Source organism: Neofelis nebulosa, chromosome 3 (assembly GCF_028018385.1).
Source record: "Neofelis nebulosa isolate mNeoNeb1 chromosome 3, mNeoNeb1.pri, whole genome shotgun sequence".
In the NCBI taxonomy this organism is placed as follows: domain Eukaryota; kingdom Metazoa; phylum Chordata; class Mammalia; order Carnivora; family Felidae; genus Neofelis; species Neofelis nebulosa.
In genome coordinates, this window is record NC_080784.1 from 9494414 (window position 1) to 9638592 (window position 144179).

Below are 144179 nucleotides of genomic sequence, written 5' to 3' on the forward strand. Positions count from 1 at the left end.
TGGGTCGTTGGTGGTGCTGTTGTGGAGCGCTGTGGAAGAATGACCTTGAGCAACAAGCTCTCAGGAAGACAATCCTTGAGAACATCAGCTCTGTGCCCTAAAGCTGTACTGAACAAAATCCACTTCTAATCAAGCAAAATCAGGATAAGAAGGCCTGGTGTACAAGTAACAGTCAGAACATCACAGGCATTACCAAATCACAATGGACCCTGCTAAATATCTTGAAGCAACATGTGACAGAGCATACTGCTTGCCCGCCCAACATGCATCCTCTCCTTCGCTTTTCTCAAAAGAACCCTCATGTACCTTTTATTGGCAGTAGAGCCAAAAAAGAAAAAAAGGGGAGAGGAGAAGAAAGGAAAGGAAATCTAAGAAAAGAAAAAAAATATCTACATTATTTCTCAGACTCTGTTACAGCACAGACTGATCATATGGCCTGTTTTGGTCAATGAAATCAGCTGAAACCCACCAGGATTTCTATATAGTTTTGCTTTCCTGATATATACGTACCAGCCCTTCCTCCTCGTAACTTTCTTATTCTTCCTGCCCGGAACACGGAAGGAAGTTCTACAGAGGTAGAGAACGCTATCTTGAAACCATGAGGTATCCATGAGGTTGAAGGAACAGAAAGACAAAATAAGGCCAGGATGTTGATAATGTCATGCCGCAACACTAACCTCACCTACCTATGTCCAGACGTAATGTATGAGAAAAAGAAACCCCTATTTGGTGAAGCCACCATAATTGCATTTCTGTTATATGCAGCTGAACATAATCCTAACTAAGACCAAAGGGGAAAGTCTTAGGAAATCCATGCGTCTATCCAAAGGCAAATTCAAACTTCTGCCAGAGAGTTACACTTTTACATTTTCTACTCTTCTAGCATAGTTTCTATAAAGAAAAATCCTTAAAATTGTCTATGTTATCAATGCAAGAATCCTGTGCAGACTTTCTCCCATTATGCATCATTTTGGTAATCGGGAGTCTTCCGGCTAGTGTTTTTCTCTCTTTGAAATATCACTCCTTTTTCTAAAACGAAGCACCCAGTGCAGGTGATACTGAGGAAGATGATTGCCCTTCAGTAAAACAGTTCAGCTTCCTACACGGTTTGAAAGACACTCTAAGGTGAAATTGGCACAAAATTATCTTCTTATCTGGAATCCTTGCAAATGTTTCTGTAACTTGCCTGGCCTTTTCTGTCCGAGTTGATGTCATGCTTATTACCCCGTCCCTTTGGGGGAGTTTTGAATTCCCGAATGCAGTGCTAATCCATCCTTTCCATGCTAGCACTCGGCCTCAGAGGCGAGTTCTGACATGCATGGGCTGAGGAATTAATGACACCATTGATAATCAAGCTGTCACATAAATGTCTGCTGAAGCAAACCTCCACATCTAAAGTAGACCATAATTCCAGTCGGCATTTAGGATGTGGCTCTGGATGCCTTAGTTGAGTTAATGCATGAAGAGAATGCAGAGGTTCTCAGCTTTGCTGATCTAAAGTAGGATATTTTGTAAAGGTGGATGCTTATCCCTGAAAGACTCTAAAACATGTTTATGTGTATGCACATGCGAGCGTATGAGCGTGTGGGCAGGTATGCCCACACGCACACATGCACACACGTGCACCTTAGCATTTTTCAGTTGCTTCACAAATGAAAACACTGAAACAGAAAAATCTCAGGTGTCATTATTTAGCAAGTAAGCAAAAAGCCCATAATTTTAAATGTCTAATCACTTTGGGTCTGATAAACCTTTCAAGTCCAAGAGATTAATAATAGAAAACAGAGCCTGTCATGGCTTAATCGCTAGCTCCAACTGGGTCCAAGCCAACAACAATGAGATGAGAAATGGCAAAGAATCCTTCTTGAAGCTCAACAGGTAAACTCTGAACCCCGTGTGCATAAAAGGAACAATATCAAAATCTTGTTCTTGTTTTGTTTTTTAAATGGCTCTCAAGACATCTACAAACTACATAAGACAGTTTTTCTGTTGACTTTGGTAGCTGATTAAAATTATTTGCTAAAAGTTAGGGCAAGAAGTGATCTTGTATTTGGCTGCCGAAATGTTCGCCTCGGTTCTGTTAGGAATGTAAATCCATTTTACTATATTATAACTATTGTGTTCTTATTAAGACATCAAATACAATGGATTGGGCTCAGCAACTTCCTGAGATTTCTATTTGGTTTATTATATAGGTAAAGATGGATACTCCTAGAGCTGACAAGTTACCCCTAGGTGTATAAATGTGATGAGAAGGATAGAGCATCCCTGACTGTCTTAGACAAGCTCACTATATTTATACCTGACCTTTAGCTGATGATATAACAACTTGCGTCTATATGGTCGTCAGGCTCAGGATTGAGGATTTTTGCTCAGACATTGCACACCTTTGATCGATTCACGCGAGCAAGGTCTATCTGTTGCCGTCATTTCACAAGCTCGCAATTTCAATGCTGCCTGAACACAATGGCTCAACACAATCCCGGCGAGTGTGGACTGTCCACAGTGTAGATGACAAGGCGTAATGGCGTGATTCAAGCGCTTCCATTTTAAACTCCAGCTTCATTCTCGGGCTCAAGACCTTCCTGTGCGTCTTCTTTGTAGTGGCCAGAGGAGTATCTGCCCTTCCTGTTGGCAGCCGCCTTCCACTCTGCCCTTTGCTCCCACTTCTCCAAATGCCTTCCTGTCCCTCCAAACAAGCACATGGATTGTTAACTGTCTTCAGAGTTTTCCAGTTCCTCATTATGGAAAACCAGCAGTCATTAAAAAGAACAATGAATCTGCAAGGAGGAAAGATTTCAAGCCTCTTAAAAGTCTTGGTCCTTGGTCTAAAATGAGTAGATCCGTACCTGGGTTTGGGGTTAAATACTAGTAAGATTTCTGTTTCTCAGTTTTTATTTCTCAAGGGGAGCTCCTCACTAAACCCACCCCCCACATTCTGACCCCATCAAGGCAGATAAAACGGTTGCCCCTTTGCCTCAGGGGGAGTTCTGCACATTTGAGAAATGATTACCTTGATGCATCTTCTCACTGGAACAGACGGGGTCCCCGCCAGAGTTCTAACGTTTATAGTAATTGCCTTCAGGGAGCTGATTCCTTTTTGTCTATTTATTTGACCAATAAAGCATGGTGTGTGTTGACATAGTTATTTTAACTTTTTGCACTCATAATCTGACACGAATTGTGGGGGAAGTGGTTGGCAACCAAAACGACAGTGCCACGTCAAACATACGTGTTAATGTTCGTAATCCTTTCCCAAACAGCCCAGTGCTATGAATTTCCAAATTCTGCTGTGAAGTTTTAAAGCTCACTTATCTTATGACGAATTGTAGAAAATACTTAACCAAGTAAAGCAGCTTCCTCTAGAAAATGCCATAGGACTGCTCTGCTATCCATCCTTCCCTTCCTTGCTCACTAAATGTGTCAGAGTTCGTTGAAATAGGGTCTGTTAAAGATTGCTAAGTGAAAGTTTAAAAGGCAGATAATTTTATCTTATGAATGCTCTTCCAGAAAAAGCAAAGATAGCACAAGTCATTTTATAAATTTAATATCTTGATATAAAGTTGAATAATGACAATATAAAGGAAAAAGGGAAATAAATAGTCTTAGTTCACGTCTGAACACAGATGAGACAATGAGAAATAAAATTGTGGGCAAATAAATTCATAATCAGTTAAGAATAATACAGCGTGAATTGGTAGGAAGTATCTTGGGGATGCTATAATGGTTTACTGATCAAAATTCTATCAATGTAATTCATCATCATAATGGACTAAAAAAGTAAAATAAATTATCTCAGTAGATATAGAAAGGACTTAATAAGTTTCACACCTATGTAATCATAAAACCAACGTAAAACTAAGAAAACTGAAAACAAATATGATGCCTTTAACTTGATAAAAATATTTACTCAAAAGCCTCAGTTAGTGCTTATGGAAGAATTTTTGAACTCAACAAAGCAAGGATATCTTTTATCACCTCTGCTATTCACTATAGTACTGAAGGCCCCAGCCAACACAATAAGACAAGGAAAATAATTAGCAATGATAAGAATTGGAAAGGAAGAGATAAAACTGTCATTATTTGGAAACGATAAGATTATCTACATAGAAAACCCAAGAGAATGAACAAATTGGTGTATCTAATGAAAGAGTTCAGTGAATTGCCAGATACAAGATAAACTTCAAAGATTAATAGCATTTTTCTACCAGTCTCAAAATATTGGTTCCCCTAAAAGCTGATAAATAAAATTAAAAAAAAAAATTAACTTAATCTTTAAAAAGCAAGCCAACTCCTCCCATGAGCCTCGCATGACTCCAATATTTATTTATAAATTGCAATTCTGTACTTTACATACGATATAGTATATGTATTACGAGCAAGATTGCCTTGGGTTCAAATCTTGGTTCTGTTACTTAACTCCTTGTGTGTACTTAGGCAAGTTACATAACTCCTCTCTGCCTTGCTTTTCCTGTCTGTAAAATGAGAATAGTAAGAATAATAATAGCAGCACTTACCACTTAGGATATCGTGAGGATGAAGTGAATTCATACTTGGAAGGCTTTTGTACCTGGCACAAAGGTAGTGCCTCCTAAAAATTAGCTATTCTTATTATTATAGAACTAATGTATGAATACATTAGATACATTTGCCTAACATAAAAATGTTAAAGTAAAATAAAAAATAAGCATACAGAGAAGTGCTAATATTTTCTTCCCTTCCCCCACAGGGTGTATATGTTTCACTTTGTAGTCTAGCATGTCATATAGAAAAAACAACCACAACAACTAAAACTATAATACAAAATAATATTCCACTTGAAATATCAACCCAAACAATACAATAGTGAGGAATTAAACCAAGGGAGAAAACACAATTTCTTTACCTAGAAACTTATAAAATTTCTAAAGTTGATTAAATGAGACCTTAATAAAAGCAGATACGTTAACATTGCAAAACTATGAATGGCTTCCCAAGCTTATCTATGTGTTTTCTGTATTTATAGCCAATATTTCAGCAGAATTTGGGGGAGAACAGGGAACGTTGTCTAAATAGAACGTGAAAGCTTAAACATTCATACAAAGCCAGTATAATTTTGAGAAGGAAGAATGAAAAGGGAGAACCCAAAAGACATTGAGACACAGTATAATAGCACAGTCATAAAAATAGTATAGAATTGGTGCAACAGCAGATAGGTCAATGAAATACAATGGAGCCACCACACACATTAATATATTAAGGGTAACTTTGCACATGACAATGACGGCATCATCACTAAAATGCCTAAATATAGACGTAAGGGTTTTAATCAAAGTTTCCTGGATTATGCTGTATAACAAACCGTCCCCAAAGTCTCCAGCAATGAACATTTTATTTCTCATTCACAAGTTTATGATCAGATAAGAGAACTCACACTCCACTGAGCCAAGGTAGTAGAACGGCCGTTTCTGACAGTGGTATGGTGAGGTCTATCCCTCTACAGGAGCATGAGGCAAGGGTGGGGTTAATCATTCTGCTTTGGCGGAGTGGGTGGATAATTGGGAACAATAATCTATCATAAGGAAACTATAAATAAAGTTGGTAGAAGAAAATGTAGAGAGATATTTTATGACACTGAAATGACTTTGAATGGGGGAGGAGTGTGAATCATAATGTGAAATACTGACAAGTTTGAATAAATCAAAAGTAAAACTTTCTGTTCAAAATAGAAAACGTTAGCTGATGTATAATGGATTGGGAAAGGAAATTAGCCTATGTAAGGGATTATCTTCTGGAATATAACAAGAACTCCTATAAATTACTGGTTTATAAACATCAAGAGAACAGGAATTCTGTTAGCTTCCTGCCTTGATCACTGTTGTATCTCCAGCACTCAGATAAGTGCCAGGCGATGTTGACACCTCCTTCCTGTTTATTCTCCCTTAAGATTTGCTTCCCATTCACCCCATCCTCCCAAACAGATGTATTAATTTCCTATCGCTGCTATAACAAATTGCCACAAGTTAAGTGGCTTAACGCAACACAAATTTATTCTCTAACTGTCCTGGAAGTCACAAGTCCAAAGTCAATCTTCCTGGCCTGACATCAAGGTGTCAGTAGAGCTGGCTGTTTTTGGAGTCTCTCAGGGAGCCTCTCTCCTCACCCCTTCTAGCGTCTAGATGCCACCTACTTTCTTTGGCTCCTGGCTTCTTCCATCTTCAAAGGCATCAGCCTGGTGACATCACATCTCCTTCATTGACTGCTTCTGCGCTCACATTGCCTTTCTGACTCTCCTGCTTCCCTCTCATCAGTGCTTGTGATTACATTGGGCCCCCAGATGATCCAGAATATTCGCCTCATCCCACAATCCTTAGTCACATCTGCAGTATTCCTTTTGCCACGTAAGGAGACAAGGTGACAAGTTCCAAGGATTGGAGCGTGAACTTGGGGAGCAGGGCTTTCATCAGCATTCCACACCAGGGTTTCTCAACATTGGCACTATGGACATGTTGGCTGGAGACCTCTTTGTTGTGGTGGCACTGATAGCTATTTAGCAGCGTCCCTGCCTTCTGCCCCTTAGATGCCAATAGCACTCCCATTCCCCTAGATGTGACCAACTGTCCCCAAAAGTGCAAAACCGCCCTGGTTGAGAATCACTACGTCACACTTTTCTGGTGATTATTAAGTAAAGCTTCTGTAATCATGTCAGTTCTGCATAGGTTGCTTTATTTGCTCCCCCTCCCCCCCACCCATTACTTGCAAAATAATATCCATACTTCTTTGCATCTCATATTAGATTTTTCATGATCTTGGTTTGCTAACTTCTTTGGGCCCCAACAGCCCTCACTCCCTGACCTCTCTCCATCAAGTATTCTTAACTGTTCCCATAATATGACGTTCTCTCACACCCCCTGGCTTCGAAAATAGCTTCTTCCCCATCTGCCTGAAAATCCCCTTCTCCTATTCTTCCCCTTCTCCTATTCCTCCTCAAAATGTAGCTGGAATGTCTGGAATCCCAGTCCCCTTAGGATGTCTTTTTGTGGTGCTAGGAGTTACCTGTTAGAGACCTGGTACTTACTTCCTCTTTTCCCGGCACTAGTCTGGGAGCTGCTTAGATCTCTGACTTTTATCTGTACCTGTGGATCCAGCATCTTTCCTGCAACATATGAGGTGCCCAATGATCAGGGTTTTTTTTTAAGTTTATTTATTTATTTTGAGAGAGAAAGTGGGGAGCAGGGATGGGGCGGAGAGAGGGGCAAGGAGAATCCTAAGCAGGCTGCTTCCTGTTAGTGCAGAGCCCAATGCGGGGCTCGAACTCACAAACCGTGAGATCGTGACCTAAATTGAAACCCAGAGTTGTTTGGGTTTTTTATAATTAAAAAAAATTTTTTTAATGTTTAATTTTTTTTTTGAGTGTGTGTGAAAGAGTGTGTGTGCAAGGAGGGGATGGGCAGAGGGAGAGAGATACAGAACCTGAAGGAGGCTCGCGGTTCTGAGCTGTCAGCACAGTGCCTGACGCAGGGCTTGAGCTCATGAACCATGAGATCATGACTTGAGCTGAAGTCAGGCACTTAACCGACTGAGCCACCCAGGTGCCCCACCCAGTGATTGTTTTTTGAATGAATGAGTAAATGGTGCATTTCATGCCTCACCGGGAATACATTCTCTGGTGGCTGAGGCTGATATTAAGATGCCTCAAGATATTACCAAAAAAATAAATAAATAAATAACTCGCTGTTCTATTTCAAAATAAAGAAATCACTCTGATCCTGTATCATGGAGGGAGTCACAAAGGGATTATTTTGGCTTCTGTGACTGTTTAATAACTATTTAGTTATTAATTTCCTCCAAATCAAGTTCATGCATAGAAACTACCTCTGCTTACTTATGCTTAAATTACAAAATAAATGAGAAAAAATCCCTTCCATGGAGAATTTTGCAAAACACCACAATCCTGGATTTCCCAACACTGTGAATAGACTAGGTAATGTCAGGGTGGTTTCGTGTATCACCTAGGAGGCCATGGTCGATTCTGCAATTTAGATTGTGACTTTGCTGGCAGAAAACAGCCGCCTGGCACCTCCAGCCTTCACAGTGGAACAAAATCCACCGCTCTACAAAGTCTCAACATTTGGTATATGCTCCCAACAATAAAACTGTCAAAATGGTTTCTGTTGCTGTGCGTTTTATTATTCTTCTGGTAGTCTAATGTTAAAAGTTTCTCTTAATGGGTGGAAACTGGAGACTCTTTAGTAAATACCACCAAAACACCTGCACGTAATGTTCACTAATGACTGTTTCCTCTATTCAGAGCTTAGATTAAGAGGATGTTGAGAGAGGATGGATGTTATCTTTCTATCTGTTAAATATATTCAGGTAATTTATGTAAAACACAGAAATCAAAGAAATTTCCCCCTTGCTACATTTTTATCATTCCACCTAAAAATCTGCCCACAGGCTTTGTCAAGAGAGGGCTAAAAACAAATTTTCACTATCCAAAATATGTCAAAACTTAATATGCTAAAGGAAGTTTTTTTAAAATTGTCTTTAATGCCTATGTAAGGCTAACTAAAAGGTTGCTTTTCCCCTAAAACACCATTTCTCAAGTCATTGCTAAAAATATTTGGTTGAAGGCCAGTGTAATATAATTGATGTTGCTGAAAATATTTGGCTAAGACCATGGCTTGCCTGGTTGAATCCCAACTCTGTGGCCTTGAACAAATTACCTAACCTCTCTGTGCCAGTTCCTTCATTTGTAAAATGAAGATAAGAATAGTACTCATCTCAGAGGATTATTGTGAGGATCAAAAGAGTCTGCAGAACACTTTGAGCATTGCCTGGCACATAGAAGCCCTAAATAAGTATCTGCGATTATTGTTAGTGAAAACAGAGGGATTCTGAACTAAGGACTCTTCAAGGCATTATGAACTCAGCAGTATATAAGCATCTGCCCACCTACTGTGAGCAATTGTGACCCATCTATTTGTCAATGAGGAATAAATAAGCAAATAAGGGCTCCAAACTGCAGAGCCTTGTCTTCTCCATGGTCGGAATGGAGTTTTGAATTTCAGTTTTAAGAAATAAGTATGGTGAATTCGTGGGCTTGGGGTCCCTACACCGGCTCAAAGGTGTCATGGCTGCCCATATCCCAGGAAAATGAATTCTGCTTTTCGATTGTCCTGGGTTCTCCACGTGGCTGAGGAGAGGAATCTTTCCAGTGTTATCTGCCACTACTCCCCTCCCTGACAATTTCTGCTTTAATCGTTGTGTCTCAAATACATCACCTGTTTTTCTGTATTCCTGTTACTTAAAATTCTCTTAATTGACCTTTCTACTTGCCTAGGGCTCTCCTTCTTGAAGGATGGGCTCAGACCCCATCTCTTCTCTGAACATGTTCCATAGTATCTTACTTCTTCTTTTTTTTTAATGTTCATTTATTTTTGAGAGAGAGAGAGAGAGAGAGAGAGAAAGAGAGAGAAAGAGACAGAGTGTGAGCAGGAGAGGGGCAGAGAGAGAGGGAGACACAGAATCTGAAGCAGGCTCCAGGCTTCGAGCTGTCAGCACAGACCCCACGTGGGGCTCGAACTCACAGACCATGAGATCCTGACCTGAGCTGAAGTCGGACGCTCAACCGACTGAGCCACCCAGCCGCCCCAGAGTATCTTAGTTCTGAGTGATGTGTCCCTTCAATGAATTTCCTTAGCATCTAAGTCCTTTGTTGTACATGAGATCTCTTTTCCTTTTATGGTTTTTAAATGTCAGCATCTCTAACCACGTTGTAATTTTTTGTGTGCAAAGGCTTCTCTATATCCCTTCTTACTGCACAGCCTGACTCAGTGTCTCCTACGGAGCAAGGATTAAGTATGTTTTTATTAGTGAAAATCTTTGCAAGTAAAATTCATGTTTCTTTTCAGCCCTTCTCCATCTCCTTTTGGTGATTCCTTACCCTTTTCAACACATTCTCCACTAATGCCAGGGACCCATGTGGTATGTAGTAGGCACTTGAGGTCCCGGAGAAAGCTATCTTTTCCAACGTTTTAGACATTTTTATTTCATTTACGCTCACCTGCGGTGTTAGTGAAAAGAATATTGGTATCAGAGTCAGAAAACGTTTCATTTCTGTATCTTTCTTGGTCCCTAATGTCACCGTGCAAAATAACCACTGGTTTAAAACTCAACTTCTTTATCTATAAACTACTAATATTATCTATCCTGACTATCATACAGGGCTATTGTGAAGATAAATACACACAAATGAATGAACACAAGTGACTGCACATGTGGTTGGTCTGATTTCCTCAAGGATGCATCAAGATTCTTGGCTTGTTGATCTAATAAAGAAAATATGCTGGGGCGCCTGGGTGGCTCAGTCGGTTGGGCGTCTGACTTCAGCTCAGGTCATGATCTCGCGGTCCGTGAGTTCAAGCCCCGCGTCGGGCTCTGTGCTGACAGCTCAGAGCCTGGTGCCTGTTTCAGATTCTATGTCTCCCTCTTCCTCTGACCCTCCCCTGTTCATGCTCTCTCTCTCTGTCTGTCTCAAAAATAAATAAATGTTAAAAAAAAATTTTTTTTAAAGAAAATATGCCATAGGGTAATGATGTATTACCTAGTTTTGTTGATGTTGATTTCTAACAAGGACTTCTGAAAACATAAAACCTCAATTCATGAGAATGACACTAAAGATATAAGGAAAGGTATTTGGGGACAGAAAAGTCCAGTATTTTCATTTATAAGTTAATAATGATAATCCAATTCAACAAATATTTGTTGAATGTCTATTCTGTGCAAAAGAGCATCCTGGGTGTTATAAGAAGCATCAACAGGACACCCACTCTACTGTCTTCAAGGACAAAGCTAGTAGGAGACTTGTAGGTGCCCAATTAACTTTAACACAAGGGAAGTTTGGTACAATCTGTGGAAGAACCAACTTCAAAAGACAAGAGATTAGTTCTGACCATACCTGGAAGATTTTTTAGAGGAGATGCATTCAACTAGGACTTCAAAGTTGGGCAGATTTCAGTGAGCTGGGTTGAAGAGTTCAAAGGGAAATAAAAGGTATGGGGCGCCTGGGTAGCTCAGTAGGTTGAGTGTCTGTTTTGTTTTGTTTTGTTTTTAAGTTTATTTATTCATTTATGAGAGAGAGAGAGTGCACATGAGTGGAGGAAGGGCAGAGAGAGAGAGAGAGAGATTGAGAGAGGGAATACCAAGCACAGAACCTGATGCAGAGCTCAAACTCATGAACCGTCAGATCATGACCTGAGCAGAAACCAAGAGTCAGATCCTTAAGCCACTGAACCACCCAGGTGTCCCGAGTGTCTGGTTTTTTATTTGGCTTAGATCATGATCCCAGGGTCGTGGCATCAATGCTTTCTGTGGGCTCTGTGCTGTGCTTGGAGCCTGCTTGAGATTCTCTCTCTCTGTCTCTGCCTCTCTTCCCTGCTCACTCACTCTTTATAAAATAAAAAAAAAAAAAAATGAGAATAACAGCATGAGCCAAGAAACAAAAAGTACAGAAAATACTCTAGGAGTAGCAAGTCGAATTTATCTTAATTCCTTCAATTTGTAGAGTGTCTTCTATTTCTCAGTGCTTTTGTATGTGATGTTTGAGAATTAGAACAATCATGTGGATGCTTATAGTGAAGTTGTATTTTATTTTACCTATGAAGAAAGTGAGGTTTAAAGAAAACAAATGATTTTTATGAAGTCATCAGTGAATAAATCCTGCTTAAGAAGATTACTCTGATAAGAATGTGACAGGGTAAGTGCAGGAAGGATGGCCCTTAGGAGGTTTCTGACAGTTTTGAGAGAAACACTGAGACTGGAAACCAAGGTTGGTTTGTTTGCAGTGGTGAAGCAGCTCTTTAGAGCTACTGCAGATGCACCACCATGTGATTTTACTGTTCTTTTTAATTTTTTAAATGTTTATTTATTCTTGAGATAGAGAGACAGAGACAGAGTGAGCAGGGGAGGGACAGAGAGAGAGGGAGCCACAGAATCCAAAGCAGGCTCCAGGCTCCGAGCTGTCAGCACAGAGCCTGGTGTGGGGCTTGAACCCACGAACCGTGAGATCATGACCTAAGCCCAAGTCGGACGTTTTACCTACTGAGCCACCCAGGTGCCCCTTCCCCACCCCCCACCCCCGATTTGGAAGGATAAGAAAGAAGCATCAAAAGACTCAGAGGCTAGTCACATATAAACAAAATCTGGCTTGGCTGTTTGGGGCACATCAGTGACGTCTCTTTGTATTTTCAGTGCTCCTGCCCAACTCTTACTGAGCTCTGTGGGGAATGGTAAACTTAATTCTAACTAAAGATTATATTTGATCTAAATGTGCACCCAGCACAACCTAAAGAGAAAGGAGAAGTCCATGATGGAGCATTCAGATTAATGATCATTGCGATGGTTTTAAAATATGTTCACAAATTATTTAATACTCCTCCCTTCAAGAGATAAAGCTTCATTCCCCACCTCTAAACCCTTATGGGCCATACTGACTGACTGGATTCTAAGGAATAGAAATCGTGAAGGTGTGGTTGTGTCACCTCGGAGACTAGGTAATAAAGATCCTTGCAAGCTTTCTCCTTGGCTTTTCTTGTAGATCACACCTCCGGGGGAACCTGGCTGCCACGTCAGGAGGACAGCCAGGCAACGCTCAGAAGATGAGAAACCAAGGCCTGCTGTTAATAGCTGCTCAAGTGAGCCACCTCAGAAGTGGATTTTCCAGCTAAAGTCAAGCCTTTGATGATGGCAGCTTTGGCCAACGTCTTCACTGCAAATGCTTGAGAAACGCGGAGGCGGAACCAACCAGCCAGACCACTGTCCAATTCCAGACCTGCAGAAACTTTGACATAACAAATGGGATAATTTACAAGGTAGCAATAAATAGTTAATGAAAAGGGAGAAGCAGATAAGCAAATAGCACTTTCCTGCACCAAAGGGGCAGAGATGATGACTGAATTTGGCCTGTAATGAACAGGATTCTTTCTTGATTATTCAGTAACTGGACCTAGAAGAGTAAACACAATTAAACAAGGGACTAACGTACAAAGAATCTTGAAGGTGATCACGCTACCTTGACCACTAATCTCTCCCCACAAAGAAAAAGGTTGAATGCTTCTCAAATGTTTGAATTCAAGTCTCTAATATATATTCTTCTGGTTTAAGTGCAGCACAGTGATAGGCTTATTGAATCACACACAAAGTAACATTTTGTTTTAATGCGCTGTATTTTAATTTTCAAAAAAGATTTAAGATTTTTCATTATTTACAAAATTGTATGGAGCCATTAGCTTCATGCATTTACATGGAAGATCTTCGTATAAATTTGAAAAGCTATGCATTGCCCTCATATTTGTATAGATCCCTGGCTTTTACAAAGTGATTTCATATGGCATTCATGCAGCAACCCATAACAGGGTTGATGAATTTGGGTAAAACTTACTTAGCTTAGCCATCTAAAAAATGAAAGGGTTTTTAATATGAGACACTAAAATATATTTGGTATATAAAGCCACATTTTCGAAAGCATGCTAACTCTATCCGAGAAAAAATACAAGCTGCTTGTTCTAAAAACCCTCCTCCTTACCCACATCTGAAGACGGCATACAAAAACTAAAGCCTGCAAGGCTGTGACGACCTTGAATTTTAGAGCAGACTAAGAGAACAAGGTCACGAAATATGCGTGTATGGAGTAGTTCAAGGACAAGAGCAAAAACTTCAAAACAAAAAGTTTGAGTTTCTGAGGTCCCAGTTGCCTGGGCTCTTAGAGTTTGGCGGCGTTGGGCGGGCTTGGTGCACCCTGGACGGGGAGGGGCCTGGCAGAGCTGAGCGCCGCGGGGCCGGGGCGGAGCAAGGCGGATCTCAGGGGGCGTGACGGGGGCGGGCACGGGGCGGGGCCTGGCGGATCTCGGCGGGCGTGACAGGGGCGGGACCAAGCGGGCTTGGGCGGGGCCGGATGCGCGGGAGATTTGAACTTCCTCTCTGCGCCAGCGAGGGCCCGGGCAGAGCTTGGGGTGCACAGCGGCTTTCTCCGCACGGCCCTGCAGCTAGTGAGCCACAGTGCCGACCAGGAGATGGTGGAAGGACCAGGCTGTACTCTAAATGGAGAGAAAATTCGGGCGCGAGTGCGCCCGGGCCAGGCGGTGACGGACTTGCGGGGAAGCGCCCTGCAGAGCCTGGGTGTGGTCTCTTCCCAGGTGAGCCGTTAATATAATTTGCTATGGGGCCAGCAGGGGGAAATGGCATAAAGACCCCATTAGGTTTCCAGGGCCCAAAGTGTCATCTCTTTGCTCTGGAACAGACTCGCTGGGGCTCCGCGTTTCCCAGACTTTAACTTGATTTTGCTGGTGGAAGGCCGTGCTCGCGCTCCTGCGTAGTAGGGACTACTGGACCGCTGCGCGAAGGCCACCAGAGAGAGATGCCCAGGCAAGAAGTGATGGAGATGTTTCATTAAGAATCACCTTGCTTAACTTTTTACCACCCTCCAAAAGATGGTCTCCGTATAGCTATAGGTGCGTTTTCTGCTGTTAGTATTATCAGATCTCTACACTTTTTTCGCGTGGTTAAAACAATAAGCTTCTAGCACGGAACTCTCGCTTCTCGCTTGCCTGCTATTCTGCAGTTGAGAAGTGTATCACAACTTCCATATAATTCTAAAATTGCGTATAGAAAATTTAGCCCTGACCCTCCCACTCAACTTAATATTGCCATCTAATGAAGGGGCTGTGAAACCCAATTCTGGTTCCCTTAAGTGAATTTCTTTCTTTTTCAAATAAATTGTAGCACAGCTTCTGGCCACTCAAGGCATTCATTGCAGATGGTGTGATATTCATTTGCTAAGAATTTATAACTTGTACTAAAAATATTCTGATTAAGCCGTCATGCTTTAAAAGCCCTTTAGATGTGTGGATGATTGTATTTCACGGATGTATGCAATATTATAGTGCACTTCAATTTCTCCTGCAAAGCTTCCTCCTAGCCTTTGGTCCAGGAAGAAAAGTTGCTTGCTATGAAATTAGCATACGCTTACAACTTGAAAGAAATGAGGCTCTCGGTCTGGGGAAATACATTTTCAAACTTGGAAAAAGAATAAGTTTTGTATGTTCTTCCATTTGTCCTTGTATTTTATTCCTTTTAACTTTATACGTCCTTAAGTGCTCCGCATTAAGCATTAAGTGCTCTTATTGTTTTTAGTGTAGTGTTTCTCAAAATCATGTCAGGGTAACTCGGGTTGATCTTGGGTGAACTCTCAGTAATATCAAGGTTTATAAAAATCACGCATTCCACAAAATTCTGAATATGAAAATCACCTGAGGAACAAAAACAAACGCTTCCCCTTGTGGAGCCTACACTTTAGTTGGGAAGATACACGGGCAGTCGTTAAGGAAGCATGTAAATTTAAATTGGTAAATTCCCTGAGGGCTTTCTTGCATGGTTCTGTAGAGCTCAGGAAAGTCAGGAAAGGCTTGGGTGGGGAAGTACAATTACACTCAGGTGTGGAAGTTTGGCAGGGAGAACAACTTCAGGCAGAGCGTTCACAAAGGAAGAGAGCTTCAGACATTTGAGAGATTGGAAGAAAGCCATTGTGACTGGAAAAGGGAGAAAGAGTGTAATGCCCAAAGTTCTAAAACCTCCCACAAAAGACCACCAGAGTCGTAAGTCAAAGCCAAGCGGCAAGGGTCATTTATTGCAGGTTCGAACCTGGTCCTCTGCGCACTCGTCGCCGGTGACGCAAGAGGCCAAGATTAGGGTTGGTATAGCGTTTTTATAGACAGAGACAAATAGCACAGGGGAGGTTTTTACTTGTGGCGGGAGGAAGAAAGGGGGAAGGGGGTAGGTGAGGAATGTGCTAAGCAAGCAGGTTTACAGAAGCGAGAAATGCCGGTTAGTTTGTATACAATCGCTCATTTCATTACATATCAGACTACATTTAGGAAGTTTTACAGCCCATTCTACTACACAGCGGTTACAATCAGGAAAGGTCTCACAATGCTCGTAGCAAACAGCAAGCAAAACAGACTTCTCGGCAATTGTATTTCTTATCAAAGATCCATAATAAGCAGAAAAGAGAACCTAGCTTTAAACTAAGGCAGGGCTGTCATTTGGATTCAAAGCTGTTCCTTTCATTCCCCCCTTTTCCTTGTGCCTAAAGAGCCAATCTTGGATCTTCAGTTTTCTATTTGTAATGTCTCGAGCGGTTGGTACTGAGTTCGTAAGACCATTAATTGTACAGCATTGAACCTGTCTTGGACAAAATTAATAATTTTGTTTATGATGCAGAGGCCTAATGTGAGAGCGAGAAGTAGAATGGCCAGAGGCCCGAGTAAAGCGGAGAGCAGGATAGTATTATAGACTTCCTGGGTTTTTAAATTAGAAACCTCCCAAGTTAAAGTATAGGGTATGTGGGGGTTGCCCATAATACTTATCAGTCCGTAGGAGGTGAGCAGGAGCACGCTAGTGAGTGTTCCTCCGATCATTGTGGGTCCGGAGCTGCTGCAACAGTCTTGGTATGGGACACCCAGGCCTTTGGTTTCAGCTGGTTTTCGGGGTCAGGTTTTCGACGCAGAGTCAATTTTAAAGGATGTGTCTTACTCTGGTCAACCGTCCAGGCGGTGTTGGCTTCCGGCACGAAGTCTTCTCGAACCGCAAAGGGATCAGCTGGTCGGGCGTGGGCGTAATGGATCCAGGTAGCAATCCCGTCGACTTTGAGAGCAGTGGGTGTGGTTAGGATCACAATGTAGGGTCCCTTCCACCGTGGTTGGAGGGTCTCTTGCTTGTGTCTCCGCACGTATACCCAATCTCCGGGTTGGTAGTGATGCGGCTCAGGAGGGGGCCCGTTTTCATAAATGGCTCTCAATCTGGGCCAAACTTCCTGGTGGGTGTGCTGGAGTTCCCTCAGGGAAATAAGAAGTTTATGATCATCAAATTCAGTTAACACATTAGACTGTAGGTTGGGAATTATAGGGGGGGGGCACTCCATACATGATTTCAAAGGGGGTTAATCCCAGTTTGTAAGGGGAGTTCCGCACCCTGAACAGAGCGTAGGGGAGTAAGACTACCCAATTAGCGCCAGTCTCTATGGTCAATTTAGTTAAGGTCTCTTTTAGAGTTTTTAATTTTTTCTACCTGTCCTGAGCTTTGGGGTCTATATGCACAATGTAGTTTCCAATCAGCTCCAATAAACTGCGCTATCCCTTGTATTACCTTTGAAATGAATGCTGGTCCGTTGTCTGATCCTATTAGGGTAGGGAATCCGTACCTGGGTATGATGTTTTCTAACATTTTCTTTGCTACTACCTGCGGACTCTCATGCTTGGTGGGGAATGCCTCTGTCCATCCTGAAAAGGTATCTATAAACACTAACAAATATTTATATCCATATTTTCCAGGCTTTACCTCGGTGAAGTCTACTTCCCAATAGGCTCCCGGCCTGGTTCCGCAGGTTCTGGAGCCAGGGTTTTTCCCGTGGTTGGCAGTGTTAGTTAATTGACAAGCTTTACAGCTAGTAACTATTATTAAGTCTTGCATTTTTCTTGTGCCCATATGAGTGGCTCGGTGCATCTTGGATAAGACTTTATTTTTCATTACTTCTGGGAGGATTATGCTACAGTCTGCTGCTCTCCACCATCCGTTAAGGCATTGAGTTAAAGGTAATTTTTGGATCCAGTTTAGGTCTTTTTTAGTGTAGGCGGGATTTTCTGGTAAACTAGCTGAACCGGGGTCTGGTAGGGTGGTCATTAAAGCACAGTCCACCTGTAAGGCCGCCTCTTGGGCCACCTGGTCAGCCAAATTATTTCCTCTGGCCACCGGTGTGACCGGTTTTTGGTGGCCTGGGCAATGTATGATGGCTAGTCGTTTAGGCAGCCAGAGTGCCTTTAAAAGAGCCAATATTTCTTCTTTGTTTTTGATAGTTTTCCCCTCTGCAGTTAACAGTCCCCTCTCTCTGTATATAGCTCCATGTGTGTGGGCCGTAGCAAAAGCATATCTGTTATCGGTATACACGTTTAGTTTCTTGCCTTTTCCCAAAGTCAGTGCCTTGGTTAAGGCCACAAGTTCAGCTCGTTGGGCAGAGGTGCCAGCTGGCAAAGGCTCTGCCCAAACAGTCTCAGTTTCAGTTGTGACTGCTGCCCCCGCGTACCTTTGACCCTGATGTACAAAGCTGCTGCCGTCAGTGAACCAGGTAACCTCGGCGTCTGGCAGCGGGTGATCCTGTAAATCTTCCCGAACTCCATGAACCTGTGCCAATATCTCAGCGCAGTCATGGAGGGGGGTATCCAAGTCCGGGTCTGGTAACAGGGAGGCAGGGTTTAGTGTTCGGGGGGAGCATAAATGATTCTGAGGGGATTTAATAATAGTCCCTGGTAGTGAACCAGTCGGGCGTTACTTATCCATCGGTCAGGAGGTTGTTTGAGGACTCCCTCGATGGCATGAGGGGTTGTAACATGTAACTCTTGTCCCATAGTTAACTTATCAGCATCCTTTACCATTAGAGCTGTAGCAGTGATCACACAGAGGCAAGGGGGCCAGCCAGCCGCTACTGGGTCTAGTCTTTTTGAAAGATAGGCAATGGGCCTGGGCCATGGACCAAGGAGTTGCATCAGCACTGCTTTGGCTACCCCCTTGTTTTCATCTACGAAGAGATGAAAGGGTTTGGAGACATCGGGGAGCCCTAAGGCTGGCGCCGACAATAAGGCGAGTTTGATTTGCTGGAAAGCCTGCTCAGTTTTCTCTGTCCACTCAAAGGGCGCCTGTTCTCGGGTGACCAGGTAAAGAGGCTTAGCTATCTCGGCGAACCGAGGTATCCACAAGCGGCAGAACCCGGCCGATCCCAGGAATTCTTTTACCTGCCTTCGCGTTGTGGGTCGGGGGATGCGGAGGACGGTTTCCTTCCGTGCATCAGTGAGCCATCGTTGGCCTTCTCTTAACAGATACCCCAAGTAGGTTACCTCAGATCTGCAAATTTGGGCTTTCTTTGCTGAAGCCCGGTACCCCAGGGCACCAAGTGTCCGGAGGAGATTTTTGGTGCCTTGCAAGTAAGCTTCGGCAGTCTCAGCGGCGATTAAAAGATCGTCAACGTACTGCAAGAGAGTCACTTTGGGGTTTTGATTCCGGTACTCACCCAGATCCTCGTGAAGTGCCTCATCGAACAAGGTGGGTGAGTTTTTAAATCCTTGGGGGAGCCGGGTCCAGGTGAGTTGCCCATTTATGCCTCTCTCAGGATCGGACCACTCGAAGGCGAAGAGCTCTTGACTTTTGGGGGCCAGAGGCAGGCTGAAAAAAGCATCTTTTAAATCAAGGACAGTATACCATTGTCTTTCTGGGCTGAGGGCACTTAGGAGGGTATAGGGGTTGGGTACTGTTGGGTGTATGTCCATGACTCGGCGGTTAACTTCTCTCAGATCTTGTACCGGACGATAGTCCGCACTGTTAGGTTTTCGTACAGGCAGCAGGGGGGTGTTCCAGGCTGAATGGCAGGGACGCAAGATGCCTAAGTCTAGGAGGCGACGGATATGTGGCGTGATGCCATTTCTGGCCTCCATTGACATCGGGTATTGTCGGACCCGAACTGGATCTGCCCCTGGTTTCAGCTCTATGAATAGAGCTGGGCGATGTTTAGCCAACCCCATACCCCCGGTTTCAGCCCATGCCCCTGGAAACTGTTGGAGCCAGGGCTCTATGTTTTGACTTTGTGAGGGTGGCCCCTGGTGGAGTCGATATTCATCTTCTAATCTTAGAGTAAGTGTGGTAATGGGTTGGTTGTGAGGGCCAGTCACTTGGGGGCCCCCTGGCGTAAAATGAATTTGGGCCTCCATTTTAGTGAGTAAGTCTCTTCCTAATAAGGGGCATGGGCTGTCGGAGATGACTAGGAAGGAATGGGTGACCTTTCCATTTCCTAGGTCCACAGTCCTCTGGGTGGTCCAGGGATATTTTTTTATTCCGGTAGCCCCTTGGACCCAGGAAGATTTTTTAGAAATTTTTCCATGGGGTCTGATCAAGACCGAATGTTGTGCTCCTGTGTCAACTAAAAATTGAACTGGGTTCCCCTCCACTTGTAGCGTTACCCTAGGTTCGGGGAGGGGATCCGAACCCCGTCCCCCCTATTCTGCATCTTGAGTGAAGAGGGCGGGTGTGGTTTTTGGCTGCCACGGTTTTTGATCATGACGTGGCTTTTTCTTTCTAGGGCATTCTCGGGCCCAGTGGCCTTTTTCTTTGCAATAGGCACATTGGTCCTTATCTAGGGGCTTTTGTTTATCCAGGGGCTTTTGGACAACAGCGGCCAGGACTTTGGTCATTTTCTCGGTGGCTTTAAGATGCCTGTCCTCTGGAGTCTCTCTATTATTAAAGACACGCTGGGCAATGCGGAGTAAGTCCTGAATCTGTTTTCCCTCCAGGTCCTCTAGTTTCTGGAGTTTCTTTTTAATATCAGTGGCTGCCTGATTTACAAAGGCCATTACAACAGCAGCTTGATTTTCGGGGGCCTCGGGGTTCATGGGGGTATACTGTCTGAAGGTTTCCATTAATCTTTCTAAATAAGCAGCAGGGCTCTCTGTCTTACCTTGTATTACTGAATACACTTTTGCCAAATTAGTGGGCTTGCGTGCAGCAGCCCGGAGACCCGCCATTAGAGTCTGGCGATAAATGCGTAGCCGTCCCCTACCTTCTGCCGTGTTGTAGTCCCAGCCATCCTGTGGGGGTTGGGTCAAGGGAAAAGCTGCATTAATGAGATCAAGGTTAGCAGTGGGTTGGCCGTCATCTCCAGGAACCAGCTTTCTTGCTTCCAATTGAATTCTTTCTCGCTCCTCGGTAGTGAACAGGATTCGGAGGAGCTGCTGACAATCATCCCAGGTGGGTTGGTGGGTAAATATAACGCTGTCTAAGAGACTTATTAAATCTTTAGGGTTGTCAGAAAATCGGGCATTCTGGGTTTTCCAGTTATATAGGTCACTGGTAGAGAAGGGCCAGTATTGAAGTCGGGGGCTCCCCGTCTCATCGGGAGGCCCTATTTCCCTTAAAGGTAAAGCTATGGTGGAGTCAGGAAGGCGGAGTCCTGGCTCATGTGGGGCCCGCCTACGGGTACGTCCGGCCGGCCCTTGGACTTCGCCCCCACTAGGCATAGGCGCGGGTTGAACCTCCCTATTCTCTGGTTCTCCTATGGGCTGGGCTACGGGAGGCTCTGCCGGCGCAGCAGGGATAGGGGCAGCTTGCGGAATAAGAGGAGGAACCTGGTAAGGGGGAGGGTCAAAGGAAAGTAAATCTTGGTTGTCGGGGAGAACAGGGGGTGCAGTTGGAGTTGGCGGCTTGGGAGGGTTGATAGGTTTAGCCGCTAGGATTCGGCATGACTCTGCTATTAAGGAAGTGGCCACCCAAGGAGGTGGGTTTTCTACTAAATCTTGCCACACCAGAATATAGGGAATCTGATCCGAGTGACCTTCTTTCCCTGGTAGGAAAATTTTTGATTTTACTTTAAGGACCACAGGGAGGCAGAAGGTTCCCTCTGTAGGCCAATTGACCCCAAAGGTGGGCCATTCAGAGCGGCAATAGGTGATCAACTTCCTTTTGCGAATGTCTAGGCTTAAGTTGTGTCCTCTAGCTTTTACGTCCCTGAAGTTGGCGAGAAGGAGGGAGAGAGGGGTGCTCTGCGTTTGGCCCATGTTATGATTCTGAGGAAGAGGAGAAAAGAAGGGGGCGGCACGACGGGGCCCTGAAGCGGCTGAAATCAGCGGTGAAGTTCGCACAGGCGACTTCCGAGGGTGAGACCCCTGGCGGCCTGGCTGGGCCCCGGGCGGAGGGGTGGGAGGGAAAGCCACAGGCAGCTGAGGAAGGAGGACAGAGGAACAAAGGATGGAATAATTAATTCTGATCAGCCGAAAAAACACTTAATTCCAATAAAACATCCGACGCACGAAAGAAAAACAAGAGCCAACAAGAATCTCTGACAGTGGTTTCAACTTTCTGGGGCCGTCTCGGCCAGCCCAACAGAAAGGGTCATGGCTAGGACGGCGGTTATTACAAGGGCCCAGGGGTGACAATACATTTAGACTGACATAGAAGCACTCGCCCCGTCCGCGTCCCTCGCGGGAACTTAGGTGCCTCTTAGCATGGGCGGGCAGGTATAAACCCCCTGCTTGGATCAAAATAAATTTTGACCGCCTTAAGCCGTATGAGGATCACCGCGGAAATCGGGTTAGAGCCCACTCGAATCCCGTAGCTTATGCCGTGGGACTACACATAGGTTAAGTCAGGCGCGTGCCCCTGACTCCCAACAATCATTCCAGTCGATTTAACAGACAGACACACAGACACACATCACATCAAAATACGGGTAACAATTGGCATGCCTAGATGGTTTTTTTTCTTTTAGACGCCTAGAGATATTTCTTAGCACTCTGGAAGTTCATAGAGAAAATGAAAGTATTTAGTTCGCAGGCGCGTTGGGCGTAAGCAGCCCACAGAAAAGAATCCTGATGGGCCAAAAAGGCCCCCCGATGGACCAGGAAGGTCCCCTGATGGACCAGGAAGGTCCCCAGATGGGCCAAGAAGGCCCCCAGATGTCAGTGGACGTCTCCAACTGACCCCAGCCGGGTGCCCTATAGCGCGTTCGCCAGGGTCACACCAGCTTCCAGACAGAACCGGTTCTCCAGAGAAGAAACACAGATCAGAGAGAAAAGGAAGAACGTTAGAGCCGGCTTACTTACCGATGGGAATCAAATACGACCCGTTGACCAGAAGTCTGGTGGGCTCTGGGGAGGTCTCGGTGGAACCTCCAAATGTAATGCCCAAAGTTCTAAAACCTCCCACAAAAGACCACCAGAGTCGTAAGTCAAAGCCAAGCGGCAAGGGTCGTTTATTGCAGGTTCGAACCTGATCCTCTGCGCACTCGTCGCCGGTGACACAAGAGGCCACGATTAGGGTTGGTATAGCGTTTTTATAGACAGAGACAAATAGCACAGGGGAGGTTTTTACTTGTGGCGGGAGGAAGAAAGGGGGAAGGGGGTAGGTGAGGAATGTGCTAAGCAAGCAGGTTTACAGAAGCGAGAAATGCCGGTTAGTTTGTATACAATCGCTCATTTCATTACATATCAGACTACATTTAGGAAGTTTTACAGCCCATTCTACTACACAGCGGGTTACAATCAGGAAAGGTCTCACAATGCTCGTAGCAAACAGCAAGCAAAACAGACTTCTCGGCAATTGTATTTCTTATCAAAGATCCATAATAAGCAGAAAAGAAGAGAACCTAGCTTTAAACTAAGGCAGGGCTGTCATTTGGATTCAAAGCTGTTCCTTTCAAGAGCTAGAAGGAAGGCCATTTGAGATAAAACAGAGTTGGAGTTGCTGGGCAGGAGCCAGACCATGGAGATGTTCGTAGACTTGGTTAGGGACTTTGTACTTACCTTAGGAGTAATGGGGGTCTTCAGAGTGTGGTGAGATCCACTCACACTTTGGAAAGATCACTCCACCTTGAAAAGGAAAAACGAAAGACTGGAGGAAAGCCCAAGTAGATCCTGCAGCCTCCCTTAGGAGAGGGCCACAGGAATCCAGGGGCGGGGGGTTGCTGGTGGTAGAGGTGAAGAGGAAGGGACAGAGTCGCTATTTCACAAGTAAAGGCAGTAACATGAATTGTGTATGGGTATCATGATTTACATATTCAACAGTAATGTATTTCATGTTAGGTTTTATGCTAGCTCCTGGGGATGCAAAGACGAGTAAGATAAAGTTCCTGCTGTGAGAATCCAACTTAATGTTTTAAATAGATATCACCTCATTGGTATTTAGGCCAAAATAGCATGAACATTTCCTTTAAGTTTGTTGTGATTATCTCTAGTGGCAAGGCATAAAGTGCCTTTGAAGAACGTTTACGTTTCATGTAGCTGAGAGAAATAATAACCCTATGATTCTACAGTTGAGGGATGTGAGATTCAGAGTGAGTTTAATTAAATGGCACAAGATCACATGACTGGTAAGGGGTTGAACCTCAGGGTTTGATCTCCCTCTTTCCCTCCACAGCTGATTCTCTTAGCTCTAGCTTTTCTCGGTTGTAAAAGATTCAGTAGGGAAAGTGGCCAATTCAGCGGCAGGAACACCATATTTCTTAAAATGTAGTACTGACTAATTAACTAGGAAAGTGAGACCTTGGGTTTTTGGTGGCATCTCCCCACAATTTTTAGTTTTGTTTACCTGTGCTGTTTTGTTTAGCTAGTTTTGTTTACCTTCGATTTACCTACGCTGATAATTCTCTTGTGAGGGCTTCCTGTCCTACATCCAGATCGAACAAGAGAGTGCAGCCTGATACTATAACACGAATGCTTCATGAATTGTTGGGCATTTGTTAACATCAGTTGGCAGCAATATGAAATAAGCGATACCTCTTAAAAAGCTGTGCACTTAAAGCTGTTAAACGTATCTTGACATAAGGCGGTGTTAACAATTGGAATACATCATTATGATTGGGATCAGGAATCTGGTTTGATGGGAGCTGGATTTGAAAATTAATATGGAATTAATGATAATCTCTTTGTGGTTATTGGGAGAGTTGTAAATATGTTGCCGTCGTTTCACTTGCTGGGCCTTTGATCACATAATAATAGCAACAGTAATAATCTTTATCAACATCAAAAGTCTCTTGCATTTTAGAGGGTTGTTGGATCCATGGGAAATTTAATGAAAACGTGGTAGGTTGTCCCCAGACTTCCAGAATGCTCATTACCATTACAGATGATCCCACGTTTCCCAGGCATTGGTGGCATGGAATTAAAGGTAGTAAAGGTATTCAGATGCTACCAGTTTTCGCAAGGCAGAGCTTAAAAATAAATTAACAACCGCCTTGTGTATTCTTTACATTGTACTAAACATGCGAAAATACAAAGGAGAGTTAAATATTAACCGGGCATTTAAAATAATGGGCATTTAAAAGGATTCAGATAATCGTTGTACTGAAAAACCACCCCCAACCCCCCACCTATGTAGCTACTGCCATTTTGAACCAGTTAAGCCTGTCGTATGATGTTCCCTCCTCCTTGCTCCGGTTTGGAGTTCACAGAGAACACACTTTAATGTGTGTCTCCTTGTGACAGCCCATCCTCATTTTGAAGAAGAAAGCCTAGCCATACAAGATCTCAGCATCTGCAGTTCGTGTATGCATTATATTATTTTTCTGAAGTTTGATCCACTGTCTTGTCAGCATAAAATTAGGCGACCGTATAAGCACGTTGCGTAAAAACTGTGCTGGAGCTCCTGGAACCGTATGGGAAGAAACAGTGTTGGAATATCAACGACCATTTCTGCTTGACGAGCTGTGAAGAGTCAATCCTCCGATTTTAATTGGGTGGGTACAATATTTTAGTGAAATCGGTATGTAATCTGCATGTGTTTTTAATCTCCTTTCCTGAAACTGGATCTGAAACCCAGTTTATTTGCAAGCATTCCTTTCATTTGAAACGTGATCCCCTGGCTGTTCTGTCACTCCTTATGATTTGCTACATGTATTCAGTATGCTGGCGAATGTTCATCTTTTTGTGTCCTTCACAGTGTTGTGAAGAGAGTAGGCATTTAGTAAACATTTACATGGATGGAGAAGAGCAAAGTTTGCAATAGTCCAAAATGCATAAGGAATTAAAACTAAATTTAGTTCGGAATCTTTCGTTATGAGTATGTGTATCTTGTTATGTTCGTTACTTGGAAATTCCTACCACAAGAAAATACTGGAGACGTTGACTAAAAGATTTCCTTCTTCCTTTTGTTCATAGTAGGGAGAAAAGAAATCATAGCTCGTTTTATTGTCATTGTATGAAGGGATGAGCTAATCCACAGAGATTCATTTCCTAGCTAGACGAGCTTATTCCTTTAAGTCCAAAAGGGTTTTAAAATTTTATAGAACATGCGACGTAATACTTAGCTGGCCGGGGAGATACCATGATTGGGAACATGCATGATATGATTCCTTACCTTAAGTGCATACTAATGGTTCCTTAATGACTGAGGATCATTATTATCAGCATATTCAGCATTATGTGGAATCATGGAATGAAAGATAATGGAGAACAGGTAACAATCTTACAGGTGAGCAGGCTAAGGAAGGTGACTGTGACCATTGTGGCTTAATCAGTGCAATCCGACACTGGAGTATTTGGTTTGATGTAGAGAAAAGAACATCTGACCATCTTGATTTTTGAATTCTAGCTCTTTTGTTACTTCCTCCTATAGAAATGCTTATACTGAAACCTTTGCTTATTTGGTCAGGTTTAGATGAGAGGATGCATGAAACTCTTAGTGTCTAACAAAGTAATCTTAGATGCCCTGGTAAATATCCTGGTAAATGTTTGCTCCTTTTTTTTTTTTTTTTTTTTTTTTTTTTAATGTTTAGTTTTGAGAGAGAGTGTGAGTGGGGAAGGGGCAGAGAGAGAGACACACAGAAGCTGAAGCAGTCTCCAGGGTCTGAGCTGTCAGCACAGAGCCTGATGTGGGGCTCCAACTCAGGAATGGTGATATCATGACCTAGGCTGAAGTTGGACACTTAACCGACTGAGGCACCAGGCACCCCAATGTTTGCTCCTTTTTTTCCCCCCAGATGAGGGCTTTCTCACTAGACCCATATATTGGAGGAACGCCCTATTCCCTAATACAGGGTTTGTAATCATTTGGGGCCTTCACATTGTGCATAAAGCATTTAGCCTTTAGGTTAATGCTTGAAAGCTCTGCTTTTAAAAAAACTGTAGAATGTGTTGTGATATATGAACCTAAAGACTCTCTTTTGGAATTTAGAGACTATTTTAAAGTTAGGTTCTTAGATGGTTTAAATTGGTAGGTAAGTGACCTCTGATTAAGAAAAATGTTGTTGTATTAGGTGGGAAAAAGTCATGTGGGGAAAAAAAAAAGGAGAGACTATGAAAGTAAATATGGTATTTTCTTTTCTCTGTGGAAAATATATAGTTGCAAGGTGTTGAAACATTTATCTATGGAAAAGTCTTGCTCTGTTCTGAAAAGTTCATCTTCCTTGTTCACCCATGGATAGGCAGGATAAATGGTAATCAGCACAATAAATCATGTGCTGTCTCTGAAGATGTATGTTGTTTTGATGATTTCATATTATTAAGCCACTTGAAAGTGAGAAGGTGAACCCTTCTCAATCATACTTAAAATTGTGGCAAAGGAGAATTTCATCTCTATTTCAGGGGGAGAAAAAGGATAAAATGTTCAAATAACACAGTAACAGGATTGTAAGGGTCAATGTGAGAAAGTCAAACATACATTGGGCAATTGTGTATGGTTATAGCAGAGGTAATAGGCTTGTGGAAATTAATTTTTGAATTTGTCTGGCCAGCTGGAGCTTGTACAAAGAGGTGATAACCCCACATTCTACAGTAGGATGAGTGGATATCTTGCAAATCTTAAATTTATTGCAAAAGCTTTGGCCAGTTCATATACAATAGATTTCAGAATAAGTTTCACAAACTATCACTGGTATACCAGAATTACCTCTTAAAATGGAATTAGAAAAAACAAAAACAGTTAAAAACATATGCAGGTGCTTGAGATGGTCAGTCACAAGTGGAAAATTTTATTATGTCCCAAGTATATTATCCAAAGCTGATTATTTTATAAATGATAGTGTACCAGGAAACAGTTAACTTGGGTCCAATGCCCACATGATGGACGACTGAACTAAAAGATCTTTATCATTTCCCTCAAAACCCAAATGAAGTATTAGAATGGGTGTTTTTAAAGCAACCATTGAAATGCTGAGTAAACATCTCCAATAAAAGCTAGGGTGTGCTAGGACTGGTTGCTGAAAATACATCAGTCCCTTCCTAAATCCCTCCCCATAAAGAATTACTAAACAGAATTCCTAAACCTTCCCATAAAGTTCTTCTTACTTTATGGCAAGTTCTGGTAAACATTAGTACTTTACTCCCATCTGGTTCCTTACGAGAATTTGGTTCTCAAATATTTAAACCTCACTCCATTGCAGAAAATTAGAAAACAAGAGACTGGAGTGTTCATCATGTTCAGTGGTAGAGTGGAAGTTTTTGCCAAGAAATCTTGGGAAAGGTTAAGCAAGGGTGGCGATGGTAGGTGGGGAGACAGTGAGCCTGTGTTTTTTTTTTTTAATCATTGAAGCGTAGTTGATGCACAATGTTACATTAGTTTTAGGTGTACCACACGGTGATTGGGGCAAGCCTGTGGTTTAAAGCCACACTTAGTTTTAGGAGGAGGGATCTGATGGATCCCCCAGATGTTTACTTAACTCCAGGCAGCGTGTGATGGGCTCACGAATATTAGTTAAACGCTATAGTCTCTGTCCCCAAGGAGCCTAGACACAAACAATGGAGAAATGCAAATCACAGACAAATAATCCTTGTGCATCGTAAGTAGCATGATAGTGGTTGCCGGGTTTGGCAGGTAGAAGCCTCAAGATTATTCTGCTTCCCAGGTGGGAAAATTCTCGTACCAGAGAGAAATGCAATCTGTGTATGTGAGCAAGGAAGAAGTTACGCTCACATTTCATTTTAACTCCCAAGCACCTCATCAAGTATTAAAAAACGGATTCTGGAATGTATTCAAGCCAAGGTCACACGGCATCTGTAGCTGGAAGAGTTTGTGCTGAACCGAAGTCATTTGACAGTTGCAGATCTGTTTCCACGGCGACTGTTTCCCTACCTGCCATCATTCCTCCGCTTGCCCTTCTGCTGACATCTGTGTTGTGCTGCTCCCCATCGTCAGGCCGTAACCATCTTCTTTCAGTGTTTGTAGAGACTTTAGTATCATAACTGTTAGAACATTTCTTTTCTCGCTGTCATGTTGTGTGTTATTTTTAATCATGGAGAACAGGACAAAACATCAGTAAAATGAGCCCTGGGTTACACCTTTAAGGATTTGGTTTGTGGTTGTCTTTGAGGCTCTTTCAGCCAGAACGACATACTTCACTTTCCACTGACAGCTGTGCAAAGAGATTTAATGGTCTCGTGCATTTTAAGTATATTGGCCTTTATATTTTTGGATTCATCCTCCTATGCACAACAGAATTTATTTACAAGGGCATGTACTCCCCTTTGTCTATTAAATAAGTGGTCTAATATCTGTAAAATTTTGGAGGGCCGTCCGCTGAGACTTTATTTTGCTAAATAACCAATTTTCCCATGGTTGGATCTATTAGGTGTTCTAAAATCTCTGATAGTTGACAGTAATTTGAGGAGCATATAGATGTCTGCACCAGGACAGTCTCTGGTGCCTTGAGGAATTAATCCTGGCAGTAAAAACTTTTTTTTTTAACCTACCCTTTAACACTGGTTATAGAGGATGTTTCGGCTCTGCTCTCCCTAAGCTGTATATGGAACTCAACTTCCCACAGTGCAGGCAGGCTCTGTGCAGTCCAGAGACAGGACCTTACAGACCCCATTAGCACATAGTTAGATGTTCCCTGGCAGGGAGGCGGGTGGGGAATTGGGCTAGAAATCAGGATAAACTGGGCTTGAATTTCTTCTTAATAGACATTATTAGGAGCTCTGGGGCATTTGACTATTTGGATAAAAAAAGGTAGAGGTTTTTTATTAGAAACCCTTATTTATTATTTTTTAATCAGATTTTTATTGTTTCTTTCAGTTGGTTTCTGCTGAAATACATGTTATGGAGTGGTTGAAGAAGAATGAGTGGCACAAATTTCATAAGAATTGTGCTTAAGTGTTTAGCTACAACAAAGCCCAGTGATGTATTACTGCTGAATTAGATGTAGGTGTTTTGATAATGGGGCAGCTATGGATGGTCCCGTCTAGTCATTGAACAGTGAGCAGTAGTCCTTAGGGAGTGGGAAGCTTCCTAGAGAATAATCTAGGTTTTCAGAACGCACAGAGTAAAATAAAAATCGGGGAAAATTATGATCTTGGTAAGTGCAAGATTATGTAGACAAATACAAATAGGTACTTACTTTTAATATTAACACCATCAACCGATGAGCTTTAGGTTGATGTCAGTAATGAAGGATACCTAATGTGGTCCTGACAGTGAGGTGTGAATGACATTTTTTCATGGCTGTCTCCAGGGTGAAATGAGCAGCACCATTTGTGTGAAGCCATTGGCTTCTCCCTGTGAATGATGACGCTGGAGACATAATGTCAGAATCTGGCAAAATTGAGTCTTACTATTAGGTGCTACGTATGACTGTAGAGGAACAAGGGCCTTGGGGCCTACCTGTCTCTTAGCTGGTACCTTGATTCCCATCCTACTGAGAAAATTCATCACCACGAGAGAATGTGTGCAACCACGGCCCCTTGCCAGCTCCTGGACCTGTGTAATATGCCTTCCTTCCTGATGCTGTGGATGGGCTGTCCTTGTTCCTGTCAAGACCACCAGGTGCCATGCACCCAGAGTGTCCCTCCTTCCCGATGGAGACATTGCTCCAGGCATCCTGTCCCCCGTGTCACTGCGTTCCGCTCCGCTGAGACGGCCCGTCTGCAAGCAAACAAACCCTCTCGCCTCTGCTTGCCCTCAGCCATCACCGCGTTTCTGTTTGCCCTTTACGGCGTCCTGTGTTCACGCTATCTCGCCGCCTCTGATGCCTCTGCTCGTAGCCTCTTAAACCCACTTCAGCCAGGCGTTTGCTTCCTGTCACTTCTCCAAAACCCTTGTCACAGACCACTTCCGTATTGCTAAATCCGGTGGTCGGGTCGCAGTCTCCATCCTGCTTGATGTGTTGGCCGTCCCGGGCACGTGTCTTCTTTGCGGTGTTTCATCCGTGGCTTCTGGGACACCACCCTGGCTTGCTTTTGTTCCTGCCTTGCTGGCCATCTTCTCTCCTGTGCCGTTCTTGGCCCCTCCTCCTCTCCCCACCACCGTGACATTGGCGTGCCCTAGCCCTCAGCTCTTGGGCCCCTTCTCTTCTTGAGCCGGACTCCTTCTCTTGCTGATTTCATCCAGTCTCAAAGCTTGAGAAGCCGCTACAGCGCTGACGACTGAACAGATTTACATCTGTAGCCTCGACCTCTTCCCTGACCTCCAGACTCATACCCGACTGCCTGCTCGACATCTCACCTTAACTTACCAAAGCCTGACCCTCACCTGCCTCTGCCCTCCCCTTCTGCCCAAATCTTCATCTCAGTTGATAGCTCTGCTGTCTTTCCAACAGGCCAGGCCCAAACTCTCCCCTGTTCAATGTACCAGCAAATCGTCTCCCTTCCACCTTCAAAATACATCCAAAAACACATCCAAAACTCTGGCCGCTTTGCAGCACCTCTGCTGCTATGACATTGCCCAGATTTCCTTCGTCTCTTGTCCGGATCGTTGCAACTGTTCTTCTGAGATCTTTTCCAGCTTCTACCCTGATCCCCTTAGCCAGAGATCCCGCCCAGCACCCAGAGAGAACTTTTTTTTTTTTAGTATTTATTTATTTATTTTGAGATTGAGGGAGTGAGTAGGGGAGGGGTAGGGAGAGAGAGAATCCCAAGCAGGCTCCGTGCTGTCAACATAGAGCCCGACACGGGGCTTGATCTCACGAAGCGTGAGATCGTAACTCGAGCCAAAATCAAGAGTCAGACCCTTAACCGCCTAAGCCACCCAGGTGCCCCCAGAGGGAGCATTTTAAAAAGTAATGTTAGATCATATTTTTCTTCTCTCTCATTTTTGTCAGAGAAACCGCCAGACCGTAGAATGGACCCTGTGGGCCACATGGTCTGATTCTCACAGTGTCAGACTTCGTCTGTCTACACCTTCCTCTGTTTTCTGTGCGCCAGCCATCCTGGCCTGCTCACTGTCCCTCGTACATCAGAAACACCTTGCCGCAGGACCTTTGCATCACCGTTCCCTATGTCCAGATCATGACTCACTCGAAACCCCTTTCAGACCTGTTCAGATGCCATTTTCTTCATGAGATTATGACTGCCTCATCTAGCATTGCAACCTGTGACACGTTCCCCTAGTCTTGATCTCTCCCATCTCGATTTCTTTTCCAAATGTTCGAATGCACTGTCATTATATTCATTGCTCACTCTTCCTGCCCAGAAGACTATAAACTCCGGGAAGGCAGGAGGTTTTTAATTTTTGTGTTTGTTTGTTTTTTTTGTTTTTGTTTTTCACCGATGCTTCCTCAGGATCTAGAACAAGGTGTGTAATACATGGTGGAGGGTCAGGTAGCTTTTCTACAGCGAATGAATCCTATGAGCAGCCACGGGGGGCGCATTTTCGGTGGCGAGGGACGTCTTTCCAATGTCACGTGCCACCTTTGTTGTTGCCAGAGGCTGTCAAATTGAAGACGCAGTCAAGTGAATAGCTGACCTGTGGTAGCAGTTGTCTTTGAGCGCGTTAACCTGAATGGAGTAAGTTCTTGTTGAAGCCGTTCATTTAGCGACGTGAGCAGACTTCACACGAGACAGTTGGGACTCATTTACTGTTTATTAGGTGTTGGGACAACCTGTCTGTTGCAAGGTTACCGTGTCTGTCCTTTTGCCAGGAGCCATCATAAAACCTGGTAACGTTGGGATTAAGTAGAGGAAAGGAGGTCTGGGCAGGGCACGGGGAAGTGGTGGACGAGCTCAGTCATGGGGTTTCCCGTTGCGGGTGGGGCAGCAAAACGGGGCAAAATTAGCTTCTGGGCAGCACAGTGTGAAACAGTGATGTGCAAGTGAGCAGGAAAATCTTCCGCTGGCCAGTGAGCTACCGTGTTTCACTGTTCACTAGGGCATCAGTCTGTGCCGCAGGATAGATTGTATTCCCAGGAGCGTGACCGAGGTTAAGTGCCACTGGAAGTTACCGGTGCCTGATTCCAAGTTGCTGAGAGAAAAGACACCTTGTACACCAGGGTCAGGTGGTACGGTATGTGCTCAGAGCCTGAGGCCAGACAGGATCAGTCCCTTGCAGTGCCTGGGTCCCCATGGCCAGTGGGTCCTCTGTGCAGTTGACACGCACACTGTGCCTGTGCGCGCACCCCACTTTGTGCTGAGGCGGAAGGACACCTCTCCGTCCCCCTCGGGGGTGCAATGCAGACCGCTGGGGTCGTGCCCGAGAGCCATTGATGCACACAGGCCTGTACATCAGGCCTGGAAGAGGGAAGGATACTGCCCCCCGAGGCAACAAGGGGAGCACAGGCTGTGCGGGCTGTCTGTCTCTAGACAGGAAACGTTCCAGGCCCGCGGGCCATTCTTACGCAGCCCAGGGGGGTGGGGGTAGGACAGACCATTGCCTTCCCAACACACTGGAGAGAGGGTGAGTTAGAGACGCGCTTGTAAAACTTGCAGGGTTCAAGGAGATTAAAGCACTGTGGTGGCAGTGGTCACCGATTCCCTCTTGGCCAAGAGGCCTGGAAAACCCCTGTGGTGTCTAGGGCTGTGTGTGTGTGAAATGGGCTCACGTTGGTCAGCCAGCCTTTGCCGGAAGCTTAAGGGAAGCCAGAGGACTTCAGAGGGCATGGCTGAAACCGCTTGCTCGTAACGGGTATTGGGCGAGAATAAGGGATTGTTGACATGGGAGGTGGTGGGGAAAACATGAGTTTAGAAATGAAGGTTTTTTAAATGTCTCCAGGACCTTCAATCTAAGATCCAAAAATGTGTAAAACCTAATCTACGTTGAGGCAAAGGCCACCCCTAACAGATCTGTATCTACTCCGTGTATCGTCATGTCAGAGGTGTCCTGGCTGGTTTAGAAGTGCTTTTTACCTCCTGATTGCTTGTCTTGGGAACCTGCACTGAGACAGACTGTCTTAGTCGGCACCTGGCTCCAAGCAGGTAGATGTGAGGAGGGCAAGTCTTCTCTTAGGCAGACTCCCGTGCCTTCTCAGTTCGTGGCTGTAACAGGTTCACTTACGAAAACGAGGCAGACGCGCAAGTGTATTTTTCTCCCACCGAGAACGCAAGCCTGCCGCGACAGGGCTTGGTCATCACCTGGGCCCCGGGGTTCAACCAAGAAGGAGAAGAGGACTGAGAGGCAGATGTTCTGAGGATGTGACATGTGCCTCCGTAGCTAGAACCTCCCACGGGTTCTTTTTTTTTTTTAAACTTTTTTTTTGATGCTTATTTTTTGTTATTACTTTTGAGAGAGAGAGACAGAGACAGAGGGAGAGAGAGAGGGAGACGCAGGCTCCGGGCTCCGCGCTGTCAGCTCAGAGCCCGACTCGGGGCTCGAACTCTTGAACCTTGAGATCATGACCTGAGCCGCAGTCAGACGCTTAACCCACTGGGCCACCCGGATGCCCCACCTCCCACCGGTTCTTTGGTGGTTTGGGCAGAACTGGAAGGCTGCCACTTGTAATTACCCCCTGTGCATCTGTTGGTTGGTTGCTCTGAGCCTGTGATGACCCCCCGTTCTTACTGCGTGAAGGAGGGATGTGAAGCCCGTTCCCCGAGCTTCAGGCAGCTGGGGGGATCTGCAGCCCGCTGTCGCCATGATCACTGAACGTGGCCTGGGTGGGAGGGCGGTGTCTGCTCCTGCCCCAGTCGGCTTGGGCCACCATGACGAATGCCATAGACCGGGAGGCTTGCGGACATTTATTTTCTTACAGTTCTGGAGGCCAGAAGTCCAAGCTCAAGCAAGGTTCAGGCCAGTTGGGTTTCTGGTGCAAGCTGTCTTCCCGGCTTCCTTTTCACGTGGTGTCTCCTCTGAGCACAGGGGACTGAGAGCAAACTCCGCTCTCTCTCCTTGTAAGGATCCTAATCCTGCTGGATCAGGGCCCTCACCCTTATGACTTCATTAAACCTTAAGCACCTCATAAAGGCCCTCTTGTCAAACGCAGTCAAACGCTCTAACTGGAGGTTAGAGCGTCATTGGAGGGGACAAAACTCAGTCCCTAGATGTTTTCAATCTTTTTTATTTTTATTTATTTGTAAATCCATTATCCCTCTGTTCCTTTGAACTAAATACTATGTGTCTTTTTTCACAAGGGCTAATTTCATGAACTAAAGAATAGAATGGACATATCATCTTAAATATTTAGAATGACAGATGTCTGTAAACCACAAGTTTGAGAATCACTGAACAGTATCCTTCAACCATAAGTGGAGGGCAAGTTGGGATTTGCTCCTCGACTCTATCTAAAGTTGTTTTGTAATTATCTCCCTGTCACCCCCACCACCACTACGTCACCCCCACCACCACTACGTCACCCCCAACCAAGATTTTACCCTGGACCTTCTGAGAATGCTGAGGTCCTTTTGAGAAAAAGGAAAGAAAGAAGTGTGTGGAGATATGAGATTAAGGGTTAATGTGTAAATATAATTATATGTACTTATGGTATGTTATAGTTAGACCTTAGTTTTAATTTTTTTACTATATTTTGAGGGCAAATTTAAATGATAACTTCCAAAGCATATCTCAAGAAGGAAGAGTAAGGATACGAACCATACCAGGATACCTACTGCCCCCGGAGAAAAAGAGCCTTACTGATGTCTAAACAGTTGCATTCCTGTCCCTTCTGCACAGAAGGGCTGATACTTTGTTTATAACTTCCTGCATCCTTCCCAGTGATGGATTGTGATCCTAATAATAGATTGTTTGGTTTTACACCGTGATGGGAGGAAGTGGGTTTCTTTTTCCTTTATTGTTAACATTGTGGTTGGGGAGGAAGAGAAGAGCAGGTCTTGCATTAGATCCCTTTCTTGGGGGAGCCCCAGGCATCACCACTGATGCCCTACCCCAGACAAGACCAAGGAAATGGCCACTCTCAGTCCTTGGAGCCCAGCAGTGCCCTTCTGATAAAAGCCTGCTGCCAACAGCTTCTTGTCTTTGGGGGTCCCTCCCACTTCTTCTTGCTTTGCAACCTCTTATTGTGCCTTCCTGCCTTCTGAGTTCATCATGACAGGTAAAAATACTTTGTTTTCATATTTTATCCACTATTTTTAGCTGTTTCGATCGGAATGCTCTTCTGGGACATTGACTAGGCTTCTGGTCAATGGAAGGCTCTATCCTATTTTTAGTTTTAAAACCCTCCCATCATTTTTCTGTGCTTTCTTTTCACAGAGCCATATGGTCCTGGAAGAAACTCATTTTGATTGTGAGCCAATTACTTTCTTTTCCATTTATTTATTTGTTTATTTATTTATTTATTTAGGCCTCCCTCTTTTAAATGACTACCTAGTAATTTGACAAGATGTATGTAAACAGCTGATTACATTGCTTGACTTGCTGGAGATTATTCTTTTCATTGGGATGCACCTGGATAGGAAGTATTATAAGTACAATGAAGAATGGAATTGTAATTTTGTTTAGAGTTTGTATGTGTGTTTACATGTGTGTATGTATTCTCTACCAGGCTGCTGCGCTGAACAATAATAAAGATTCCAGCCAGAACTTCTCGAGACTGTTTAATGGACACGTTTACAGTGGTGTACAAACTTTGGGGAAAGAGCTCTTTATGTACTTTGGACCAAAAGCTTTACGGTAAGATAAACCTGTACAATGCATCTTATCTCTCTCCGTTTACAGATGTGTAGGAGGCTTTTCTTGTAGTTCACCGGGTGTCACATTTAATCATGTAGAAAGTACTCCATTTTTAAGAGGGCTCTCATATAAGAGGTTGAGATTCTATCATGGAAAGGCATAAGCAGCAGCAGAATAAATTGTGATGTCATCGTCACTTGGAAGGCTAGTCAATTTATTTCTTTTAAGAAAAACCGATAGGCTGGACGGGCTTCTGGGAGACGTTGGAGGAGCGCAGCGGGGCTCTGCTCTTTGCAGATTCCCCACACGGCTCTTCTCCCCTCGTGTTTTCACCAGGCATTTATCGTATCAGTGACAGCAGTTTCTCTGCATTTCTAACAGCTCCCAGTTTGGTTTAAGCCTGTCTGTAGATTTTTATATTTTTCCATCTCCCTTCTTTTTCTGAAGCCTTGTATGCAATCAGAAACTTACTTATAGAATTCCAAAACTATGCACAGAAGTCACAGATTCTCCATTCTTTCACAGCGCTTTTGCAAAGTCATTGCTAATGTGTTGGCAATGAACGACGAGCAGTCTGCTACCTTGGTTGACTTAACTACAAAAATGTCACAGTGTTTGTACCTGCCAGAGCGTGATCCCCTGTTTAACGTTTGCAGGAAAATGAGAGAGGCCTGTGGATTTGTATCTTTGTCTTCTCAGAGTTTAGCCTAAGGTATCGCAAACTGTAAAGAATGCCTCCTTGAATCTCTTTCAACGTGTCTTTGAGATACTGAGCGATTTCACCTTAACAGAAGAGTCCTGTTCCTAGAGACCTCGTGGTTCTAACTGAAGGCGACTGATGGTCACGAGGAGATAATATGACTGGATGATGGTTATTTACTGCACCTTGTCTCCCACACGTTTAGAGAACTTCGGAGTTGATGACATTGCTTTTCCTTTGAAATGGGCTCTCTTTGTTGTCAGCAGCTGCTGTCCTTGGACAAGTATCACTTCATGGTTTTGTCTCAGTCTGGAAATGATTGCATCAGCATATGCTTACTGGTTCACGCAGTAATGACCCACGGAAGGCTGCATTATCGTTTTGGTAGATGGATGTGATTGAAAACTCTTGGCTCTGAACTGAGCGGGACACAGTGGAGCCCACGTAAGGTAGTTGAAAACACTGATATGTTATTGATTCTCTGGTGTTAGGTGCAGATTTATTTCTGTAGGATGAGAGGGACGTTTTTATCAGGCATTCTCCAGCAGACTGAGAAAGGGGGAATCATTTCTCAGTGCTCGGCTGTCAGTAAGTGTTCCCTGAAGTTCTAAACAAGGGCAATCACCTCTTTAAACGAACTGAACTGGTACCATCCCTGGGGACTACGTGTCTCCACGTATGGATGGAGAAAAGTGCAGTGTCTGGCTTCCTTTCAATTTCCTACAGTCCTAACGACTATTTGATACAATAATTCAAGGTCAGTGGCAGATCAGCTATTTGAATACGAGCCGAGTAACCTAAAATCAACTGTATCCCCCTTCGCAATTTAATATAAGTTAAAAATACACACACACATATGTATATATACACTCCCAACCTGCGCTTCTTAGAATGGGTGACTGTCAAAGACATGTGATCGCTGCGTGAGGTTGCGAGTCTGTGGGCGCGAGATGGAAATGTAGTGTTCATTTCTGACCTCGTTTTGCTACCCACCGGGCTGCTCTGCATCTTAGAGAGCATGTAGCAGGAAACCCACTTAGTGATCGCTTCCATTTATCCCTTAATGCGCAGCTTTTTACAGTTAAAAGTGCCCTGGACTTTAATACATCTTACAGGGCAGGCCATGAATCTTCCTGGTATTCACGCGTAATGGAAGTAGAATGTGGCCCGGCTGCCTGCTCTGTAAGAGGATCTGCCTTGCAAACATCCACATTTCAGAGGGATACAAATTAGAGTGAGTATTTGTTACTAAAAGACGTATCAAAGTGCTCAAGCGTTCCTGCGAGTGCCGTAGAAGACTGAACTTATTTGCTACGCGTTTATTTTTGGAGCCCAGTTGTGGCGTCCTGTGTGACTAATAACCTGCACTCCTTCTGAACACTTTAAAGAAGCTTGTCGGGGCGCCTGGGTGGCGCAGTCGGTTAAGCGTCCGACTTCAGCCGGGTCACGATCTCGCGGTCCGTGAGTTCGAGCCCCGCGTCAGGCTCTGGGCTGATGGCTCGGAGCCTGGAGCCTGTTTCCGATTCTGTGTCTCCCTCTCTCTCTGCCCCTCCCCCGTTCATGCTCTGTCTCTCTCTGTCCCAAAAATAAATAAAAAACGTTGAAAAAAAAAATTAAAAAAAAAAAAGAAGCTTGTCACCTATAAGAAAACAAAAATCATTTTAAGTTTTTGGCTATACACATGGCAAATACTCACTAGAGGAAGCTGAGCCGTAAAGAGCAAGCAGGAATACATGTATACGTTGGCAGTCTCGCTTCCAAGTATCACCTGCCTTAACTGTGGGTGCATGCACCAGCACACGGTACTGTGTGGCACACATCTGTGAGTGTGTTCACACAGACACACACACCCTCCAAGCTGCCATTGTCCATCAAACTGAACCCAGCTGTTACATCTTGGACCAACATTCAAAAGATATTTTTTTAATGAATCTCTCTTTCCAAAGCACTTCGCTATTTCCAACTTGTGACTTACAGGACTCCGGTGGCTTGTATCGTATTCGGAAACTTATCTGAAATGTTTCGGAGGCTTTGCCATTTTAGAGAACCTTTATACATTATCGATTTTGTAATTTATTGGAGTTTAAGTGATACCACCCTCTAAACAGATTTGCATGAGACAACATGTTTGCTAAACAGCCTTTAAGGAATCTGTTCTATGCTGCTCACAAAAGGGTTTTATAGCTTAGACGTGGTTCTTGCGATCTGTCACTTAACATGTTAGAAAAACCGAAGCGTGGGGAGAGATTCTAAATGAAATCATGTACTTGAAGAGGAGTCACTCCTACGATGTGTCTGCCTCACTTGCTGAATTGTCTCTTAAGGATAGCACTTCTTCTGGAAACTGGTGGTCTGGCCACACTAACTTCAGAGTTCCTGTTGATTCTGACACAGTGTTACTGAACCTTCTCTCTCACACAGTGGGTTGGGTCAGTGTGGGTTCTTCTGTGAGACTTTCTCATCTGAAGGCTCTGTGATGTAGGCAAGCTGGGATATGAGGCCTCAGGACTTGTCGGTGGCCATGTTCCCGGGCTTGTGAGGTGGTGCAGGATAAAACCAGCCTGCACAAAGGCTTTAGCCCCTCCTTCCATCCGTTCCTGAGATCCGGCTGCTTTCCTGCCTTTCCTGTGCTTGATTCTTCAGACTTCCCCTCTGATTCCGTGAGCTCAGTATTCCTTAGTGCCTAAACCTGTTTCACTTGGGTTTCTGTTACCTGCAAGTTAAGAAACTGACCATTATCCAAAGGTACAGACTTCCAGTTTACCGTGTATTTTCTCTAAATACATCCTGCGATATAACATACAGCATGGAGACCACAGCATTTAATAACACTGTATTGCATGTTTGAAAGTTGCTAAGAGAGTAGATCTTAAAAGTTCTCATCACAGGAAAAACATTTTCTTAACTACGTTTGGTGACCTATGTTAACTAGACTCACTGTGATCGTTTTGCAATGTATACAAATACTGAGTCATTCTGTTGTACAAGTGGAACTAATATAATGCTCTCTGTCAGTTGTACCTCCGATTTAAATGAAGGAAAGAAAGAAGGAAGGAAGGAGGAAAGAAAGGAAGAGAAAATAAGAACACTCACCATTAAAAGTAATCTGTGGGCAGAAAATTAAACATCTTTAGTTCTTGAGATGGTAAATTGTTGACATTTTTATTTTCTATTTCGGTTGTGATGGTCCTGTCAGGCGTAACTGGAGAAAATCTGGAAATCTTCACCTCTTTCGCTCCCTTTTCCTCCTGCACCTGATGGCCTGCATGATTACCAGTCCTGCCTGCCTTTTCCTGTTTTACTTAATAATACACACCATCTTACTGCAATTTTTTTCCTTATTTTAAAAGTAATGCATAAGTCAATTATAAAACATTAAGAGAGTTCCAAAAAGTCTAACGGCAAAAGTAAATACCACCCATAATTACAATCACCAAAAAAGGGCACTCTTAACAATGTTTGTACACATCATAGATAAAATACAAGTTGTATATATACCATATATTCATACACAATTTATATCACATGTGCATGGATCATATGATATTGTGTATTACAATCTTTATGTAAATGGGAATTTTAATTATATGAGGCTTTTGTTTTACACAGTATGCATATTGGTGTCAAAATATACGTGTGCCTTATTATTTTGCATAGTATTCCACTAGATCGTTTATATATCGCTGCTGATTAGCATTTCACCCCATTTTTCACTCTAATAAATAACTCTGTAGTGAGCATCCTTGAGCATATATCTTTTACCATTGTGATGTTTCCTTAGGATAAATTCCAAGATGTGGATTTGCTAGATCTTGGTTACTGATGCTTTTTTTTTTTTTTTTTTTTTTTAATTTTTCAACATTTATTCATTTTTTTAAAAATATTTTAATGTTTGTTTATTTTTGAGAGAGAAAGAGACGGAGCACGAGCAGGGGAGGGTCAGAGAGAGAGGGAGACACAGAATCTGAAGCAGGCTCCAGGCTCTGAGCTGTCAGCACAGAGCCCGATGTGGGGCTCAAACCCACACATTGCGAGATCATGACCTGAGCCAAAGTCGCTCAACCGACTGAGCCACCTAGATGCCCCTACTGGTGCTTTTTTATATCCCTTTTGAAAGCGTATGGAAATCTATCATGAGCAGAAAGCACAGGCATCTGCACCTGGTCATACAGTAGAGAACGGCCCGTGCGTGGCCTGCCTTGGCTCTGATTGTGTAGTATTTATCCAAACCTCTGTGTGAGGTTATAAAAGCCCAGAAACGTGTTAATGAAAAACCCATGCGCAGCACCGTAATAGCTGTGGAATGGGGGGCGCCTGGGTGGCTCAGTCGGTTGAACGTCCGACTTCAGCTCAGGTCATGATCTCGCTCGTGGTTCGTGAGTTCGAGCCCTATGTTGGGCTCTGTGCTGACATCTCAGAGCTCTCTACCCCTCCCACACTCATGCTCTGTCTCTCTCTCTGTCTCTCTCTCTCTCTCTCTCTCTCTCTCTCTCTTTCAAAAATAAACATTAAAAAATTTAAAAAAAATTGTGTAAGGTTAGGGACCTTATCATAACAGATTGACCTGGCCTGCTATTCTCAACTGATAACTGTAATTTTAATTGTTAAAATGATTTAAATTTACTTGCTTCATAATTCAACATCTGGCACATCTTTGGATCTGGTTCTGTTGACTGCTTTATCTCTTGACATTGAGTCCCTTTGTTTTTCTTTCTTGTTTTTTGTTCTTTATCTCCTATTTTTATGTGCCATAATTTTTTTTGGATCCCAGATAACCCTGTTGAGAGCAACAGTAGAGACAGGTAAATAATATTTGAGCTCAAAAATAGGCCTCTTCCATCAGGTCAGGTGGGAGATTGAAGAGTTGAGCTTGGTTTGGATCCTGTTGTGTTGTCATTGGCTCTGGGGACAGTGACATCGAAAACTTGAGCTGCTGCTCAAGCCTTATGCCTCGAGCATGGCCTGGTGTGGCTGCATCTGGTTCTCTGTGTTTCTGGCCTGCTCTCAGCTTTTACAGACCCTGCGTATTTGTGTTGGGATTTCTCCACACGCTTCTCCTCCCCACCCCCACCCCCACCACTGCTGTTGCCTGTCGTCCAGTGAGAGGTGCATGATGGGGAAAGTGGTTCTTCTAGGCCACTGTGCATTTGGACCTCAGGGTTGCACTTTGCCCAGAGCTGCTGACCCTCTCTTCCCCCAAGGCAGCCACATTCTTACTTCCATGTGGGGGTGGTCTCTAGTCAAAGGGCATTTCTTTCTTCTAAGTGGGAACAGATGTCTCATCGTATCCCTGCAGGAATCCTTGACAAGGCTGATTCCCAGCCTCGCCCCTAAAGACTGATGGCTTTTGCTCTGCTTGTCCTCAGGCGCGGTGCGTTTGGCCTGAGCCCGTTGGCCAAGAGCTTCCTGCCCTCCCTGGTGGCAGCCTGCCTGTGTTAGCTCCAAGGAGAGGACTTCCTGTGGGTGCGGGGGGTTCCCGTTACCCCTGAGGGCCCCGGGCTTTTTGTTTGTACCTCTCCCTCAGCTACAGACAGGTGCCGTGCCACCGGGGGGCCTCCTTCAGTCCCCTCCCAGGACTCCCCTTTCTCCCGCCAACTGCTGCACGCCATGCGACAGAGCTCACACACCAGCCCTCACACACGAGCCCGTGCTCTCCGTATCTGGGACTCCAGGAATTCTCAGCTGTTCCAGCAGCCACACTCAGGAGTTAGAGGTTCTTAGATTCAGCAGTTTCCTTCTTACCCATTTCTACAGTTAAGTAATTTGTGTGTCTGTGTTTCCACGTGGGGGGACTCGGGACTCTTTGGAATTTGGCTTACCTGGCTGCCTGCAGCCCCATGTCTCTGACAGGCTCAAGAGAACTTAGCATTTTGTCAATAATAGTTTTCTCTCCTTATTGGGAGACGAGCTGTATGTGCTTTCAGCTTCCATGGCCTAAGCAGATTCAGAACTCCCTGCTGCTGCTTTCGCATCGTTAAGTCCAGATTGTTTTATAACTTCTTTCTTTAAATCCGTACCATAAGCTTTACAATAATTATATTCAACTATTTTACACTTGTTATTATCCTTAGGTCACTTCTGACTACTTGCTAATTTTCATAAGCAATTGTCTTGTTAGCAATGTACAGTTGTCACTAAGATGAACCTCTGACACCATCGCTGATGCTATTTATGTTTGTGTAAGGATGTTCGATCTTTCTGATGGAATGTGGCTGCTGTTGAAAACAGGATCAGGTATTACTTACTGATCTGTGTTAGGAAGTTATTTCTAACTAGAGGAGTTTTCCCAGTATCACTTCAATTTTTAGTTTGGACATAATTCTTTTATATCAGAACTTTGGTTGCAGGTGACAGAAGCCAAACTCCACTGAGTTCAGTGATTATTTATTATAAGAATATGGAGTATCGTACCTGAAGATAGGACAGTCGGGTTTCAGGGAGAACTGGAAGCAAAGACTACATGCTCTGAGGACTCTGCATTTTTTGATTCTGTCTCTCACTGGCATCTGCTGCAATCTTCCTTTCTGCAGACAGGTCTCTCTTGGCTTCTCTGCTGCCCATGTTGGGTAATATTCCCGGAGACCGTTCCCACATTAGATCTCCTAGTACTCACAAGAAACTGATCTCTCTGCATCCCGAATCCATAAATTCGTCAGGAGAATGCTGATGAATCCAGATACTGGATACTCATGGATCCAGCTTGACTCAGTTGTGCGTTTCTGAATCAACTATGTCAAGGCCTGAGATCTTGAGGAAGGGACAAGAGGTGAACTCAAAGTTGGGCCTCAGGCCCCCTGTTGGCAGGCAGTCATACTACGCAGAGTAAATGATCTTGGGTAACCGGTCTGATTGGGGGTGGAAGGAGCTTGACAGGATCAGGAGATAGAAACAAAGATCTAATAAAATTTTCCTAACTGGTTGACGATAATGAGTCTTAAAAAACATATCTAACTCTTGAATGTAAATGTGATAATGAGCCTATGTCCTGGTCTATAAAAGATCAGTATGGCAATTTTAAAAACAGTACAGATGCTTAGTGTGCCTCAGAAATTTTCACGATGCTGGTATGTTTTTCTTCGTTTAGTGTCAAGGGTACTTAACACAAAATGTGGTACGTTGGGACTCAGCAGTGACAACATTCTGGTGTTCAATTAAAAGAAATAAAAATAAACGAAATACACTTTTGTACGCACATTTTCTTCTAAATTGAATAGATGTATAAGACCACAAAAAAAAAGAAAAAAGAAGCCTACTTAATTTGATTCAGGGCTCTTATTGGGGCTACTGCCGCAATTCGTTTGGGTCTTAACCTTTGAGATATTTTATGTGGATGCAGTTTCATTACAGAAGGTGATTTAGAATCCACTTTATGAGCCATGCAACTAAAAAGATTTTAGATGTGATGGCTTCTGGGCATGACAGCTGTATACCTTTCGCTGGGGTTGAACCTCCGGAAGCTAAATTATGGAGTACTTACAGGCACACATTTTTCCTGTCAGGAACTATGGGGCATGTAAAATGCATTTGTGATTGATAGTAGGGCACACAGAGTTTAAAACCCACATTTTTAAAGTTAGACTGGTTAACCTTGTACAATACTGTAACATGGTGCCTCGGAATTAGAAGCACCGTGTGGTAACATTTGCTGCCAAAAGAGCCAAATTTATTAACTCAACAAAGCTGTAAGGAGAAGGATCAGAAAGGCGGAACACAGTATTTCATCTCGAGAATCATTTGCGATCTCCATCATCAGAGGCCTCACAAAACCACTTTTTCTCTTGCTTTCTTTCATGTGTGTGTGCATGCATGTTTTTACTGGACATGCTAATCAGTCCTATAAAACCGGAAAGGTTCCGAAGTTTTCGTCACTGCATTGTGTCTTTCAAGCTAACCGTAAATATTTATAAATCCCCTCTTCCCAATACGTATAAAGGTAAAAGAAAACTAAAAAGAACTGAAGACAATAGCATTTTGACTCGTTCTCTTTTGATAACGTAAGATTTTGCAAAAAAATTGCTTCATTGTGCATCCCAGAGCAAGGGGGAACAAAACAGGGTCTTAAACCGTAGATACCATTTTGGAGTCGGTAAACACTTGCCATCCATTGTGGCTAGAAATACGGAATTTGAACGTTAGTGGCTTTATAGAGTTTATATAAAAAACAAAACAGAAACAACTAGAGGCAATTTAAATCTAGCCTCATCTCATCCAAAGCCTTTGAATCTGAGAGAAAGCGGAGACGCTAGATTGTTCTGTGAATAAAAGTACTTCATCTGACAAGAAAAGAAGAACAGGGTATGTGTTCCTGAGCTTATTGTGGGGCCCTATTATTTTCCTAGGAATTTATTTTATTTGTGGTTTGAAAAACTGATTGTCACACCTAGTTTTATAAGGATACAATGCCCTAACAGAAGAATATATAATATGAACTACATTGTTTGCCCTCTGAAAGCGCCTGTCTTGACTATCATTTGTTTTCTTATAATCCAAAAAGTGAAACGAAGGAACAAAAACTAGATATGCAGTATACTTTCTGCCACTCAAAAATGGGTCTGATGTTGTTTCAGGATTCATTTTGGAATGAAAGGCTCCATCATGATTAATCCACTGGAGTATAAAAATAAACATGGAGTTTCTCCTGTCCTTGAAGTCCAGCTCACTGAAGATCTCATTTGTTTCTTTGACTCATCGGTAGAATTCAGGTAAAAAGGAGAAGAAAATAAAAGTACTTCAGCTGGAAAAGTGCAGAGTTAGAGCTGCGGTTTGAAATGTGGAGACAGGTAGATGTTTTAAAAATGGTTTATAACTGATAAACACTCATTTTGGAAGAGGCGTCGGATAATCTAGTTTGTTAGGGTCTTTATTGTTTGGCTCTAGAACTCTTCAGGCCCTGATTAACGGAAGGTGTGTGTATCCGAGATCATTTTAAATGACACTGTGTGAAGACTTATGATGAATGTCTTTTATATTTCCTTTCTACAGAAGCTCTACAGAAAGCCAACAGAGAATAAGAATGATGGAAGAATTAGATGTATGTTCGCCTAAATTTAGTTTCTCAAGAGCAGAGAGTGAAGTTAAAAAGCAAAAAGGACGGATGTTGTGTGACGTGTTAATGGACCAGAAAGTATTGCCTGGGGTGGGGAACATCATCAAAAATGAAGCTCTCTTTGACAGTGGCCTCAACCCAGCTGTCAAAGTAGGTGATATAAGTATTTTTTTTTTAAATGATTTCTGTATTTTTAAATACTGTTAAGGGACCAATGTGTGACACTTGAGTCCGTGTTGCAGTAAAACATTCTCCCCAAACAGAGACTTTGAGGGTGTTTGTTGTCGTCAGCTTCTTAATGAGGCCAACACAGACCACTCTATTGTTTTTAAGTTTATTTATTTATTTTGAGAGAGAGTGGGTGAGGAAGGGACAGACAGGAAGGGAGACAGAGAATCCCAAGCAGGCTCCGAGCGGTCAGCGACGAGCCAGACGCAGGGCTTGAACCCACAGCCGTGAGATCATGTGTGACCTGAGCTGAGATGAAGAGTCGGACTCTTAAGCGACTGAGCCACCCAGGTGTCCCCTGACCACTCTGTTTAAAATTGCCCTGTGTATACCTTTGTCCCCACCTCATGTCCCCCATCGTCCCTAACTTGCCTTGGTTTTTATTATCCTCATGCCATGGATCACTTTTTGATCAACCTAACTTTTACTTGTTATACTTACTCCTTAAAATCTGCCCCCCGCCCCCTGTGGCCATGCAGTCTCTTAGGAGGAAGGTGTCTGTTTTGCGCATTGAGGTAGCCAAGCGTCTAGAATGCAGCGTCTAGCACATGGAAGGCATCAAAGAAATACCTGTTGGGGGGTATGAACGAAGTAAGCTCACAGCTTCAATTCACACTCCACACACGTATTCCTGCGTGTAGCTGTTCTGATGTTAGCAAATGCTTTGTTGGTGGGATAAGCAAGGAAGAGGCTGAGGAGTAAGAGGTTAGTGGGGGGATGGAAACAAAATTTGGAGCATTTGTTAACTAGCTTATACTGGAATGAAGGGAAAATATAGATTTCTGGGGAGGGGCGCGTTTTCAGGACAAGGACCGGGTTTGGTTGTTTTTTCCTTGTTCTTCAACAGAAGAGACACAGACTTATTTAAATGAGAAAAAAAATGGTAAAGAAGGGCAGGTTAAATCTGTAGGAAAGAGAATGGTGATTTATAGGGCAAAGTTGTAAGAAGGTCAGAGAGCTTACAACTCAGACCCAGGTAGAAGGCTATGTATATTTTAGTTTCTAGGGAAGAAATCTACCTGAGGGCTTTTGCCTATATCCAGCTAGTCTCTTTAAACTAAATCATCTTCTACATGAATCCAAAGGTACCTTTTGATTTTTGTGTAATTATTTCGTAGTTTTTATTAAATCCAGTCCAGTAAGAAATAAGTCTTAAAAGAAACCAGTTAATGATTTTTCTAGATTAGATTCTGCTTTTTGACTCTTGGAACAGGTTACTTAAATTTCTGTAACATGGGAGTAATTAATAAAACAGATTTTTAATAAGAATGAGCTTTTTAAAATTACCCAGACCTCTATGGAAAACGTTTTTGAAAAAAAGAACCCGGAGTATTGTTATTATCTCTAATAATCTAAGAATTCACTTCTTACTTGTATATCCAGCCAGCCATTCATCTAGTAAAGGATCATCTGCCCATAATGTCTGGGAGTTTAAAAATTAACGGCAGTTCTCAAGTTCAGCTATTCGCCCCTTAAGAGCACATGCACGGTTATTGAAAAAGTACAGTTTAACATTGCAACGTATGAGGGAATCTGTTATATAAGATATGGGAAGAGACAAGTGTGTTGTAGAAGCGTATATGTTTTAAGCTTTAAATAAACGAAAAATATACAGAATACTTTCATACTGTTTATGTCGATTAGATGATTTTAGGTTTTATGGTCACTGATAAATGAGTTTCTCTTGTATATAGATGTATGTATACATTCACGTACATAAACAAGGATAAGTCATCAGAATTTTTCCTGGCCTCACCATTGAAACCAAATGCACATGGTGAATAATTCTACAAGGATAACAGTGAGATTTATGCCAGGCTGTGTCACAAAAATTTCTTCAGGAAGGTCTATTTCTGAGTTCTTCCATGTGTTAATAAGTGCTCTGATATTAATGCATGTATGTAAATTCATATCTTTTTTAGGCCGAATAATGTCCTCGATGGTCATCTATTCCTGTGCTGATTTTTCCCTCCCTTCCCCTTCCTTCTTTTTCCTTTTGTTTTCTTTCTTTCTCTCTTTCATTGTTTTCTTTTTGCAAATCCAGCAGGACTTTTCGAGGTGGCTGATAAACAATGCTGGGACTTTGAAGATGTCTGAAACAGAAGAGATATTCAATAAATACTTGAATTTAGATATAAAATTTAGAAATAAGAATGGCAGTTTTTAATCCGTAGTCCTATCACGTAAAAATAAAACCATCGTTACTGACACTAAATAAATGTGCGAGAAATAGAGTTCTGGAAAGTATGCGTGTATTTGAAATCTGTTGAGAGTTCTCTTAGAACTGGCAACTGGTATTATTTTTGTAGAGTAATGAGCAAATCATGAAACTGTCCTCACTTGTTTTTCTATTTGAAGGCTTGTCAGTTAACAGATGAACAGACCCATCACCTTGTGAAAATGATACGTGACTTCAGTGTTCTTTTTTATAGGGTAAGAGCAAAATTTTTTCTACTTGTGAAATGTCAACCGCTTCCCTTTTCATTGCACCAAAAATGTTTTGGCTGTATGTAGCCATCTAGTGGCCAGTGTGTACAGGTACAATAAGGGAGAGTGATGTGTGGGCATAATGAACATCTGGAAATTTTATGTCATGGCTCAGTCCAAACTTGTCTCACGGTAATTATTTTAAATTTAGACTAAGGTGGGGAAACAGCCATGTTAGCATTTTACTTACAGTCTCATTCTCTTTTGGGGTATATAAAAGTAAAATGTAGGAACTCGAGAGAGAGAACTCAGTTCTTTGGAATAAATAGTCCTCCGTTCAGTCAGATTTTGCCACTTGCTGTCTGTGTGTTTTACATCATGTAGGTAATTTAGGTTTAGTTTCCTCATCTGTAAAATGGGATAATAAATTTTCTCCATCTACCAGAAAGACTATTTTGAGAATGAAATAAGTACTTGCTAACCTGTAAATTTTGGAAGTTGTAAATATGCGTATACATGTGCATATAGTGTTCAAAAAACAAATTTTATCTTTTAAACAAGGTATCATGAATGTGTCATTTTTTTTTTTTCTCCACTGTCCATTTTCTGTATTCAAAATTTTTATTTTCACTCTGTTCAGAAAGGCAGCTATGATAGGAGTCTTCATTAATTGGCCTGGAGTGTTACTGAACCTCCTGCTTTACGTGTGTGCCTTGAGTATTATGACTATTTTACCTCTTGAGAGAGCAAGAGAGAGAGAGAGAGAGAGAGAGAGAAAATGAGGTGAGTGGGGGAGGGGCAAAGGGAGAGGGAAAGAGAGAATCCCAAGCAGGCTCTGCACTGTCAGTGTAGACCCTGATGTAGGGCTCGATCTCATGAACCACGAGATCATAACCTTAGCCAAAATCAAGAGTTGGACGCTTAACCTACTGAGTCACCCAGGCGCCCCGTAACCTTTTTTTTTTTTTTTTTTTTTTTTTTTTTTTTTTTTTTAGTTTTTTTAAATGTTTATTTTTGAGAGACATAGAGAGAGTGGGAGCAATGGAGAGGCAGAGAGAGAAGGAGACACAGAATCTGAAGCAAGCTCCAGACTTTGAAATATCAGTACAGAGCCCAACGCGGGGCTTGAACTCAAAAACCACGAGATCATGGCCTGAGCCGAAGTCGGACGCTTAACTGACTGAGCCACCCAGGAGCCCCACCCCATAACTATTTTAATATTCTGTATGCTTACTTATTCTTCCAGGGGAAGGTGATTATAGAGAACTATCCATTTTCTGCCCCTGTTAAGTTGGGTATTTTAATACTTCGTTTAAATCGAAAGAGGTTGTTTGTGTGATTTTCATCTTACATATGGTGAGTCATATTTCTGGGTCTTGAGATTTTCGCAGTGCTGATGTAAACCCAAAACATCCTCTTTTTAGGAGCTTTAAGTATATATATGTGAGTAGAATAAAACTGTGACAGGGAATATCAAAATGTCTTTTGAGTTAGAATGTATACCAAATGGAACATGTTCTTGGCTAGGAAGGCATTTGAATTTTTATTTTCTTTTTTAGTGAATTTGTAAGATGAAAAGTGAAAAAGTATTGTCAGATCAACAAAGAAGATGATCTCAAGTTTTTGGCCCTAGAAATAATGTTTTGTTTTTGTCTGTTGAAAGAAAGTGAGCAGCTTTAGTGTTCTAAAAACAAATCAGATTTGAAGTTAATCTAGTCTTTTTCTTATAACCACATAATTATGTTTAATTTAAAAAAAAAAAAAACCTTAAAAGCATGAGAGACATTTAGAACTTTTGTATCCCATTTAGATAAAAAGATAATGCTATGCAAAGGATAATTTTGAATACTAATAAGTTGTACAATAATGACTTAATTATTTCACACAAATGTTGTTTGACAAATATTGCTGAATCTTGTCAATACCTTTTTCTCAGATGAAAAGAAAAGATTATATGGACATATGTACAAACATGTAAATTTTAACCAAATTATTTTCAGAAATGACTTTCAAGAACGTATCTTTGGCTCCTTAGCAACACTGTCTTATAGAAATATTATAATGTTTGGTTTTTGTTTGTTTTTAGTGCCGGAAAACTGGATCTGTTATCTCTAAACACTATAAGGTTTACAAGCGTCCTAACTGTTGTCAGTGCTGTTGCAAAATAACTGTGTGTCGCTTAGGAGAGAATAACAGGATGACATATTTCTGTCCTCGCTGTCAAAAAGAAAATCCTCAACATGTTGACATATGGTGAGTTACCTAATGTAAACGTATATACCATTTGCCCTAATTGGCTAACTCAAAAACTATTAGTAAGAACATAATTCAAAGTCATTTGAACCCTTGGAAGGAAATGGTAAATAACATTATCAAAACACCAGGATAGGGCTCCTGAGTGACTCAGTCAGTTGAGCGCCCGACTCTTGATTTCAGCTCAGGTAATGATCCCAGGGTTGTGGGATTGAGCCCCGCGTTGGACTCCGCCCTGAGTATGGAGCCTGCTTAAGATTCTCAGTCTCTTTCTCTTTCTCTCTCTCTCTCCCTCTCTCCCTCTCTCTCTCTCTCTCTCCCTCTCTCTCTCTCCCTCTCCCTCTCCCTCCCTCTCCCTCCCTCTCCCTCCCTCCCTCTCCCTCCCTCCCCCTCCCTCCCTCTCCCTCCCTCTCTCCCTCCCTCTCTCTCTCCCCCTCCCTCCCTCTCCCTCCCTCCCTCTCTCTCCCTCCCTCTCTCCCTCCCTCTCTCTCTCTCTCTCCCTCTCTCTCTCTCTCTCCCTCTCTCCCTCTCTCTCCCTCTCTCCCTCTCTCTCTCCCTCTCCCTCTCTCTCCCTCTCTCTCCCTCTCTCTCCCTCTCTCCTCCTCTCTCTCCCTCCCTCTCCCTCCCTCTCCCTCCCTCTCCCTCCCTCTCCCTCCCTCTCCCTCCCTCTCCCTCCCTCTCCCTCCCTCTCCCTCTCTCTCTCCCCCATCCCCCGCTCACGCACACTCTCTCTCTCTGTCAAATTAAACAACAACCACAACAGAAAACAGGATAAGCTGAAGACGATAAATGGACCACTTCTGGATTCAGTAGAACAAATGCAGTTCAGATGTTAATATCTAGCATTTGGTTTTTATCTTGTTTGTAAAATGATTACCAGGAGGTGTAGATAGGTCAATAATTGGACAAATGCAACTCTCTTCAAAGGTTTTTTGCTTTAGTTAGAAATAATACTAAAAAACCTAAGGCAGATCTCTTTACAAAATTCTTGTCTTATTGGTTAAATAATTGGCTGCTTGCTAAACAAGAACGCGGTGACTCTTCCGGCTACTGAGTATGTCTATTCCAATTACGCCTTCCAGAACTAGGGAAATAACCACAGGATAGGTTCAGGGACCCCACTGAGATGGATCTGAGCTACGACTCCCTTGATCACCTGACCTCTCTAAGCCCCTACTTTCTCAGTGGAGCACAGTGCTGTTTTGAGTCTCTTTGATTAGCCTCTGTTTGGAGCCAGTGTCCAGTGGTCCCCAAAACGTCTGATTACTTCCTTTTCCCCAGTGCTCAGTTACCCTGGTAAAAGGCTTTAGGTCCCTTTGGGAAAGCCTGGGACAAATATCAATAATATAAAGGAGTGTTGGGCGCCTGGGTGGCTGACCCAGGTGTCTCACTCTTGATTTCAGCTCAGGTCATGATCTCACAGTCCGTGGCATCGAGCCCCACGTCGAGCTCCGCGCTGAGCATGAGCCTGCTTGGGATTTTCTTTCTCTCCCTCTGTCTCTGCTCTTCTTCTGCTCACACTTTCTCTGTCTCTCAAAATAAATAAGCATTTAAAAAGTAATAATATAAAGGAGTGTATGTGATCATAAGCCAAAATAACCAGTACAGACACAAAGCACATGAAGTGCCGTAAGAGTTCAGGGATGTTAAGTGTTTATATGTACACACAAAGCTGGAAAGATGTCATAGAAAAAGTGTGAAGTTTGCTTTTCTTTTTCTTTTTAAATGTTTGATTTTTGAGCGAGAGACAGAGCATGAGCAGGGAAGGGGCAGAGAGAGAGAGGGAGACACAGAATCTGGCGCAGGCTCCAGGCTCTGAGCCGTCAGCACAGAGCCCGACGCGGGACTCGAACTCACGAACCGCGAGATCATGACCTGAGCCGAAGTCTGATGCTTAACTGACTGAGCCACCCAGGCGCCCCTGAAGTTTACTTTTAAAAGACAGTTAGCACTTTGGTGAACTGAGAAAACAAACACCATTGGGAAGGTGGAGCACGGAGACCCTGGCCGTTAATGAATAATCACGGCATGGTCGAGGGAATGACGGTAACACGGGCCACGCCACAGGAGGCTCTGGGTTGGTGGACCGTCAGAGCCAGTTTTACAGGTAGAAGGGGATCAAAGACTAGGAATCATTAGCTGTTCTGGAATGGTTGATGGATTGCCTAACTCAGGAGATTAAGGACTCTTCATTGGGGGGGAGGCCAAGAAGCTGGTGCAGTGACAGTTGCCGGGCCTGAGGTCAGGACCCTGGCAACGGAGAAGAGGAGCGGGACTTGGGTTAAAAATCTTAAAAGTCAGCGAGAATTTTGACAGGTTTGATATGTAAGGTGATGTAAGAAGTTTCAGACCAAATAATAGAAATGTTCACTCAGAGGGTCTGGGAGAGTTGGGATAGAGTAGAAAAGATGAATTTTGTCCATGTAAAGCAACAGTGGACTGTCTGAAGAGATGTGTGATGGGCCCTGTCACAGTTGGCAGGTCATGGCTTGATGGTTATTACGGGCAAGTCTTCCTTTTGTTTTTGTTTATTTATTCATGTTGGAGAGAGGGAGAGGGAGCACCAGCAGGGGAGAGGCACAGAGGGAGAGAGAGAATCTTAAGCAGGTTCCATCCTCGGTGAGGAGCCTGACATGGGGCTGGATCCCATGACCCTGGATCATGACCTGAGCCCAAACCAGGAGTCCCAACGCTCAACCGGCTGAGCCACCCAGGTGCCCTCACTAAGTGAAATACTCAAAAGAAATCAGTGCACAGGGAACGTAGAGAGGCAGGAACCAAGGTCTGAGCTTCAGGGAATATCCAGAGTAGGAGCAAAAGAGTGAGCCAGGAAGACACAGTGATGTGCTGAGGAATAAGTGCCCAAGCAGGGAAGGAAGCAGCTGTGGACCCTGGGGAGGGAGGCGCCATCTTGCCCAATGGCAGGCTTAGGCCCACGGGCTGGAGGTGATGGGCCGGAGGCGGTCTATGGGGGAGGCCCCCATCTGCGCCTTCCCCCGTGTGTCTGCGGCAGTCTCCCCGCCCTCCCTGCCCCTGTGGTTTCCTTTTCATCCCCCCTTCTCTTGTTCTAAGCTCCCCAACCACTCAGCTTCTTCCTCTCGGCTTCTTCACCCCACCGTACTGCCACCAAGATCTGAGGTATATTTAGGTAATATATTTATTGTGCAGATTTATGGTTTTCTTAGTTTTAATGTTATAGGTGTACACTTATCTGACCAAATGTGTATGACACAGTATCTGGCAGAAGGACATTGGATAAATGTTTGTCTCCTGAATAAATGATTGATGTTCTATATTTGTTTTCTGTGAATTGATAGTTTTGGGGGTTTAACAAAAAGTATTCTTCCACATGATCAAAGAAATATGTTGATTATCATGTAAATGTTGATTCCAAAGGTTGTTGGAAACTAGGTTTTAAAGACCGAAGGGTTCCCTGCAACAGACATAGGGGCATTTGTAAGCTAGGGGAGGCCTTGCTCTGCTGCAAATATTCTGAGCCCTGCAATGCGTCCTCTCTCCTAAGCTACTTCTGACTTACGCATTGGCATTCAGCTTAAGACATCATTTGGAAAAGCAACTGTATATTGAGAAACAAATGTGTGTATAATAAGACATTTGAAAACTAGTAGCATTTGTCCTATTCTTAGAGATTTCTATACCGAAGTGTATTCTGTTCATTTTCTGGATGAGTTTTTGAACATTTTTAATGTTGATTCCATTTCCTCATCCTAAGTTAAAGTCATCTCAAATTTAGTTGAAGAAATACAAAAGCCCAACAGCATTGATCCCTTTTATTCTTTGAATCACACAAAGTTTATTTAACTCCTTCATGAAGCCCTCCCCAATTTTAGTGTTTATGGATTACGCCGCACTGAATACTTACACCATTTATTGTTGGCTCTTTGTATACGAGCTAGCGTAATATATACAGGTGAGTATTTTTTCCTTATGAGGAAACCGCTGTCTTTTCCTTTTCTTTTAAAAAAAAAAATTTTTTTAACGTTTATTTATTTTTGAGACACAGAGAGACAGAGCATGAACAGGGGAGGGGCAGAGAGAGAGGGAGACACAGAATCCGAAACAGGCTCCAGGCTCTGAGCCATCAGCCCAGAGCCCGACGCGGGGCTCGAACTCACGGACCGTGAGATCGTGACCTGAGCCGAAGTCGGATGCTCAACCGACTGAGCCACCCAGGCGCCCCTCTTTTTTTAAAAAAAAAATTTTTTTTTTTTAATGTCTTTTCCTTTTCTGTGCTAGTCTTTGTTTTATAAATCTTTGAAAATTTGTTACTACTGTCTTAATTAGTGTCTGTTATAATTCAGGTACTGCAAATACATAGACAAAGTTTAGGGGTGCTTGGGTGGCTCGGTCGGTCAGCGTCCGACTCTTGGTTTCGGCTCAATGTCGCGATTTCCCGGTTTGTGGGAGCAAGCCCTGTGTCAGGGTCTGCTCTGTGTCTGCTTGGGATTCTCTCTTTCCCTCTGTCTCTGCCCCTCCCCGCGCACACGTGTGTGCATGCTCTTTCTCTCTTTCTCAAAATTAATAAACATAAAAAAACAGTTAAAATTTAGCCCGTCAGAGCCTAAGGTGGGGAGTGAATGAGTAAGTAGATCATTAACCGCCCCCCGGGTTTGGAATGGAAGTGCTGCAGAGGGCACTTTTGTACCAAAGCAGTGGAGTCGTTCTTCCACTTTGGGGAGGGCAAGGAAAGGTGAAGAAGGTGACCTTTGAGATCTGTGGAAGGAATTCCTCCAAGACATGAGGCAGGAACATGCATGTGGAGAGCTGCCGGGGGGCGGGGGGAGGGGGGGGGGGCTGTTTGTTCCTACCAGGAGACACGTTCAGGTCTCTGAAAACCATCTAATTTGGAAAGTATTGAGAATTGGTTGCTAGTTAATGAGAAGTTACTGATGTTCACAAGCAGGTTCTTTTTTTTTTTTTAATGTTTATTTATTTTTGAGAGAGAGTGTAAGGGGGGAAGGGCAGAGAGAGAGGGAGACACAGAATCTGAAGCAGGCTCCAGGCTCCGAGCCGTCAGCACAGAGTCCGACAAGGGGCTCGAACTCAGCGACCACGAGATCATGACCTGAGCTGAAGTCAGACACTTAACCGACTGAGCCACCCAGATGCCCCTACGAGCCAATTCTTAAGGCAGGTCTGAGCTGGCAGAGATGTCTGAGGGGAAACGGAGCAATCACAAGGCACTTAGGAGACATGAATGAGGAAAATCTCTAACGGGTTAGTCTTGATAGGATAGCCTTGTTTTGGGAAGCGAGTTTGATCACACAATTGTCATGTTTAAAAACATAATTTAAAAGGGATTCTTCTGAGTACAAGGAAAGAAACCCAGCTCAAATTATTTTACACTAGCATGGGAATCTGTGGGTCTTGTAGCCAAAATGAACATTGGTGTAATTCATGGGATTAGTAAAAAGGTGTAAAAGCTCCAGTCTCGGGAACCGGAACCCACCGAGGCGCCCTTGGCTGGGCACTCCACAGACAGAACAGGTGGAAAGAATAAAGGCAGATCTAAGGTGCTTCCTGCTTAAGCCTCTTCTCTCAAGACTCATGATAGTAAATTCCTTTCAGCAGAAGAAGCATGTTCTGGAGGGCTCCCAGGAAGGCCCTGTGCCCCATGAGGGAGGGTCCCGGTGAGACTGGAGTCACCCCGGGAAGTATCAGTGTCCCGTGAGGAAGGGGCCCTGTTAGAATGGAGTAGCAGTTGGTTCCATTGAAATAGCAGTTGGGCAACAGCATGGATGTTCTTTTTTTTTTAAAGGGTTTTTGTGGGTTTTTTTTAACGTTTATTTATTTTTGAGACAGAGAGAGACAGAGCATGAACGGGGGAGGGGCAGAGAGAGAGGGAGACAGAATCGGAAGCAGGCTCCAGGCTCCGAGCCATCAGCCCAGAGCCCGACGCGGGGCTTGAACTCACGGACCGCGAGATCGTGACCTGAGCTGAAGTCGGACGCCCAACCGACTGAGCCACCCAGGCGCCCCAGATGTTCTTTTTATTCAATGTTTATTTTTCGAGAGAGAGAGAGAGAGAGGGTGTGTGAGCAGGGGAGGGATAGAGAGAGAGAGAGAGAGAGAGAGAGAGAGAGAGACAGAATCTGAAGCAGGCTTCAGGCTCTGAGCTGTCAGCACAGAACCAGATGTGGGACCCGAACCCACAAGCTGTGAGATCACCACCTGAGCCGAAGTCAGACGTGTAACTGAATGAGCCACCCAGGCGCCCCTGGGTGTTCTTTTTATTCAAACATTCTTTAAATGGTGCTTTATTTTACCTAACTTTCTTTTTTTTTTAATTAATGTGTACATTTCTACCTTTGACAAAATAGTCTGTTTTGTTTTGACACAGCAAAATGAGTTGTTTCCCGTACTTGTACGTGGTTTCCGTTGAGAAGGGCAAAGATTTCCTTGGCGACACCCTCATCCTCCACCTGTATCTTAAGCCTTTGGTTTCTAAGAACACAGCCCCTCCCCATTACCTGATAACCTGAGATCATAGTTGAACCCGCTAGTGTTTGCAGTCACTGAGAGTATGTCCTAAGAGAAGCAGGGAAAGTCCCGGAGAAAGCCTTGAGGTTGCTTTCACTTTGCTGATGAGAAGAAGAAAAGGAGCGCTTTGGAAGAGCCCTGGAAAGTGATTTAGAGAGGGACATCCAGGCCGTTAGAGCAGGTGAGGCTTGAGGGATGACAGCCAAGAAATGGTGATCTTCCAGAAAGCAAATTCAGTAGATAACATAGGACAAAATTCATTCATTAAACCTCTCTTTGTGGCATATCTGTGGAACTCTATATTGCAGTGGGAGGAGATCTTAAGAAAAGGCTCTATGTCCATGTATGTGTAAGATGTCAGATAATGACACGCAGTGCTCGGAAGAAGCATCAGCCTCAGTGAGGGGACACATGGCGACAGGGAAGCTCATTTTCAATAGGTTGGGTGGATGAAGTCCCTGAGGAGACTTTTGAGAAGGTCTGATGTCTTGTAAAGATCAGGGGCGGAGGAGAAGGCGACTGGAGAAGCATGAAGAAGTCTCTGGTGTCATGGAGAGAAAGAAGGCAGGCATGACTGAGCGGAGCAGAGTGAATGTGGGCGCAGGGCTGCTCCACTTCGCAGGGCCCGCCCGGCCATGAGAAGAAGTTGTGGTTTTATTCTGAGTATGCTAGGATGCATCGGAGGTGTGGAACGAGAGAGAAGTAACCGATTCATATGTCAAGTGGTCACCGTGGGCAGCGTGGGGTCCACTGACTTTGAGTTAGCCGGGAAGCCACTGGAAGGTTTTGAGCAGACGGATGACGTAAACTGACTTGTGTTTTACGAGGATCGTGCGCCCACTGTGTGGAAAAGGGACTGTGGTGTGACCAGAGTGAAGGAATGACATCTGGGTGCCCTCACTAGTGCCAGTGGTAAATGATGGCAGCTTGGCTGGGGTGGGGTGGGTGGTAAAAAATGGTTCAGTTTAGGCTCTTTTTATTTTATTTTTTTAAATGGTTTCTTTTTTATTTTGAGAGAGAGAGAGAGAGAGAGAGATAGTGCAAGTGGGGGAGGGGCAGAGAGAGGGAGACACAGAATCCGAAGCAGGTTCCAGGCTCCGAGCTGTCAGCACAGAGCCTGATGTGGGGCTCGAACCCATGAACTGTGGGATTACGACCTGAGCCAAAGTCAGACGCTTAACTGACTGAGCCACCCAGGCGCCCCTTAGGCTATATTAGAAGTTCAGGTAAGGTTAAGGAGTGAAACTTAAACAATTTAGGGAACTTCTTTATGAAAAAAAAATATATTAAAAAGTATGAATGCAAAGTTTGCTTTTACTGTGAATATTTAGAATAAGAAATAGATAACAACTTTTAGTTTTTAAACACCGCAGGCATCAGACAAGTAAGACTCTCTCAGCTACCTGCCACGGCTGGGCGATTACCTTCTTCCGTGTTTTGGCTCCTTGCCTACTACTTGCCTTGTAGTTTCACCATCAACAACATCGTATTTTGTCATTATCAATAGACGAGCAGATTGTCCTTTGGCTTCACAATCGGCTGCCAGTGGTGGCACATCTCTCGCTTGCCCTGTACCGTTTTGCTCAAGCGCTACTTGCTGTCTGTGGGGAGGCCCTCGGAGCGACGGTTCTTAAAATGTCCGTGTGCACCACAGTTTTCTGGAGGGCTGTCCGCACAGATGGCTGGGCCTCGGCCCCGAAGTTGAAGGCCCGGGGAGGGCCTGGCCTGAGAGTCTGGGTGTCGGACAAGTTCCCACACGATGCTGATGCTGGTGGCCCGAGGACCTTGGAGGAGACAGCCAGCCCTCGGCTCTCCCTCGGCTGCCTCTGACGTCTCACCTCTTCCAGGCTGGTCCTGGGCTGGTGGTAGGGGGGTGTGCATGGTGGATGGCCTTGCAGCCTGGGTCATCCTGGCCCTTGAGCGAAGGATGGGCGGGCTGTCTCAGGTCCTTCTCCTGAAAGTCGAGACGGTGCAGCGGCTCCCGATGCCACCAGGGCACATGGTCCCTGGCACCGGGCAGGTGCGGGATAGTGCTGGCGGGGCACGGGCCTTGCCTACCAAGAACGCCGGGGCGGACACTGCCGAGGGTGCTGTCGGCCCCCGGCAGGCTGCTGGGGTTCCTGCTTCTGTTGTTCCCGGTCCCCACTCCGGTCCCTAGAGGAGAACACACTGAGCTACGGAAGCTTCTTGAGCTTCAGGGTAAGTCTGCCCCTGGAGCAGAGCCTACGCGATTTGCTGGTGCATTGGATGTGGGATGTGAGGGTAAGAAGTGTTAGGAATGACTTCTTGTGGGTGTTTGGCCTGACGGGTGGAGTGCACAGTGATGGCGTTTACTGAGATGAGACAGACTGGCAGTTGCAAAGGAGTGTGTGTGTGTGTGTGTGTGTTGGGGCTGGGGAAGTGATCGTGCATTTTGTTTGCACTAGCTTCCTGTGGTTGCCATAACAAACTACCACAAACCTGATAGTTTAAAGCAACTGAAATGTATTCTCGCACAGTTGTGGATGCCAGAAGTTCAACAGCAGTTTCACTGGGGCCAAAGGTGTGGGCAGGGCTGTGTTCCCTCCAGAGGCACTAGAGGAGAACCCACTGCCTTTTCCAGCCTCCGGTGGTTGCCCGGCTTCCTTCGCTTGTGGTATGCGTCACTCCAGTCTCTGCCTCTCTGGTCACATCGCCTTCTGTTGCATGGGTATCAAATTCCCTCTGCCTCTCTCTTATAAGGACACTTGTATTTGGAGTAAGGGACCACCCAGATAATCCAGGGTAATCTCCCCCATGTCAAGAGGACATCTGCAAAGGTCCTCTTTGTAAATTCACCTTTACAGGTTCCTGGCATTATGATGCGATGCCTTCAGGACACCATTCCACAGTCCACTACTACATGAAATTGGAAATTCCTGTTGCACATCCAGGTGGGGATTGGAAAGAATTTCTCGGTAGTGATTAACAGTGGAGCAGTAGGGGGAAAAATGCTTCCAAAGCTGCCCTATGTAGGTCACAGTGAATATATGCTTAATGGTTAGTGAAATCTATAGGCTAGAAGATAAGAGAGGTGAAAAATTGGAGCTTGTTGAAAATCTGAGGAGTACTTAAATTGTGTTTATTTCATTATGAATAAATACATCTTGCTGCCTTTCAGAGTAAGTTGGGAGGAGGGCAGGAGTTAGGTCAAGCAAATTCTGTGGAAGGTCTGGTATTCCATAGGAATAAGAAAAAAGTCAGTAAACATCAAAGGGCCACAGTGACATGTGTCTGATTTCCAGATTTGCTTATGTTGTTTGTTATTTCACCAGACAAGGGTGAATTCAACAACTGGTGTAATTATATGTAAGGAGCAAAATGTTACAGGAGACCAGGTACCTCTGGGAGTCAAAGAACTCATGTTGTGAGATGTAAGGCACCGTGGCTTTTACCAAAAGAGCTTTTTCTGTATTAATGTTGGGAATAAAGGGACCTGTGATGCTGCCGTGGTGCTTACCCACGTGACATGCTCTACAGAACGGGGTTCTGTTGTTTTGTAAGTGTATTTATTCATTTATTTATTTAGAAAGCAAGAGACTGAGAAAGAGAGTGAGCGGGAGAGGGGGAGAGACAGAGGGGGACAGAGGATCTGAAGCGGGCTCTGAGCTGACAGCGGAGAGCGCGATGTGGGGCCCGAGGTCGTGAACCATGAGATCGTGACCTGAGCGCAAGTCAGACGCTCAACCGACTGAGCCCCCCCAGGCATCCCGGCACTATGTGTTTAAGAGTAGGACTTTATCAGAGCTTTTAAAGGCATTTTGTGTAACGACAAATAACCAGTCAGGAACTCCAGTTGGAAAATCATGATTCACTTTTGTGTCCAAAAATCAGGGTTGGTTTTACTGTTTTCTTACTAATCTTATTAGATATCTAACATGAAACAGATTTGCCCGAAGGAAAGTACGCCGAGGCTGGGGATCTTTTTCTTCGTTACAGATCAGCTATTTGGTGTAGTGCTTAGTGGATAGTGTTGAGAAATTCTGGAGAGATCTGGACATGAAGGAAGTGTAAAATGTTTCTCGTTCTGCTTTCCACGTTCTAATTTCTGCCCAAGTCTTTGCTTCATCCCCACCCGCTAGTTGGGTTGAACAGAGATATCTTAGGTTGGCTTTGGGAAGAGTGCCGCTTACTTAAAACGTTATTTGAGAAATGCTTCCTAGTGGTTATGTCCAATGTTCTTAGAGGGTTTTAAAAAAACAAAACCACAGCTCTGACTGTAAACAAAAACATTTATTTGTTATTTCTGTCTTTAATAGCAGTCAGCGGGACACAAGCGGAAACGTTTTATTCTGAGATAGTTAGGGCTTGTACACATTTGGACGTTAATGTTTCTGTAAGAGTTTCTAAAATACCCTGAATGTATAGGAACAAGGCAACTGTAAGAGTGGTAATGGTTAACGTTACAAAATTCTCTGGTAGCACGCTGCCAAGGAGAAACACTACGGTCACCTGGCCATCCAGCAGAGGGGACCATGTGGCTCGGAAATCCGAAGAGCAGTGGACGTGTGTGGTCTGCACGCTCATAAACAGGCCGTCTTCGAAGGCTTGTGATGCTTGCCTGACTTCAAGACCTATTGGTAAGACTGAATTTTGATTTTGAGTTCAAAGGCAGCTAATTATACAAAGCTGTATATCTTGTTCCATCTTGATATTTCCTAAGTAAAATGCTTTCTTTCTGCAAGGTTTAAAGGAATTGCCAGGCTTTGCATGTAAACCATGCTAATATTCTGTTCAGTCCTTTTTTTTTTTTTTTCTTAAACGAGGAGTGAAAACATGCTTGTGCTAAAAGAGTATGTGCCTTTGTATCTCAAAAAAATGAGATGATCACATCTGTTCTCTACTATTTCTAATGAATTATTCAATAAAGCTTTGTTTTATGCAGATTTCAGCAACTTTTGAGTTTGTTATTCAGTCCAAGCACTTCATAAACTGAAAGGGAGGATTTCTGTAAGAATATCTTTGCAGGTGGAACAGAAAAATGCTGAATTTTTTCTCTTCTTTATCCTTCCTACCCCTTGTTATTAAAATCTTTACCCAGACAATTGTACTGATTTCATTGAAATCCTTTAAAATAACTCTTTTTACAGCTCACAATTTCATGCGTTCAGAGAATGTAAAACCTCAGAGCGAACCCGTGATTAGGAACCAGCTCATTGATGCAGTTTCTATTGTGTTCTCAAAGTGTTCTCTCTCCCTTCAATTAGAGATGAGAAAGTTCATTCTTGACTTATGGACCCCACATTGTGGTTGCTGTCACAGGGTGTTTTGTTCTCGGGGCGCCCCACCCCTTGCACAGCATTGCTGGAAGGGACCACGCCTCCTTTTTCTATCCACTCCCCCCGTTCAGTATCTTTCAGCACAGAGCCCTCAGAAGACCACAGTCTGAGGCCTCCTCATTCATTCCAACATTCTGAAACGCCTCTCTGCATCCCATTAACTATTTTCTTGTTATTTTTCTGAGTATGAAAGACTACAATTTAGAACATAGTATGGATTCCAAAATGCTAGGATGCTTTGTTGAAGCATTTTTAATTAGTGTCAAGTCTTTGTAATTCATCTTAGTCCAGTTTTAATAAGGCTTTCCCATTATGTGCCATTCACAGAAAGGGGAAAATGGGTGATGGGCACTGAGGAGGGCCCTTGTTGGGATCAGCACTGGGTGTTGTATGTAAGTGATGAAACACGGAAATCTGTCCCCAAAACCAAGAGCACGCTGTATGTTAGCCAATTTGACAATAAATTATATTTTTAAAAAAGAAACATTTTTAATTAATGTCAAGTCTTTGTAATTCATCTTTGTTTAATTTCAGTAAGCCTTTCCCAATATGTGTCATTCACAGAGACATTCCTGATAATCCAGAGACAGGCCTCTAACTGCTGATCTATATACCATCCCTTAATTACCACTGCTTTATTGTGTTGCCTAATAGGATCAAAATTGGTAGCTGAATGACTTTTAAATGGTAAAAAAATAATAACAAGCAAATATAAATCTTTGTTAAAGCCACCTCTGCGCTGCTAGGAGTTGGTGAAATATTGCCCTTTCTATGATACTTTATTTCCTAACGAGAAGACAGTTAATCCTGAATTGTCCAAACTAACTGTGTTGATAGTACTATGCATTCAACATCATAAGTGAACTAAAAGTTTTAACGATATAAAAAGATGTTTCGGGGCACCTGGGTGGCTCAGTCGGTTGAGCATCCAACTTCGGCTCAGGTCATGATCTTGCGGTTTGTGGGTTCGAGCCCCGCATCCGGCTCTGCGCTGACAGCTCGGAGCCTGGAGCCTGTTTGGGATTCTGTGTCTCCTTCTCTCTCTGCCCCTCCCCCACTCACGCTTTGTCTCACTCTGTTTCTCAAAAAATAAATAAATGAAAAAAAAATTTTTTTTTAAAAGATGTTTCAAATAGTCAATATATTATCACACTTCTAGGAACTCTGAAGTATCACTTCTCTCTCCTTCCAGATTCAGTAATCAACAATGAAGACAATTCTATTGCCTTTGACAGCTTAGTGAAGTATCCTTGTAATAGTTTTGGAAAACCAAGTACAGAGGTGAAGGTCAACAGGAGAACAGTATTTGGAACTACAACCCTTGTCTTGACCGATTTCAGCAGTAAATCCAGTGCTTTGGAAGGAAAAACAAGCCAAAGTGGGATACTAGATAGAGAATTTCAAAACTCTCCTCCGACTGACATGTGTTTTAGGGATCCACTGCACCCCTCCAAGGAGAGAGCAAACCATAGAACTCAACCATCTAACAGAGTAAACGGATCACCTACGGCCTGTTCTCAGTCCAAATTATTTAGTCCAGCCTATAAAAAGTTAAAAACAACCCACTCCTCATCACCAGACCTCAAAAGCGGTAGCCCTGGATTTTCTAACAGGTATGGTACCTCTAACCTTGATCTTGAAGGTATTTGCATTAAGTTTTGAGAAGCAGAAGAGTCGGCCCCTGCTAAGGAAGCTGCATTGATGTTGGTAAGGTGAATCAAACCCGGAAAGATGACTATAGCCGTCTCCTTCCCGTGTTTTCTCTAGCTTATGATGTTAGGGAAGGGAAGAGAATGAAAAACAGAATTTTCTGCATCTATCTGTAAAAAGTTATTTTATTCTTTTTTTTTTTTTTTTAAGTTTATTCATTTTGAGAGAGAGCACAAGTTGGGGAGGGGCAGAGAGAGGGAGAGAATCTCAAGTAGGCTCCTAGTTGTCAGCGCAGAGCCCGACGTGGGGCTCAAACTCACAAAACCGCGAAATCACGACCTCAGCCAAAATCAAGGGTCTGGCTCTTAACCAACTCAGCCACCCAGGCACCCCCAAAGTTACTTTATTCTGACTGTAACCATGTACGTGCTCAGTACAGAATATTTGGAAAATACTGCAAAGTATAAAGAAAAATATCACCCGATAGCAATTACCACTGTTAGCATTATTTTAAAACATTTTTTAATGTTTATTTTTGAGAGAGAGAGAGACAGAACGCGAAGTGGGGGGCAAAGAGAGAGGGGGACACAGAATCCGAAGCAGGCTCCAGGCTCTGAGCTGTCAGCACAGAGCCCAAAGCAGGGCTAGAACTCACACGCTGTGAGATCATGACCTGAGCCGAAGTCAGAAACTTAACCAACTGAGCCACCCAGGTGCCCCTGCATTTTTTTTTATATTTCCTTCCAAAGAAAGATAGTTCTTCCAAAAGGGAGACTATTAGTCATGAGAGTTTAGTATGTGTCTTCTAAAGAGAGAGAGAGGAGATACTTTCAGCAGCATTGCTGCCGAAGAAGGTGGCTGTATTCCAGCCGTGTGGGATGGTGTGTGTTTCAGCCACGAAGGCCCAGAGAGCGTGTGTGCCACAGTTGTAGCTGAACTTGAAAAGTTGTCATTGCAAATTCGTGAATACAGGCAGACCAGGTATGTTTTGAGACTCTGACCTTCCCATCTAGAAGCAGCCTCCCAATGGCTGTCGCTGGAGATAGAGAAATTTTACTAAACGATGTCCCCCTTCTGTGATTACGGCAGCACCTAGAACTACCTGTCCACACTCTCTAGATCTTTATCTGGGGCTTCTCTACTCTGGCCACCTGCTCTTGGGCCTCCATCAGAGAGAGACATGTCTCCACAGTTTCTTTTTCAAGCTGTGTTTTCCTTTTTCCTTCAGAAAGCAGGTGCCGTACATCCTGCGTTTTTAAATAAAGTGAAGTTGGAGCGTTTCCTTCCCATGGGTGTTGTCTTGCCAGTGGGAGAGAGGCGGAGGGAGAGTTGGTGTGCGTGGGATTTCATGCGATCACAGCGGGATTTGCGTTACTGGCTTCTCCACCGATGGGCTGTGTCCTGGCTGAGTGGAAGGTTCTTCCCTTGGGCCGCACCACCAGGGGCCACTTGATGTGCAGGCCCAGACCAGGCTCTGGGAACCCTTCGTTCGAGCTTACTTGCTAACAGATTTCCGAGGCGGTGTGTGGTCAGTACATGATTTTGTCTCCAGTTTCCTGTCACGACACTAAATTTGCCATCGGTTAGTCTTGATGATTTCTCCTTGACCGTCTCTCAAAAAATCTCATTCACAGTCATTTATAATATCTGTTTTAACTTGTGTCCATAATACTAAGAAATGGCAGATGTTTGAATTAAGCTATGGAGGCCAAGCATTTAAATGACTGGATCAGGACTAACTTTACATTTTAATCCCAGTTAACATCTAATGAACTTTAATCAGAGGTCATGAAGGAGGTAGGGTCTGGAGCATCTGAGTTGGGAGACCATCCTGTAAGAAAGTCATTTGTTAAGTCTTTTCTGTAGCTTAAGAGCAAAGATGTAGATGTGATCATTTTAGTGTTGTGGCATTCTTTGTACTCAGCTGAAATATCTTGGCATATTTTTGTTTCCTTAGTGCTTTGTAGAAAATCTTAGACAATTTAACTAATGAATTAGGGATTTAAAAAAACATTACTGTAACCTTAAATTTAAACGATTTCTTCATAAGCCATTAGTAATAGGGTCATATGATTAATCACAGTGCATAACATTACTTAGAAACGCCGCAGCCTATGTATGTGTTGAATATAAGAACCCCAGGACTGAGACTCTAAAATCAATCAAGATCAACTAGCAGAATATATGTCAAGTGATGAAATACATTCACCCAGCAGCCCTTCTGCACCCAGCTACTTTACAAGGAATAAATTGCAAATTACTGTCATTTATTTCATTTTTCTCCTTGTCTGGCAGCTTCAGTGTTCATCTTGTGGACAAGATGCCCAGCAGAAGCTCACAACCTAATAGGTGAAAACAGGTGGTCCACTCAGAGAATTTATAGGCAGTTTATTTTTTTCTTTAATAATTATATGGTAATTAATTCGCCTTTTGTTCTCTTAATTACTGATCCCATCACTACACTACACGATACGTGCTCTGTTGGCGAGGCATATTTTCGGATTGGTCTTTGGATATACCGGAGTTTTATCCAGTGACCGGATTATGAATTAGATGGTCGAACCAGTTTTTTAGCAGTTGAGAGTACCTGCTAGAAACAGTTTAAAGCCTTTGATCCAATTAGTGTAAATACAGAACAAAACACAGTGGTACATATTCAGAGAATCCATGTGTTTGTTTGGGTGAAGGTTTCTCCTGAGCTGGTGCGGAGGTTTGCTTGGGTGAGGAAATAAAACTGGCGGAATCACTACCATTTTCTCACGTCTGTTACATCAAGGTTGGCAGAGTGCCACCTCCAACACCAGGGAAACACCCCTTATTCATGCTTCCTGTAACCTTCAGGGTATTCGATCCCCAAGAGAACCACCTGGGGCCAGCTAGGATGAGTCATTTTACCTCCCTGTGTTTGTTTTCATTCTTGAAATGCCACTGAGCTACAAAATCTACATTCAGTGAGACTGAAGGGTTCAAAAAAATGTAGACAGTGGTTTTATTATAAGGAATCACCCTATCTGTAAAATTAGTTAAGCCATGATGAATTGAGCATTGAAAACCTATCCATTTTAAAATTACACAGTTGTGCATGGTGATGTATTCTCTCTTGAGAAGAGTTTTTATCTGAGCTGTGTTCAGTGTTATTTATTCATTAACAAATATTTATTGAAAACCTATTATGCATCCAGCGCTGCTCAGTTCAGATGACTTTTGCTTTAGGAAACTACGGTTGGCAGAGCCAAATCCAGCCTCCCGCCTGATTTTATAAATAAAGTTTTATTGGAACACATTCCATTCCCGTTGGTTTCCATAGTTTGCATGGCCGCTTTTCATGCTACAATATCAGACAGAATTGAGTAGTCGCAACGGAGACTGTTAAGACCCACAGGCCGAAAATATGTGCTATCTGAAAACATTTGTCAACCCCGATCCATTAACAGACCATTTATAGTCTATTAATGTTCAAAGTGATGGTCCTAATTATAAAATAAGTTGAACTATTCTTATGCTAAGTTTACCTAAGAAAATGTTCTGCTACAGTTTACAAAGTTCTTAAATAATGATGGAAACAAAGAGGAACCAGGAAGTCCTCGATTCCTCAGAACATTTATCCTGGATGATGTTTTCTATCATAAAATTAAGATTAGCTGTGCATATTTAGAGTTGATGCGATCACAGGTGGCATCAGTATCTTGGTTACGTTCACTCTGCTTCACGACTCAATGTGCATACGAATCACCTGGGAATCTTGTTAACATGCAGATTCTAATTCAGTAGGCGATCTGGAGCAGGGTGGATAATTCTGTATTTCTTTTACTTTTTTAAGTTTATTGATTTATTTTGAGAGAGAGAAAGAAGGGGGGAGGAGCAGAGAGAGAGAGAGAGAGAGAGAGAGAGAGAGAATCACAAGCAGACTCTGCCGCACTGCCAGTGCTGAGCCTGACAAGGGGCTCGATCCCACGAACTCTGAGACCATGACCTGAGCCGAAACCAAGAGTCGGACGCTTCACAGACTGAGCCCCCCCAGGCTCCCCCAATTCTGTGTTTCTCAGGCTCTCCCAGGTGATGCCGATGCTTCTAGTCAGCAGCCCATACTCTGAGTGCCAGGGATAAGAGAGCATATGGCTGTTGTTTTTCTTTAGCTTTATACCAAGGAAGAAAATGGAATGAAAGACAGAAATGAGGAGCCAGAGGGGACCCCTGGAGCCTTTTATCCCCAACTGAATCCTACCTTCCACCCTTCCACTTTGCCCCTCCCCAGGAAAGCTTTACTAGGAAAGAGTTTAAACCTCTCTTGGCTAATATGGAACTCTGGAGATTTCTAGGTTGAAGCAGATGGCTTGGAAGTGTTCAACTAATTGTTATCTAAGACAGCCACTTCCATAATGTAGAAAACTGTTTGCAAGTGTGTATTTTTTTTTTTTTATAAGAAAGCATCACTTCACTCCTATCAATATTCTTTACCTTTTTTTTTCTTTCTCTTAACAGTTTCTTTAAAAGCACATTTATGGTCTACTTGCTTTGGTGTCAGTGTTTTTTTTTTTTTATTAAAAAAATTTTTTTTAATGTATTTTTGAGAGACAGAGAGAGACTGAGCGTGAGTGGGAGAGGGGCAGAGAGAGAGAGGGAGACACAATTCCAAGCAGGCCCCAGGCTCTGAGCTGTCAGCACAGAGCCCGACTCGGGGCTTGAACTCATGAGTAGTGAGATCACGACCTGAGCCAAAGTCAGACGCTTAACCGCCTGAGCCACCCAGGCAGCCCCACATTTTTGATGTTTCTTGACTTCTCTGCACCACCTAGATATTTAACTTCTCTTGAAGTTAAAATTTTAATGTATCCTCTTTTGGAAGGGGCATCGGAAAAATGGAGGGAGTATGGAAAAGAAAATCCTGTTGCCTTCCAGCTTTGCTATTTCTGGATGTTAATACAGTTGATCCTAATTGTGGGGGAGAATAAAGCTTCCCTACTGGCTTGACAAAATACACATTTCTTCTCTGCCAGGCAGCCCAGGCCTTGCTGAAATATGACTGCAACTATTATAGTAGCCTTGGTCAAAGAAAAGCGTAGAAAATTGTCTTTAAAATGGACGATAGAAAGACTGATCTTTTTGGCCTTGTCACAGCCATCCACGAGAGCTTGCTACCGATGAGGAAATAATTAGAGAAGACTGTCATTCTAGTTACTTTGGGGGCTGGGGAGCTACTGAACTTGAGAATATTTTAGAGGAAATGAAAGTGGCCACCCTATACTACTGAGTAAGGGAAGAACCAGTTATCACAAATGAAAACTAAGGAAAGTAGGTATGCTGGGTACACATTTCAGCTGTTTTCGTACTTCAGAAATGTTAATTGCATGCTTTGGGTGCACAGGTGGCTTTGGAGGTAAGTTAGGATTACCTGAAAAAAACAGGAATTAAACAGATGTGGTAGCAGTGTGTGGAATGACGTGCCATTGACCCTGGTCCCCTTTTTGGCACCTCGTCTTTATACAAGCAGAATTTTTTTTTTTTTTTAATGTTTATTTTTTGAGAGAGAGAGAAAGAGAGAGTGAGCAGGGGAGGGGCACAGAGAGAAGAAGACACAGATTCTGAAACAGGCTCCAAGCTCTGAGCTGTCATGACAACACAGAGCCCCATGCGGGGCTCGAACCCACAGACCATGAGATCATGACCTGAGCCGAAGTCTGACACTTAACCGATGGAGGCAGCCGGGTACCCCGGTACGAGCAGAATTCTAATGCAGGGGAAGGCGGTGGGGATTATCCCTTTAGCGCTGTTGGGCTGTAGTAACTTTGTAACCTGTCGTTACAGTGAACTTGGAATTAACATGACAGATGGTACCTGTGCATTAAATGCTGGCAGTCCTCGCTGCGGTAAACACAAGCGCCTGTGTGTTCTACGAGTTGTGCGGAAGGATGGCGAAAACAAGGGCAGGCAGTTTTACGCTTGTCCTCTACCTAGACAAGCGCAGTGCGGATTTTTCCAAGTACGTGTAAGATTTTTTCAAGCTCGCTGTAGTGTCATCACATGCTTCCATTATTAAGATGTAATGAGTAGCGATCTTGTTTTCCGCTTTCAGCTTTAAGTTTTATTTATTTAATTTGTTCACCTTTAAATTTTAAAGAGCCACACTGACATTCAGTCTAAAGCCTGAATGTTGAAGAACATAAAACTCAAGGAGCTTCATCAGAAACTGAAAAACTAATCAAATAATAGCCGTTAGATGATTCTGGTATAGCCCGTGTGTAACCACAGGTGCAGATGTGTGGTCCTTGGTTTATAAAGGTAGAAAGGGACTGAGTGATTTACGCAGGTGGCGAATAATTCAGGACACAAACGTGTTTTTCCTCCCTTCCACAAAACCTTTGGTGTATGCCCTGGGGAGAAGTACACGGGGGGGGGGGGGGGGGGGGGGGGGGGAATCACAGACATACCCTGGATTTACAGTAAACGTAGTGAATCCTATCACACAAGCTTGCACAACAACAATTTAGATGTAGGGCGGTTCCTCACCCCTTGCCGTTCTGGGAGCGTGTCCCTGGAAGTGAAGACAGGACAGGACACTAGAGTCTGGAGTCCGTCTTCCTCCGACTCACCTTCTGTGTTTCTCAGAATGTGAGTCTCTCACTATGCTGACTGGTTTCAATGTTTAAATACATATTTCTCCAACCAACTGCTACATCTGGTGCATAACTGCAAATACTGATCTGTCTCAGTGCTGGAGCAAAAATTTTCTGACTGGGCTTACTGAGCTTGAAAACCTCTGTCTTCAGTGTGGTACCTTCCTAAGGAATTTTCCAAGGAAAACTGGATAATGACTGGGTCTGAACCCCTGCACGAGCAGTGACTGCATCCTACTGAACTGACAACATTCCCTCAAGGAGCTTTCGTAGACATAATGGAAAAAATATTAGGTAGAAAATTAATAATATTACAGCCTGCTTTATAGTTCCCTTGAGGCCAATGTTTATAAGAGTAATACAATGGAATCTGCCTAAATTCATCCATGTAATTCTGTATTGGATTCTTTTTATTCCTAAGAGATGAAGGAAGGAAGTTGAGTATTAAAATCATAACAAATCTTTGATCTTAATCGGTTTAACATAGCAGAAACACTGGTGATGGCTTTGCAGCAAGATGCTGATCGTTCTCAATTATTTTCAGTAAAGCAAGAGAAGCCCTGTAAACATGTCTGTAGACAAAGAGAAGCTGAGCATTTGGGCAGTTTTTTGTGTGATTCAAGCAAATTTGCAGGAGAGATGCTTCGTACAGGATGCAAGCTTTTTTCAAGGGCAAGCACTAATGACTTCTGTCTATTTTCCAATGTCAGATTAACAGTGGCAGGGAACACGGGATGCGCTAACCAGATGCACCCAGGCTTAGGCTGTACGTGTTTCTAACCTGCATCCAAACTTCCCAATCCTTCTGTTTTAACCCTGTAGTGGGCGGATCTGTCCTTCCCATTCTGCAACCATGGCAGACGCTCTATCATGAGAACGGTGTTGAAGATTGGACCCAATAACGGAAAGAATTTTTTCGTGTGTCCTCTTGGGAAGGCAAAACAGTGCAATTTTTTCCAGTGGGCAGAAAATGGACCAGGAATAAAGATGATTCCAGGATGCTAATATTTTCTCCTTCTGTGGAATATCTGGCATTTAACGCCTTTAAACCATACATAATGTTTAGTTCCCTTTTGTTTAATAGAAAGGTTGTAGAACATCCTGGCACATTGTATAGTGACAGTAATATATGAGAGCTGTTCACTTTTTTTTTTTTTAATGTATGCTGCTTTCCATTCTTGGCTGTGTATTTTTTTTACCCTGATAAAGGCTATATGTGTTCCATCGAATGTATAGTATATTCCACTTATCATGTTTATATAATGCATTTAATAATGACAATAAAGAATTTTTAGTGTGCTCTTGGCCTCTTGTAACTTCTTTGGGGAAGCATTGATTGGTTTTTGGTTTTTTTCTTTTTGAGAGGATTATGTAGTCCAGTGAAATAGCTAATTACTTTGTCTGCAATGAGTCATTTTCTCAGGGATTGCCACTCTTCATAGCATATGATTAAAGGTACTTCTTGTTTTCGTAAATGAAATTTAAGATGAGATCACCTCTGGAAAAGAATATTTCTGTATTCTTTTCAATAACATCAAGTTCCTCTTAGACATCAGAGATAAGCCAAATACTTGGATAGCTTAATACATTTTCATGGAAACTTATGGAGATTCAGAATATAAAAGTAACATTTAAGAACAGAAGAAGTAGTCTGTATATCTTTAAAAGAGAAGTTGATTTAAATGTTTCTGATTGATTTTAATATCTGAAATTAATTTTTAAAAATAAGTCCATTTATAAAGCTTAATACTGTGCTTTTATTTTTTTATTTCTCATTTTAGTTTCTCTCCCTTATTTTATCCCCTCAAATTTAGTGCAGGTAACTATATAATTAAAGAAAACTTCAATGTTAGGTTATTTCTGCATGTTTGTGGAAAATTCCATTCAGAGCTGATTCAGTCTAGTAAAAAGATTTTTTATAAAGAAAAGGACAAGGGCGCCTGGGTGGCTCAGTCAGTTAATTGACTGTTGATCTCAGCTTTGGTTTTGATCTCGGGGTTGTGAGTTCAAGCCCCACATCGGGCGTGAAGCCTACTTTAAAAAAAAAAAAAGACGGGCTCCTGGGTGGCTCAGTTGGCTAAGCATCTGACTCTTGATTTTGGCTCAGGTCATGATCTCATGGTTAATGGGATCCAGCCCTTTGTTGGGCTCTGGGCTGACATCACAGAGCCTGCTTGGGATTCTCTGTCTCTGTCTCTCTCTCTCAAACATTAAAAAAAAAAAAAAAAAAAAAAAAAAAAGGACAGCAGAGAAGATAGCTTGAACCTGTCTCCCATTCTGTCACTAAATTGTCCGTGCAGAGTTTTGAGAATCATCAGCATATGAAATCAGCAAGGGCAGAACATAAGGTATCATCTTGCCAGCGTTTGAGCTCTATGCTGAAGACACAGATTTGGAACCAACCTAAAATCAGGGATCGTACCTGAAGAACTGAACAGGACAGTGACCACAAGGCAGACCGGGAACTGAGCTGGACCATGGGTGATCTCAGCTGATCTGAAGTGAAATACACAGTGTTGTGCGTTCAGAAAAAAACTGTGGATTCTTTGTGCCACAGGGAGGGAAAGGCACCTCTCAAATGAGGCTTCCATAAATTAGCAAATTAATGCCAAGGAAATCTAGGCAAATGAAACACAACCAGGGGCGCCTGGGTGCTCAGACTTCGTCCAACTTCAGCTCAGGTCACGATCTCACGGTCTGTGAGTTTGAGCCCCCCATCAGGCTCTGTGCTGACAGCTGGGAGCCTGGAGCCTTCTTCAGATTCTGTGTCTCCCTCTCTCTCTGCCCCTACCCCACTCACGCTCTGTCTCTCTCAAAAATAAACATTACAAAGGAAACTTTTTAATGACAATCAATTTCATTCTGATACAATTTGATACTTCTCTAATAAGAAATATACAGGATGTATATGAAGAAAATGGTACCGGGAAGCATCAATGAACCAAATGGATAAGTAGAACAGGGTCTTATTTGGAAAGAATGCTTGAAAAATGGCACTCATTCAAACCTCATTTTGAGTTTTGACTAAATTTCCCCTCAAAACCTCGAGGAGGTTTATGCTTCCATTGTGGAGCAAGCTCTAACTGAGCCCAGCTCTAGATTCTGGACAACCTGATCAATAGATTCCGCCCACAATCAGACAACACTGGAGAGTGAACAAAAGCAGGCAGATTCTGGATTGATGTAAGACTTGGAAGGAGAGACCAGCTGGAGGTAACCTCCCATTTTTCTTTTTTAGTTTTTTTTTCCTGAGGGCAGAACAAAATCAGTACCCAGTGGGCAGGCCAAAGTCTGGCAGAAAGGGGGCCTGAAGAGGCCACGGTCATTCTGGCCATCCACGGCCACTGGAAAAGGGGGGGATAGGAGAGATCTGAGATGGCGAGCCCCAAGTTCTGTGCTTCAGCTCTGCCCTTGTCTTCGCCTGACCCCTGAACCGCACTCGTGTGTGTGGGCCGACTGAACACAGAACAGCTGAGGATATGAGAACCCAACCAAGGTTTAATCCATTGCCTAAGAGAATTTGCAGTGTGAGTCTGACCAAATTAGTGGCCTGCTGAGACCAACACATCGACCCTCTTCAGAGGAATATTCCAAATCCAGACCCGCCTCCATGTAATATTTAGGATTCCATCCAAATTATGCAACATAAGAGGAACCAGAATAACGCGACCCAGTTTCAGAGAGAAGACAACCAACCAAGACCGATGCCACAATGACTGAGACGTGGGAATTAGCAAACGAGGACTTTAGAGCAGCGAGAGTAACTGTGCCCTTGGTTGTTGACGTGATGCCAGACGGAAATGCAAATCGTTAAGAACCTGAAAAGGCAGATACCTAGAACACAAAGTATTTCGTATTTTCTTGTGGTTTCTTTACATGGCACTGTTGAAAGCAATATAACATTGTCCTGCAAGAGTCGTACTGTATGCAGATAGATTACAATGACCGTAGCATGAAGAGAGAGGGGTTGAAGGAACGCTAAGATGCAGGTTGCCTACATTTTATGCAAAGTGGTGCCATTTTATCTCGGTCGTCAGAGGCGATAGCTGTAATACCTATGGATTTTCTTTTTCTTTTTTTTTTCTTTTTTTTTTTTTAACATTTATTTATTTTTGAGACAGAGAGAGACAGAGCATGAACGGGGGAGGGGCAGAGAGAGAGGGAGACACAGAATGGGAAGCAGGCCCCAGGCTCTGGGCCATCAGCCCAGAGCCTGACGCGGGGCTCGAACTCACGGACCGCGAGATCGTGACCTGAGCTGAAGTCGGACGCTCAACCGACTGAGCCACCCAGGCGCCCCTACCTACGGATTTTCAATCACTCCTCCAATATTTTCTCAATCCCCCACGCTCCCCCTCTCTCCTTCGGAGATTGCGATGATACAGATGTTACTTATCTCATTAGATTGCTGTTGTCCCCGAGTCTCTTCTGTGTTCGTCACTAGGGAGACTCTCCAGCAAGCTTTTTTATTTTGGTGAATGTGCTTTTTCAGTCGTGGAATTTCTACCTGGTTCTTTTGCGAAACTTCTGTCTGCGGAGATTTCCCATTTTTTCCATTGTTTTCGAGAGAATTTATCACTGATTCCGGAAGCACTTTTGATATCCTTGTTGGATAACCCGAACATCTGGTTCACCTCATTATTGCCACCGGTTGAGTGTCTTGTCTTCGTTCCACTGGGCCTCTCCTGGTTTGGGGCACGAGAGGTGATGTTTTTGTTGTCTCCTGGGTGTTTGGTGATTAGGTTAGGAATCTCTGGAGCCTGTCTACCCGAGCCTGCTGCTGCTCCGCTTTGACTGAATGTGCAGGTTCCGCCTTACACTGCGGGCTTCAGTCCCGGGGGCAGTGTAGGTTACAGAGCCCTCGCGATGCGATTCCGGTCTGCTTCATGCTATTCCTGCCGTGGCCCCTGCTCCATGCTTCTGGTCGGGCAAAGAGGTGACTCCCTAGGCTGCCCGGTGCTCCTAGGCCATCTTCCGCAGGGGGGCGAGGGCAGAAGCCATTGTGTCTCTGACTCCTGATGCTTCCAGGTCGAGGGAAGCAGGTACCGTTCTTGTCCCACGTCAGTGGCTCTGACACCTGCAGCAGCAGGACCGGGACATGGCTGTCACCCTTCGGAGCCTGTGTCTGCTCATCCTCGTGCCAGACTTTCAGGAGATGCTGTGTGGTCTCCTGGTTTTCGTGTCTTTGGAGTTCGTCTGTTTGTTTCTTGGTCTTTCAAACCAATATCGTATGAATATAAAGGCTTTTGGTGATGGGGGAGAACTGGGGATGAGGTAGGAAGCGAAATGAGGAAGATGGTTTTAAGAGCCGCTGTTTCTTGGGGCATCTGGGTGGCTCAGTCGGTTAAGCGTCCAACTTCGGCTCAGGTCATGATCTTGCGGTTCGTGAGTTCAAGCCCCGCGTCGGGCTCTGTGCTGACAGCTCAGAGCCTGGAGCCTTTTTCAGATTCTGTGTCTCCCTCTCTCTCTCTGACCCTCCCCCGTTCATGTTCTGTCTCTCTCTCTCTCAAAAATAAATAAACGTTAAAAAAAAAAAAGAGCCGCTGTTTCTTGAGCCCTTAGTTTGTGACAGCTGCTATCATTTCCCTAGAGCTTTTCACTTCATCCTCTCGATCACCCATGAAATAGGCTTTATTACTGTCGTTGTTATCTCTCATTTCCCGGTTTAGGAAACCTGGTTAACGTAGGTTAAGTAGGAAATGTGCGTGTGTCACACGGCCATGCTCATGCGCACACTCTGAGATAAACTCTTCTCCTTCTCCTTTCTATGCATTGAAGAAAAGTGCTCTTCTCAGAATTGTGCATCTTAAATATGTACAAATACCTAAGATACACAAATGGAAACAACTGTGGTATGATGATAAAATTATGCTAATGTTTTCCCTAAAAGCTATCTTGTTAAATGTGCAATATTAAAAAGTCTACAAATTTATGAAGCGCCTTGGGGCTCAGTCAGTTAAGCGTCTGATTCTTGATTTCAGCCCAGGCTATGGTCTCGTGTCATGAGCGTGGAGCCCCAAGTCAGAGGGGAGTGTAGAGCCTGCTTGGGATTCTCTCTCTCTCTCTCTCTCTCTCTCTCTCTCTCTCTCTCTGCCCCTCCCCTGCTCGGCCACACTCATGCATTCTCTTTCCCTGTCAAAATAAATAAATAAACTTGAAAAAGATAAAATGTCTATAAACTTACGTTAAATTTCCACTGCCTTCTGTTGTTTTCATTTACTTAATTTCCATTAATTTTTTTTTAAACCCATTGTTTTCGTGTACTTGCTCAAGGCACCTGTCGCTACATATTCCAAGTCACCGTGGCCAGCAGGTTGGCATGTGAAATCAAAGAATAGATGTTCTGATGAGTTTCCAAAAGATGTAACCTCTTTTTCCTTTGTGGGTTGCACAGTACTTGATGTCTCTTCTGGAGCTTATACTGTGTCTCAGGCTCAGTTACCTGTCCTGGCAGCATTCCTGATGTTCACCTCTTTAAGGGATTATATATACCTCTTTTTTTCTTCCCCACAGAATCTTACCAAGTATCGTGCCTTGTGCACGGTAGAAATTTGGTAAACATCTGTTGAATTTAATGGATAAAAGTTTAATATAATGTCAGTCTGTTGAACATTTTTAACCTCGTTACCGCTACTCAAACATGAGTGCACTTAAATGTCATTGACAAGAGTGTTGCGGGTTTATCATAAAAGAGAAATTCCTCAGTGTCTAAAAGCTGTTAAATCTTTGCAGCAATTTAAATGGAAGTCTCCTTCTCTCTCTCTCTCTCTCGCTCTCTCTCTCTCTCTCTCCCCCCCCCCGTCTCTGTCTCTGTCTCTTTCTTTTTTAGCATTCCATAGATAGTTGGTTACAAATGGACAGGCCAAAACTAATCAGATCAAAGATTATGCATTCATTGAGAAGGAAAAAAAAGATAAAAGTAATGCTGTCTTACTCCAACACTGTATTTAATAACATAAAGATGAAAAAATGTAACTACGCGCCATGAGTTTGAACCTCTTCATTTTCTAGGAAACCAAGTCGACTGGTTTAAATACCTTGTTAGTTTTGAATTCATTTAATCTCTATCATGCACCTACTATGTAGAAAACTCAATAGTAGGTGGGCTGAAAGGAGCGCCTGCCCATCTGTAAGTGAGGTGGGAAATTAAAAGGAACGAGAGCCCCACAAGTCAGGTGCAGAAAGGACAGTGAAGGAGAGCTCCCATCCGATTCAGGAGCTAGAAGCGCTGCAGGAAAGAGCAGACGATTGGATTTCCTCCTTGGCGAAGATTTGCATAAGTAGAAGGGCATTTCAGGCGTGAGCGCAGCACACACAGAGGTATCTAACAGCAACGGCACAGGGTGTGCGGGGAATAGCAAATAGTCCCGTTTGGCTTGAAATCGTGTATGTGAAGGAAAGCTAGTACAGGGAAAAAAAAATGGACATAGGGCACGTACAGGAAGAGAAATCTGTAAAGGGAGAATTAATTCCATTTCACCGCTACAAATGGATTTTCTGAGAAGGGCCAGTTCTTTGTCCTGAGGATGTGAAAATAAGAAGTCGCTCTCTCCCCTGAAGGAGCCCACAGGCAGCGAGCAAGCCAGGGTACCCTGGGACCCGTGCTAGATTAGCGATGCAAACAGAGGGCGTTTTGAACACGTAAGGAATCGATTCTGCGAGTGTGATGAGAAAGGGTAGCTACAATGTTTAATTACGCAGAGTCTGGAATTAGATGGAGTTCTTCAAGACTGCCAATTTAAAGACCTGCCCTCTCCCTTACCTAGACCTTGACCATGTGACTCTGAACACATTTGAAGCTTTGGCTCCTGAGTGCTAATCCCCGGTTCACTCATCGGATGAGTCTCGGGACCAAAGGGCCCACCGCACAGCGCTGTTTTGAAGATAAAGTGCTGCATCCATTTAATGGGCTTAGCACAGCACCTGGCGGTTAAAGACTCAAGTTCATTCCACTGTCTTTATTATTTACAGTGATGCTCTTACTGTATCATCTTACAGTGATGCTCTTATCCCTGCAACTATTGTGGGAGGTTTCAGAGGGGAAACAGCAATGGCAGTGGCCTGAAGGAAGGATTTGATTTCACCAGACAGAGACCTGTGTGGGCACCTCAGGAAATACATGTTGTGTTTGGGGAACAGAGAGCCCAGAACTTAAAAAAAAAAAAAAAAAAGGTATTAGGAAGGAGATGCTGGGGTGAGTTTTATGTGTCCAGTGACACACCAAAAATTTAGACATAGAAAACACAAAAGAACTACTAAGAACCTTAATTCGTGAAGGAGATGCAAAGGTTTGGAAAAATCCAGGTGTTCTATTTCTACATGGAAATCGTACATGCCAATAAGGAGTATAAATCACTGTACAATTACTCTAGTCTTTTCTCCCCCTGTTTCTTTGATGGCAGAAGAGACCTGGGTTTAAGTGCATTGAAGCTCTGCGTGTGTAGTGTTTCTGAGAAAGCAGGTCATAGGATCGCACCATTTCACCCAGCGCAATGGATCCGCACAGTCTGCAGGGTCCCGTTCCTTGAAGTCTACTTTAAAAGGGGTGAATCCAGTGCTGAACAAGGCCTGGGGCAGGCACAGGATGGAAGGACCCTGTTCTTGGAAGATGCAGGAGGAAAGCTGAGGGTTTGGGAGTTAAAACGCTTTCTACTTGTTCTATGGATCCTGTTGGCTTCTCTAATGAAAGAGTAGCGAGAGACGGAAAAAAGTTTAAAAGAGATGAAGATATGAAAACATGATAGGAAAAAAAGTAGAGCTTGTGAACAGCAAGGCAAAGAGGAAGAGACTCCAAAAGCATCTGTATGGGCCCTTTGCATCCATTGTTGGCAATCAGAAACACAAATATACGGATAGTCAACAAAAGAACAGCCTTCTAAATTTTTAACACTACACACTGGCTTTTTGGACGAAACTCCATCATGAAATGGAAACTGCAAAGCAAATTAGCATTGTCCTTGCAACAATTCCTCATCTACCTTCCGTGTTAACGCCTCTGGGTCACACCCAACCACTAGCTTTGGCATCTTGGTTTACATGTTAATAAATACTCGTCGGCTTTTAATAGGCATATTTTCCTCATTATTGTGTTATTACATTCAGCTTGTTTGGCCGCATTTAAGAAGAATTTACTTAGCTATCAATGGCAGAAAACAATTCAGGAAGCTGAACGGAGCAGGAAGAATGTGAAATCTAAGTATTTGAGTTGGTTATTGACTCATTAGTTTAATAACGCGTTTTCTCCCAACTTGAATAATTTAAATGCATTAGAAATGATACAGCATTAAAAAGTGCATTCTTAAAATGGTAAACACTGGATCTAGGATCTGAGTTTGTAGTTATGACTTATTTAAAATAAACAAGCAAATTCCATTGAGATATGGTCTCATTTTCAGGAATGGTCTATTAGCAGGCGGCAGTGAGTGCAACAATTAACCATATCAGCACATTAAAGCCTAATGTCTAAACTCAACATAGCAACAAACACACATCCTACCACGGCCTATTAAGTAATCAGAAATGATTGCAGATAATTAGCTCGTGAACAGCTGCACAAACTCAAGTATTCCATTTTTTATCAGACATGGAGACTTCCAGGGGAAGGGAGGTTTATCAGCTCTGTCCTGAACTGGGTGGGAATGTCCCCCTGAAACGAGATTAGGAACGGGATTCTCACATTTGATGGCATATTGCCATTTTTAATTTTCTTTTGATAGTACTGCTAATGTTCACATGAATAAAGTTCTGTAAGTGAAAAACCTATAGAACCAAGGATATTACCAATGACCAAAAAGCACTTATGAAATAGAATAGGGAAATCAGTTAGTAAAATTCCTTCAATGAGTGTGTATTTTTTTTTTACTTTTACATCACACTTGATTTGCACACTCCCACATGTCCCTTCTGAATGAGCTTATATTCAGATATCTATCTGTGATCATATTTTTACAGTAAATATGTAGTTGCATTTGAATCAATAAATGTACTTGATAAGTATTTCTTAACAAATGAGTTTCCTTTTTCTCGATCCTTTTTTTAGTTAAAAAAAAAAAAACCCTGCTGAACAGAACATGATAACTATCTTTAGAAATCTGAGGGACTGGGGCACCCAGTCACTCAGTCGGTGGGCATCCAACTCTTGATTTCGGCTCGGGTCATGATCCCAGGGTCATGAGATCCAGCCCAAAGTTGTGGAGCTGCTTGGGCGTCTCTCTCTCTCTCTCTCTCTCTCTTTCTCTCTCTCTCTAAAGTAAAATAAAATAAAAAGTCCTGAGGGACTGATATGACAAAGAATTATGTTCTTTCACACAGGTCCAAAAAACAGAACTAAGGGATGTGGGATTATGGATTTAATAGAAAGGACAAAATTTCCAAAACTAGAGGTCTTAAAACTGAACTGGGTACAGTGAGATATTTAGGTCTTGCCCGGAGGTCATCAAATAAATTCAGTGACTGACCTCCTCCAAGGGCAGATTGGTTAGAAAGGACCTTAGGTTCTAGCAAAGGCTCCTTCCCATTGTAAAATCCTAGGAATTAAACCTCAGAAGGAAATGATTTGGCAATAAATGAATGATCATTGATGGTGGTAAACTTATGGGTGGCACTTTGTGAATATTTGCATGGAAGATGCATGTAACATTACATTTAACATGTTTATTATTCTTTGTTGACAGAAGTTTTCATTTTATTTACAAGTCTACCAAGGAGAAGATAGATAGATAGATAGATGATAGATAATCGATAGAAAGATATGCACATAGATGAGATAGGCACGTAGAATGGATATATAAATACATAGATACATAATACATGGAAGGTAATAAATACTGAATTAAAAACCACAAATTTCACTCACAGAATTAGTTCTATGGTATGTATTCTATATTTTCTGTCGGGTTATCCTCATTTTTGTAACATCTTAACAAATATTTATGTGCCTATTGCTGTGCTTGACTGAGTTGTTTAAAGTCTCGGGGGGAAGTGGGCATTCAAAGCAACAATCATAGTTATAGTCCAGTGTGGCAAGAGCTGTTGCAGAGAGATGGCAAGGGCAAAGAGAAACTCGGAAAAAGAGCTCCCGTGGAAACCTGAGGGATGCCAGGAAGGCTTCCTGTAGGAGGAAACGCTGGAAGTGAGGAGTTTGCCAGCTGCAAACAGGTAGGGAGAGATTAAGAGGAGCCTGCAGTCCCAGAAGAGTTTGTACAAGGTGTTTGGCGTGGGCGAGGCTATTTACTGTATTATACCTATGGGAGGTGACTCCAGCCCAAGTCAGCCAACTTGGGTCGTGGTAATTATTTTCATGTTGTTCATTCATTGCAAATTGTTGGTTACTCTCACCCCGATTTCCCAGAGTAGGCTTCCCATCAACACTAGCCAGGGGCACCTGGGTGGCTCAGTCGGTTAAGCGTCCGACTTCGGCTCAGGTCATGATCTCACAGCTCCTGAGTTCAAGCCCCAGGTCAGGCTCTGCACTGAGAGCTCAGAGCCTGGAGCCTGCTTCAGAGTCTGTGTCTCCCTCTCTCTCTGCCCCTCTCCCGCTTGTGCACTCTCTCTCAAATATAAATAGGCGTTAAAAAAATTATCAAAGAAAATACCAGCCATTTCTTGGAGCCCTGCTAAGCAAACTACTACTAAAAACGTGTGCCAGCCGCATCAGCATCACCCGAAAGCTTGGGAGACTTTCCAGGTTCAAGGCCCAGGAATGTTTGCTGTAAGAAGCCCTCAGGTAACTCTTAAGCAAGCTCAAGTTTGTGAACCACTGTTCCAGAATGGACTATTTTCGTGGGTTTTAGAAAACTTTTTAATCTACTATATTAGAATCAATGTGTCGTGCTTTTTTTTTTTTTTTTTAATGTGCTGTAATAATAATTTGAAATAGAATGGGAATGTGAGGCGGGGGAGAGAGCAATGAATGGTCAGGCGACCTGGTTTCTAATGCTGGTCCTGCACTACATAATAATAAAAATTGCTGCTAAATAATGTGCAACCCGGGTAAGAGACTGAACTCTCTTGGACCTCAGTGTCTTCAGACATAAAACAAGGAGCTTGTGTGGGCAGAGCTCCAAAACCCCTTTCCAAGTCGAAAACATTGTGACTCTGAATGGTTTTCAACATTACTTACTTGCCTAACTGAATAATATAATCGCAGCGGTCTCCTTGCAGCTTCCCTTCCATTGTTTTCGCCTCTGGTGCCTTTTGAAAGCCGTCCAGCCTGCTCTCCGCTGTGTTTCCGTCCCTCACTTTTAGACCTCCTTTTATTCCTGCTTCCCCCTCCTTGGGGCAGCGGTGGGTTCACTTACACAGTTGTTTCAAATGAGATACCCTTACTTTTCTCCATAACTCCCACGAAGGCTCCTTGTCTAAAACTCCCTAATAGACTTTTAGATGCAAACAAAGCAAATAGCACCTCAGAGTGTGAAACATCCTGCCTTGAATGTAAATTGAGAAATTCACAAGGGATGGGAATGAAGAAGAAAACATTCACTGAAGATTTCAGAAGCTAGAGACCCAGAGAAAAGAATTTAGCTGGGTTTTTTTGTGCACAGCGCCCTAGAATTTCCTTCCTCCCTCCCTCCCTCCCTCCCTCCCTCCCTCCCTCCCTTCAGTCCCTCCCACCCCCTTCCCTCCTTTCCTTCTCATTTTTACAGTTCTTTTCTGCAGACTTTCTTTGGGTTGAATTGCTTCCTCGCCAACTCTTGCATGTGTTAAACCGTAAACTTCCAAAAGGCAAGATTTGGTAAGAACCCTCCATAACATTTAGCATAACACCCTAAATAAATAATTAATAAAAGCTTAAGGAGCACAGACTTAAAGAACCAATGCTTACTTAAGGCTTATAATGCTTAATGCTTACTGGCCCCAGTCAATGAGTTGGTTTCCTTTACAATCCCTGGAGCTTCTCTCCAAATATTTCACCTGTATTTTTGCAAGAACGTACGGGGTTTCGATTTGCCCAATTTCTGCTTCGAAAACTTTTCCATAACCCTTCTCTGCCTCAGATACGGAATTACAGGGTAATGCTCTCTGTCAGTCAGCGTCGCTCTGCAGTCATTCCACCGTATGCCTGATGGGCTTCCATCCCCATGCGGGTCTCACTGCTGCAGGTGACTGTCCGGTTCTTTGCGGTTTGGGACTCGAGCCACAGCACGTTTCCTGCACTCTTGTTTCGGGAGCGCACGTAGGTAATTTTGATCCATGGTCAATGCCAGGGGTGTAAAATCTTCCCAGCTCTTCCCAGCTCTAAAAGTAGCGAAGCTGTTCATTTCTAAATAGTAGATCGTCTTTGGGACGTGGATTACTCTCAAGGGAACATTGGCAGTAGTCTTCCTAAATGGTCTCTCTGGGAGTAATTGTCTCGCCACAGGTCACCCTCGAGCTATTTCCTGTTGCCGTCTTTACTCGCGCTGTTATTCTGATTTTACTCCTCGGCCTGTATTTATTCTTGTCTTTGTCCATCTCCTTCCCTGTGTGAGATAGGCCTAACGGAGCCTCACAAAAGCTATCTCTGGATGTCCCGTCGGTTCAGAGGCCTGTAATGTTTTTCTGTTCCAGGAAATTCTGTGTATTTTCTTCCTAGAAGTAGTCACAATTCTAACAAAAGAATTTATTGTATACTCACTTGTTTCCCGTCGGTCTTCCTTAGGGCACATGCTCCATGCGGGCAAGGATTTCCTTGTTCCCCACGAACTCCCCAGCTCCTAGGCCAGCGGCTTGAATACAGCCGGCATTCCATAAAGGGTTACTGAGCCAATATTATCCAGTTACCTTGTTAATTCTGTTCTTCAGCTGTCCCTGTAATTCTAAAACTGGATTCCTTTGGCCTCAAAACTGCTAAGGACTCCTTGCTCTGCTGACAAGTGCTCTCCTCTCTCGGAGGAAAGGACAGGCGCCCCAGCCTTTGGAATCCCCATTACCATGGGAACAGCCCCGGGGCCTACCTGTTTGCCGAGCTGACTGCTGAGGCTGCGTTTCCCACACTGGAGGGAGCTGGAGTCACGGACAAATCCCGGGCTTCCCACTTCCTTCTGGCCGCTCTTTCTTCAGGTGCTCGACAATACAATTGATTGTGATTAGAGTACTTCATCTATTCACTATAACTGATTAAGTTACCGCTTGATTGTGTTATGGCTTCATCCATTTACTTTGATTAGATTGTTGCCGGAAATATATGGATACCATCAAGCTTCTGCTATTGTCGAATTCCTCAGGGTGTCTCTAAATTTCTGCACACGGTCTTTTTGGCTAGTCCTTAGGGCATGTCATTTCTACAGATAACTAATCTCATCCATCATGTTTGGGATCTTCCTGATTCTCTTCTCGGAGGGCGACTTCATCTCAAACTGCCGGGGTGACTCCTGTCCTCGCCACTACTAACCACGCCTGGCGCGGAACTCCTGGGCCTCCCGGAGCTGACAAACCCCAGCCCCTCTTTCTCTTCCTTTCCTGCTGTCTGTTTCTTGTCTCGAGAGACTGGTGGCCGAGACTTCCTCGTAGATAGCTCCTGACGAAGAGTGGGAGAGCTTTTTCGTGAACTTTTCACTGGGGGCCTAGAATGTTAGTTCATGTGCATGCCTTCCAGATCTCAGAGGAGCACAGAGCAGGCAGAAGCAGTTTGGTAATAATAAGACGTTTCTGATGGCTCAGTGTTACAGGCTCTGAAGAAACACAACTCAGTTTGTATCCAAGCACTGACACTCAGGTTCACGTTTTGCAAGGTGAAGTGGGGTCAGGTGAACGTTCCAGCCATACCGCCTTCCAGCCTTCCTCACAGTGGCCACGACAGGTCAGAGACACGGGGGCTCAGCAACACTCCAGTTAGAAGAACTTGGGCTCTTTGTTGTCCCAGGAGGTCAACAGCGGAGTAGGCTATGCTCGCGTACATATTTGGCTTTACAGAGCTTTCTCCTTCAGAGGAGTCATGAGAAGACTTCTCTTGGTTTTCAGGGAAACCAAATATCAGAGACTTCCCTATGGCAGCTCCAGAAACATTATAGTGTAGCTAGCTGTTGTCAAAGCACACGTTTCTCCCAAAAGATTCAATAGAGCGTGAAGGATCTCCTGGTAAACATTGACGTTCTTTTAGTCTGTGAATAATGAATGCATTGGCTTTATATTCCTTGTGTACTGTGGAATTAATTTAATGCTTGGAAGTCCTGGGGCGCCTGGGTGGCTGAGTCGGTTGAGCGTCTGACTCTTGATTTTGGCTCAGGTCATGATGCCAGGATTGGGGGCTTGAGACCCAAGTAAGGCTCCGCACTGAGCTTGGAGCCTGCTTAAGATTGTGTCTCCCTCTCCCTCTGTTCCTCTCTCACACTTGGGTGAGCTCTCTCTTTCTCTCTCTCTAAAATTGAAAAAAAAAAAAAAAAAAAAGAAAAGTTAATGCTTGGGAGTCCTAGTTTTCCAGAATTTCCAGAACCTTCCATGTGTGCATTCAGGTCCACCCCTTTGCTCTGGCTCCAGGCCTACTTCTAATTGCTTTCAAGAGATGAGAAGTACAGGTTTACAAAGTTAAGTGTGCACAAAACGCATTTTTGTTTTATTTCCTCAAATATCTCTAGCCTACAGGAAATGTAATCTCTTGACATATAGCCCACAGAACTTTACTTGTAAGGGATAAACAAAAATACAAATAACTCCGTTTTTTGAAATTTCAAAAATAACTTTTTTGTTATAGAATATCACCATTCCCAAAAGGCTTCAAGTTATTCTCTTTATCAAAATGAGTGGTCATGCATTTCAGAAGTGGAATAAAGTTTTAGCATATCTAGGGGCGCCTGGGTGGCTCAGTTGGTTGAGCGATCAACTCTGGATTTTGGCTCAGGTCATGTCATGATCCCAGGGTCATGGGATCGAGCCCCACCTTGGGCTCTGTGCAGAGCCTGCTTGGGATTCTGTCTCCCTCTGCCCCTATCTCACTCATGTGTGTGCTCTCTCTGTCTCTCTCTGTCTCTCTCTGAAAAACAAAAATAAAAGTTTAAAAAAGTTTTAGTATATCTTTAGATACCTCACTGACAGATTTAATAACATCTGTATTCAGAACCATGTATCCAACTGTCAACAAAGGGTGTGCACTATGAATACAAAACGTGCTTTTGAGGAGATAAAATATGGGTCCCCAAATCCAGGCACTACGTTTCTACAACTTGCCTTCAGGATGAACTCCCACCACCCTAAAGATGAGGATCAGATTCTGAGCCTATTTACTTTTTGCACATTATTTTCATAAAATTGGTTGTCCAGTGCTCCAGACCTTAGGAGACAAAAGCAGAAATGGTGAGGCGGGGGTGGGGGGGCTGGCACCTGGGTGGCTCGGTCGGTTGAGCTTGTGGCTCAGGTCATCATCTCTCGGTGTTTGAGTTTGAGCCCTGCATCAGGCTCTACACTGACAGTGCAGAGCCTGCTTGGAATTCTCTCTTTGCCTCTCTCTCTTTCCCCTGCTCTCTCTGCCTCGAAAAGAAATAAACTAAAAAAATAAAAAATTTTAAAAAGCAGAAATGAGAGAGTGGGAGGGAGCTTCTTGGTATCCACACTGGTAAAAGCAAGAAAACGTAAATGCCAGAACTACAAAAAGCAGAGATGAAGATTTCCAAACGTAGGGGGCCTTGCTGTCTCATTCTGTGTTAAAGTCAGCCCTTATTACAGCATAGAATAGTAACTCATGTTCGAAACATTAACCTCGGGTGACCAACTCAGTAAACATTTAATGGTAGATGTCCTGTTTACAGTATACCATTCTGTATGCTGTTTCCAATACAATTTCTGGCACAGACTCGGGCTTTATGTTGGGTGATTCGGTGAGACAAGCTTCATGGAAACACAATGAAATTAGGTACATTGCACTGTGATTTCTTTGATGGGGCTGTTTCCATAGAAGGGTGTGAGGAAGTTAAAAAGATAGCAAGAATGGAGCACAGGAGCTGCTAACTGAGAGTTTCTGATGAAGAAGCCATCAAAGGTTATAGGAAAAGGTCGAGAATATAGAGCTGTGAAAAATGCAGAGGTAACACAGTGTAGCAGCAGAATTCTGGATCTTCTGAAGCTCGCAGATTAAAGATTTAAGAAGGCTATAAATGAGGTAGACGTAGGATTTGATAGAGAAAATGATTAAAATATAAGTAAGAGCCCCAGTGTAGGCACGACTCTGGTGAGGGCGTATATTGGAGATGTTCAGGAGTGGGTGACAGATGGAAAGGCAGAGGAGAAAATGGTGAGTTCACGTCAGGGATCACTTAACTGTTTGGGGTCTTGGGAGCAATATAAAATGAGACACTTTGGAGGGAAAAAGAGCAAAGTCAAATTACTGTCTAGCATAACTAGTAGGTGGACTGCGGTCTTTCAAGAGTGAAGAGTGGATTGACGTAAAAGTTCAGCAAGGTAACAGATTGAAACTACAGAGAAGAGGTGGATAGAAGAGGTTTGAGACCAGTGTTCTTGTTCAATAGTGCCATCAGAATTATACCGGGACCTCCAAACTCAGGCTCCCTTGTCTCCCGTGAAGGAAGTATTTTGCGGGTTAAGAATGAGAAATACGTTAACAATTATAGAAAAACGCACCAACGAAGATGGCTGTGCATTCAAAGTTAGGACCTGCCTAATAGGACCCAACCCCTGTCACCATTAAAGTGTCTGGGACTTAGCTTCTTGTAATCATTCTTCCTCTGATCTGTGTTCACCAAAGAGAATAATACCTAGGGACTTTGACAAAATTCTGAGAATACATTGCTATCATTCTTGCCTTAGCAATTAGAATGATTTTTCCGGGTCTTCTTAATTATAAAAATGGAAATCATGAGACTGGGTGCTTTACAATAAATATTCAAGCCACCAAAGCTGTAACATATAACCTGGCAATTTAAGTGATTTATTACAGCAGCATAATGCTTGAGACATTCCTCCTATTCACTGAAACCTTGAAATATTTTCAAGTAAAATATTTAAAGAAAATAAGGTGTCTTTAGACGAAATAAAATCAAGACACTTAAACTGAGCAGGGTAACTCCTTCGTCTCACACAAATGTCATCAAAATAACCCTATACTGTATTTCATTCTATAAGCACTGCCACTTTATATCCTGCTGTCTAGGAAATGATGAGGAAAAATCAGCAACTGATTGCTCACTGGAATACTTACTGTCATTGTAAGAAACGTAGACGTGATTTTCATCATCACCTGTTATTTTACGATGCCTAAGTTGGTTATTAGATGATGCGTTTGTGTGCAGTCGTGTTCGAAGAAACGAAGATGAGCAAAGCCAAGCGGTAAGATGACCGTCATAAAAGATGGTCTCTGGGGCTCCTGGTTGGCCCAGTCCGAAGAGCAGGTGACTCTTGATCTTAGGGTTGTAAGTTCAAGCCCCACGTTGAGTGTAGAGATTACCTAAAAATAAAATCTTAAAATAAAAATGAAAAAAAATTTTTTTTCTCCAGAAAGATAATAAATTATGAATAACTTACAATACTTTAATATCTTTCCGGTGTCCATTTAACTCCCTCGGGAGTTATGGAAAAGGACTGTGGCAGAAGAGCACAGACTATTTCAAAATTCATTTATACTTTGTCTTTTTTTTTTTTAAGTTTATATATTTTGATGGAGAAGGCACGAGTGAGGGAGGGGCGGAGAGAGAGAGAGGGAGGGAGAGAGAATAAATCCTAAGCAGGTTGTGCACTGTCAGTCCAGAGCCTGATTTCGTCTTTATTTTTGAAGGAAAATGTGGCTGATCTTAGTTAAATTCTCCTTAGTTAAAAGAAAACAACGAGGCCCAGCATAATTTCACAGGAAGCTACCATGTGTAAGTATTCTGGAACTTGGAGATGTAGTTTTGGCCAACCTAACAAAATCTCAGGCATGGCTCGTGACTCCAGGGGTAAGGTGACAACCCTCCCGCTCTCCGTGGGCGGAAAGGAAGTCTGTTAGAGTCACAATACAGACTGCATTTTGCAGATGCTGCGATATGGCTTTAAAAAGCATGGTTTTGACAAGAGAGGAGATAGATCAGAGAAACCCACAGAGTCGCATCAAGCCTATTCAGAGCTATAAAGATTCCACTAATTGCACACATTTCTCTGAAGTCAGCAGTGCAAATTTCAGCCAGTGCTTTTTGGCCTGCCCTGTTGCGTACAGCTCCTTATTTTAAATTGTTTGCCAACATTTAAAATTAGAAGCTGTGACCTAGAAGTCCAGACTTATTGGTTCTCTCTTAAAACTCTATCTCCTAACAATGGATCTGTGTTCCCACGTGGGCTGCTCTGTCTGTAAGGTGTTTGCTCACATTTGTCCCGGTCCAGTCCTTACTGCCTCTGCATGCTGAGAGCATCCATGGTCCTTAAACATCTTACCAACTTGACTTCTTACACTTCTGTCACATGCCTGGCAACACACTGGGGTTTGAAGCCCTCTCTGAGACCCTACAGGGCTAATCCCGTCATCCGTTATCTCCCAAAATACCGTCCCTAATGCTTGAGGCAACTTCCGCGATCTCTCTGCCCCTTATGGTATGTATTTCTTCTGTAATCTCTGGGTTGGATTAATTGTCATTGAGCCTCTTTTCAGTTAATGTGTTCTCTGTCCTGTATCTTTATGTTCTGCAATAGAGGTGAATCCCTCTTAGATGAATACTTTATTTATTCTTTCTTTAATTTGGCCTAGTCCAGAGTTATCTTCTATATCTAGATTTTTTAATATTTATTTATTTATTTATTTATTTATTTATTTATTTATTTTGAGAGAGAGAATACCAGCAGAGGAGGAGCAGAGAGAGAGAGAGAGAGAGAGAACTCCAAGTAGGCCCCAAGCTGTCAGTGCAGAGCCCAAAGCTGGGCTCAAACTCACAAACCATGAGATCATGATCTGAGCTGAGATCATGAGTCAGAGGCTTAATGGATTGAGCCACCCAGCCACCCCTCGTATATACTTAGATTTTATTGCAAAGTGTGTTTTTCTTTGCAAATATGTTAAGTGTTGCTTTGTAACCACTTGTTACTTAACTTCCCTGTGCTGTGTTTCATGATTTCTTGTTCTTTCTACCCTAGACATATTATTTACTGTGATTTTCAAAGTGTTCTGTCATTTTCATTTTTTCTGGAGTGCACTAATCTCCTGATTGCTTTGTGTTTAGTTCATTAGTTGCCTTTCCAAGCTTTATCTTTTTCCTCACATTTGCAATTGTAACTTGCATCAGCACCCCGAATGTTGGTTTATTCTTTTGTTCCCTTTAGCTCTCCTTTTTCCTCCTCCTCTAACTTCTCGCTTTCTCCTTCCCTCCCCTCCCCTCCCCTCCCCTCCCCTCCCCTTCCATTCCCTCACCTTCCATTTCCCTCCCCTCCCTCCCCATCTTTCCCCTCCCCATCTCTCCCCTTCCCTTCCCTTCCCTTCCCTCCCTTCCCCTTTCCTTCCCTTCCCTCACCTTCCATTTCCCTCCCCTCCCTCCCCATCTTTCCCCTCCCCATCTCTCCCCTTCCCTTCTCTCCCCTTCTCTCCTCTTCCATCCCTCCCCTCCCTTCCCCTTCCCTCCCAGTCACAAACACTTAATCTCTCTCCAAATCACTGTTCTCAAGTGCTGTCACCTACTTGTCTCTCCATGCTGACTCACAGGTCTGGAATGATCTCTCATTAGGATGACTCAGGACTCCTGCTGGTGGGATCACCCCAGCTCTAGTGCTTGAGACAAATGGTCCACATTCTGGCTGCAAAGCTCTTTGTTTCTCTGCCTCCCCATGTGAGTCTATAAAAGCAACAGTCAAATAGTCTGTAGTAGTTTTCCCTTGTACTTCTTTTACAAGCATGGCTATTCCAAAGAAGCACATGGTTTCAAGCAGCGCACTGGGTTTGGCCCCTGCTTTGGTGCGAAGGAGACATTTCTTATTGCGCGTTGCTCTGGAGAGGTGACAGATCTCAGGAGTATCTGCTGACTGTTGTTACTCGTTTCAGCCCCAGTTGCCATTGTGTGTCTGTGTTCCATATCTGATCCATGGAAACGATGGTCTCCTGTGGAGTCTGGTGAGACCTTACCTTTTTCATTTCTGAAATGTGTTATCGCTGTGTGTCTGAAGGAGAGGAGTAGTGTCTGAAGGAGAGGGGTTGTCTCTAAGACAATATGTCATATACCCTCTTACCTGGAGACTTTCCTCTGCCTCCCTCCTCACTCCCTAAGCTGCCTCCACCGTTTTTCTCTCATCCCCCCATTCCCCTCTCTAGAAATATGGAATCTCACAGCTGTAATCAACAAAACCTGCCCTGTCTCCGACTTCTGCTCTTAACATTCCAGTTACCTTTGGTCTTAGCCGAAACTTTGAGGACACGTGAAACACTGTTTTTTGCAGCCCTTTTCAATGAAGGCCTTTATTTTTTCATAGGCATCCCAACTAACTCAAGATAAAGAATTCGACCTCCTTGCTCTCTGTTGACACATCTAAAGTATTTCCCGTCTTTCCTCCGTGAATACCTCCAGCTCCTTTGCAACTATTTGTCCCTGTTCTTCCTTGTTGTTGTATTACAATTTCTCCTACGTAGATGTCATCACCTTCTCCCCTTAAGTCGCTGAAATCTCCTTCCTTAATTCATTGCCAGCAACTTACAGATCACATGCTTGGAACAACCTGGAAATGCTGGATACACCCCTGGAAGCACCTAGAAATGCTCAGTAATATAAGAAATGTCTTTTAAAATGCTTTGCTGAGCTTACCAAAACCCAGGGAGATTACACTGACCAAATTCTAAATGGGTAGAATGCAGAGAATTAAGGAGATACCAAAGGCCTGAGAAATTTTTAAGATTTTCTTTACCTGGTGCATCGGATTCAAAGGCTGATTGAGGGACAGAATTTGTGGAAGTGAAAATATAGCCAATGAAACGTAAAATGTGATGTACAAACTCAACAGCATAATAGAAAGGGCTGAAGGGAGGATGATGAACTGGAAGACAGAAGAAAAGAAATCACTCAGATTGCAGCACAGACATGCATAATGTAGCATAATAAATGGAAAATATGAAATGGAGTTTGAGACAGGGTAGACAAAGCATGAAAGACATTGCCAAAGATACTATAGCATGCTGTTGAGAGTAATTTGCAACATTTAGAAATGTTTAGATATGAAAAAAGTTAAACTTATTATTTTGTCATTTGACAGAAAAAAGTAATAGAATGACAGAGAACAAGTATTTTGAAAAGTGATGAGAATTTTAAATATATGTTGAAAGATATGAGTCATTAGATTTAGAAGCACAGTGCACTCCAAGCAGAATAAAAAACCATAAAAATAAACTCATATATACACACATCATTTGGACAATTAATGACACCAAAGATAAAGAGATATGGAAAGTATTCAGATAAAACAGACTCCCTGCAAAAGACAGGAAACTACATGTAGGGTTAACTCTCAACAGCAACCACTGAAGCCAGAAGCCAGTGTAATTAACTCCTCTAAGTTCCGAGAGGAAATAACTATCAATTAGCAATTGTGTGCCTAACAAAATTAACTTTCAAGAACGAGAATGAGACTCAGAATATTTTCGGACAAAATCTGGGAGAGGTATTCAACATAGATCTTCGTCAGAGGGATTTCTTCTCTGACCTCCTTCTCCATTTCTATTTTTTAAAAATATGTATTATATTCATATGGTTCAAAGTTGCAAAATACAAAAGAATGTAGAGATAGAAGTCTCCACTCTTGCTCATTTCCAAGAAATCATTTCCTCTTCCAGAGACAATAGATGTGTACTGGGGACGTGTGTGTGTATCTTTATGTGTATATCCTTTGAAAGCACGTTGTAAATATATAGACAAATATACGTATATCTTTGTTCCTCATTTTTATGCAACTGCATAATAGTCCATGATGGAGATTTGTGCAGTCCATTTCTTATTAATATATATGAAGGCTGCAGTTAATCACCTTTTACATAAGTGATAATAAATGTAAGATAAATTTAAGTAGAATTGTTAGATCTAAGGTGTGTGTATTTTAACTTAGATATTGCAATATAGCCTTCCTTAAAACCTATACCATTGTACCCTTCTGCCAGCAAAAATAAAATGACAACTTTTCCTGCATTGTCTCAAAAGTAGTAGGTTTTCAAACATTTTGTTCTTTGCCAATCTGATAGAAGGTAAGAGTTGAATTTTAATTTGCATTTCTCCTAGGATCGGTAGTGCTCAGCATATTTTCACTTTAAAAATTTATATTTTGGGGCGCCTGGGTGGCTGAGTTGATTCAGTGACTGACTCTTGTTTTCAGCTCAGATAATGATCTCATGGTTCAGGATGTCAAGCCCTGCACTGGGCTCTGCACCAACAGGACAGAGCCTGCTTAGGATTCTCTCTCTCACTGTTTCTCTCTGCCCCCCACCCCCACCCTGGCTTGCACACACAGTCTCTCTCAAAATAATTAAACATTTAAAAAATAAAAGAAAAATCTTTTTATAAGAATTAAATTAAATATTCATTATTGAAAAATATAATTCTTATAAAGTTATTACATTTTGATTCTTCCATATAAATTATAGAATTATTAAATTTTTTTCCTCCAAAAAATTTTGGACTGTGTCACACTGACATCCTATGTTAATTTAGAAATAATTAGCACATTTTTACGATATGGATATTTCCTAAGAACTTGGTATTTGTCTGTCTCTCTGATCTAATGTACGTTGTTTTCTTCAGTTGCATTTTACAATTTTATTCATAAGCACTCAGTAATAAAATTTGCTACTTTAACTATGGATGCTTTTGACCACATAATAAAAGGTCCAGGCACTTTCCTCCTTTTCTCAAAATAGATGCCATTTATTCTCTTGTAGAAACAGGTCGGATGTCTTTGAATGGAAAAAAGAAGAATTAAGGGAGGAATTATCCACTTGGAAGAAAAACACCAAACTCCTTTTTTACTCCTCATTCCAAACCAGATTCCACATGGAACAAGATTTTAAGTATTGAGAAATAAAGGTATCAAACTAGGTTTTAAAATATGTCCATTGCTTTTATAAACTTGGCATGGAAAGATTTTTCTAATTATCATAATAATCAAAACAAAGAAGAATATGGATTTAAATTACATAATACATATCTAATATTTATCCAAGTATATCTTTAAAAAAATTTTTTTTAATGTTTATTTATTTTTGAAAGACAGAGAGAGTGATGGGGAAGGGTAGTGAAGGAGGGATACACGGAATCTGAAGCAGGCTCCAGGCTCGAGCCCGACGCAGGGCTCGAACTCACACACTGTGAGATCATGACCTGGACTGTAGTCGGATGCTTAACCGACTGAGCCACCCAGGTGCCCGATCCAAGTATATCTTAAGAAAGCAAAGACCAGTGGCTTATTGAGAAGAATCCCAAGACTGCATGTTTGTCCAGATCGAGTTCCTCAATTCCAGCAGTGCTTCCAGCAAAGTAAGACCTAAAATTAATTGAACCTACGACCTTTACACTCTGGCTCACTACCTGTTCCCTTATTGCTTTTCTTAGCCAACTCAAGTGCATGGTCCATCCTAATAATCCATCCTCCCGCTTGGCTAAACCATAACCCCAGTTAAATGAATCTCTTTCAAGCACCAACATCTCTGGATCCCCATGTGATGGGATTTCAATCACACTGTGCGTCTCACTTTCCATTTCCATTTCCTAATACCCAGCGGGCTCTGAATGCCTCCCGGCAACCGTGATCCCTTGTCTCATGACTCTCTTTGGCATTATTTCACATCTCCCTTCCTCAGACATCAAGTAACCACCCCCTTCTACGTGCTGACTCTCATCTGATTACCTTCCTCTCTAGCTCACTCAAGAAACAGAATTAAAGGAGAGCTTCCATACCTTCCTTTTCCACATCAGCCCACCTACCCGGATGGAGCAGGTAAGATCTTATTTGTGTTTCTCCAGAGAACCTCTTCAGTGCCAGTTAATTAACAGTATTCTTCACTTGTACAGAGGAGCCTTAACTGGTAATCAGAGAAGCTCTTACAGTCAATAAGCTGGAAAGGAAACCTTTATTTTGGTCATTTCATCAAGTTTCATTATTCCCCTATCAATGCTGTTGATTCAGATATTTGAGGCCACTGATAAATGAACTAATGAAACATCGTGTTATGTTACGATGTTAAAGTGTTAGTAGTTTTCTGGGTCCGTGATGTCACCTCAGCGTTGACTTTCTCAGAAAAGTACGTAATGCATAATGTTCACCTCACTGGTCTTGACGTACTTCCAGCGTGATTTCCGGGTACATCTATCCGAGGCCGATTTGAAATTATTTTCCCCCAGTTGGGATCACGGCATGAACTCAGTATGAAGAAACCCATGTCATTTAGTAAATTTCTGGAAAGCCAAATTTTATACCTATCCCTGAGGACGCATGTCCTTTCCCAAGCAGTCTCAAATGACAGCCTGCGCACGTCTGCAGACACGTGGCTTGCACGAGGCTCCTGCGCGTGAATCCGACCGGCACGAAGAGGTCAGAAGCACGGTTGTAAATGAGGAGTCAGGGAAATGTTGCCTTAGTTCTAAGACTACGGGGAAACTTTGTTTTTTTTCCCAGACTCTGCTTGGTCTGAACAGGCTCTCGTGTTTTGAGAGGAGTCTGTGATAACTTACTTTGGCATTCTTCCCACGAAAGCAAAGCTTCCGTGGCAATATCAAGCTGGTTGCCTATTGTTCTTCTGTGAATAGCGTACCCTGACCAATCTATTTCCAAGGACAATACTCCAGGCATAACATATGATGCAAATGTAACGTGGCAATTTGATTTTCAAGCAGCACTTCATAGGAAGCGTGGTTAAGCAGGAGCAGTGTGCCAGTCAGCTCTGGTAAATGTATTCTAGCAAACTTCCTCAAGTACCACAGAATAAAGCAGCAGCTTCAACTTTCTGACAAACAGATCATATCCTAGAGATGGAAACTGTCTTGTTCTCTACGGCCTTCAGCTCCTAACCTTGATTCTTTGCCTTTGCCTGCACGTGGTTTGCTGCTCCCAGACTCTCCTCTAGAAGAGGAGAGAGCCCTTGGGCACCTGTGTGGCTCAGTAGGTTAAGCGTCAGACTCAGTTTCGGCTCAGGTCGTGATCTCATGGGTCGTGAGTTCAAGCCCCCCATCGGGCTCCACGCTCACAGCGTGGAGGCTCCTTGGGATTCTCTCTCCCTCCCTCTCTCTCTCTTCCCTTCCCCTGCTTGTGCTCTCTTTCTCTCTCAATATAAATAAGCTTTAAAAAGAAAATAAGAGGAGAGAGCCCTTCCTTTGTGGCCTCTCTCTCCACTTGAGAGATCCCAGTGAATCTCTCTCTCTCTCTCTCTCTCTCATTCTTCCCAACGTCAAACCTGGAAATGTATGTTGTAGGACACATTCATGACCCAGATGATAAACAGAACTAAATGGATGTATTCAGAGATCCTCATACAGGGTGTAAAATACTAAAAATAGGATAATTGGCTAAATTATCAGGAAGAATTTTGGGTCAAGAAACAACCTTACCAGAGCAAAGCAGAGTTTAATTTCTTACTGGCCCCTCCTCACGGCTAGCGCCTTCCTGCCCCGTAGACACCATGGGGCACCTGTGTATTCATGGCTCTCATCCAAAGACAACCTCTTAGAGTAAATTGCTCACTCCTTGCCTTAAAAATCAGAATAATTTCGGGGCTCCTGGGTGGTTCAGTCAGTTAAGTGTCTGATTTCGGCTCAGGTCATGATCTCATGGCTTGTGAGTTCGAGCCCCACATCGGGCTCTGTGCTGACAGCTCAGAGCCTGGAGCCTGCAGCCTGCTTCAGATTCTGTCTCTGTGTCTCTGCCCCTCCCCTGCTCACACGCTATCTCTCTCTCTCTTTCTCAAAAATAAATAAAAACATTTTTAAAAATCAGTATAATTTCCTCTGGGGCTATCAAAGTATTCGTGTCTCTTTCCACAGATCAGAATCACATCTCTGCATCAGGTCTCAGCCTTATCACGCCTGGACCACTGTCATTTTCTCCATGTGACAGCCATCTCTCTGTGTGTCTGTTCCCCTCGGCTATGTCACATGGTTCCTCCAGTTTCCCGGCTCCCCTTGGGCTTTTGTATCAGATTCCATCTCTGCTCCCTCAGTGTCCTTCTGTTTAGCCATAGCTGCGTGACGGCATTCATCTGACAAGGTTCTGCTACCTGTGTCCCTGGTTTGGGGCGGCAGGTTCTCAAATGTTGTGGTCTTGGGACCCCTGCACGCTCCTAAAAATCACTGAGAGCCACAATGTTGATGTGTGTTACCGTCCATTAATCTTCACCATCTTGGAAACTAAGATGGAGACATTATAAAAATCTATTTCTTAATTAAAAAATAGCAAACTCATTGTCTGTCAACATAAATTTTTTTTGTGAAAAATAACTGTATTTTGCCAGACAAGGTTAGTGAGAAGAGGGATATTGCTTTGCATTTGTGCAAATCTCTTTAATGCGTGGCTTAAAGGAAGAGGCCTGGATTCTCATTTTTGTTTCTCCATTCCGTGTTGCAATATGTTCTTTTAATTGAAGTCTTAAAAGAAAATTTGGCCTCATACAGCTATGCCACTGCAAAAGGGAAGGGTATTTTAATTGCCTTTTCAGAAAATGTTGGATTTTCTTCTTTGATAGGACCTCAAATCTTGACAAGTGGTAATTTCTTGAAGTTCAGCATATTTATTTTTGAGAGAGAGAGAGAGAGAGAGAGAGAGAGAGTGCATGAGTGGGAGTGAGAGAGAGGGAGACAGAGAATCTCAAGCAGGCTCCAGGCTCTGAGCTGTCAGCACAGAGCCTGATGTGGGGCTCGAACTCACAAACTGTGGGATCATGACCTGAGGCGAAGTCGGTCGCTTAACCGGCTGAGCCACCCAGGCGCTCCAAAACTGAACTTATTTTGGTATTTCATGATAGGGTATGCAACATCCTATCGGTGAACTTCCTTCACTCTGTTACGTGGAAATCCATTGGTTTATCTTACACTTGAATGAGTCTCTTACACACACATAGTATTGTACCCTCATGCACTGCTCGTTTGGAAAACACCGTGTAACTGATTTATGCAACTCTTACAAATGGTGATGATTTCATCATATAGTATCAAGAGGTATATTATTATAAATACTGATCTCATCACAGAAGTCGTTAAGTAGTGGGGAGCTGTTACGTCTCACAGTTGTGAATGTAAGTATTCCAAAATTTAATTTTCACGTGAAAAGTCAGAGTTCATCATGAACGATACATACTGACAGTTATTTTCCTTTGAAGCATCAGGCTTATTACTTCATCCCATAACTTGCCTACCAAATACCTAAATCCTTCTAACCAGAGTTTGCCTGTTAGCCCTTGTTTCAAATGAAATTGTTGTTTTGCGCAAGTGTTGGCTACATTTAGCTCACCACTCAATCACACGAGGGTTTTCCTCAAGACAACATTATACTTTAGTTTACAGCAGACATACTTTATATACAGAATTCCCATTTTGTCACACAGAGTATCAAAAAGACAGTCAAGGTTTGACAGTTAATGAAATTAATACTATTTTTCCTTCATCAAGGTCATTCTTAAGAGAAGCTGGTATTTTGTTTTTTTTAAGCACGATGTCTGATGGTAAAAAATATGATGGCACTTAATATGGTTCAGTGCCACTGTCTTGATTCATGCCAACACACTAGCTCTTTTACTCGTTGCTGCTTTTACACCGTCACTGTGAATGTCAACACGGAGAAGAAGGCAAATGGTGCCTTAGTATTATTATGACAAGCGTTATGACTTCATGGACTGTGTGAAAATGTCTCAAGAGCCCCCAGGGCCCAGGCACCACATGCGACGCGCTGGCCTATTACAGGGGACTCCCAGCCCTGGCTATACATTGAAACAAGGTGGAGAGCCTTTTAAAAATACCTGTGCTCCAGCCGCAAGCCAGACCAATTAAATCGGAACCCTTGAGACCCGGGCCCAGGGCTCCTTATGCTTTGAAAGCCTCCCAGGGGTTTCGACTGTCAGCAGGGTTGAGAAACTTGAGGCTGGTCTTTGAACCTGCTTTCAAACCTGGGTCCCTTCTTCCTTGTTTCCTTATTTTGACTCTTCCCAAGTTCTTTGTTGGGCTGAGAACATGTACCTATCACTCTCCCAACTCATTCAGATCTCATATTCTGTGAGGACAATTTTCAGGCTTTAGATGAAGAAAGTGATAAAGATAAAGCATTGGGGCGCCCGGGTGGTTCAGCCTGTTGAGGGTAGGACTCTTGATTTGGGCTCAGGTCGTGAACCCAGGGTCATGGGATCAGGCCCCGCATTGGGCTCTGCTCTGAGCGTGGCATCTGCTTAGGATTCTCTCTCTCTCCCCCTCTGCCCCTCTTTCCCACTCTCAAGCTCTCTCTCTCTAAAATAAAAATAAAATAAATAAAACATTGATAAACTATCACCTAGCTTGTGTAATTAAATGGTAATTTTTTTTTTTTTTTACCGTATTTATTGCTTTTCGGTAAAAGACAAATGTCAAAATAAAAGGCTTACGGCGTTTTCTGTTTTTTTTTTTTTCTTTAAAAAAATCAAGGGCTCTCTTGGCATAAGTATTGATCTAACTCTTTCTCTTGTAGTTACATAATGGGGGTGATACTCAAAAGGTTGGTCTTTTGTTGTAAAAGATGATTACATACTGCTTTCTATACTGTACCCAACCAGAAAAGTACTAGTATACTTTAATACTTTTTTTTTTTAACATTTATTTATTTTTGAGACAGAGAGAGACAGAGCATGAACGGGGGAGGGGCAGAGAGAGAGGGATACACAGAATCGGAAGCAGGCTCCAGGCTCTGAGCTATCAGCCCAGAGCCCGATGCGGGGCTCGAACTCTCGGACCGCGAGATCGTGACCTGAGCCGAAGTCGGACGCTTTAACCGACTGAGCCACCCAGGCGCCCCCAGTATACTTTAAATAAGGAACCAATAATGGTTAAATTTCTTCCTAGTTCATCACAATACTTTATCTTAAAGCCATTTGATTCACTGAGGGCTTATTCTACTCTTCCCTTTGGTTTTTAAAACGACTGATTACTGGGCACTTAGGTGGCTCAGTCGGTTAAGCGTCCGACTTCGGCCCAGGTCACGATCTCAAAGTTTGAGTTTGAGCTCTGCATCGGGGTCTGTGCTTACAGCTCAGAGCCTGGAACCTGCTTTGGACTCTGTGTCTCTCTCTGTCTCTCTAACCCTCCCCCACTAGCACTCTGTCTCTCTGTCTCTCTTTCAAAAATAAATAAACACTAAAAACAATTTTTTTAAACGATTGGTTACTACATGATCTTGTTCCTGGGAAAGAATCCACAGTGGTTTTTATTTGCTAATAAGCAAATAAAATCATATTTATTAATATAATAAATTAATAAATAATAATTAATAAATCAAGTTTATTAAATTCCTTTTTCTTCATGGCACTTTGCTGGAGTTTAATTTCAGCGGGTAGGGTACTCTGGTATCATGTGCACAAAGAATTAAGCCTATGATACAAATTACGTAACTCTCTGTAAGTGACAGAACCTCCTAATAAAGATTGGATCATAAAGCAAAGCTTAACAGTATTATAAAAATAAAGTTTTCTGTTTACGACATCTTTTCCTATGAAAAATGTTGAACACTTTTAAAGATGACCTATCGTTTTTCATGGTAACCCTCTCACATCTGAGCACACGCTTTCATTCCTTCCTTAAAAAAAAAAAAGACAAAACAAAACACCTAAAAGGCCAAGCGTCTCCAATGACTAATGGCACTAAGAGAGCTGATATCAAAAATCCACGTTTCCTGCTTCTGAGTGGAGCATACCAGCCTCTAGCATTGTTGATTAAACTATCCACAGAATAGCATTTGAACACTTTACTGTGTGGACCTTAAGATGAGCATTTGCGGGGGAGAAAGTGTTTTTCTCCCTTCACACAGACTGGAGTTCTGAGCCGTTATCAAGTTGTCTGATAGAACACCAAAGAGTGGCTGTTGCTCAGAGTGAGAAAGAGGAGAGGACCCCTCCAGGTCAGAAGAAGATAATGATTTTTAAGAGTATATCAAGAGATTGATGTCATGAAGGGGAATTGCAGGCAGGCAAAGGAGATGGCTGCGAATAAACGTCTCAAGCTTTACTGGTTTTCCACGGTTGTCTTTCTGAGCTGCCGTAGGGACCCACTTGACAGCCTTATTGAGCAGGAAGCAGTTAAAGTTTCCAGGGAAATTTACTAAATTAACGCTCTGGGTGCTTTTGGACCAATAGCAAAAGGTCAGGCCTGAGGTTTAAACGACTTGATAATATCTGCTTTTCTCTTATTTATCATCATGATTTTCACTCTTCTGTTTAGAATTATGTTTCTACTGAATTATTTAGGCCATCGGTACATCAAACCCTTATGAACTAGGGAAGTGATGAGACACAAGTCCAATCGTGTGTCCCTGCTTGGACCACCTAGACATTGAACTGCCGCCCGGGCTTTCTCGCTTCCTTCCAGACCGCAGCCTCTGAGCTGAGTACATCTGAGCTCACCGCACTCTCGTCTGTGACAGTGCCTGGTGCCACTTGGGGATAATCTTGGGGAAGAAGTTACATCTGCACATGATTTTGTACTGTGTTGTCTTCTTTTCCTTGCTGATGGTTACCTAATGATTCGTTCACTTGTTGGATTATTTGGCTACTCTGTTTCAGTCATTTCTACTACAATTTTTCACATCCGCTTTTCACGTTAACTGAGCAATTTTGATGCTTCATTTATTTGGCTTTTCCTATAGATTTCCTATTCGAAATATCCCGGCTTATTTCTATTTTTAAAAAATCCCTTTTTTTCCCCCTCCATATTTCTTGTTCTGCCCTTTCTTTCTTCCTTTCTCTCTTCTTTCTTTTCTTTCTTTTCTTTCTTTCTTTCTTTCTTTCTTTCTTTCTTTCTTTCTTTCTTGCTTTCTTGCTTTCTTGCTTTCTTGCTTTCTTGCTTTCTGGCTTTCTGGCTTTCTGGCTTTCTGGCTTTCTTGTTTTCTTCCTTATTTCAGCATTAGAGGGAAGGGTCATAGATTTCCATCCATTGTTCAGACTTATCATGTTCTGGGCATGGTGATATCTTATAGATATCTTTTTCATTTTCACAATCATGTTCTACAGTAGGAAGTGTCCTTTCCCCCATTTTGCAGATATTGACCTTCAAGTTTAGGAAGAATGTGGAATGGACCGAGTTAGTGAAAGGGGAATCGGGTGGAATCAGGCTACATGGCCTTTCCTGATGGAGTGAGAGGCCTAACCATTCCGTCTACGATTCTGGCTCTAACCATAGCCACAGAGTATTCTTTTAAAAAAATAAGCATAAGGAATACCTGGGTGGCTCAGTCGGTTAAGGGACCGACTTCAGCTCAGGTCATGATCTCATGGTTCACAAGTTCACGCCCTACATTGGGCTCTGTGCTGATGGCTCACAGCCTGGAGCCTGCTCCAGCGTCTGTGCCTCCCTCTCTCTCTCTGCCCCTCCCCTGCTCCCGCTCTGTCTCTCTCTCAAAAATAAGTAAAAACATTAAAGAAAATTTTAAAAAGGAAGAGTAACTGGCATCAGTGAGAACCTCAAAAAATGAAAGTGTCCTGCAAATATCAGAAGCTTCCTTTAATGATCTTTTACAGGCTGTTTTCTGTAGATTTATCCAAAGCCATCTTCAAGTCACTGATGCTTTTTATACTTAGCATCTCACAATGTAGAATATTCCAGAAGTGCATTATTCATCCTGTGAAATGGCTCTTCCTTTTAGACCTTTCCAAGTTCTCCCACTCATTAGTTCTTTCAGCATCATGGATTTTTTTGACTTGCTGCTTCTATCTGAGTTTCCTCCCTTGGCCTTCTTGTATCCTTGGCATCTGCCATAGCTGGTCTCGGCTTTGACTTCTCATAGTCCTGATTCATCTAGTCTGTTATTATACTCTTGTCCCTCCTTGTCTTAATTTCCTTAATTGCTTTCCGTTGAATCCTCTTCCCATCCACTGTGTTGTCCTGAAAATACAGATAAAACAGATTTCTCAATAGATTGCTGATATAAAAGCTTTGCTTGGGAAAACTGTCTTGGAGTTGCCTGCAAAAGATGAGTTGAAAGGAGATGAGTCTAAATGACTTGAAGCTCCCGGAGTAAGAGTAGGTGGTGATGAGGCCATCTTGGGGGAGAAAACGAAAAGAATTATAATGAAAGAAAACAGGTTAAGACAACTCTTAGCACTTGCTACCGACATGGCCTCGGGTGCATCACAGACAGTCTTTCAGCCTTAGTAATGAGGGCTGTACTGTCTACCTTACTTGTGGTTTGCAGCGTTAGAGACAGTATATTCATTAAGGTTTATAGGCAGTACTCCAGAAGTTGTAGTTACTATGGTCTCTATTTGGGAAAATTAGGGTGAAAAGGGACATGGAGGGACTGGAGGAGAAAAGAATAAAAAAGGACTCCAAGATGTTCTGCCTGAGAGCTTGCAATAATATTAATATACCTTGAATTATTATTGGCCTTCTAGATTTCTAGTTTGTCACTAACCTGCCACAATATACGCGTTTGGGGTTCTCATTCAAAAAAGATGTGTTTTTGACAACACTAGCCTACTATTTGCCAGATGTCTATGCTGTCTGTGAGTTTCTAGGTGTGGGAGGTTGGGGAAGAGGGGGTGGTGATTGGTGGGGGAGAAATGAGCCCAACAGGGGAACAGGTAGGAAGGAGGAAGATGTTCATGAAAGATGGTAGCCGTGAGGAAATACATGATCTTTCTTTTTGATTCATGCCATACACTTCTGGGTTTGCCCTAGGGTGTTTTCAAACAGTATACAGATATCCTGCTGATTATTGACTCTGCTTTACAGTACCTGTATTTTATCATAGTTTGTTTCTAACGTTGAGTCACCAAGTGATAGATTTTTTTAAAAGCCTTCACTCTCCAAGAGGACATTGATTCCTGTTATACTGTGGCTTCATCCACAGATACTTCCAGTAAGGATTTCTGTTCGCTGCCCAGGTTCAAGTCTACGGCCATTTATCCTTCCCTAAATAATTCTTGCCCAAAGGAGAGCTTTCACTAACGTAATATGGATAAAGTCTTTCATTACAAATAATTACCATGGTTTTAAGTTTGCATCCCTCCCTCTCACTACTCGTACTTCTAGCTTAGATTAATTTATCCTTGTCAGATTTCTGAAATATATTCCGTTGCGGATTTTTAAGGGTATCTGGCGGACCAATACAACGCACATACTTTACATACTAAGGCTTCAGTACCGCATGGCTTCTGCTTTCTCGGGGCAAGGCTGCTCCTCGACCCATCTTTTTGTGTCTCTCCGATAGATTTGTCACCTGCTTTCCCTCAGTCCCATTTCATCTTCCAAACATCTGACTTTCAAATTATATGCAGGCTTTCCCTTGCTGCCCTGCATGCTAGTCATCCTTCAATGTTTTGGGGTTTGTTTGTTTATTTATTTAGTATTTAAATCCAAGTTAGTTAACATACAGTGCGGTCTTGGTTTCAGGAGCAGAACCCAGTGATCCATCTCTTAACGTTTGTTTTGAAGAATTCACCTAATGTGACTTGGCCTTTTGTTTCCTCCTGCAGTTCAATGGACTAAGTGTATAAGAAACACTCGACTCCTTCCGATTCTCCTTAAAACTCCACAAAATACCATTATTACTCTTAGCTGAGCCCCTGGACCTAAATCTTACCCTTTCTTAAGAGTTGGCTTTCCAGAATGTTGAATTCAAAAATTATATCCTGCCATTTAATGGATTTTATGGGGAGCTAAAGTTAGTTTATTTAGGGTGAACTTCAACTCTCCTTAATTAATATAACAAGCAGGGGCACCTGGGTGGTTCAGTTGGTTAAGCGTTCTACTTCGACTCAGGTCATGATCTCATAGTTTGTGGGTTTGAGCCCCACGTGGGGTTCTCTGCTGTTAGCGTAAAGCCTACTTCAGATCGTCTATCCCCATCTCTCTCTGCTCCGTCCCCTCACACACACTCTCTCTCTCAAAAATAAATGAACTTGGGGCGCCTGGGTGGCTCAGTCGGTTGAGCGCCGACTTCGGCTCAGGTCACGATCTCGCGGTCCGTGAGTTCGAGCCCCGCATCGGGCCCCTGTGCTGACAGCTCAGAGCCCGGAGCCTGTTTCAATTCTGTGTCTCCCTCTCTCTGACCCTCCCCCATTCATGCTCTGTCTCTCTCTGTCTCAAAAATAAATAAACGTTAAAAAAAAAATTTAAAAAAAAAACAAAAATAAATGAACTTAAAAAAAAATTAATATAGCAACCACATGGATTCCCTGACTGTTCCCGCCATACATGTGTTAAAACTTTTGGTGGCATTTATTAAATGTCTGTCGTCTTGAAACACCATCAGAAGGTTTGGGTTTAATTCTTCAATCCACTGACCAAAACGCACCATCAGCCTCTCCGGTGACAGAGGTTCTTCCTCTGTGCCACTAAAATCCTTTGTCAGATGATAAATGTCTCCCCTGTCTTCTCTGTGGTATTCTGTCTGATACATTCCCATCAGGACGGGAAATCACATTCTCCAGATTTAATCGCAATTAATATAGTTCTAGCCATTTGTACTCCTACAGTTCCTTTTCTCTCTCTCTCTCTCTCTCTCTGTCTCTCTTTCTTTTTAAGCTGATTTATTTGGAGACAGTGAGAAACAGAGGATCCAAATCAGACTCTGTGCTGAAGCAGAGAGCTCAATGTGGGGCTTGAACTCGCGAACTGTGAGATCATGACCTGGGCCGAGGTTGGACGCTTAACTGACTGAGCCACCCAGGCCCGCCTCCTTTATTTTATTTATAAATAAATAAAATATTTTGTATTTCCGAATTCCCTTCCTTAACTAATGCTGAAGCAATTGCTACAAGATAAGTTATACCAAAACTTTTTGTTTTCTTCTTTGTCATGTGGCGCTCCCCCTCACTATCCTGTTTCCCCAACCCTGAGAAATTATTGCACGTGCTTCCGCCTGATTCTCAATCAATCTCAGATTAAAAAAAAAAAAAAAAACAAAAACCTGCCATGTCATTCTGAGATAAATATCAAAAATTCTGTGATCCAAAACTATTCAGCTGTTCTTCAGTTTGAGATCACAGACCATAACAAATAGAAAGCCTGATTGTTATCACTGAACTATTTTGACTAGTATCGAAGTAAAAATACCTTGATAAGCATGGATGATGCTTGAAAAATGGAGACAGGAAGGAGGAAATGGCAGAAGACCTCTGAGAGACAAAATTGTTGTAGAACAACACCCACGAGGAGCTCCCCTGCCAAGATTTGGTTAAGTACAGGAGGGTAGACGTGAGGGTGTGCTTTTTGCTTTGCTTCTCCTTTGGCCTCAGGCCTCTCCTCTAATCCTCTCGGATGGTTTGTTCTGAAAGGTCTGGACTGGCTGTGGGGACATATTGGTGCGTTGGATACTTGACCCCGTCATCTTTCACTTTCACTGTATAGACACAGCCTGGGAGGGGTTACTCATATTTCACAGTATATAGAATATTTTATTTTAATGAGCCCAATAGAAACCAATGTCAAGTGTTATTTAATATTAACATAATCTGTTACCAGAAATATTGTTGGAATTCAGAAAAAGGAGCATTTCTCTGGGCTAGAATTTTCCAAATAATCTTCACAGAGCAGTTAAGATGCACAGAGACCTAAAGATATGTACGCTCTGGCTTCGTAAAGTATTTGTTCTAGGCAAGGAGACCACTGAAGCAAAGGCCCAGAGATGGGGCTTTGGTTGGCACGTAGGCAGAGGGCTGGAAGGAAACCCACGTGACGAGATGGAGGCTATAATTTGAAAACGGTGAGAGATTGTATATTGAAGGGCCAGTTGGCGTAGCATCTTGAATGTGAACCTGAGGTATTGGCGTGAGATCCAATCATTTAAGGAAGTGGATCTAACTCTGTAGAAATCTACCAAAGAGTTTCAGCAGAGATGTGTCCAGTGAATGTGAGTCTGTGAGGAGAGTACCGTATAGATTGAAGTAGGAACACAATAGCAGCATTTGCAATAATCCAGTCGTGAGGTTGACCAGTCATGAGGGGTATAGACTAGTGTGGCTATTGTGGTAATAAAAATAAAGAAGGATGAGGCACACGCATGGAAAATGTCATCCATCCTTGAAGCCGCTGGGGAGGCAAGAAGTTTCAGAGGTAGTGCTGAGGACAGAAGAAACGGTTTCCCAACATCTTGTTTCATGCATTTTTTTCTCCTTTATTTTCATTGTAAATTTTGTGATTGGGATAAAAATGAAATGAAAAATATTAGAGTAGATCCTCCTGGGGAACTGAAGGTGATTGAAGAGTCGGCGATTTCAAGACGTGGGTCCTTTCTTTAGTTTCTAACTCAAGATCCACTTGTAAAACTTGATCAGCAATACTGTATAGACACAGCCTGTACTTGTGTATCGGGAAGCATTTTTTTAATTTGTATATTAATGACAAAACACCACCAACCTTAACAAGTAGGACTTCAAAATGCCATTCGTTTTGGTTCATTAGTTCCATTAAATGTTTTCTGTTTCAACTAAAAAAACCCAAAAAACCCGATATCCCAAATTTGTCTTTGCTGTGTTCATTCAGGACAAAGTCCTTGTTTTCCCATTTTTTTTCTTCTAATGTTGACACACAGGGTCTGATTCCCTTTTCCACAGCATTTGCTGTGATTGCTTTCTAAGAAGGACCTCTGTGACTCTCCTGCTCCTGGAATGAGAAGGGGTTTTAGGCATGACTTTGTCTTAGGAGGAATTCTCTTCCAGGCTGTTTGTTGCCTGAGAGACTGGATCTCCTTAGGGAAAAGAAATTCTCTAAAATACTTTCCTGCCACTCATTATCCGATGCTTACCTCCCTGGGCAAGAAGGGTTAATAGCTACCTGCTTGCTATCTTACTATTTCGTCGTGTCAACTTAAATGTAGGCAGGTGACATAATTATATCCCGAGATCCGTTGCTACCATCTCGAACGACAGTGATTAAGACCTTACAAATAACTCCACTATCCTGATTCACTCGAAGTCATGCATGAGTCTGGAGCTGCGTTTAAAACTTCTGTTTCTTTCCGCTTTTTCTTCCAAACTTAACTTGGACAAAGTCTACATCTAGATACTGAAAACGTTACACGTAAACACAGGCTATGTATAGGGATTTCAAAACGTATGTGTCTTTCACTACCTTCGAACATTAAAAGCGGTCTTATTTGACCAAAGATGATGATCGCTAACCCTCACGTTGCACTTAACTGTACACGGGACCATTCTCCGTGTTTTTAAAACGTGTCATTCTCTTAATACCCCTAGCAACTAGAGGTTTTATTATCCCCATTTTCCAGATGAGGAAGCTGAAGTCTGTAGCGGTTACATAGCTTTCCCAAGCGAAGGGGCAGAAACAAGACTTGAAAGCAGCTAGTCTGGTTCCAGAGTCCACACTCACTGCTATCAAATAGCTCCCAATTCATGCCAAGCTGCTAACATCACTCCTATCAGCATTCAGTTTGGATTGCTCAACTCCCCTATTCTACTTACACAGTACTGATTTCGTGAGACCTTGGCGGCTTAGAAATGTGACTTTTAGAAATGGCCTTCAGATTTGTTCCTTCCTTCATTCTCTTCCGTAAATATTAAGCATCGGCTGTCCTCTGTGCTTCGTGCTGAACATGCTGTGGCATTCAGAATTAGGGACCATTTAAAAGGATCGAGCTGGGGGGCCCCTGGGGGGCTCAGTCATTTACGTGTCCGACTTCGGTTCAGGTCACAATCTCACAGTTGGTGAATTTGAGCCCCGCATTGGGCTCTGTGCTGACAGCCCAGAGCCTGGAGCCTGCTTCGGATTCTGTGTCTCCCTCTCTCTCTCTCTCCTTCCCCTGCTCTCTCTCTCTCTCTCTCTCTCAAATAAACAAACATTTAAAAAGGAAAAAGGAGGGGCGCCTGGGTGGCTCAGTCGGTTAAGCGTCCGACTTCAGCTCAGGTCACCATCTTGCGGTCCGCGAGTTTGAGCCCCGCGTCAGGCTCTGGGCTGATGGCTCAGAGCCTGGAGCCTGCTTCCAATTCTGTGTCTCCCTCTCTCTCTGCCCCTCCCCTGTTCATGCTGTGTCTCTCTCTGTCTCAAAAATAAATAAACGTTAAAAAAAAATTTTTTTTAAATAAAAAAATAAAAAGGAAAAAGGATTGAGCCGGTGGGTAAGGCAGTAGTGCACTGCGATGTACACTTTTGCAGAGATTCCTAAAGAAAATAAGCTGAGGAACAAAAATGTTTGCTAGGGCATTATAATCTTCCTATCGAAATCATACAGTATGTGCTCAGACATTGAATCTTTACTGCTATGACCAAAACACTGACTCCAGAAGATATTTATCTATATTCTCTGCATGCCAGTATGCCCGCAAACTAATGAGAGTCAGGAGTTGAAAGATCAGAGGAAGACAAATTGTGCAGGACTCCCTCTTACAGGAAAGATATGGCCACGACAGTCTGCGTGGAGAGACAATCCCGGAACTGAATCTCTCTACTCTAATAAGCAATCGGGGCATTCATCTACCCAGAATAATTCACACCGGGAGGTTGAATGAGGCTTAATCCTCTCGAAAAAAAACTAATAATTTCCATTTTAAAACTGTGCAAACTAAGAAAGGGGATTAGGGGAAAGAAACAGTCAGATCTTGCTTTCTTGGGGGCCTCATACCTGCTTCTCAGGAGGGCCAGGAAATGAAAGTTGTTCTGGATAATTTATCGATATATAGATCTGAACGTTATATTGGTATAACAATCTGCTCTATATTGATCTATGGGTCTATATATGTTGATATATAGATCCCTACCATTTCTAAGCAGGTGGCCAGGCCTTTGTGCACCCCCTGCCCTGGGCCCCAGGGAACGAGTGTGGAGAAGAGAGTAGGGGCAGTTTGCAGCCTGTACTTCTTCCTGGACTTTGATGTCGGGAACCCCGAGCCCCTTGGGGGTTCTATACCAGGGCAGGGAGGCCAGGTGCTCTGAAAGGAAACAGCCCCAGGGTGAGCTTGGAGAGACTGGACTCTTGTCACAGGGGCCGAAGCCTTGACAGACACCATGGATGACCCACCAGCAGCAAAGCTGACTCTTGGGCGATCCCGTGGGTCTGGAACATGAACACACTTGAGGCATCCAGAGCATTGGTGACAAGAGCATCCCCAGCTGCTCAGCGTGAGTCTGCATATACCCCAGGCACTCTGAGGACTTTGGAAAAGAAAGACACCAATAGCGACCGGAATAGAATTCACCTCCAGGCTGTCAGAATGGGGCTCAGACTAACTTAATTTGTCTTCCAGTAAATAAGATTCCTTAGCACACAGGGGTTTGGGGACTCAAACTTATACTCCCTTGACTAGAATCAATGTTGGAGCCACGTGTAGTCCACTTTTCCACCACCTGCTTGTAAAAGGTCACCAAAAATACAAGCTAGAGCAAAACTCTCCAAGCGTCATTTAGGAAGCAGGTCGTGTATACATACCTTCATGCTCCCCAGGTTCTCCGTGTCTTCGTTTTCCTTAATGCTTGACTCTGGGGAGTGGATGGGGTTTATTTTTAAATTGAAAATACAATATGTGAAATAACATTAAAAACAACGACGTATCTCCCAAGAGGCCTAACTACCACAGCTGTGTCTATTTTTACATATTTTCCTTCACTAGCATCCTTTCACATATCTGCGATCATATCTTGTAGGCTGTTCCATTTCTTCCTCAAAGCCTGTGTTAATGGGGAAAATCATCTTCTAAACTCAAGAAGAATGGAGAGAAGTTACTAATTGGATGCAGACAGTTTGAGAGGAAAAGTGGAAAAACAGGAGAGGCCCGGTCCTCGTGTGTGACACCGAGAAGGCTTAATGGGAGACTCGAGGTATATCAGCAGTTACTTGAATATTCTTCGGTTCTTGGACTGATGTGTGTTTTGTTTTGTTTCCCCCATTTTTCCTTGACCACACATTTTCTGTCCTGCAACACCTTTGGTTCTCCATATAATCTGGGCTCTTGAAACAGCTCAGACCTACACTAGCCACGTAAGCAAACCGGCAAAATCTCCCTTTCGCATTGTCTGGTTTCTCCTCTTCTGGGAGTAGTTTGATGGAAAGAGAACTGGATGAATCAGACCCCAATCTTGAGCTCCCTTCGCCAACATTTAGGGGCTTCGCGGGCAAGTCATTTGGCCTTTATGAATCTTAACAGAATTATCATCAAGGTGTGAATGGAAACACTCCTCCCCTCTACCTTATAATGATGTCGTGAGGCTCAAAAGCCTCAAAATCTGAGGAAACATTGCAGAAACTTTGACAAGGAACATAAATATAAATGAATGCACAGGACCAAGTTATAAATCTTATATTTCATTGCACTGGCTTTTCCCATTTATCATTTCTAAGCAGCATGGCTGAAATTAAGAAATAATTAATACATGGAGTGGCCCATTGTGTGTGCGTACCATTGTCTGGAAGATGTTGAATCAGCTCCGGGGGATACAGAGACAGGCAGTCTTACAATTCCCTGCGTAGTGACATTAGTTAAGGGAATGCTTTAAGTGCAACCAGGTGAGCTATTTTCTTTCTAGAAGAACTGAACAGTTATTTATTTTATTTGTTTTAAATGTTTATTTATTTATTTTTGAGAGAGAGAGACAAACAGAGTGTGAGCTGGGGAGGGGCAGAGAGAGAGGGAGACACAGAATCTGAAGCAGGCTCCAGGCTCCCAGCTGTCAGCACAGAGCCCGACGCGGGGCTGGAACCCACGAACCACGAGATCACGACCTGAGTCAAAGACGGACACTCAACCGACTGAGCCACCCACAGGCCCCTGAACTGTCATTATTTTAAAAAATTAACTATTTTGTAAGCCACAGAAAAGCACTGAGCTGACATACTGAGCAACAGCAGTTACTAAGAGCCAGCGCTGTGATCCTGTTTTCTTTTTGGAATTATCACTTTCTCCTATAGTTACTCTCTGTGGACTTGACCGATTTGGAATGGCATTTGCTTAATCAAAATTGTTTTATTTGGAACATAAAAAGCAAATTAAGCAGGTGCCTTATCTTAAAATTACTCAATGGAACCACCTAGAACATATCTTACCTGCAAAGACATGGATTGATTTAATGACTTTTTTTTTTAGTTTTCTTAGAAAATTTATCATAAACTTATGTGAGATATATTTGGCTCAAATGAAATTGGAGGGGAAGGGTGACTTTGGGGACTATACTGGTTTATAATAAAAGGCTGCAAATTATTTGATACTCCTGACCCGGAAGAGAGTTTGGGACTGCTTTAATGAATGGAGAAGTGCCATGTGATCTCCCAAATTGGATCAGAAAAGTCTGTGCCTTCTGCCCTATTCTTTTCAGACTCTTGTTGAGGGAAGTCAGACTTCCTAGAAACGGTCCTGCTACACTCAGATAACCATGGTGGAGAGGCATCTTTTGGGGGATCCAGAGAGAGAACTCCCACTAATACCCAACCAACAGCCACTAGAGTGCAGCCACTAGAGTGACCCTCTGGCACACCTCGCTTGGCAGAGCCCCCGGACGACCAAAGCCCCAGTGGGCATCCGGACCAAACCTGCTTCAGGGATCTCCAGTGAGACCCGCCCAGCCCTTCCCGTGCTTCTGATCCACAAAGTCTGGAGCAGAATGAAACACCTCTAAGTTTGGGGTTTGTTTTCTACACGGAAATATTAAACAGAAGAGCAGCCCCCGAATTAATTCACGTGCATCGTGGGTAGTTGATAAGGCTAATCTGCAATTTGCAAGGAACCAAATTTCCTACCCCTTATTATTATAAGGTTTAAAGGAGAATCCACGGAAATGTCCTTTCAGAGGGAGCATGTGTTAAAGCCTTATCGTTATACCAGACTTAATAAGTAAAAATTAAAATGTAAATATCTGACAATAGCGATGTTATATTTGTTGTTTGGTTTCCAAATCAAATTTTCAGAGAGAGGTTTACGACATTTTCTTATTTTCCACAATAATATTTATTGTTGGATTGAGGGAGTGGGTAGAATGAATACAAATCCAATCAAAGTACATAAAAGCATATGCCTATTGAGGGAGTGGGTAGAATGAATACAAATCCAATCAAAGTACATAAAAGCATATGCCTATTTAAAGTTTCATTTTCTTTCCCCTCTCATTGTGATATTACTCAGCTTGATGTATTATGGGTTTTAGGGGTGATTTGTATTCATCATAAAATTTTCCCTCAGTATTATTAGAGCCCATTGTGGGATGTTTAGGACTGCCTGAAAGTCATTTATCATCAGAATTTATGATAACACCACTGTTAGGCAGTTTCTAGACACTCAGTCATATTTACACTTCTGGAAAGCAACATGCTATTTGGAAAGTGACCTTGATGCTTTCATATTGTGCTATTGTGATAAATATCATTAACGCGAGAACTTTTTAACATCAATCCTATCAAGAATCAACTGGTAAGATATCTTTAAAGTGCCATTCCCACATTTTATTTCTGACCGTTTTCCTCAGATTGTAAATGAGCTGTTTCTAGCAGGCACGGTCCTTGATGTGGCATTGGGAGTGTACTTTTTAAATCATTGACATTTACCGAGGTCTTTCAGGAGCTGAAGCCTGCTTTCCTCAGACTGTATTTCTCAGAAGGATAAACATATTTAGCTAAGTTTCCTTTTCGGTGCAAGCAGGAGTCTTGCTGCACAGACACACGGGCTGCCCCCTTGGATGATCCTCACTCTTCTGAAAGGCTGGTTGGGAAGGGAAGGGCTGTGTCTCTGGCCCGGCAGGTATTTACCTTTTCTAGCCTCCTACGTTACCTAGGACAAAGGAGAGATGCCCGGGACTTCCCATCATCCTGGCGATACCACCTGCCTTCAATTCAAGGTGGCGCAGAATGGTGCATCGCGTCTATACTCGTGTGTACGCTTCCTCTTTCTTAATCCACTCAAGACAGAAACCAAAATCAGTCTTCCTGAGTGTAGAGAGAGTTGTTTCTGGCCTCCCTTGGATACTTGAGCTGTGCACTCAGTTCACAAACCATCTTCCCTTCAGCCTCGCCTCCCACACACGGCCTCTGGCAACTCGGATGCCCTGTTTGCTCACAACCACGTCACGCCTATGCGTAACATGCTGTGCGTATGTTTGGCTGGTAAATACATAGAAAATAATGATAGAGGCAGAGCAAGATTGCAGGACTACTGACTCTCGCTTGTTAAAAGCAAGCCTTAATTTTATAAGGACACTTTCAGAAACTAAACGGAACCTGTTGTGCTTCGTGCTTGGGCTACATCCCGTGAAATTTAGTTGCGTCAAATTTCACATTAGGCGGGCCATATCAAGTTTTGGACTAGTTGACCTTTCTGAACCTGGGCAGAAACCTGGTAAATGTTCCAAGGAAAATATACACATGTCCCTCTTACCAAAGAATACATGTATTTTTTTCTAGTATTATTTCTAATAAATACATACTCGTCTCCCTCACCTGTTCCTAAATTCCTGCTCATTTCACATTTTCAGCAGAAGCACATTTCCTGAAGGAAAAATCAGGGAGCAGGCGAGTCCTGTTCGCACAGGAGCTGACCTAGAAAGGAGCCACATATTTGCAAGTTGGAGGTGTAATCTATCTCTCTGTAGATAACCGTCTGTTTCCCTCTGTGTCCCTAGGGTTTTCTTAATTCATCTTGCGGATCAAACCTGGTTACTCAGAGCCTGAGGTGTGCTGTGAAGGACAGAGAAGGGTGTTTTTAGGGGGAAATGTCAGCCAGCTAACACACAGAGAAAAAGTTACTTTGAATTGGCAAGTCTTTCTTCGATGCTCTGCAAGCTTGCTTTTCCCTGCTTGTCTCCTTTTTCCCCAGGTCTCTTGCAGATGTTAGAGGAAGTACCATTGGTTTCCTGCTCTGTTTTCTTCTTCCTACTCACCCCCATCATCTCCCATTTCTGCTCACTATAACCCTAAGTGATAAAATTGACCGTCTCTACAGGGCTCCAGTAAGGGCCGTGTTGATGGCTTACTCGGTTGAGGAGGCTGGTTGCTCATGGCGAGACATCTTGAGAATGATCAGGGCGGTTTTCTTTTTCTGGTGATGCTTAAGGACTGAGCTGAAGAGCATTGGGGACCGGAGGTCATTGTTACAGACCGACTACATACTAAGAGGAACTCAAGTCAAGAGCCTCAACCGAGAATGTTTTGCTTTTATTGAAATGCTAGTAATCAACTAAATGAGAGTGAGGGCCTGAGATTATTTATGTTTGCAGGACTACGTCTGTCACGAAAGAAAAAAGGAGTATGTTCACTATGGTGCTGAGAATGATTCAGAAGTTTTTGGATGGAAAACAGTGAACAAATCAAGCGAGCTGCAGTCTTGCCTCGTGGAAGTCACGATCCCCTCTGGCAGGTCAGAAACATTTCTTGTCTTTGCTTTTCATTCTGTGAAGAATTAGCAGAGAGCCCCGGCTTAAACCACAACATTTTGTTTGGTGGTTTTATGTCACCGTGATATCCTGATATCACACTACGACACGGTGATAAAGTCCATAAGGCAAAGAACTCAAGGTTAACTCCCTGCAGCCCCTTTCTGCCTCGTCCATGTAAGTAATTACCCGCTTTCTTCTTTAATCTGACCTCTGGACGTGGTTTCTTCCTCTTACAAAGTTTCCAGACCGGTGTCCTTGTCTCAGAAATACGGGCAGCGTTTTATATTTTAACTCCGATTCAAATTCTCTCAACGTGGTAAAAAGATACAGGTGATTCATCAGGGAAAACAAGAAAAGTTGTACATTTAAAACATTTAATAATAAGCTTTCATGACACAAATAATGAAAGTCAGAAACTGCAGGCTGTTCTGTGTAATCAAAAGGCTTTGGGGCGCCTGGGGGCTCAGTGGGTTGAGCGTCCGACTTCGGCTCAGGTCATCATCTCTCGGTCTGTGAGTTGGAGCCCCGCGTCGGGCTCTGTGCTAACAGCTCGGAGCCTGGATCCTGCTTCAGATTCTGTGTCTCCCTCTCTCTCTGCCCTTCCCCTGCCCATGCTGTCTCTCTCTCTGTCTCTCTCTCAGGAATAAATGAACATTAATTTTTTTTTTAAAGGCTTTGAATGAGCACACAGGCACTTCAGCCTCCTCTCACCACCTCAGGACACAAAAACATAAACACAAAGACACACGTGGTCACCAGATATTAACCAGTCATTGTCCCAGATATCTCCTTAAGGCAGTGACAACGCCGTCTTTCTGAGATATGACCTCCTGTCTGACAATGTGAACCAACCAACCAAACAAACAGAGGAAAACTCAGGTGTCACGAGGAACACCTTCCATTCTCATATCCAGATGTAGAAGGAAATCAGGTAGAGCACAACATCGACCATCTCAGTTGGTCTTCTCTAAAAGCAAAAGTTGACATGTGCATGGGAATCTTTCAGCCAATTTGGCAGGAAAAAAAAATTCCAGTTCAGATATTTCACGAGAATTCTACCTGTCTTTAAAAACGTTCTTGGAGCCCCATCAGTGACAAGAAATACCTTTCAAGCCCTCCCTCCAGCTCTGTCACATTTACTAGGTGACATTTTCTTCTACTTCACATAAGTTATCTGACACAGTAGCGTATCAGCAATATACTACAGGGAAGATAATTGGAATCAAGAAAGCTAATCCACCTTTCTGCTTCAGCTGTCAGAGGGGAAAAAATGAAGTTAGAGCAAATACTTTTAAAAGCACAACAGGAGAATGTCAGTTTCCTGACTCAGCACCCCAAACAAAAATGGCAGCTCTGTTCCCGGGGCTGTGAGAACGGGCCGCTTCCGGCCTCCTCCGGGGCCATAATGTGCTTCCTCCGCTACCTGGAACGGAAGTGGGAAAGGATAGTGTGACACCCTCGGGGCATAATGTGCTTATGTGCTTCCGCTGCTACCTCCAACGGAAGTTGTGGGCAGGGGAAATGTGACACATCCGCCCCAGCTTCCAAGTAAGGATAGATGCGCTGCCTGAGAGTATACTATCCTATAAATTGGGCCGAGCTGAAGTCTAAAACTAGGACTTTGGTCCAACAGAGCTAAAGTTTCAGCAGAGTGATTTCACATGCAAGAAAGAGCAATGATTTTCACCCAAGTCGTGTAGAAAGCAACGTCCCTCGGCCACAGTGTTAATCCGGGAGCAAAGTAGACCCGGGCAAAGTCTTGCCAAAGCAATATCCGCACCCCCCACCCCCCATCTTCCTCATGCCCTGAAGCAAAGATTATATTATATTCGACAGAAACAAACCTACCGATTATAGAAATGTCCCTCGATGGAAAACCAAAGAAGAAAAAAAAAAATCTAACTTGATGAATGTATCGTTTCTGTTTCTGTCACGTCAAGATATGACTCTGGGGGCGCCTGGGTGGCGCAGTCGGTTAAGCGTCCGACTTCAGCCAGGTCACGATCTCGCGGTCTGTGAGTTCGAGCCCCGCGTCAGGCTCTGGGCTGATGGCTCAGAGCCTGGAGCCTGTTTCCGATTCTGTGTCTCCCTCTCTCTCTGCCCCTCCCCAGTTCATGCTCTGTCTCTCTCTGTCCCAAAAATAAATAAAAAACGTTGAAAAAAAAAATTAAAAAAAAAAAAGATATGACTCTGAAGGTGTAGTTATTTTGCTGAGTGCATCTTGGAAGGAGTAATTATTTTGCTGAGGAAAATCCCCACCAGATCTTTCTTTCTTTCTTTCTTTCTTTCTTTCTTTCTTTCTTTCTTTCTTTCTTTCTTTCTTTCTTTCTTTCCTCCTTTCCTCCTTTCTTTCCTCCTTTCTTTCCTTCTTTCTTTCTTTCTTTCTTTCTTTCTTTCTTTCTTTCTTTCTTTCTTTCTTTCTTTCTTTCCTTCTTTCTTCCTTCCTTCCTTCCTCCCTTTCTTTCTCTCTCTCTCTCTCTCTCTCTCTCTCTCTCTCTCTCTCCCTCCCTCCCTCCCTCCCTCTCCCTCTCCCTCCCAGAAGTCCCTGACTTGGGTACATCTAACTGTACCAACATGTTGGACATGGGCGTTCTGAAGTTGAAGGATAGTCTCACTGTAGAGCAAACATCTCAATACCCACTGGGCTAGCAGCCACTGTGTGAAGAGATTCCCTTCTTGAAGGGTGTCAGAATGCCACGGGGCTGGTGACATGGGGTAGAAGGGGATGCCCCCTAAGTTCACCCCATCCTGCCATTGCTGCTTCATACCTGGCTGAGCCAGGGGAGACGTGGTTACGTTCTGAAGTTGATTCACAAGAGTCCATGAGTTAAATAAAAGAGAAGGCTCAGATTCCTTTACTTTATTTTCTAGTTTGATACTAAAGTACTTAAATGGGAAAAATCCAGGGAGAAGATTTGTACAAGGAAACTTGAAATTTAATATTTTACCGGCCGAGGTCAGAACCCTGTTTAATGTCAAGGTGGCATCCTGTCCTCTGTCACATTTGCACAAAACACCTGAGCCGTGAATTATTGCAGACTGTCACATCTTCTTAATTGTCATACACCGATGTAAACAGAGACCATTTGTGTCACTCGTAGATGTGTTTTTATTATTAGAGCTTTAATACAGCTAATTCTCTTTCTAATTTCAAGCTCAAGAAAGCAAGATGTATTTGCCTCCAGGTACAAAGAGCAGTTAGGAAGCCTGCCTTCCCCCTGCCTTTTAAGCTGTAAATCAATCTCATCCTGTCTCAGCTACGCAGCGTCCTATGCATTTGCAAAATTCCCTGATGACCAGTCCCAAGGCTGCTCTGCCTAAGAGTTTTATTGCTTCCTTCCTTCTCTTTTATATGAAAATATCTATTGATTCCCTACTAAGGTCAAAGCCTTACATCAGAACTGGGAGGATGATAGTTAACACTGAAACAGTGCCCACACTGATGTGGAAGAGTTGGGGTTTGGAGTTGATGACCAAGAAAGAATTCTTGTGATGTCTTCAGGGCAAAACGGTGCTTTTTCTGAAAGCCTGGGGACAAGACCCGTGGGCAGAAAGAGCTGCACTGGGGTGCTGAGGGGTGGCTGATTATATACGTCCAGGTTGGGAGGGAGTTGGGGACAGCACAGGCCTTAAGGGAACTTGGGAAATAAGGTTTCCAGGACCTTGAGGTTAGCTGTTGTTGGAATAAGGTCATTTGATACTGTCCGGTAAAACCTCAGTCATGAGACCCTTCAGAGGTCTCTGAGTGGGCCATATGCTTGGAGAATAATTGCTAACATATATCTTGGGGGTGGGGGGTGGGTAGAGATAAAGGAAGTCTCCAAAGGGATTTTTGTTATGCTAAAGAAGTCTCACAGGATTCCTGGGGGGTTGGGCCAAGATTGCCTTTTGCCCTTAGAGAAGTGTCAGCATCCGGACAGCTGAGCTCCCAGAGGGAGGTCACTCTGCCGGTTTCAAGAACTTGTCATTTCAAACCATGTTAAAGACCAGCGCTCTATCCTGACACCAATGTCACTGTGAAAAAATTATATCTGTTCTCACGTTTGGGTTATTGTAATTCAGTCCAGCTGAATTTTTGAGAATGGATCTGAAAAGAGCCATGAGTAGAAGTTGGAAGATCAGTTAGGTAGCTTTTGGAATAATCTCCATGAGAGAAATGACGGCCAGTCTAAGGAGTTGCCGGTCAGTCTCGGTCAGGAGAGGCATGTACGGATGTGAAATATGAAGGAGATAAATTGGATTGATTTCATATTTGGTGACAGACCAGAGAATATCAATGTCTTGAACAATTGGATGAATGTTGCCACCATCTTCTGAGACAGAAACGTGGAGGAAGGAACATATTTGATGAGAACAGTGAGTGCCACGTGGAATGATTGCGAACTCCCAGTTGAGTTTTCCAGTAGGTGTGTTTATCTATGAGTCCAGGTTTGAGAGAGAGCGAGATGGATGGATGGATGGATGGATGGATGGATGGATGGCAGGAGAAACAGATGAAGAGTCTTCAGTTTGTAGCTGAGACTTGGAGTCAGACGAGTGGATGAGACAACTGAGGAAAAGCGTGGAAGAGGATGAAAGGCCAGGGCAGGGCTCGGAGGAAGACAGACATTCAAGGTAGAGGCATAAGAAGAGAAATCTGAGAAGCATCTAGAGGAGCAAAAGCAAACGAGGAGAGTGTCACCACGGAAGCGCCACTGGCTTTGGCCCGCTCCTTCCAGCCCCTGGGCTGCTGTTACCTGCCGCTCATGTCTGGCTTGTCCGGCTTCTGCTGTAAGTACGTCGTAGTCACGGGCTTCGTTAAAGTCCTCAGTGATTTCTGTGACCCTAAGCTCAAAGGATATTATCCTTCCCCTACACTCCATCCTTTTAGAAATGCATTGTCTTTTCTCTTGCACCAGTGTGAAGAGAAAAACAAGTGAAAAACAAGAGGCCTGATTCTCCTCTTCAAGAGATTCCTCCCTGCTTTTTCTCAGCGCATTTCCTTTGGACAACTTGTACGTCCTTGGTCTTCTGTTTGAAAACTTGATGGGCCTTTGGTCAATTTTGCGTGTCTTTCTAAAGGACCTGGGAACCATCTCTTTGAAACATAAGCCTATAGAGAGACCGGCACCCCCATTTCCAGGTTTGTGGGGGAAGGAGGAACAGGATTTTAGGGGGTGCCTTGCTTCAAACTGCGCAACCACCCCTGTCAAAAAGATCCGGGAAATGTGTTCTTTTCCCCTGGATGAAGCCAGTTTGCGAGCCTGGGTGGCCTCCCCCCAGTTACCGGTAAAGTTAGGCTGGACTCCATGTAACCAGTGGTGCTGGCCGGTCCTCTCACTTAAGGACTAATTATTTATCCTGAGAACCCGTGTGTGATGGGTTGTGTCTCCTTGGCTATTGGAAAAGGCAGACTCATGCGCACAGTCTTCTGGCGGCACAGGAACAGGCCTGGGGCTAGAACCTTCCTACGGAGACCTAAGGGGCCCACACAGCTGTGTGGGGTTTATCATCTCGAGTGGGACTGTCTTTCCTTGTTTTGGGCTCCACGAGGGTCCGTTGATCTTCACGCCAACTGTGTGCATCATATGACACCTGTCCAAGCCTCCTGCTCTATTTGTCTTCTGTGAAGGGGGGGACGGGGCCCTTTCACTGCACCCGTGGAGGGGTGCACGCAGGCATATCGCCCTGTTGGTGGCTGCAGTGGGCAGAAGTGTTGGGACGTTCGTTCCTGGTGGCTGCCATGGTGATGATCTTTGCTGTCTCCCCTGCAGCTGGAATCTTCCCCTGGGGTCGCTGAACCACGCGGGGGTCCCAGTTCTCTAAGGATTGGTGGCCGGTGTCGGGGAATAGCCGGATACAAGAGTGAGGTCCCGTTCTGCCTCGGCAACTCCGTAGCGGATTGCCCGCCATGTGCAGCCCTCTCTGGTTTAACGCTTACTCAGTAATAAGGATTTTCTTTCCCTGCTCACTTCATGGAGAGGATTCCTGGGTTGTGAGGAGGTTTTGTTTTTACGCTCCCACCATTGGTTACCACCAGCCTTTCTCCTCCATTCTGGGCATGCCGCCCTGCTTTCTGCCGCCTGTTTTTCCCACAAACGCAAATGATTTTCCAGATGTGAATCTGACAACATTGAACCAAGGTCCTTCTCTTTCCCCATGTCTCTTGCTTAAAATACATCAATGACTCTTACGATACAAATGAAAACAAGGAAGACGGTTCACAAAGGCCCGCAATCTTGGGCTTCTCTTTGTCCCACACATCTCCCCATGCTCTCAAAGTCTGGAAAACTCTGCATTTCTCAGCGCTCCGCCCCCCCCCCCCCACCTTTTGTCTAATTAACTGTGACTTACCATTATGATATTGACTTAAGTATCACATCTTTGGGGAAACTTGGCTGTCGTCAGGCGAGGTCAGATTTTTGTGGAATAGTGATCAGAGTACTCTTTGCAATCATTTTGATAAACCTACTGCAGATTGTGTTGTGGAATTGGTCGATGGCTGTTTTTCTTCTTCATTTGACTGTCAGCTCCAGGAGGGCACAGTTTTTATGGGTTTTTACTTACCTTTGGATCCCCGTGGCCCAGAGCAGCGCCTCAAATATGGTGGGAGTCCGTGAAATGTTACATCCATCCTGTTTCCCAGTGGAATAAAATGTTTGCATTTGTATACAACAAATGGGAAACACTCAGAAAGTTCTTTTTTTTTTTTTTCTTCAGCTTTTGGCTTCCTCTTGAGTTTTAACTATGTGGGTGTGTGGCTGAGAGATCACCTGTGACATTGAAATGTGTTTCTTGGGTATTCCATCTGCAAAATCCATATTGACATGTGACAAAATAATGCAAAACTTAGTGGTTTAAAGCAGAAGTTAAGGGGCGCCTGGGTGGCTCAGTTGGTGGCGCATCCGACACTTGGTTTGGACTCAGGTCGTGATCTCACGGCTTCATGAGTTGGAGCCCCGTGTTGGGCTCTGTGCTGACAGTACGGAGCCTACTTGGGATTCTCTCTCTATCCTCCCTCTCTGCCTCTCCCCTGCTCATACACATGCTCTCTCAGTCTCTCTCTCTCTCTCTCTCTCTCTCTCTCTCTTTCTCAAAGATAGATAAATAAAACATTAAAAATAACAAAACAGAGTGAAACTTTTTCTGTCAAGGGTCATGCGGTAATATTTTAGACATCTCTTTTGGAATTACTCCACTCTGCTGCAGGAGCCTGAAAGCAGACAGCGACGGTACGTCAACAGATGAACGTGGCTGTGTTCCGGAACGATTGTACCACACAGGACAACTCGACTTCGTGTGATTTCCTTGTGTCACAAAATGCTACTGTTACTTTGATTATCTGCAACCATTTAATAATGTAAGGGCCATTCTTAGTTCACAGGCCGTACAAAAACCGTCAGTGGGCTGAATCTGGCTCCTGGGCTGCTGCTCGCCACAATATTTTTTATTACCTTTAATTATTCCGGGGGATAGGAATTAAGACGGAGCTTAGCGGGGCAATTCTCCTGCTCCTCTTGATGTTGGCATGGTCACCTGAGAGCACTCAGCTTGGGGTCTGCTGGCCTGGAGGGTCTGATGTTCCTACGTCTGGCACGATGGTGGGGGTGCTTGGAAGGCGAGGCTCAGATGCCTTGTGGCCGCAGCGTTTGCTCCGGCTTGCAGAGGGATTGGGGATGACCCGTCTACATTCTGACGCAGGGCAAGATGTTTTCCAGCGGCAGATTGAGCCAGGTTATGAGAGGAAGGAATGACGCTCGTCAGCATTCACAGAGCAAAGGGAGCAAGTTTCTTGGTTCCCTCCTAAGAAAGTGCTTACAGCGAATGCGCACCGTCAGGTTTTGTACACCTGCTCACTTTTCATCTGATCATCTCCTTTTTTCTTCACCCTTCAATTGCCTTTCCTTTTCAGTTCAAAACAAGCCTGCAGAGTAAATGCGGAAGCATAATCCTGTATTAATTTATGGGCCGTGGTGTGTCTTACTAGAAATGAAGCGCTCTGGTCCCATGAAACCCTAATCACTTTCACAGCCAGCAGGTGCCAGAGTTAAAGCATTTCCAGTGAAGTGAACAAGAACATTGAATAAAACCAGCGCTAGGGACTGGACGCATTTCAGTCAGAAAGAGGAAAGTACCGCGCTACTGATCAAAGCTGGCCAGGCAGGCAACTCTATTTGGCTTTAACTCAGTGGGAAAGGCAGTAACTTCAAATCCATGGTCAGATCAATTCCATTTATGAGAGACTTACCCCGTTATTTCTGTATTGCATACCAAGCAGAGAGGTTCTGAGCAGGCTTATGAAAAATCTCCTAGGTGAAAGAGAGATATAAAAATTGTGCCCCGTGCACATTCTTTCAACTATCCCTGACCCTGTGAGCCATTCTCCCAAAGCAGATCAGAATCTCAAAAAGAAGGGAAAGGAACTCCCAGGAAGGCGTCTGTGTTTAGAGTGGACAGCTCTGCCTCCATTACCTGTAGAAAGTCCTTTGTCATACGGCAGAGGCTTTCTGTGGGAAAGCCCTACTTATTAACCACTGGCTAGGACTTGCCTGGATGAAGGCAGGTTTGGGGAAAACACACATCTAGATGTGCTGGGATTAATGGATTTCCTGGATATACAGAGGACTGTCAACGATTTTTCTAAAATCCAAGAACAATACATATCATGACATCTGTAATTGCATTGTAAATCCCAAATAAGACGAAGACAAGGTTAAAAGTAATATAATTGTGGTTCTGATGAGCAATTAGGCCAATCCAACCAAAACAGCTTCTCAAAGCTGGCAAAAAAAAATTTTTTTTCAATATCCTAAACAGCAGAGGGATGTTATGTCCAGCAGAATAGTGATGAGAAATAGAATGGTAAACCAAAAATAATACAGAATCAAGAAACTGCTGATGCAGTGTTAGGTCTGGATTGAGTACCTTGGCAGGAAATGAATCTTCTGGATGATGTCCAGTAATTCTAGAATCCGCTTGCTTTCCCTGAATATAACTTAGGAAGTCATGCAGAATATTGCCCACGTTTTAATTTTTAGTTTAATCTTGATTTTGAATACCAGTTTTTCTTGAAAATGATTTTAAAAGCAGTGTAAAAATAGCTCATTTTTTCCCCCTGTAAGGTTGCCTTTAATGTCTATGCTAAGTAAATGGCATTTACACACCAGACAAAAAGTAGTTCAGTTAATGCGTAAGTGTGATAGCACAGGGGCTTTAGAATTAAAATATACATGCTAGCATTGACTGTAGTGCCATTTGTAAGTTTATTACGGTATTTAGGAACACCTTGAATTACAAATGGAGTTAGAGTCCTACTAGCCAGTGGGACCATCCAAAGCTGTACACAGAAAAACCTGGGAAGCATCTGTGCGTGTTGCGATATGAGCTGAGAAAGGATAGAGAATATCTTCACAAATTTGAGGAAGGGGTGGAAGGAAGAGGGCATGGAAGGACTTTGAACGAAGCCAATATGTACTCAAACATGAATTCTCTGGAACAGACAATAACCCAAGAAAGGGGAAAAAAAGCAGTGCATGGTGTCCGTGCAACAGGTGGTTGCCTGTGTGTGTTTACGCTTCCTCCTTCCCACCGGGTAATGAAGTTGTGTCCAGATTTGCAAGATGACAGGAGGAAGGCCTTCAGAAATTTTTGTATTTGATACTTTCTGTTAGTCTTTCCTGGAAGAATCGCTCCAAGAATGTGTTCTTAGCAAAGACCTCCAATCCCCTTCCTTCTTTCAACCCCTTTTGTCAGAAGCATAACACAAATAATTCAGTTTTGAAAAACAAAGCCCTTCTAAACTCTGACTGCCGGTGGAGGACTTGAAAGCCCTTCTTGTTTTGACAAGTCAGGCTCAGGTAGTGTTTGCGGGCAGGACAGCATGGTTGGTTTTTATCTACATCCAGACATCTTATCCCAGGAAAAGTTTGGTGCCACGAGTTTCAAAAGAAACACTGTCTGGAGTTTTGACAATGCTCTCTGCTGATCACCCTTAACCAATTAAAGAGGACCCACCAGAGACCTTGTTCATAAAAGATTGACAGAAAAGTCACAATGTAGTTGAATTCAAAATGAAGAGTGTAAAAGATAAGTGAGCATTTTTGAATAACAACGTATTCAGTAAAAGACAAAACATATCACCTCAAAATACGATGGAACAGCCTTAAAAAGGATATCTTGGGAGACATTTCTCTCCCCTAACAGCTCTTAAGAATAAGCAGATTTCTTCGGGGTTACTTTGAAAGACTAAAAGCACGAACTAGGTAATTGGGTCCACAATTGCCCTCTTCTGAGACAGCACTCCGGGGATCCACACACCCTGCCCCCAAGCAACAGCATCAATTTGGTAGTTTGACAAACAAAAATGTTAGCTTGATTGTCTCTTAGCTGCACTGACAGCAGTAGAGGGAGAAGCTAGTTTATGCCTAAGAGGTATTGCATATGAAGGCCTCGGTTCATTCCACTGGCCGCCACCTGGTAACTGTTAGCTTTTAGAATTTTGCGTGACTTTTGCAAGATTTGATACTTTAGTTTATTTTTCAGTTGGGGGCAAAGGCGCTAGGATACGAGTCTGTGGCAGGAAATAAGATCCGCAGATTCATAAAATATTGGTTCTGCGGGAGAGAGCCAGCAAGGAAGGAGAATTAAAATGTGTTCAATTCCTGTTGTACGCCAGGCATCGTGGTAGGGTGCTTCATAATTTATAGCCACCGCATCAGCCTCGTAAAACATGTAGTAATATCCCTAATTTGACAGATGCGAAGAAGTCAAGTCGTTTCTCCAATGGCACATAGATACTGTGGTAGCAGAAAAAGAGTTCCAATTTCAGGCGCTCAAATCCCAGCGTTGTGTTTTCTCAAATTCACGAGGCTGACTCATCAGGGAGGGAACGTGGCGTATCTCGCTCAGATGCTAATGTGCACATAAGTCAGCTGAGGGTCTTGTGAAAATGCAGGTTCTGAGCCCCTGGGCCTTGGGTGAGACCTGAGATCCTGCATTTTTTCAGTAGCTCCCAGATCATGCCGATGGTGTTTGCTTGGGGGCTGTACTCAGAGTAGCCAGCCTCTAGTTTACCTCACGAGTTCTGTTGTGGAAACCTAAGGCTTAGACATTAAAAGCCTAAGAACGCATAACTAGATCATATGGCAGGGCTGAGTTCGAACAGGTCTCAATGCCAAACGATGGTTTGGAGGGCACCCCCCTATTACCCATCAGCCCCCAGCAAGGTAGACCCATAAAAATGCACATGTATTCGCTCTGCAACTCAGGAGAACAGCCGGAGCCCCCTTTTCAGTTCCGTTGCTGTCCTTCCCTTCTGTGTGGAATTCTGGAGTCGAGCCTTTGTGTTTTCTGACTTTCAGTTGATGCCTTTTTAGTGTAGCTCAAGTATAGCGGTTCAAAGCCTGAGAGACAAGTAATGGAAGAAGACCATTACGGTTCCTCCACGGTGGGGATCGGAAGCGCAAACGTCCGTGGCCGGGCAAGTAATGTGAAGGAATAAGCAGACCCGGGTGGGTGCCAACACACGGAGAGCGTGTGTCCAGACCCAGAAGGCAGCCCTGCCCAGCTCCCGGAAGGGCAAGGAAGGAGGCAGGACTGGGCTGCCATGCAGAATCAGCAAAGGCCTCAACCAACCCCATGGAGACCTTTGAAGCCAGGATCACCATGGCGGTGTAGGTTGGTTTCCAGGCCAAATCAGGAGAGATTCTAATTAATTCAGAAAGGCCGATTCAGCCTAAACTCCTCTACAGCTTAGTCGAGTTTGGATCTCGCTAAACAACGCTGTGTGCATCTTCTTTCGATGATTAATTCCTCTGAGAACAGGTAGGATCCTCTAGGGAATTAGGGGTGGTGTGATGGTGGAGGATCTCCCTGTAGTTGTAAAAGATCAGATGATTATGTGTCTCTGGTGTTTCCGCTCTTTATTCACTTCCAGCACCAACATCTGGATAAACGAGGCCCCCGAGGCAGCAATATCTACTTAAATGTTTTTATAAAATGACGGGTGCTTAGGTGGCTCAGTCAACTGAGTGTCCAACTCTTGATGTCGGCTCTGGTTGTGGTCTCACTGGGATCCAGCCTGAGTTGGGCTACGTGCTGGGCGTGGGGGCTGCTTGGGATCCTCTTTCTCTGTCCCTCCCCCGCTTGCGTGTACGTGCGCGCGCTCTCTTTCAAAATAAATAAATATTTAAAAAATGTTTTTATAAAATGAACAAGATCTAGCAGAAGAGGTAAACAGGTAAATAGTATCATGAGTTTTTTTCTTTTTTTTTTTTTGCATATTACTTTAAACTGCCAAGGATGCCAGATAATTCAAACATTATCTTACAAGATATGTGTGTGTGTTTGTGTTTGTGTGTGTGTGTATTTAATTACCCCAAGAGTAATAATCCCTAGTAAGTGGCTTTAGGTTCTATAATCACAATTCAAAATATAGATTTGTCCTCTGTGCCTCCAAATATCAGAATCAGAGATTGACTGAATTTATTTTCCATGTCTGTAATTTTGTATACAAATTAAATTTTTAGAAGCCTAGTGTTATGAACCAAATGTGTCCTCCTCCTGTTACAATTCGTGTGTTGAAATCCAGTCCCCAATTGAATGGAATTGGAAAGTTGAACCTTTGTGGAAGTAACCAGGATTAGATGAGGTCGTGAAGGTTCCACTCAGAGTCACAAGAGAGCGTGGTTCTACTCTTCTGTCCTCCCTGTGAGAGGACAGCAGGAAGCCTGCCATCTGGAAACCAGGGAGCGGGGCATCACCAGATCCTGGATCTGCGGGCACCTTCTCCTTGAACTGCCCACCTTCCAGAAATGAGAAACAGGTACTTGTTGTTTAAGCCACCCATTCTAGGGTTTTTCGTTACGGTGGCCTGAACTATATCCCCTAGTAACCCACCAAGAACATGGAATATTGACCGAACAGCATAATTTGTTAAGAGAATGTGGACACTTGGGGTTATCAATTTACCTGGGATCTAATTTCTTGAGAATCTCGTGAAGATATTGGAGGTTATCTGGTGTCATATCTGATTTAGAATTTGCGAACCTTATAATTTACTGATACTGCTGAAGAAGGGGAAAGAAATGAAATACCTGATTCCCGAAGAGCAAAATTAACTGTAGCGGTTGCGGGATAAGCCTGGATGTCAGAGGTAGAGACAGGTGACATGTGCCTGACACTGACTAGCTATGTGGCCTTCTCTCTGAATTATGACTCACTTCGCTCTTAAGCTCAGACTCTTCATCTCCAAAATATGGGAGATCGACTTGGGGATCTCATTCGTGTATTTCATTTTTAAAACTAGAATCCTGCAAACCATGTTTTATATTTACAAAGTGAACTCTAATGAGCTCTCATATATTATCAAAAAGACAGAGAGAGAGCTAGAGCTGAATAGAAATACTTTTAAAAAATTTTTTTTTTCAACATTTTTAATTTATTTTTGAGACAGAGAGAGACAGAGCATGAACGGGGGAGGGGCAGAGAGAGAGGGAGACACAGAATCGGAAACAGGCTCCAGGCTCCGAGCCATCAGCCCAGAGCCTGATGCGGGGCTCGAACTCACGGACCGCGAGATCGTGACCTGGCTGAAGTCGGACGCTTAACCGACTGCGCCACCCAGGCGCCCCTAGAAATACTTTTTAAAGATTCTAGCAGGGGAAGGCTTATCATGGAAGCATCCGTGGTCTTCCTTTGCCTATTTCCACACCCAGTGGTGGTTACTTCCACGTCATTAAGGGGGAGTGATATTTCTGCCTCTTCTATGATTGATCAGGTTTAGATGATGCAGGTTTTGTGTCTGTCACTGTACTTAAATCACTGCAGTCATATTATAGCTTCTTTCTTGGTTACTTATAAACATTTATGCCTTTGTTTCTCGTTTCATTTCCTACAGACAGTGTTCTGATATTCTGCTTTGTGAGATGAGACTGTTCATCTCCCTCTCCTTTATTTGATCTTTCTTCCCCTTTCCATCGCCCATCTTCTGTTATTTCTATTTAATCGTACTTTTACCCATGTATGCAAGTATACAGTTAGTCTAGTCTTTAACCATATTAAATTTGTGTGTGGTTCCAGAAGTTGACATGATGATTCCAACCCTAACACTAGCTTCTCTAGTTCTGCGCACATGTTCATTCAAGGTGTGTAGTGTGTAGTGTGTGTGTGTGTGTGTGTGTGTGTGTGTGTGTGTGTCGTGTTGTGGAAGGAAAAGCTAAGGCTTAAATGATTCTAATAGCTGAAAATCAACAACAGTGCTTGCGTAATTCCATCGTTATGTGGGGAGGCAGATCAGAGGGCAGCAGAGGTAAGCCTAAGGCATCGGCCTTGTGGCCTCCTACTCCCTTTTAAACGAGGCTTCCTTTTATTCTGCCCTGCTTGGCAGGCTGGGAATGGGGTGTGTGTGTGCGTGGCAGGGAGCTTGCAGAGGGGTCTATGTATGTCCACTGGTTTTTAAGTCTGCATTTCGCGGGTGCGCTGTCGTTCCTGACATTTCTGATTTCTTCCTCTTTTTAGAGTTTTGGGAGCACGCCAGTCCCACAGCACATCTGCGTATAACCTCCTTCATTCTACATCTTTTGGCATCGCTCTTCCGTCTTCCAAATTTCCAAAACCTCTTCCACTTGTCCCCTTGCGTTTCCTTGGGCTTCCTTCTCTTCCTCTTCCTTTTTAAAGTCATTTTAAAGTAGTAGAGGGAGAGGAAATGAGCATCTTGACTTGTAAGCTCCTGAAAAGGTCTTAAACATGAAGGGGGCATGCGAAGCCAGTCTTTGAATACCAGGCAGCAATTGAGAAATAAACCAGTCACCCGTAAGTGAAATTTCACACGTTAAGTAAGCGGGCTCAGGAACACATTTCGTTGAGGCGCTTCCTGCCCCGGATTTCTTTACCTGTAGGGAGGATGCAGTGGGAACGAGGAAGGGAAGTGTGCAGGTGTGCACGAGTGCCATCTTGGCTGTCCCAGGCAGGGAGCTGGCGCCACACCTGTGTGTTCGTGCAGTTTCTAGCAGCATATGGAGGACAAGGGAATCAGGGTGTAAGGAGCCCAATAGGACACAAATGGTGGCCGGTGAGACTACGTGACCTCTATCAGATACACTTGCCCAAAGATACTCTTCAGAATCTAATTTCTTGCTCCAGTCTAGGTAACAATGATAATCCCAGCCAACATTTACTGAGCACCTTCTGCGTGTGGCACTAAATACTTTAGACGAGTCCCCCAAAACAGTCCTGTGAGGTAGTTACTATTGTCCTCGTTCCCTTTTTACCGGCACAAAGAAGGTAAGTTAATTGCTCAACAGCCTGCAGCTAATAAGTGATAGAGGCAGAGTGTGAACGCAAACAATCCGGTTCCAGAGTTCTTCTAAGATGGTGTGTGTGTGTGTGTGTGTGTGCACGCGCGCGTGCTGCATATGCTACAGGATCTCAAAATGCTTCTGGCCAATGGTGTGCTAGTAAACAGTTTCTCCAGAGGGAAAAACAAGTCCTAATTAGTAGTGTTTGCTGACAGGTGTGGTATGCCTGCTCCCACCATGGCTGATTGCAAGGTAGTTCACATCAGTTTATCCATTTTTTCGTGCACGGTCCGTGCATTAGAACTATAAATAACTTCCTGTCCCTTTAACTCAGAAGCAAATAAGTTTGATCGTGGCAGCTTTAAGTTCCATTCTATCCATTTACTTTAAAAAAATCTTTTTTAACATTAATTTTTGAGAGACAGAGCATGAGTGGGGGAGGGGCAGAGAGAGGGAGACATAGAATCCAAAGCAGGCTCCAGGCTCTGAGCTCTCAGCACAGAACCCAACGCAGGGCTCAAACTCATGGACCTGAGCTGAAGTCGGATGTGTAACTGACTGAGCCACCCAGGTGTCCCCCATTATATTCATTTTTTATTTTGATTATTTTATTCTTCAAATGGGTGTGCACTCCATTGGCACATTGCTGGCTGAGCCTGGGTTGGGTAGGAAAACATCATATGGCACATATGAACCAGAAACAATTATATTTTTTTGTAGACCTCGTTATCTCATTTTAACTTCTTAAGACAGGGGTTGGAATTAAACTGAGTAATCATAAGCAGCATAATATTCAATAAAACAAGTAAAAATTTTAAATATGTCTTTTTGGAAGCTTTTTCAAAGGTCTAGGATTCTTTTTTAAAAATCCCAGTAAAATGACATAAATAGGTCTTAATTTATCTTCATAATTAGCATCCAATTAAGATATATATTTATATGTCACCAGTTTTTATTCAAATGAATTTAATGAAACTGTTAAGATACTAAATGACTTCAATTATGTCCATAGCTCCAAATTCAATCAACAAGCATCAGATGTAATGACACTTTAAAAAAGGAGTTCAACGAGGAAAAATGATGGGCTTGAAAAGAATATTATACTCTGTATAATATCTCAATTAAAATACATTATGCCTATTTGCCTTCTGAAACCAAAAGCAATCACTTGAGTAAATGCTGGTGTTGGAAATAGACATGTTTTTTTGTTTGTGTGTATATAGTGTACATGTATATTTCTAGCAACTTTAGGGCAGTATCCTAGAAGAGTACTTCAAGATCTATAACAATTTTAACAGGGAAGGACTCTTGAAGTATAATTTATCCATTATTTGGTATGTGTTATTTAGTTGTACGCCTTGTTATAATTTGAATTATATTAGTTACCATCCCTTTGATTGTTTTCTTGAAAAAAAATGATAATATCTAGGGTTGTAGACGAGATTCCTGAGTAGAATTTGATTATTTCATTAAAAGAAATGATAATATCTAGGGTTTCAGATGGGATTCCTGAATAGAATAAGGAATCTTTTTGAAATTTTATCACAATCACTTTAACATTTTTTGTGTGAACAGCTTCAGACGGTTGTCTTTGGCCTTTGTAAAACAATTCTTTAGAGTCTGCATTTGTGAAACCACATTCTTTGTCCTTATCTTCAACTTAACTGCAGGTCTATATTCATTTACCTCAAATAGACAACAGACATGGAATAATAACAAAATAAGGGATTTCCTACTAATAACTGTTGACAGAGTGCCAAGAATTGTGAAGAGTTGGAGATCTCATCCTACCTGACGGATAACAAGGTAGCCTGCTAATTTCATGGAAGCTGGCAGAAGACAAGAGATACTGGGTCAGAGACAAAGGACTTGCTTGCTTATTCAACACAGCAAACAGCATGATCTTCCTATTCAGGTCCCTCCTAGGTCCAGTGAGGGTACAGAGCAGTGGGCTCGGGTGGGCACAGCACACAGTAAGGCTGCATCACAACCGAGGAAACTCAAGCTCAGGAAACCCACATTTTTATACGGAGGTTGCAAGCAAATCTGCCTAACATTTGCCTTAAAAAAAAAAAAAAAGAGATTCTTTTTATTATGCTGGACAGCAAGCAAACTGCCCCTTGCCCGGGAAAGGGACACTATCTTAATCAAGGTTTTGCTTTAGAAACGTTGAAAAGAATAGTCCAGAACAGAAGCCAGCGCTATGCCTGCCTGAGAGGGTTGTAGTCAGTGCATGTAAAATATCAAAACTCAGAATACTCATATTATCTTCCTTAATCAGCTTTTGGTAGAATAAAACGATGCCACACATAAAATTGTTCAGTATTGTTCAATGCTGAATCAATGCAGGCTATTATTTATTTATCTATTTTTTAATGTTTATTGTTTTAAAAAAATTTTTTCATAACTTTTTTTTTTTTTTTTTTTTTGAGAGACAGAGACGGAACACAAGCAGGGGAGGGGCAAGAGAGAGAGGCAGACATAGAATCTGAAGCAGGCTCCAGGCTCTGAGCTGTCAGCACAGAGCCCGACGCGGGGCTTGAACCCAGGAACCGCGAGATCACACCCTGAGCTGAAGTCCGACGCTTCACCAACGGACCCCCCCACACACCCCCGCGAGAGCCCCGATGCAGACTATTATTATATAAGACTCCAGCCCATAGTCACATGCAAGACCTTCAGTACTTGAGCTTTCTTCCTTGTTACTAAAAACAGTATTTGCATTTTGTTTCCTCTCAGACTTCAATTTTTTAGAGCAGTTTTAGGTTCGCAGCAAAACTGAGCAGAAAGTACACAAAGTTCCGTTAACAGCACTTTCCCCACACAGGCCTGGCTTCCCCTACTGTTGCACGATGTTTCACCCCAACACCCAGGGTTCGTTGTTTCTCCGCGTCGAAGAATGAGGAGGTGGACACTAATATTAGAGTACAGGATCAGAAAGGAAGAAGAGTAGGGACGTTCTCTTTACAAAGAGGGGGCTTTGAAGGTGAGTACTCACAAGTCTAGGCAAGTCCTGGTTTTCTAAGGTCAGCACCCCCTTCCCTTCCCTCTCTTTCCTTCTCAGGTTCTACCCCTATTGGCTTGACGGTGCTAGGGGCTGGGTTGCCCATTCCTGACTGGCTCGATTCCATTGTATGGGGGCTGGTCTATGGCCATATCATTCATTGTGGGGTCATGTGTTCTGTGGTCCACTACTTATTTTTAATCAGGTCTTTTGTCAAATTCCTGAGGAGAACCTGTGGGGCAGTGGGTGGTGTCTTACGTTCTCAAGAGGAAACTTACACCTGGGGGGTTTGCTGTGGTCAGAGCCTCCCAGTGTTGTTCCAACCTAGGTGTTTTTCCCCACCCTGGGACCTCAGGTCCTGACCTTTCCCTCTCGGCCTATTTCGTCCCATCTTTCCCTATACCGTCAACATTTGCAGATTTGCAGCAGGATGGGACATTTGTTACACCTCACGAACCGACATGGACACGGGTCTGTCACCCAAAGTCCAGTAGTTTCCATGAGGGTCACACTTGGTGTTCTATGTTCTGTACGTTTGGACAAATGCACAGTGACCCGTATCCACCACTGTAGTATCATGCGGAGTAGTCTTACTGCCCTGAAAATCCTTTGTTCAGCCTGTTCACCCCACCCTCCTCCCTAATCCCTGACAACCACTGATCTTTTTTACCGTTCCCATCCTTGTGTCTTTTCTAGAATGTCATAGTTGGAACCAAACTACACATATAGGCTTCTTAAACACATAAGGGAATTCTTAACAAAGCCATCCATAACCTTCCTCCCCAGCAATGCCTTTAACTTTTTTTTTTTTTTCAACGTTTTTTATTTATTTTTGGGACAGAGACAGAGCATGAACGGGGGAGGGGCAGAGAGAGAGGGAGACACAGAATCAGAAACAGGCTCCAGGCTCCGAGCCATCGGCCCAGAGCCTGATGCGGGGCTCGAACTCACGGACCGCGAGATCGTGACCTGGCTGAAGTCGGACGCTCAACCGACTGCGCCACCCAGGCGCCCCCCCCCCCCCCCCCCGACTACTGTTTGCCATAAAAAGCTAGGTCATGATGAATGTTTCCAGGGTTGCCATCCCACGCACTTTCTCGCTTTCACCAGGTTTTGCCAGTTCTAAGTTCCATTTATGATTGGCTCACGATTCTCTCTTCAAACTGTGCTATTGCACTAGTTTCCCACGTGTCTTCCCTGCGAACCCCAGGGAACGCTGCTGACCAGAAGCTCATCATCAAAGAGGTGAGCTCCCTCTGTGCACATCACCAGGGACAACAAAGCATTTCTAGCTTTTCAAAAGAAAAGATAACACATCTGCAGCATTGAAATACGGTATTCAAATCTAGAACCTAAAAATAGTGTTTCCAAAGCTAATTCCATTTCTGTCTTTCTACATGAGATATACAGGGAAATTATTTCCATCAGGAAGAAGAAAAGTGAAAGAGTAAATATATATTTTTTAAATATTTATCTCTGAGACAGAGAGAGAGAGAGAGAATGGTGCCAGGTGCAGAGAGAGAGGGAGACAGAGGATCCGAGGCGGGCTCTGTGCAGAGCCTGACATGGGGCTTGAACTCACAAACCATGAGATCATGATCTGAGCCCAAGTCAGAAGCTCAACCAACTGAGCCACCCAGGTGCCCCGAAAAAATACTTTTTAAAAACATAAGTGGGTTGTTTTTATCAGCTAAACTCCTAATTTGCTGGGGAATGATAGGTCATAAAGACTTCCCATTTTTCTGCTGGTAGCACCTGGGTGCCTAAAGTGTGAACAGGTAGCCACCACACAAAACGGGGGCCCCACCTTAACATAAACATTCTGCAAGTTTGAATCTGGTATCCTTTCCCTGTTCCAAGGCTCAATGTCAGGTTTACACAAATCCACATACCTCATGAGAACCGTCAAAAGTTAAGATTTTCTCTTCTGGTCTGTGAGTGTAAAGCTGTAGGATTATTTCTCTCTTAGTTTACAAGTTCCCATTAGTCGCTGCTAATTCCAGATTTCTGACTTTGATTTGTAAAGACTCTGATTTGATGGGCTAGTGTCCCATGAAAAGGAGGTATTTGCAGAATGACCTCCAAAGGCCAAAGCTGCCATAAGACCGAAGAAAAAGGCTGCCAAGTCCAGCTTGACAAGAAATGGTTTATTGAGGAGACTTAGGGACGGACGCGTATCTTGGGAAGCTGCAAGATAAGCAGAGGTTCACAACCCCACCTCCTGTAAAACTGCTTTTTACAGCCCTAGTGGCTGGGGGAATCACCCAGAAGGAAATGTTTAAGCATCGTGGTCCCATCTCCAGAGCAGATCAAGGATGTTTTGCCCCAAGGATGTACTTTAAGGTGTGACTATACCAAAAAAAATGTGTGCGTGTGTGTGTGTGTGTGTGTGTGTGTGTTTGTGTGTGTTGGGGGGCGGGGGGGGGCTGGGGCTGTGTTCCAGAAGTCTTCGGGTCACACACAGGTCCTCAAGGCAGATCGGTTCAAGATGCCGTTAGTCAGGTTCTCACAGCTCGAGCTGAGGGTGTTTGTGAAGAGGTTCTCCAGGCAATTATACAGGCCAGGTCTGAGAACAGGTGACCTGAAAGCATTCTGAAAACTATAGGTTTCTAGCCCTAAGTAAGTTATAAAGAACACTGCATATTACGATGAGTGCAGAAAAAGATCAGAGCAGATATACTACGCTTTGAGAAGAATATTGTACATACAGGTTTAAGAATGACTCCCGATTGGGGCGCCTGGGTGGGTGGCGCAGTCGGTTAAGCGTCCGACTTCAGCCAGGTCACGATCTCGCGGTCTGTGAGTTCGAGCCCCGCGTCAGGCTCTGGGCTGATGGCTCGGAGCCTGGAGCCTGTTTCCGATTCTGTGTCTCCCTCTCTCTCTGCCCCTCCCCCGTTCATGCTCTGTCTCTCTCTGTCCCAAAACTAAATAAAAAATGTTGAAAAAAAATTAAAAAAAAAAAGAATGACTCCCGATGTAAAAGATGATTTTGAAGGAAAAGATGATGCTAGAAAGGCACGTGTGCACCTCTCGTTGCCAGATAGTTGACTGAATGCTGACGAAAACAATACCAAGCTAGACGCCATTGTAGTGCCTATTTCTTTTGTTGTTGTTGTTTATTTTTGAGAGAGAGAGAGCGAGCAAGCAGGGGAGGGGCAGCAAGAGAGGGAGACACTGAATCTGAAGCAGGCTCCAGGCTCTGAGCTGTCAGCAGAGAGCCCGACGTGGGGTTCGAACTCACGAACTGTGAGATGATGACCTGAGTCACAGTCAGATGCTCATCCGAGATACCCAGGCGCTCCATTGCCTGTTTCTAAGTGCCATCACCAACCTCTACACATGAGATTCGTAACACCATAGTATCATTCAAGTGCCAGAAAACATGTTCAGAACAAATTATCATACTAGATATCAGTAGCTAAAAGATCAGAGATTTTTCTGGAGAAAAAACTTCACACGCCAAGAACTCCATCAGAGGGGGGAAAGGAAAAGAAAAAGAAAAAAAATTAACACAATTGCTCATCAGAAGACTGCTCAATATTTTCGAATACATGCAGAAATCAACTTTATTATTAACAGCATTGTTTCCTCTTCCAGTCAGTAGGGAGCATTATGTAAAACTGATAATCAGTGATAAGAGACCCATCACTGTAAGGTAATGAAAGTGAATCCGGACTAATCATGCTGTGATTCATTGTTAGGTTGTTCTTAGAGTCTAAAAACTTGGGTATGCTAATTACTAAGTGTCCAAACACCCATTAGTCCTTTTGGCCTCAATATGTCACTAGGGAAATTAATCCCCAAAGTTGCAATGTCTTGAAACACTAGCAGAGATCCAAGTATCACTTAAAATTTAAACATACAGAAAATACACACACACATTCATGTTCAGGGCATATACAAAGCTTAGATAAAAAGATCATCAAAAACGTTTCCGATGTAGAAACCGCAAGTGCTAATTCAGCGCACGTTTATTTTTGCGCTTCTCTTGCGCAGAGAAGGTAGGATACACGAGGCACGTGAGAGGAGGACGGTGCGCGACCTCTTCAGCCTTTGTTTCTTCTTTAAACAGAGATGTTGACAGACGAGAAGGATTAGATGCAGTCTACTTTTTCTTCACTCGGCTGATTTTTTAGAGAATTATAAACCATGAAACTAAACTGAGTAAATGTTGCAAGTTTACCGCAAGCGGCACCTGGGGCCAAGAAGAGAGAAAGTTATCCGGGTAAACAGAACGCACGTGAGTACGGTCAATACACGCGTAGCTTCCTCGCCTTGCTGCTGGCGGTCGTGAACCCAACGCGAACAGAGCCACGCAGAAGCATGCTTTGTGCACGGACTAGCTGGCGGTCCGTGAGAGAAAGCCATTTCTTTGAACCTCAGAATACAGGCTGATCTGGGACTCTAGGCACGCACGCGGTCATTGCTACCACTACTTTGTTTTCATATCCTTTTCTTGGCAAAAAATAATTTTTTTAGGCAAGGGCTTCACATTTTATTTCCCTAGCCACCAGGACGTGACCATGATCCATTCCTAATCCTCCCCTCCCCTTTCTCCCTGTTCTTTCCTACTTTTCTACTCCCACGCAAAGCCAGACGAGCTCTTTGTTAAGACACTCTGTGTCTAATCCAGTTAGCCTCACTGACGCGGTTCCCTGCTGCCCTACCAGCCACACACCCCTATGGCAATAGGGGGCTTCTTCCCCGTCACTCCCCCCGCCCCCCCTCCGCAAACACCTTGCAGGGGCCTCTTCTAATGCCAATAATTTAAGGAACGAGTCAATTTTAAATTCATCTACCATTATATAATTGTCATTTTTACATCTTGTTAAATCCAACTCTGAGCCTTCTACGGTTTCTTAACACTGAATCAATCAAACCGACTTACTTTAAATGTGAAGCCTTCTCCCCCGCCCGCCCATAACGTCTATTGACTTTGGTATCTCAGTACTTAAAAAAGAATAAGGAATTCCTCAAACAAGTTTTTCAAATACAGAACTGTGGGAAGGAAAAGATCAAAGAACAATAATAAGCAGTCTAACCTAATAAGTTATATTGATCAGTAAGCTGTATCTCTTCCCCATCTGAAAATGCACTAATGAGAAGCAGCAGTGGTTGATCTTGAAACACTTTGAAACGGTGATAGGCTCATATAGAAAGTAAATGAAGCAAAGGACATGCCTCAAATGCCGTGCAAAAATAATTCTGCCAACTTCTTTGGTTTACTAATTAGTAATACATTTTGTACCTTGGAGCCCCAAGAAGGTCTAAATGACTGAGACATTAATATAATGAATGGAAAAGAAGCAGGGAAGATAATTTGTCCCTATCGACCTCGAATTAATAAAAGCATCTGACTAGAGTTAGCCCATCTCAGCATGTCCTGGAGCTGAAGCTAAACCTGATGTAGGACCAATGTCAAAGATAAGAATTAAGAGCCAAAGAGTAGGTCATAACCACTAGCAGTCAACCAAAGGGGGGGTTTAGGTATATTTAAGGACTCTGGGGGTCTTGACGGATCAACAATTAACATTTACCTGGTGCCTGCCCGATACGGTCCCTGTTTCCATTGTATTGCAGCAAAAATCCACCAGAGTATTTTTTAGCGTATGTTTGCAACAACATTTACAAGTTCACACAAATACGAATTCCACATAAAACTTACCATAACTTCCGGTCACGTTGGCACATATCACAGCCCCAAAGAAGTTTGGAAAATACTTCTGAATTCTTGAAATCACTTTCCGGCAAGCTACGGTCGGCTCTTCTCCTCCTCTCATATACTCTACAGCCTGGTAGCTGGTTTAAACAGAGGCGAAACTTAAGCATCACAGAACAAAGTCCAAGGGTGTTAGCGTGAAGTTAAGACACCTAAAACCATCCGAGCTGTCACATGTGTGATGTAATACATAAAGAGAAGTTGGTAGCACCTGTGAAAGCATCAACACGAAAGGAAGTAAACCTTGACCCCATGTCTGTCTTTTCAGCTAATCTGTCCCTCAATTTCAGATGAGGACTATTATCTTTGGCTCTGGCTGAGTAACTACTATCCAGTAACAACAGCCAGAAGTGATTAAAAAAAAAAAAAAAAGAGAGGTTCTATTTAAACAGGAAATGGGGCTACAATCAGTGGGAGAAATACCGGGCATGTGCAAAACATCCAGTCGTAATGATCATCTTTCAGTAATTAATTGCACACCGTGACTGACTTCCCCGCTTTTATCGCCAATTATCACCCTTCCTTTACTCAGTGGCCTTGCATAAATTATTTAAATGCATCATAAGTGTTCTCATCTGTGAAGTAAAGCAAGAAATATTCTATTTCAGAGGACAATGATTACTTAATTTAAATTATCATCAAAAATGATAGGTGGAGAGTGTGGAGGTAGGATTTCTAAGCAGGGCTGGTACCCAGAAAATCAGACTGCGTGGCACAAACCATTACTTTCTGTCTTGACAGACAACATCTCCCCTAAGGATCTCCAAGGGTCAGAGATGTGAGGACTCACACCTTGGTAGAAAGCGCATCAGGATGTCCCCATCCCCAGTGGCCGCGGCTGCTCCTGCGGTATCATCGGCATAGGCACCAGCTCCAGGTATCGGTGAATCTCCGACTCGACTGTGTGAGGGCACAGCACAGTGATTTAGGACAGGAGACCGAGCGTGCATGCACACACTGTTTTATGAGAGGTTTCCACAATAGGGGATGTTTCTAATTCGCCACTCAGGATCGTTTTAAGTAAATTCTTCATCAGAACACACAGATCAAAGATTTTCATTAGTTTTTCAGCTAAGGTTTCCATAAACCTAATTATGTAAGAATTGGATACCAGTTGGTTATATATCAGGATGGCACAGATTTACAGTGACTGTTCAATTATTACTATCCTTTATCATCAGATTTCTGGATTATCTCAATAGGTTCAAAGTGGTTTTCCTCGTCTATAATCTACTCCTGCTTTCTATCTGACGTGCCAAAATCTTACCAAGGTTTTTCCTTGTAATAAACCTTCAGTGTTTTTCTGCTATTTTAAAACAAAATCCAGAAATCTTTAAAGTGACTCAGGACTCTCTGAAATCTGGCTCCGGTCCTCCTCCCAGGTACCCGACATTCATGCTATTTCTCTCCCCTCCAGGGGGAGCCCTGAACTCCAGCGTGTACTACTCAAGCTCCCTTCCCCTCCTGAGGCTCAGGCTCAGCCCCCAGCATCTCTCTGCTGGTCTCCCCAACTGCCTGCCCTGCTTACTCAGGCACCACTCCCATCCCTGAGCTCCTAGCACTAACTGTGACGCCCACTCCTGTGGCACTTAGCACGTACTAATTTATTTTCGTTCACATTTACTTATCTCAGCTGTGAGGGTAGGGTTGTGCTTTATGTTTTGCATCTCCCGTTAGCACCTTGCACATATTGGTTTACACTCAATACATATTTGCGAGATCTGTTCTTTTCGAAACACTAACCCATGTATTTTGAATTTTATACCATTTGTAGATGTACCAGCAGCAGTACGCCCCATCTTATGGACTACAACCATGCCTAGAAGTTAAAAAAAAAAATCATTGTATCAACTCTGAGGTTTACCTCAAGTATAAAGAAATAATTGAGCTGTTGGTAATATAAATATCCTCATTCATTAATTTCAGGTAGAAGAAAATAGGAAGCTCAGGAATACTGAAACTTATACTGGCTGTGTCATTTGTACTGTTTCAGAACCCAGTGTCAGCATCATTTGGCAGACTTTCCATATCCTTACTCTTCAAGTTACTCAGTTACCTTTCAAAGGTAATTCCAAAAAAAAAAATCACTGATATAGAATAAGGGAAATTTTCAACATTATAGCTCAGATATGGCAAACAACATAAAATTATTAAAGAACTAACTACACATCAAATAGGGGCACCCGACTGGCTCAGTCAGAAGAACATGTGACTCTTGATCCAAAGGTCCTGATTTCGAGCCCCATGTTGGGTAAAGAGATTACTTAAGTAAATGAATAAATAAAAACTACAAAAAACCCAACTAAATATCAAATAAAGATTTAAAAATCTACAAGTGGATAATCACTAGATGTTAGGAGCCCTGTATAAAGTAATTTACCAAAATGTAAATAGATGTGATGAAAAGAATGTGTGTGCACGCTTATTTAGCAGTTAAAACAGTTAAAATCACCATCTGGCACTGTAAATAGGGATAAAGAAGTTAAGAACTACAGGAAGGCAATTAAAAATGGCCAAACTTTGGGGCACCTTAGGGGCTCAGTCAGTTAAGCCTCCAACTCTTGATTTCAGCTCAGGTCATGAGCCCAGGGTCGTGGGATTGAGACCTGCATTGGGCTCTGAGCTGAGTGTGGGCCTGCTTAAAATTCTTTATCTCTATCCCTCTGCCTCCTCCCTGGCTCACATGGTCTCTCTCTCTCTAAAGTAAAATTAAAAAAAAAAAAAAAAGGCTGAACTTTAACCCTAAAAGTTATATAAAAGGCAAATTACCAATTGTATCATGACTGTAATTATCTCCTGTTTCTTTATAGGTAGGACCATCTTGCTTTAAGATACTAGGTGGTTTGTAAGGTCCACAGTATTTTGAAGGATCTGGCACAACATTCTGCAAACAAGATTTAAGTTTTATTTTTTAGGAAAGTTCATTTTAGAAATTGGCAAGCAGTTCCATACAATGACTAAACATGAGCAAGAAACCAAAAGGGTGTCTGGTAACAGAAAGCTATGAATTAAAAACCAAAGATTAGCTGAGTCTTATGTGAACAGATAGATATAATTCTATTTAATACCTAGTCTTATCTCAGAATTACATAACGTAGAATAATAGACATCTATGTCTGGAAACGATCCCTGAGTTTTCTCCTTCTATGGCTAAAGTTCTCAGCACAGTGGCAGATACAAATGAAGATTTTTTTTTTGTTAGATCTTAATCCTCAAAGGAATCAGGTACACAGCCCTACCTTTAAATTTCAGAATTTGTTCCCTGGCCAATGAAGAATTCTGAGATTTAAAGGAAAATCTATTTTAAAAAACTTCTTTATTTCTGGGGCTCCTGGCAGCTCAGACGGTTAAGCATCTGACTCTTGATTCCAGCTTAGGTCACGATCTCCTGGTCGTGAGATCAAGCCCTGCATCCAGCTCCATGCTGATAGTGTGGAGCTTGCTTAGGATTCTCTCTTTCTCTCTCTCAAATAAATAAATTAACTTTAATTAAAAAAAAAACCAAAACCCTTCTTTATTTCAAAGCTAGGTTTGTGTGAACATATTCTAAGTTGTACTTGTCGATTCCTCTGTGGATCACAAAGACACAAGAAAATAATCCAAATCCATTAATTTAGGTTGTATATGTGGATTAGTATTTGATCAAGAAACCTACTACCTATGTCTTACTCATTAGCACACTTAGTGCCTCCCCTGACCTGGTTTTATCCATTTGCCACTTTTAGATGCTAACTAAGCCCAGGGACTCC

The 144179-nt window shown here is 43.3% G+C and overlaps 2 protein-coding genes and 1 long non-coding RNA gene across 6 annotated transcripts in view; 1 reads left to right on the forward strand and 2 right to left on the reverse strand.

Annotated features, from left to right (window-relative positions):
- The first annotated feature begins 13967 nt into the window (after positions 1–13967).
- On the forward strand, positions 13968–72349 carry NEIL3 (nei like DNA glycosylase 3). Of its 4 annotated transcripts, none has more exons than XM_058719928.1 (10): positions 13968–14174; positions 36206–36333; positions 45601–45735; positions 46016–46229; positions 48666–48740; positions 50821–50987; positions 61929–62086; positions 63978–64398; positions 70241–70415; positions 71872–72349. In XM_058719928.1, exons 1-10 carry the CDS (start codon positions 14052–14054, stop codon positions 72052–72054), a joined length of 1779 nt encoding a protein of 592 aa, XP_058575911.1. In that variant the 5' UTR covers positions 13968–14051; the 3' UTR covers positions 72055–72349. The 4 variants fall into 4 exon arrangements, with proteins under 4 accessions (XP_058575911.1, XP_058575913.1, XP_058575912.1 ...); XM_058719929.1 differs by lacking the exon at positions 13968–14174 and adding an exon at positions 35474–35755; XM_058719930.1 differs by lacking the exons at positions 70241–70415; positions 71872–72349 and adding an exon at positions 65330–70223.
- LOC131506370 (uncharacterized) lies at positions 16750–22818 on the reverse strand. The gene is made up of 2 exons (XR_009258897.1): positions 22674–22818; positions 16750–16871 (listed from the first exon to the last, which is right to left on the reverse strand). It is a non-coding gene; the product is annotated as an uncharacterized LOC131506370 (long non-coding RNA).
- A 65910-nt stretch (positions 72350–138259) lies between the features above and the next one.
- The window catches only part of AGA (aspartylglucosaminidase), a 10911-nt gene continuing 4991 nt past the window's right edge, over positions 138260–144179 (reverse strand). The window contains exons 5-9 of the mRNA XM_058719933.1: positions 143200–143314; positions 142174–142249; positions 141223–141330; positions 140377–140510; positions 138260–138906 (exon numbers count right to left, since the gene is read on the reverse strand). Of these exons, the coding sequence (XP_058575916.1) occupies positions 138806–138906; positions 140377–140510; positions 141223–141330; positions 142174–142249; positions 143200–143314 (534 nt within the window). The 3' untranslated portion in view covers positions 138260–138805. The remainder of the gene's footprint in view (positions 138907–140376; positions 140511–141222; positions 141331–142173; positions 142250–143199; positions 143315–144179) is intronic.

Excerpts from the sequence above, each read along its gene's own strand:
- NEIL3 (XM_058719928.1), top strand. The coding sequence starts at position 14,052 with ATGGTGGAAGGACCAGGCTGTACTCTAAATGGAGAGAAAATTCGGGCG. Across the intron at positions 48,741-50,820 it reads TCAGTGTTCTTTTTTATAGG|TGCCGGAAAACTGGATCTGT; the intron begins GTAAGAGCAAAA and ends GTTTGTTTTTAG. Across the intron at positions 62,087-63,977 it reads CCTGACTTCAAGACCTATTG|ATTCAGTAATCAACAATGAA; the intron begins GTAAGACTGAAT and ends CTCTCCTTCCAG.